At 41.3% G+C, this 144,179-nt stretch overlaps 2 protein-coding genes across 2 annotated transcripts; both read left to right on the forward strand.

Annotated features, from left to right (window-relative positions):
* Positions 1-18,846: 18,846 nt before the first annotated feature.
* Positions 18,847-114,951, forward strand: GUCY2F (guanylate cyclase 2F, retinal). Its single transcript, XM_006071580.3, has 18 exons — positions 18,847-19,652; positions 33,082-33,383; positions 46,422-46,776; positions 48,145-48,229; positions 52,053-52,149; positions 59,027-59,158; positions 65,837-65,926; positions 80,645-80,821; positions 83,371-83,527; positions 88,864-89,013; positions 92,126-92,274; positions 95,233-95,396; positions 96,184-96,376; positions 100,609-100,783; positions 104,709-104,807; positions 107,922-108,016; positions 114,608-114,696; positions 114,790-114,951. Exons 1-18 carry the CDS (start codon positions 18,923-18,925, stop codon positions 114,875-114,877), a joined length of 3,327 nt encoding a protein of 1,108 aa, XP_006071642.2. The 5' UTR covers positions 18,847-18,922; the 3' UTR covers positions 114,878-114,951.
* On the forward strand, positions 25,882-29,941 carry LOC123465416 (glycine cleavage system H protein, mitochondrial-like). Its single transcript, XM_045164469.1, has 2 exons — positions 25,882-26,193; positions 29,924-29,941. Exons 1-2 carry the CDS (start codon positions 25,882-25,884, stop codon positions 29,939-29,941), a joined length of 330 nt encoding a protein of 109 aa, XP_045020404.1.
* Positions 114,952-144,179: the final 29,228 nt, after the last annotated feature.

Consider the following 144,179-nt stretch of genomic DNA (forward strand, 5'->3'; position numbering starts at 1 on the left):
TTTTTGCAATTTTTAGACTCACAAGGAACCCAAGTGGTTTTGAATCATTGTCATTTATCATCACTAATTATACTGTCACTGAGGGAGGTCTAGAGATCCAATGGATATTTTTGAGCTTATGGATAAATCCAGTGGCCTCACCCTATGATGCCTTTTAAGACACCTTGACTCTAAAGCTAGACGATTTGTTTTCACAATCTGGCTCCACCACATAGTAGTTGGGCATCCTTGGGCAAGTTACTTGACCTCTCTGTGCTTCAGTTTCCTCATCTATAAAAAGTGGGTGATAGTAATACTACAAATCCTATAGGACTATTGTGATGATTCAGTGATTTAGTACATGTAAAGCCCATAGAACAGTGCCTAGTACATAGTGAACCTGTTCAGTTCAGTCGCTCAGTTGTGTCCGACTCTTTGCGACCCCATGAATCGCAGCACGCCAGGCCTCCCTGTCTATCACCAACGCCCGGAGTTTACTCAGACTCACGTCCATCGAGTCAGTGATGCCATCCAGCCATCTCATCCTCTGTCGTCCCCTTCTCCTCCTGCCCCCAATCCCTCCCAGCATCAGAGTCTTTTCCAATGAGTCCACGCTTCGCATGAGGTGGCCAAAGTACTGGAGTTTCAGCTTTAGCATCATTCCTTCCAAAGAAATCCCAGGGCTGATCTCCTTCAGAATGGACTGGTTGGATCTCCTTGCAGTCCAAGGGACTCTCAAGAGTCTTCTCCAACACCACAGTTCAAAAGCATCAAATCTCAGCCTTCTTCACAGTCCAACTCTCACATCCATACATGACCACAGGAATAACCATAGCCTTGACTAGACGGACCTTTGTTGGCAAAGCAATGTCTCTGCTTTTCAATATGCTGTCTAGGTTGGTCATAACTTTCCTTCCGAGGAGTAAGCATCTTTTAATTTCATGGCTGCAGTCACCATCTGCAGTGATTTTGGAGGCCCCAAAAATAAAATCTGACACTGTTTCCACTGTTTCCCCATCTATTTCCCATGAAGTGATGGGACCAGATGCCATGATCTTCGTTTTTGAATGTTGAGCTTTAAGCCAACTTTTTCACTCTCCTCTTTCACCTTCATCAAGAGGCTTTTTAGTTCCTCTTCACTTTCTGCCATAAGGGTGGTGTCTTCTGCATATCTGAGGTTATTGATATTTCTCCTGGCAATCTTGATTCCAGCTTGTGTTTCTTCCAGTCCAGCATTTCTCATGATGTACTCTGCATATAAGTTAAATCAGCAGGGTGACAACATACAGCCTTGGTGTACTCCTTTTCCTATTTGGAACCAGGCTGTTGTTCCATGTCCAGTTCTAACTGTTGCTTCCTGACCTGCATACAGATTTCTCAAGAGGCAGGTCAGGTGGTCTGGTATTCCCATCTCTTTCAGAATTTTCCAGTTTATTGTGATCCACACAGTCAAAGGCTTTGGCATAGTCAATAAAGCAGAAATAGATGTTTTTCTGGAACTCTCTTGCTTTTTACATGATCTGATGTTGGCAATTTGCTCTCTGGTTCCTCTGCCTTTTCTAAAACCAGCTTGAACATCAGGAAGTTCACGGTTCATGTATTGCTGAAGCCTGGCTTGGAGAATTTTGAGCATTACTTTACTAGCATGTGAGATGAGTGCAATTGTGAGGTAGTTTGAGCATTCTTTGGCATTGCCTTTCTTTGGGATCGGAATGAAAACTGACCTTTTCCAGTCCTGTGGCCACTGCTGAGTTTTCCAAATTTGCTGACATATTGAGTGCAGCACTTTCACAGCATCATCTTTCAGGATTTGAAATAGCTCAACTGGAATTCCATCACCTCCACTAGCTTTGTTAGTAGTGATGCTTTCTAAGGCCCACTTGACTTCACATTCCAGGATGTCTGGCTGTAGGTCAGTGATCACACCATCGTGATTATCTGGGTCATGAAGATCTTTTTTGTACAGTTCTTCTGTGTATTCCTGCCACCTCTTCTTAATATCTTCTGCTTCTGTTAGGTCCATACCACTTCTGTCCTTTATCGAGCCCATCTTTGCATGAAATGTTCCCCTGATATCTCTAATTTTTTGAAGAGATCTCTAGTCTTTCCCATCCTGTTTTTTTCCTCTATTTCTTTGCATTGATCGCTGAGGAAGGCTTTCTTATCTCTTCTTGCTATTCTTTGGAACTCTGCATTCAGATGCTTATATCTTTCCTTTTCTCTTTTGCTTTTTGCTTCTCTTCTTTTCACAGCTGTTTTTAAGGCCTCCTCAGACAGCCATTTTGCTTTTTTGCATTTCTTTTCCATGGGGATGGTCTTGATCCCTGTCTCCTGTACAATGTCATGAACCTCATTCCATAGTTCATCAGGCACTCTATCTATCAGATCTAGTCCCTTGAATCTATTTCTCACTTCCACTGTATAATCATAAGTGATTTGATTTAGGTCATACCTGAATGGTCTAGTGGTTTTCCCTACTTTCTTCAATTTGTAGTAACTGTTAATTATCATTATTAACAAGAGCGAGACAAGTGTTTACGGGACTCAGTAAAAATATCTCTTTAGAAGTTTATATATTTTTATGTAAATTTTATTTATATAATTTTATTCATGTATTTCTCAGCTACTCCTACCTAGAAATTTGGAATCTTATGTCTATTCAGGATTTTCGAGCTTTTCTTGAATATGGCTCCTTGAGAATCCATCCTAGCCCTTATCAGAACACTCCTGTGAAGTATCTGCTGGCACTGTAGGGCGATCTAGAAGGCCCTCACTTGCATGAATATTTCCATCAGGTTACCCAGCATTCCACAATTAGGGATTGTTTCCTTTGGGTAGTCACCAGGTTTTCCTGGAGCCCCTGTTAAGATGCAAGCAGCCTTGGAGGCATAGCACAAGAGATGCATTAGTGGAATGTAGCAAGGATAAGAATGGGCTTTGTTGGAGCCAAATGGCCTTGGGTTTGAATTTTAACTACATCATTTATTCAGAATCAGACTGTCTGGGTTTAAATTCTGGCTCCACTGATTAGTGGCTGTGTGACTTTGGGTAAGTTACTTTAACCTCCTATCTTTATGTCTGCAATTCAAACTGTATCTGCCTTATGGGATCACTGTGCAGATTAAAGGAACTAGGAATTCCAAGATAGGGATGCTGGCCATATCATCAGTACTCAATAAATATTATTATTGTCTAACTTATCTGAGTCTTGGTATCGTCCTTTACAGAATGGGGGGAATAATAGCTACTTTCATGGTTATTGTGAATATAAAATGAGATCATATACATATAAAAATGTTTACTATATTAAAAAAAAAGGCAGACAAATAATGAGTATTGGCAAGAACAGGTGGAGAAACAAGAACTCTTATGTATTTATGGTGGGAATGTAAAATGGTACAGCTTCTTTGTTTTCTTAGCTTTTTAAAAATTGGTTTGGCCTCCATGTGCAACTTGTGGGATCTTAGTTTCCTGACTAGGGATGGAACCTGGGCCCCCTACAGTGGAAGCACGGAGTCCCAACCACTGGATCACCAGGGAAATCTCAGGTATAGCCTCTTTGGAAAACAATTTGACAGTTTCTCAGAAAGCTAAACAGAGTTATCATCACATGACCCAGCAATTTTATGTTTAGGTATATACACAAAAGAATTGAAAAAGTATGTCCACACAAAAACTTGTACACATGTTGGTAGAAGCATTATTCATACTAGCTAAAAAGTGGAAATTACCCAAATGTCTGTCCATTCATAAATGAGGGAACAAAATGTGATATATTCAATAAAGTAGAAAATTATTCAGTGATATTAATAAAAGCGAATGAAGTACTGATCCATGCTACCATATGTATGATCTTTGAAAACATTGTGCCAAGCCACAAATGACAGAATATTGTACGTGTGCATTTATATGAAATTTCCAGAATAGGCAAATCCACAGAAAGTAGATTGGTGGTTGACAATGGCTGGGGGGAGGGGAAGAATAGAGAATGACTGCTAAATGGATACAAGATTTCTTTGTGGGGGGTGGTAAAAATGCTCTGGAATTGGACAGTGGTGATGGTTATACAACTGTGTGGTTATATATATCAAAGCCACCAGATTGTATGCTTTTAAGTAGTGAATTTTATGGTATGTGAATTGTGTCTCAATAAACCTGTTAGTTTTTTTTTAATGTCTGCCATGTGGTAGTCATCATTTAACAGAAGTCATTTTTAGCCACCAACACCTCAGCTCTTACCTTAGGATTCCAGAACAGTTCCCTGAATGAATGACACTCATGACAAGGAAGATTGCTAAGGGAAAACGGATAGATTTAAAGGGTGAGAGTATGTGCAGAGTTGAGGGGTTTCTCTTGGAAGGAAAGGCAGTGAAGGCATTCAAGGAGAACAGAAGAAGGAGACAAACTTCACCTACTTTGAATTTTGCAGGGAGTCAACCTGCAACCTTTCATATCATGGACTGGAATCACAACTGATGAATGTTCTGGCATTTAAAGCCACCCTGGAAAAAGGGTGATATGTGATTATTAGAATGTAAAAAGGAAGAACAAAGAATTCAGAGGCAAAATCCGAGGGTATATGAGTCCAACTTTGAAAGGTAGAAGAAGGCAGTAAGTAATCTGTTGAGGACGAATTTATCCAGAGGACTGTTTGTTAATCTCTGGGTCAATGCATTTAGGTCAGCACCAACTCTGCTACAGGTGGGATCAATTTAAAGGATTAGAAGTGTCTCTAAATCCTAATCCTAGTCTTGGGCTAGGGATGCTGAAGAGAAATTTTAAAAACGATTTACTATCCCTCTCAATTATTTACCCCATTAATGGAATTTATCAACAGACTGGAGTCCTTGGCAGGATTATGAATGCGTAGAGGATGCACCAAAATGGACACACTGAGTAGCCATGCCAGAGATTTGCCTGTGCAGACGGTAAATTGAAGACATTTGAGCAGTGAATTACATGGTGAGTAGTTGACAGCTCTTGTTTATTAGAAAGATTGTAGTGGGGAAAAAACACAGCCCACTTGGCAGCTCAGACTTCTGACTGAGATACATTAGTTTTACAGCAATGTGCAGTAGGGGAAAAAAAGAAACAAAATAAAGAATGAAAGAGGAGAAAGAATGAGAGAAAAGGGTTGGAAAAGGAGCTTTCAGGACACTTTAAATCAAGATTTGGGCTCAAAGGCTCTCATCCAAGTTTTCATTTAGTTACTCTCATGATTCTTTTTTATTTCTTCCCGATGTTGTCTTACACAAGCTGTTAACTTGACTCAGGCTGTAACTGCAAAGATCAGTCATCCATAGATGTCTTCAGCTTGACAAGCTAGGATGAAGAATCATTTTCCTCAGAGCTATTTGTCATAGTCTTTCTTTGTACAGGTTTAAAGAACAGACATTTCCCTTGTGAAATCAGGCTTCCCGTCACATTATGAAAGCTACCAGAAATAAAATGTTGCATCCCTATGCTCTAGTTACTTTCCATCGAAGCCCGATTCCATGCAGGACTTCAAACCTGAGTTATCTGGGCAATAGCCCCAGAAGAGCTGTGGGTCAGTAGTATTCAACTTTTAAAATTTCATACCTTCAAACTGTCAGTTATATCCATATTTCCTTTTAACCTGAAGGAAGGCTTCAGCAGGCTTGTTGTGAAGGCGGTGTTTTTTACATGAGAACTTTTGTTTTTAAACCCAATGAAGAAGGCTTAGGGTATCCTCTCTTACCCCTCCCTCCCTCTTCCTTTTTTTCCGTTCCCTCCTTCCTTCCTTGTCTTCCTCTCTTTTCTGTCTTCCCACATGTTTTCTCAGACTAAGTTTGCTTCTGACAAATTCTGGGATCAGGGATTAAGACTAAATTCTAGAGCAACACAGAACTTTCTGGTCTCCAAGGGAGTCCTAGAAGAGTTAGAAATACCATCCAAGGCATGAAATAGAGCCCAGGAAGAATGGAGGGACAAATCTTCAGCTTGGAAGTTGTTTAACAAAGGGCAACACCTAGACAAATATAAATAGAAAGGTATTTTCTGACATGTGCCTTGAGGAAGGATCTATGTTGTAAATGTGTAAAATTGAAAGATGCTACACAGAAAGAGCAAAATTTTAATTTAAATTTTTATTATAAGAACACTTAACATGAGATCTACTCTCTTAACAAATTTTTAAGTGCAAAATATATACTGTTAACTATAGGCACTGTGTTGTACAGTAAATCACTAGATCTTTTTCAACTTGATTAACTGAAACTTTATATTCATTGAACAACAACTCACCATTTCCCTCTCTCCATAGCCCTCAGCAACGACTATTCTATTCTCTGCTTTAATGCATATGACTATGTTAGATAGCTCATATAAGTAGAATTATGCAATATTTGTCATGGCTTATTTCACTTAGCATAATATCCTCCAGGTTAATCCATGTAATTGCATACGGCAGGATTTCCTTGTTTTTAAAGGCTTAATAATATTCCATTTTATGTATATACCACATTTTCTTTTCTATTTATCCACCAATGTACATTTAGGTTGTTTCTGTATCTTGGCTCTTTTGAATAATGCTGAAATTAACATGGGAGTTCAGATATCTCTTTGAGAACCTAGTTTCAATTCATTAGATACATATCCAGAAGGTGAACTACTAGATTATACGGTAGATCTATTTTTAATATTTTGAGGAATGTCCATACTGTCTTCCACAGCTGCTACACCATTTTACATTCCGACCAACAGTATGCAAGGATTCCAGTTTTTCTGCTTGCTTATCAACATTTGATATCACTTAAAAAAAAATAACCATCTTGACAAGTGAGGGGTATCTCATTATGGTTTTGAGTTGCATTTCCCTGATGATTGAGTAATATTGAGCACCTCTTCATCTACCATCTGTGTATATTCATAGACATAGCATTTGTATGTCTTCTTCAGAGAAACATCTATTAATGTCCCTTGCCCATTTTTAAATCACATTATTATTATTTGCTGTTGAGTTGTAGGAGTTCCTTACATATTTTGAATATAAACCACTTATCAGATTTAGAATTTGAAAATATTTTCTCCCACTCTGTAGGTTGCCTTTTCATCCTGTTGATTATTTCCTTTGCTGTGCAGAACTTTTCATTTGATGTAGTCCTACTTTTTTGTTTTTGCTTTTGTTTACTGTGCTTTTGGCATCAAATCCAAGAAGTCATTGCCAAGACTAATGCCAGGAAGATTTCCGCTTGTTTTCTTCTAGGAGTTTAATAGTTCTAGCTCTTACATATTTAGATTTTTGATCCATTCAAGTTAATTTTTGTATATAGTGTAAAGTAAGAGTCCAACTCATCCCTTTTTAGTTTTCCCATTATCATATGTTGAAAAAACTGTCCTTTCCTCACAGGACAGTGAGGACAGTGTATTCTTGGCTCCCTTACTAAAGCTCAGTTGACTCTCTATGCATGGGTTTATTTCTAGTTCTCTATTCTGCTCCATTGGTTTATATGTCTGTCATTATGTCAGCACCACACTGTTTTGATTACTGTAGCTTTGTAATGTAGTTTGATATCAGGAGTGTGATACTTCCAGCTTTATCAGGATTGCTTTGGCTATTCAGATTTTTTTGTGGTTCAATATGAATTTTAGGATTATTTTTCTGTTTCTATAAAAAATATTGTAATTTTGATGTGAATAATACTGAATCTATAGATTGTTTTGTGTAGTAAGGACATCTTTAGAATACTAATTCTTCCAATCCATTTCCTGGGATATCTTTCCATTTATTTGAGAGTATTCCTTAATTTCTTTCATCATTGTCTTATAGTTTTCAGTGTGAAAGTCTTTAACCTCCTTTGCCAAATTTATTCCTAAGTAGCTTATTATTTTTTGATGCTATTGTAAATAGGATTGCATTTTAAATTTACTTTTTTGTATAGTTCATTGTTAGTATATAGAAATGTGACTAATTTTTGTATGTTGATTTTATTCAACTTTATTTATTTATTTTTATATATATATAAATATATTTTTTATGCAACTTTATTAAGTTCACTTTTAAGTTCTAATAGGTGGGGTTTTCAGAAAAGGCAATGACACCCCACTCCAGTACTCTTGCCTGGAAAATCCCATGGATGGAGGAGCCTGGTAGGCTGCAGTCCATGGGGTTGCTAAGAGTCGGACACGACTGAGCGACTTCACTTTGACTTTTCACTTTCATGCATTGGAGAAGAAAATGGCAACCCACTCCAGTGTTTTTGCCTGGAGAATCCCAGGGACGGGGGAGCCTGGTGGGCTGCCGTCTATGCAGTCGCACAGAGTTGGACACGACTGAAGCAACTTAGCAGCAGCAGCAGCAGGTAGGGTTTTTGTTTTGTTTTGAGTCATTAGGGTTTTCTGTGTATAAGGTCAAGTAACCTAGGAACTGGGATAACTTTACTTCTTCATTTCCAATTTTGACATCTTTTATTTCTTTTTCTTGCCTAATTGCTCTGGCTAGGACTTCCAGTACTAAGTTGAATAGGAGTGGTAAGAAAGGGCATCCCTGTCCTGTTTGTGATCTAGAGGAAAAGCTTTTAGTGTTTTACCCTTGAGTATGATGTGAACTGTGAGCTTATTATATATGGCCTTTATTGTTTTGAGGTACATTTCTTCTCTACCTATTTTGTTTAGAGTTTTTATCATGAAAGGGTGTTGAATTTTGCCTAATGCTTTTTCTGCTTTTATTGAAATGATAATGTGATTTTAATTCTTCATTTTGTTCATGCAGTATCATATTTATTTATTTATGAATTTGAACCATCCTTACATCCCAGGGATAAATCCAATTTGATCATGATATATAAATCTTTAAAGTGCTTTTGAAAAACAAACTTTTTAGAACTTGGACTGGGTAAGCATTCTGCTTAGGTGGAATGCCCTGATTTATAACTTAAAAATGCCAACCTTACAACTAGAATAGACAGCTAATCACTTTGATCTGAGAAGTGCCAAAACTCCCTTTATTTTTCTCTTCAAAAAGTGGCCCATCCCCTTTTGCCTACCTGCTACTGATGCTTGAAATTGAAATGATAATATTATAGATTAATTCCTTCATCATAAACTTCTCCCCACCCCATGTTTAAAAACAAACACCATTTGTTGGGGAGGAGAAGGGGAAAGTATCAAATATTATTTTACATATCAGTGGAAATCAGTTAAAGAGTTTCTTTCTGTAGAGTTGCTTTTCCTGTCCATTAATAGAGGGAGCAAAGAAAGCCCAACTAGAAGTTTGAACACAAACTTTGCTTGCTGGATAATTTGCCAAAGGTGGTTTCTAACCGAGGCCTAAAATAGAGCCTTTTCAAGAACATGGTAATATAAAACATTTTACTTGTACTCCATGTCTCCTCTTCACTATTTTATTCAACAAATATTTTCTGAATACCTATAATGTTTCAGGCTGGGCACGGCCCTGGAGATACCATAGTGAGCAAAAACAAGCAGGGAACTTACGAATTTGACTTTACATAGAACCATGTTGATGGACATTATTGCCCTTTTCCTCCTGATGTGTGTATAGTTTCTTTTCAAATTTCTTGGCCAAGCCTTATATGCCCCCACTTTTTTTTCCTGTAGCTACAGGCCTGGCTTACCAGGTGGCACAGTGATATAGAATCCTCCTGCTAATGCAGGAGACTCAAGAGACATGGATTCAATCCCTGGGTTGGGAAGATCCCCTGGAGGAGAAAATGGCAAACCTTCTCCACTATTCTTGCCTGGAAAAGTCCATGGACAAAGGAGCCTGGGAGGCTACAGTCCATTAGGTCACAAAGAGTCAGACACTACTGAGCCACTGAGCACTCACACACGCCTAGGACAAACCAGGTTCTCAATGTATCCTTCCTCATAATGATGATATGATAGTGAATAGTTCTAGGAGTCCAGATTTTCAGTGTGGCATAACTCAAGCAAGGGTGGGGGGAACTTCACATTGTAAGTACTTGATAGAGGATTCTAGACCAAAATTTAAAATGATCAGGAACTGGATCTGCCAGATAGAAGCAAGTGCTAAACACTTCAGCAAAATCTAATTAGAACAGCAAAGCCTAGGGAATGTTGAATGAATTCAGAAAGCAGTTTAATAGTGCAGAGGTTTAGAAAACCTCTTATAAGTACTGCTTGGAAGAAGTACAGAATCCCAGGATCAATGTAGGTCAGAGAAGAAAACGACTTGAAGATCCTCTAGTTTAACATGATATCTTCAATGTCATATGGTGAGTCAGTGGCAGTCCTGGGTTAAGGATCCACGTCTTCCAATTCCTAATGCAGTCCTCTTCCCAAACAGCAAGGAAGAACTAGTATTTACTAAAGGACAGCTGCGTGCTCAACATTCTATCTTATTTAATCCCTTACCTCAAAGGCATTAAATTTACCTCTTATTTTGTAGATGAGGCAGTTAAGAAGCAAAACGAATGTGCCAAAGGTCATACTCCCAAGTCTTCCACTCTCAAAGACTAGGATTAGCTTCATATAGAGTACAATGTGATTGGAGATCCATTCCCCTAGTTGTGCAATACTGCACCCTGAGTGAGGGGTCCCCAGGTTTGGCTGGAACACCGGTGGCAAATTTCTTCCAGTTGGATGATAAATTTCTGTTCATCCCTCCCAGTTTACTCCATCCATCCCTCTAATTACCTATTTTATTATTTCAAGGGGAACAAGAGATTTAAAAAAAAGCCATCAATGAATCATTCAGGTTCAATCTGGGTAGCATAGAAGGTACAATAAGGATGGTCTCAGTGATTTCATAGATTAGGGGCTGTTGGCAGGCAGTGCTTGATCAATTGGGGTACAAATCCCCATCCTGCTACTATGTGCTCTTAGGAAAGTTACCTTTTCTGAGCCTTAGTTTCATCATCTGTAAATGAGGGTAATAATAGTACCTACCTCAAAAGGTTGTGATGAGTTGATTTTATTTTTTGTTTGTTTTTACTTAGTTATCACTATCATAATTTTATTTTTCATTGAAGAATAGTTTATTTACAATGCTGTACCAATGCCTGTTGTACAGCAAAGTGACTCATATAGAGTCACTTGTATACATATACAGACTCAGTTGTATACATATATACATTATTTTTTATATTCTTTTCCATTATGGTTTATCACAGGATGTTAAATATAGTTCCATGTGCTATGTAGTAGGACCTTGTTGCCTGCTATATAAAATAGTTTTAAGTCTGATAACCCCCAAATCCCAGTCCTTTCCTCCCCACCCACCCTCTTGACAACTACAAGTCTGTTCTCTATGTCTGTGAGTCTGTTTCTGTTTTTTAGATAGGTTCATTTTTGCCATACTTTAGATTCCACATATAAGTGATACCATATGGTGTTTGTTTTTCTTTCTGACTTTCTTTTCTTAGTAAGATAATCTCTAGTTGTTCCCGTGCATGAGTGCTTAGTCACTCAATTGTATCTGGCTCTTTTGTGACCCCATGAACTATATATAACCCACCAGGCTCCTCTGTCTATGGGATTTCCCAGGCAAGAATACTGGAGTGTGTTGCCATTTCCTCCTCCAGCCAGTTGCACCCATGTTGGTGCAAATGAAATTATTTCATTCTTTTTTATGGCTGAGTAGTATTCGGAGAAGGCAATGGCACCCCACTCCAGTACTCTTGCCTGGAAAATCCCATGGACGGGGGAGCCTGGTAGGCTACAGTCCATGGGGTCGCTAAGAGTCGGGCACGACTGAGCGACCTCACTTTCACTTTTCACTTTCATGCATTGGAGAAGGAAATGGCAACCCACTCCAGTATTCTTGCCTGGAGAATCCCAGGGACGGGGAGCCTGGTGGGCTGCCGTCTATGGGGTCACACAGAGTTGGACACGACTGAAGTGACTTAGCAGCAGTATTCCATTATATATATATGTGCACATATATGTGTGTGTGTATATATCACACACACACACACTACATCTTCTTTATCCATTCATCTGTTGATTGATATTGAGTTTTAAAAATAAGGTAATACATGCAGAATTTACCCAGTGTTTGATACATAGCAAGAACTCAGTAAGTTTTAGCCTTTTATCTCCTAGTGCTAATTTCTGATTTAAATGTACAACTTCTGGGAGATAACCCATCAAGCTAGGTATGTTTGGGGAAGAAGAGGCAGTTAATTGGCCTCCTGGCTCTGCTGCTGTCAACAGAGCTCTGCTTCCCATATAGAATGGCCTTCATTCTGCTGAATCCTGGTGGTTGAAAGAGTGAGGTCCTAAAAAGACAGATCATACAGCTCAGTGTCGTTGTCCCAGTACAAAAATAGGGACCTCTCTCATGCTACTCCAGAGAAGGGTCTGCTCCTAGACTGACCTGGCTCCCAAGTTTTATCATGCAAAATAAGGGATCAGGGCCAGGGGAGGATGGAGAGAGAAGTGTGTGGCTCCTGACTAGAGCTCACCTTGTAGTGCTAGACTGAGAGCTCTTTGGAGGCTGAGTCCCCATCTCAACACCTTGTCCATTATAAATCTCACCCAGATGCTTTCACCAGAGCACACAGAATGCATCTATTTCAGGGGAGGAAGGTTGCATTAGATAATTTTTGAAAGTCTAGGAATAAATTTGATGTCTTTATGCATATAAGCAGTGCAGAACTACCTTTTAACACCTCCAAAGCAAAGTTGGAAGTTTCCCCCTCAAACCTACATACCCCCAGTTCATGCTGTTTTTCGAGCTGTCTCCTCAACTGTCATTCTTGACCGTCCTTTCCATGAGCTTTCACCTGCTCACAGATGATGGAGCATACTACTGTGATAGGTCTGTAAGATCCAGCAGATGTTCCTCTGGCTGGTTTCTTGAAGAGTCAAATTTTCTCATAAAATGAGGGATGAAAGTCAAGATAATAACCAACAGACCTAGCACAGGCAGAATTGTTGCTGGCAATAAGCAACCAGTTGTGTTTGCCCAGTTCATACCAGTGCTGATTATTAGCCATGAAGAGTGTCATACCATTATTTTGATCTTTGGAATTAACAATTCACTAAGGATTTTCCTCATTAACATCACTCCCAAGCAAGTAATTCTTTTTCTTTTTATATCTAGTGAAGCTATTCTTGACCTTAGACCAAATTTAATGTTTTATTAATTGATTTCACAAACATTTATCTGGTATCTACTACACGTTGGCTAGGCATTAAGGAGATGAAGAAGATCGCTAGGAAATCCCATTACAGGGGGCTCTGCTCTCCATAGAAAGTTGCCCTCATTGCCCACCCCTTATAGTTGAAAGTGTGAGGTCTTGTAAATACAGAGATATCAAACAGTTCAGTATCCTTGTCACAACATAGACCAGAAATAGGGACTGTTTATAAATCAATGGAACACCTTTCCTAATGGGTGTAAGTATGAGGCACAGGTGGAAAAACAATGAACTCAACCTGGGGGTGTTAACTAAGGCTGAACAGAGTGGTGAACACTTCATTTGGGTTTTGCTGGTAGAAGGTTCATCAGGAGAATCTGAAAGTGGAGTATGGGAGGAAGGAGGAGGACATTCAAGGCAGAAGGAATGGCATTTTCCAAATCCTATGCTTGACACTATGTGATACATGTCTGTAGAACTGTAAAAAATTTACTATAGCATCAGATGAGAATAGGGAGATGGGGTATAGAGAAAAACAAGGGTCAAATGGAGAAAGGCTTTGCATGCATTGTGTTGAAAGAGGTCTCCACATTTACTGACTCCACTTCATTAATTCCCATTCAGAGGGACTTCCCTGGTGGTCCAGTGGCTAAGACTCCAAAGCTCCCAATGCAGGGTGCCCAGGTTTGATCCCTGGTCAAGAAACTGGATTGCACATGCCACAACTAAAAAGGTCCTATGTGCTGCAACTAAAAGATTCCACATGCCATAATGAAGATCAAAGATCCCTGGGGCCAATGTAAGGCCTGGAGCAGCCAAATAAATAAAAATAAATAAATAATTTAAAATACATTATAAAAAATTCCCATTCATTTTTGACTCATTGCAGCCTTACTCTCTGAATCCAAATCTGATGGACAGATACCTTTCTATCTTTAGCTTACCTGACTTCTCAACAGAATGTGAGATGTGATAAACACTTTTCATCCTGAAAGCGTCATCTTTCTTAGATTGTAAGAAACCACTAGCTCCTGGACTTTGCTGTTTTTCCATACTGTTCATGGAAGTTTTGATTATGACCTCCCTTTTCTCTGTCTGAACTTTGTGTTGTGGGTTCTCAGGGCTTTGTCCTCTGACTTCTTACTTTACTCTGCAACTCTCTTTTGTTGATCTTATACACTGCCATGTCTTCAGTTCAGTTCAGTTGCTCAGTCATGTCTCCTACTCTTTGCGACCCCATGAATTGCAGCACGCCAGGCCTCCCTGTCAATCACCAACTCCTGGAGTTCACCCAAACTCATGTCCATCGAGTTGGTGATGCCATCCAGCCATCTCATCCTCTGTCATCCCCTTCTCCTCCTGCCCCCAACCCCTCCCAGCATCAGAGTCTTTTCCAATGAGTCAACTCTTCACATGAGGTGGCCAAAGTACTGGAGTTTCAGCTTTAGCATCAGTCCCTCCAAAGAACACCCAGGGCTGATCTCCTTTAGAATGGACTGGTTGGATCTCCTTGCAGTCCAAGGGACTCTCAAGAGTCTTCTACAACACCACAGTTCAAAAGCATCAATTCTTCGGTGCTCAGCTTTCTTCACAGTCCAACTCTCACATCCATACATGACCGCTGAGAAAACCATAGCCTTGACTAGACAGACCTCTGTTGGCAAAGTAATGTCTCTGCTTTTGAATGTGCTATCTAGGTTGGTCATAACTTTCCTTCCAGGAAGTAAGCGTCTTTGAATTTCATGGCTGCAGTCACCATCTGCAGTGATTTTGGAGCCCAAAAGAATAAAGTCTGTCACTGTTTCCACTGTTTCCCCATCTATTTGCCATGAAGTGATGGGACCAGATGCCATGATCTTCATTTTTGGAATGTTGAGCTTTAAGCCAACTTTTTCACTCTCCTCTTTCACTTTCATCAAGAGGCTTTTTAGTTCCTCTTCACTTTCTGCCATAAGGGTGGTGTCATCTGCATATCTGAGGTTAATGATATTTCTCCCGGCAATCTTGATTTCAGCTTCTGCTTCCTCCAGCCCAGCGTTTCTCATGATGTACTCTGCATATAAGTTAAATAAGCAGGGTGACAATATGCCATGTCTTCAGTTGCCCTCTATCAATTGATTACACTCAAATTTATATATCTAGCTCAGCTTTCTGTTATGAGATCCAGTATGTCAAATTGTTGACTTGCTACTTGGAACTTGCTACTTGGTTAGTCTACAGACAACATCAGTTCGACATGTCTAATTGAATACGATATACTTCCCACCCCTTCCTTTAGTGTTCTCTATCTTGGAGATTTGTATCATTTTCCAACCAGTTGCATAGCTCAAAATCATCTTGGAGTCCTCCTTTTTTCTCCCATTACCTTCTACATCTTATCAGGCACTAAGTTATTATTGATTTTATCTTCTTAATCTCGTTTATATTTTTAATCCTTACTACTCTCTTGGTGTGCCTCCTTTCCTTTTTTAAGGTTTAGTTCAGTTCAGTTCAGTCGCTCAGTCATGTCTGACTCTTTTTGCAACCCCATGAATTGCAGCATGCCAGGCCTCCCTGTCCATCACCAACTCCCAGAGTTTACTCAAACTCATGCCCATTGAGTTGGTGATGCCATCCAACCATCTCATCTTCTGTTGTCCCCTTCTCCTCCTGCCTTCAATCTTTCCCAGCATCAGGGTCTTTTCTAATGAGTCAGTTCTTTGCATCAGGTGGCCAAAGTATTGGAGTTTCAGCTTCAGCATCAGTCCTTCCAATGAATATTCAGGACTGATTTACTTTAGGATGGACTGGTTTGATCTCCTTGTAGCCCCAAGGGACTCTTAAGAGTTTTCTCCAACACCACAGTTCAAAAGCATCAATTCTTCGGTGCTTAGCTTTATTTATAGTCCAACTGTCACATCCATACATGACCAATGGAAAAACCATAGCCTTGACTAGATGGATCTTTGTTGGCAAAGTAACGTCTCTGCTTTTTAATATGCTGTCTAGGTTGGTCATAACTTTTCTTCCAAGGAATAAGCATCTTTTAATTTCATGGCTGCAATCACCATCTGCAGTGATTTTGGAGCCCCCCAAAATAAAGTCTTTCACTATTTCTATTGTTTCCCCATCTCTTTGCCATGAAGTGATGGGACCAGATGCCATGATCTTAGTTTTCTGAATGTTGAGCTTTAAGCCAACTTTTTCACTCTCCTCTTTCACTTTCATCAAGAGGCTTTTGAGTTCCTCTTCACTTTCTGCCATAAGGGTGGTGTCATCTGCATATCTGAAGTTATTGATATTTCTCCCGGCAGTCTTTATTCCAGCTTGTGCTTCATACAGCTCAGCATTTCTCATGATGTACTCTGCATATAAGTTAAATAAGCAGGGTGATAATATACAGCCTTGACGTACTCCTTTTCCTATTTGGAACCAGTCTGTTGTTCCATGTCCAGTTCTAACTGTTGCTTCCTAACCTGCATACAGATTTCTCAGGAGGCAGGCCAGGTGGTCTGGTATTCCCATCTCTTTCAGAATTTTCCACAGTTTATTGTGATCCACACAGTCAAAGGCTTTGGCATAGTCAATAAAGCAGAAATAGATATTTTTCTGGAACTCTCTTGCTCTTTCCATGATCCAGCGGATGTTGGCAATTTGCTCTCTGGTTCCTCTGCCTTTTCTAAAACCAGCTTGAACATCTGGAAGTTCATGGTTCAAGTATTATTGAAGTCTGGCTTGGAGAATTTTGAGCATTATTTTGGCAGCGTGTGAGATGAGTGCAATTGTACAGTAGTTTGAGCATTCTTTGGCATTGCCTTTCTTTGGGATTGCAATGAAAACTGACCTTTTCCAGTCCTGTGGCCACTGCTGAGTTTTCCAAATTTGCCGGCATATTAAGTGCAGCACTTTCACAGCATCATCTTTTAGGATTTGAACTAGCTCAACTGGAATTCCATCACCTCCACTAGCTTTGTTTGTAGTGATGCTTCCTAAGGCCCATTTGACTTCGCATTCCAGAATGTCTAGCTCTAGGTGAGTGATATTTTTTAAGGCTTAAAAAATAGTTATTTATTTGGCTGCATTGGGTCTTAATTGAGGCATGCGGGATCTTCATTGTGGCGGACCAGCTAGTCTCTAGTTGTGGCATGTGGGCTCCATAGCCCTGAGGAATGTGCGATCTTAGTTCCCCAACCAGGAATCAAATGTGCATCCCCTGCATTGGCAAGCAGATTCTTAACCACTGGACCACCAGGGAAATCCATCATTTCTCATATGGATTACTACAATAGCCTCAAAACCGGTCTCCCTGCCACCTTTCAACCCATTCTCTGCCCTGTTATTTGAGTAATCTTTATTTTTTTTTTATTTAATTTTATTTATTTTTTATTTTTTTAATTTTATTTTATTTTTAAACTTTACATAATTGTATAAGTTTTGCCAAATATCAAAATGAATCTGCCACAAAAAATAGGAATCTTATTATACCATTTCTCTGCTTAAAGCTATTATCTACATGATTAAATCTAAAAGCTTATAAATGATATATAAGACTCTTGGTGATCTGGCCCCTGCCTTGGTTGACACCACAGACCTGAGCAGAACAAATGCCTTGGAATTCTGAGAATCTAATATCAATATATCCTTTTCCTTTTTCCACCTCTGGTCCTTACTTCATATTGTTCCTTCTGCCTGGAAGGCTCTTAGCACCAACCCCCTGGCAACCCCATTCACCTGGCTAACTTTTCTTTGAAGCTCAACTCAGAGAGACCTCCCTCCTCTTCCCTCTTCTGTGTGTGTTAGTTGCTCAGTCATGTCCAACCCTTTGCGACCCATGGACTGGAGCCGACCAGGCTCCTCTGTCCATGGGATTCTTCAGGCAAGAATACTGGAGTGGGTTGCCATTTCCTTCTCCAGGGGATCTTCCCAACCCAGGGATTGAGCCCATGTCTCCTGTGTCTCTTGCATTGTACGAGGATTCTTTACCCACTGAGCCATGAAAGGAATGGCAGTCCCTCTTCTATTCCCCTTAAATTTGGGCTTGGATGACCCTCTCTATCTTCCTCTGTCTGGGCTACTTCAATCATAGCACGTTTTACTCTGCTTTGCCATTATCTATTAACATCTGCATCTGGCCCCAAGAGGGCAGTGTGGTCAAGAAAAATGGACATATTTGAAACTATAATAATAATAATATCACTAAAATAACATTAATTATGTGTTATTATGTTAAAATATTAAATGTTAAAAGCATTTGCTATATGTTTTAATCCATGTAATCCTTATGTAATCCTATGAGATGAGCAGCTATTGCCGAAGTTGAATCAACAGTAATTGGGGATGGATTGAGTGAGAGGCAGAAGAAAGAATCTCAGCTGATTGCTAGGTTTCTGACCAGAGCAAGTATAGATGGAGGTGTCATCTCCTTAGATAAGGATTACAAGAACTAGAGGAACAGGAAGAGTTTGATCAGGGTCAGGGAGAGAAACTTACAGTTTAGGGACTGCCATTCTTTTCATGGCTCAGCGGGTAAAGAATTGGCCTGCAATGCAAGCAACACAGGAGACACGGGATCGATTCCTGGGTTGGGAAGATGCCCTGGAGGAGGAAATGGCAACCCACTCCAGTATTCTTGCCTGAAAAATTCCATGGACAGAGGAGCCTGGCGGGCTCCAGTCCATGGGTCGCAAAAGGTTGGACACAACTGAGCAACTGACACACACATTCCTTTCATAATTTTTATTTCCAGAAGCTTCAGGAATAATGGGAGTAATATACCTTTTCTTCTGATTGACAGGCACTTGGACACCCCACTGTCAGTCTCGGAACAACAGAATCACCTTGCAGTATTTCTTCGTTAGCCTGCTGGAAGCAGGAGGGCTATGTTCTTGGGACCCTGGCCTTTCTCCCACCTTATGCTCTGGTTCGCGACTCTGGGAAGACAGCGAGGACAACATGGCCTTGCATCTTTCAAGCTCCTGTGGTGTTTGTGGCTCTTGGTCCTTATGTCTCTCCCACTGCAGGTGTGGGGGCCACCCTACAAGATAGGGGTGGTTGGCCCTTGGACTTGTGATCCATTGTTCTCAAAGGCCCTGCCTGAGATTGCTGCTCAGTTAGCCACTGAGCGGATCAACAAGGACCCAGCCTTGGACCTGGGTCACTCTCTTGAATATGTGATTTTCAATGAAGACTGCCAGGCTTCCAGGGCTCTCTCCAGTTTCATTTCCCACCACCAGATGGCCTCAGGGTTTATTGGACCTGCCAACCCTGGCTACTGCGAGGCAGCCTCGCTCCTGGGAAACAGCTGGGACAAAGGGATTTTCTCCTGGGCTTGCGTGAATTATGAATTAGACAGTAAAAATAGCCACCCGACTTTTTCTCGGACTCTCCCTTCTCCCATCCGGGTGCTGCTAACTGTCATGAAATATTTCCAGTGGGCTCACGCTGGAGTCATTTCCTCAGATGAAGACATTTGGGTGCACACAGCCTATCGAGTTGCAAGTGCTCTTCGGAGCCGCGGCCTACCAGTAGGGGTCGTCCTGACCACAGGACAAGACAGCCAAAGCATCCAGAAAGCTCTCCAGCAGATTCGCCAGGCAGATAGAATTCGCAGTGAGTGCTTTCTCGGGGCTCAGCTTTCAATGTGGCTTCAGTGAAAGGTTTCTGACCCTCACAGCCTAGGATAGCACATTACTCCCCAGTTCTTCATGCATTTGCCCCCTTTCAATCACACTCAGGCCCCAAGACTGTCCTGCTTCAACAGAGCCTATTTTATGAACTGAGTACAAGTACAAAGACCTCTGTGGTTCAAATGCCCTTGGGTGCCAGTGCCTGCTTTCAGCGCCTCAGTGGGGAAGATTAGCATCAAGAGCAGCTGTGGCCACACACCCTCCATGCTGTTAGGACCTCGGCAGTTTCAGATCAGCCGAGAAGGGGTGTTCTTAGAGCTTTATTTTTGTCCAGTCTAGTCACTGAAGTGAGATTTCCCTTTGATTCCCTTCTGGGTACTTTCCCTCATAGGTGCCCAGTGCCCCTGGTTCATCACCTCTCACTTAGAACGTGTCTTCTCTGGACTCCAAAATGCACACCCACCGCTTCTTGCTTTCCAGTCCTTGAAAACAGGGTTTTTCTCTCTCTGCAGCATACAATGGGCTGATATGGAGGGACATAGCTGATAAAAGAAAGCATATTAAAATGAGAAACCTACCCAAATTGTAACCATTCCCCTTCCAAGAGAAGTTTTCTGTCCAAAGATGATTCTTGCAGAGACCATGGAGCAACTGGGAAGCAGCAGACTGACCCACTGACTGAGGGCAAGTTGGGTGCATTTTGGGGAAGGGGAGGACACTTCCTGATCTTCTTAAATCAGATGGATGTGTTTTACATATACTTACTGCAAGCCCTTGTGACACTGGGTCTTGATTTTTTTTTCTAATTGTTTAATCTCCACCTTACTTTTTTCTGGAAAGTAGCAGTGATTTGTGGGAACACTGCTCATCCTCTATTGCAGTCATTCCATCACTTCAAGACAGATAGCTCAGAAACTACTTGTCAAACTGATTACTTCTAGGATTAGTCCTGGTCCCAGTCATTTCCTTAACATAACAATGCACTTGTTAGAGAATGGTCCAGCTTGGGGCTGGCCTGTACCCAGAAGCTCAGTTTAAGTTTTGAGTGTCTCCAGTATTGGACCTTAATTATGATCATTTTGGGAGGATGAGGGCAAGAATATTTAGTTCCAGGAACTACAGTAGTCTGCTTCTAGCTCCAGTCTACAAGATCCTATAAATGTTAAGCAATCAGTGTGGCTCTGATTACTTCATAATAGAGCCTGATACTTTCAAAGCAGAGCACAAAATTATTTTCAAAGATATAAAACCATTTTCAGGGAGGAGTCATGCCAGAAACAAGCTAACATATTTAATATCATAACTTTATAATATGTTACAAATCTTCATGAAGCCCAGTGTCTCCTGCAAGTTTACATTCCATGAGCATTTCACATCCCACCCATTCTAAATAGTATACTCTTTAAAATGACATTTTGTTCCCTACCATGAAATGTTAAATAAATCCAGGCCCCAAAGCTCTTTGGGTTTTCAGACTGAGAGAAGTTAGGATTGAGTACTCAGCACCCACAACTCTTTTGAGGCAGGGAGGTAGCAAATACACTTATTGCTATGCTATGCTATGCTATGCTATGCTATGCTATGCTAAGTCACTTAGGGCGATAATACACTTATTATAGTCTTACTATTAGAGATTCATTCCCTTAGGTCAATGGTTCTCACTCTGGCTGCACACTGGAAATACCTGGACATCTATTCAAAATGATTGGAGCCAGAGTACCACCTCTGGATATCCTGATGTTCTGGTGGTGAGGGCCCAGCAAAGGTACTTTAAGTAGCTTCCCAGGTGCTTGCAAAATAAAGCTAGAGTCAAGAACCATTGCTTCAAGTTCATGAAAATGCAAATAAACTTTCCCTACTTTAAGTTACCAGATATTTTTTCTTAATATGACTTTGTTTAATCAGATTGTTTTCTGTATAACAGTGTGGATCAGCTTACTAAGGGAATGAAAATTTTAAGATGGGGGTGAGAGAGTAGATGGGGGCAGAATGGAGGTGGGATCCTGGAAACCTAGAGAGGATGGTATGTGGTTATGGAGCAAAGGAAGACCCTGAATAGGGAGAGAAGCAACAGAAAGTGCAGTAAGGACTCAGAAAGACAAAGTGAGTGAAGACAAAGCTGTGCTTGCAAGGATTTTACCCTGGGTTTCTGACAAAACATAGGCAGACTCAGATGAAGCATGCTGGGACTTCAGCAACATGAATCAGAATGTGGGTAGGTTGGGGGTGGATGCAGGCAAACTGAGCCATTGGTTGATCTGTGGTCTGAGTATGACCTCTGGCAGTTCGGTGTGCAGTATCTAAGAGTGTGTGGTACTTACACTTGGCACAGCTAGTTGTTGGTATCTGAGGGCACCCCAAGTGGTACGTGGGATATGGTAGAAGGATTTGCAGAAGAGGAGTGAGTCTTAAGGTAAACTTAGTGTCCACTTGATCATTGACAGTAGTGCATCAGCCAATAGGAGTATGAGAAGCAGGATTCAGAGTATGAATGTAAATTGAGTATCGGGACTTTAGCCACGAAGCCTGAGGTTCAGGGCACATCTCTGGTCCCATCAGAGAATGGGAGATCTGGTGAGAAACTAAGTTGGAAGCTAATGAGTATGGTGGTGATTTTGTCACTAAGTCGTGTCTAACTCTTGCAACCCCATGGACTGTAGCCTGCCAGGTTCCTCTGTCCATGGTATTCTCTAGGCAAGAGTACTGGAGTGGGTTGCCGTTTTCACCTCCACGGGATCTTCCTGACCCAGAAATCGAACCCGGGTCTCCTGCATTGCAGGCAGATTCTTTACTGACTGAGCTATGAGGGAAGCCCCAATGAGTATGGATTGGGCCAACAGAACAAGTGAGGACAGTTACAGTACACCAGATTCAGCACATACTAGATCAAATCTCTGTTGACTAAAACACACACACACACACACAATGTGAGAGTTGCGAGTTAAGTTTTATCTGGGGCAATATGAGGACAGCAGCCCGGGAGAGAGCACCTCAGATATCTCTGAGAAACTGCTCCAAAGAGGCAAGGGGAAAGGACAGTATATATGTGATTTTGGTGAAGGAGGAGTACATGCAATCAAGCACATATTTTTTTGTAGAAAGTTTCTGCTGGTCTTGGGAAGCCTATGCTAGTCTTAAGAAACAGCCATCACCATGAATGATTTTAGTGCTTTTCTAGATACGAGGAGATACAAGAATTGGGGTCATAAAGTTAGCTCCTGAAAATATCTAACTATCTGAGGACCTGTCCTGCCAGTTTGCTGGAGCACAGAGTGCCTCATCTCTGCTTTCCACCCTGAACTCCTTCAAGGGGTGTTGAAGGTCAGCAGCTGGAGCGGCACATGATTCAATCCTTGTAGAGGTAGATGGCAAGCACCCATGACAAGTGCCAATTTGTGGTTGACATTTCTAGCTGATTTTCTAGCACCTTTTGACGGGGACTAGAAATATGGTAATACTGTATATAGTATTTATACAGTATAGTATAATACGGTAATAGTATTCCTAGCTGTTAACTATCATAACCGAAAAAGCACTAAGGTTTTTGTGGTGACCTCAGCTGAGAAGGACTGAGCAAGGCAGGACCTAGCCTCTTCCTTATTCTGCTGGATATGAAGCTACTTCTTAACACTATGGGCCCGCAAACAAACCTTCAGGGTAGGACCTTTTGGGATGTACAAAATATAGTAGAAAGGGATCCCTTCCTTTGGAGAGGACTGGCAATGTTTGGAAGTAATGGAAATAGTTGGAAGACTGATTTCGTCTGACCTGCTCACAATAACAGTGAGCACAGCCCCACGTGACAGTGGTGGTGGCAGTGAGACGTAGTGGTGGGGAGCGAGGGTAGAGAAAGTTAGCTTATTACTGGCTCGTATGCCACTTCTCTTTCACATAAATTTATGTTTCTGGTGCTCACTGGGCTCCTGGGTGGCTCAGTTGTAAAGAATCTGCCTGCTAAGGCAGGAGACATGGGTTCAATCCTTGGGTCGGGAAGAGCCCCTGGAGAAGGAAATGGCAACCCACTCCAGTATTCTTGCCTGGAGGATCCCATGGACAGAGGAGCCTGGTGGGCTGCAGTCCATAGGGTTGCAAAGAGTCGGACACGACTGAGTGACTGAACGTGAGCATAAGCATGAGTGCTCACTGGCACCTTACTGGAGTCAGAAGGAATGTCTTTCTTAGAAACCGGTCTAAATTGTGCTTACACAATGGCAAGACAATGATAAAATTTAATTGTAAAGATGATCATAACAGTAATAATGGTTGTGGGCTTTTGGAAGGGGAAACAGCTGGGGCGTTATTAGAGGCTGCCACTGAGACAATGAAAACTCTACAGTTTACAAGGTATTTGCATATAGATAATGTCATTTAATCCTCTGGGTTATCCAGGAGAAAAGGTATTCTCTTTTAAGTTTTACAACACCTGTGGATCTCACATAACAAGTAGGTAGATACAGACATCATTAAAATCAAAGAATGGGGTAAATGAAGTCCCAGAGAAGTCGGTATTCTGTTTCTCCCAGATTGTCAGCTCATTTCCTTTAAGCTTCAGAGGCAATTACCAATTATCTTTGTTTCCGAAAAAGTCATAAAGGAGAGATATTGATCAAAGACAAAGGCCTCAACTTATGGTCAGGGCTGCTGTGTGTGGTTATGGAAGTTGGCCCTACACAAGGGAACCTAGCTGAGTGGACATGAGGGCCAAAATTCGTTCACTCTCCACTCCTTAAACCATGAGTTCTGTTGGAGGTTTTGATCCAGTGGCAGGAAAAAGCATCTCTCACAGGCTGAGCACCTGTGGAATTGCAATTACCCAGAAGTTCTTTTGCTAATTCTCACAAAGACTAGCAGGAGGCCCCACTGAAAAGCTCTTTAGAGAACTTTTCAAATGGCTATTTCAATCCCTCTTCCCTTCTCCTCACCTTTTTGCCTATCAATGCTTGGCTGATTGTGAAATCCTTTCAATTTGGGTTTACCAGGCTGTTGAACCATTTGGGGATTCCTTTAAATCCTTCCAAATTGGGAATGCTTAGTTACAATATGATGTTCAGTAACTAGGACACTGTCAGAATGTCTTTCTCTTGTTCTTCCAAAATCAGATACCTTATTACTACCTCATTGTCAGGGATCTGGCCAGCCTCTGCCATCTGTTGAAGATTCTTTTTTTTTTAAATATAAATTTATTTTAATTGGAGGTTAATTACTTTACAATATTGTATTGGTTTTGCCATACATCAACATGAATCCACCACAGGTATACATGTGTTCCCCATCCCGAACCCTCCTCCCACCTCCCTCCCCGTACCACACACACACCAAAAAAAAAAAAAAAAAAAAAAAAGAACCAAACCCACCAGTAATAATGACAACATGATAAAAGCTAATATTTATTGAGTATTTATTATATGTTAGTCATTTTGCAAGGGTTTTATATGGACCATCTCATTCAATTTTTGCAACAGCCCTGTAAACTAAGGCCAATTACTATTAAATGCACTTTATGGGTGAGACTTTGGAGTCTAAGAGAGATTAAATACTTGCCCAATACCACATAACTAGTGAGTGGACGAAGGCTGGTAAAGAATCTGCCTGCAATGCAGGAGACTCAGGTTTGAACCCTGGGTAGGAAAGATCCCATGAAGAAGTGAATGGCTACCCACTCCAATATTCTTGCCTGGAGAATCCCATGGACAGAGGAGCCTGATGGGCTACAGTTCATGGGGTTGCAAAGAGTTGGACAGGACTTAGTGACTAACACTTTGACTTTCATGGATGAGATTTGGAGGCTGCTGCTGCTGCAACGGCACCCACTCCAGTACTCTTGCCTGGAAAATCCCATGGACGGAGGAGCCTGGAAGGCTGCAGTCCATGGGGTCGCTAAGGGTTGGACACGACTGAGCGACTTCACTTTCACTTTTCACTTTCATGCATTGGAGAAGGAAATGGCAACCCACTCCAGTGTTCTTGCCTGGAGAATCCCAGGGACAGAGGAGCCTGGTGGGCTGCCGTCTATGGGGTCGCACAGAGTCGGGCACTACTGAAGCGACTCAGCAGCAGTAGCAGCAGCAATACCATTAGATGTGGAGCCCTCATGAATGGGATTAGCGCCCTTATAAAAACAGACACAAAAGAGATGATCTGGGGGCCTGCCCCGCCCCCGCCAGCCGGAGTGCTCTAGGTGCCGCGTGGAGACCCTCTGCACCCATGCAAACATGGCGCTGCGAGGGGTGCAGAGCTTGCAGGCCGCGGTCGGCAGCCTGTGCTCCATCTTGGCACCCAGCGCACCCTGCTCGGCACGGCCCTGGGGACTGCGGGCGGGTGCTGTCCGGGCACTGAGAACCGGCCCCGCTGTGCTGTCGGTGCGGAAATTCACAGGAAAACACGAATGGGTAACAACAGAAGATGGTGTTGAAAGAGTGGGAATCAGCAATTTTGCACAGGAAGCTTTGGGAGATGTTGACTGTAGTCTGCCTGAAGTTGGGACAAAGTTAAACAAACAAGAGGAGTTTGGTGCTTTGGAAAGTGTGAAAGATGCTGCTGCTGCTGCTGCTAAGTCGCTTCAGTCGTGTCCGACTCTGTGCGACCCCATAGACGGCAGCCCACCAGGCTCCTCTGTCCGTGGGATTCTCCAGGCAAGAACACTGGAGTGGGTTGCCATCTCCTTCTCCAATGCATGAAAGTGAAAAGTGAAAGTGAAATCGCTCAGTCGTGTCCGACTCTTTGCGACCCCATGGACTGCAGCCTACCAGGCTCCTCCATCCATGGGATTTTCCAGGCAAGAGTACTGGAGTGGGTTGTCATTGCCTTCTCTGATTTGGAGGCTAAGAGAGGTTAAATAGTTGCCCAATATCACGTAACTAGTGAGTAGGAGGGCTAGGCTACGTATTCAGGTTAATCTAAAGTAGTGCCTCCCAAACCTAAGTGTGGGCAGAATCCCCTGGAAGGCTTACATCCCTCCTCCAGAGTTTCTGACTTGGGGGTGGGGGAGGCTGGAATAGAGCCCTAGAATTTGCATTTCTAACCAGCTCAAGGTAGTGCTGATGCTGATGGTTTGGGGATCATACTTTGAGAATCACTGGTTTAATGAAAGACTTAAGCTCTACTGCCTCTTATGTACTTGAGGAATGCCCCTAAGGCATACTCACTTAAGATCCTGTGTTCCATGGTGTATAATGCAGCCCTTCCATTTTTCTCTCTTAACTTTTGGTCCCACTGATAAAATTATTTTAAGTGCCTCCAAGTGATAAACATTATCCCATTTTTCCTACAGTAGTAATAATAGTGATAGTATAATACTATGACCAAGAACCTTAGTGCTGATAGGGAATTTCGTATAGTTAAATGTAAATCAATGTGAATGGTGAAAGGACAACTTGCTCTCATGAATGGGTCTGCTATCAGTGATGATATAATTATTGAAGACCCAGCCCAAGAGAAAATCTATAAACATCTAGGCTTCCTGCGTTTAAAAGCCCTCATCTGGGCTTCCTTGGTGGCTCAGTGGTAAAGAATCTGCCTTCCAATGCAGGAGACACGGGTTTGATGCCTGGGTCAGGAAGATCCCCTGGAGAAGGAAATGGCAACCCACTCCAGTATTCTTGCCTGGAAAATCCAATGGACAGAGGAGCCTGGCGGCCTACAGTCCATGGGATTCAAAAGAGTCAGACACAACTCTTGTGTGTGTTTGAACATACACACACACACACATCTGCATAGCAGTTTAGGAAAAGTTGAACAAAACATATGTTGCAAGATATGAAGGAATATTAAAAATGTAAGCTGGGCAGTAATGTGAAGGCAGTAAAAGTACTTGTAATAACAGTTTTACTGGGTATGAAAAAGCATGATCTAATACAGACAGAATGGCCATTGAATGTAATATGTGTCTGACAGCATGCTGAGCTACTTGAACCAGTTCAACACTGGTGGCAGGTACGTAAGTGGTGGTCTCAGGACTTAAGGCTAAAAATGTGTGTGGTGTCCTTAATTGATAGAAATAACCACACATCATGTACTGTGGTGTTCTAAAAGTATGGTTTTTGAGGGCATCTTGCACTGAATCACACTTTGGGGTGGTGGTTGGGAAACATGCAGATTCTAGTTATGTATCCTTTTTATAGAGTGGGTAGGGGAGAGCTGAGAGGAGAATGGTGTGAATCTACTTCTATCAGGCTGTGGCCTCATGGGTGTGAATCCTGGGGGAATGTGAGACCTGGGATAAATCACACTGGATACCCCCTTCCCACTCTGGACTGCTTATTCTCTCCCATCTCTCTCAATATCCATTAACATGAAATAGGTTAAGATGAATGCTAGTGGTAGGAACGGGGAAGGCAATGGCACCTCACTCCAGTACTCTTGCCTGGAAAATCCCATGGATGGAGGAGCCTGGTAGGCTGCAGTCCATGGGGTCACTAAGAGTTGGACAGGACTGAGCGACTTCACTTTCACTTTTCACTTTCATGTATTGGAGAAGGAAATGGCAACCCACTCCAGTGTTCTTGCCTGGAGAATCCCAGGGACGGGGGAGCCTGGTGGGCTGCCGTCTATGGGGTCGCACAGAGTCGGACACGACTGAAGCGACTTAGCAGTAGCAGTGGTAGGAAATGTCACAAAAGGTTAAAATGAAAATCAAGGACAGTAGAATGGAGGGTTTCTGTGGATTGGGAGCAGTGTTGTAGGCTATTCACAGTGTGAATAGGACTTCTAAGAACTTCTTCAGCACTAGCTAGTGAAAACATTTTCATCTCACAAGATGTGAGACTGGGCTCAGATTCCTCCACTAAGCACTCTATAGCCAGGAATCTGGGAGAAGTAAACTTTGCTTTTGGAGAAACACAGTTTCTATATCTCAAGGAAGTATTAGATAGAGTATTTTAATATAGGAAGAGAAGTAGGAGTTGAGTGACTTGGGAATTAGCTTCTAGAGTTTCATGACATTTTCTGCTGCTAGCATTGAAGGGTTCTGAGCACCCTGCCATAGTGGGTACCACAGTATGAAGACATAGCTGTTAGACAACTCAAGTGGGGCTCAGGTGGCTCAGAGAAAGTGCTAGTATCACATCCTGGTGAGATGGGAGCTCAGGAGGATGTATTTCCTGGTCCTTGTTTAGGCCATAGAGTGGCTTGACAGTTAACAATCAGGACGGAAACTTACAGATTAATATTATTCAATGATTACCTGTTGACCTAGACCTTGCCAAGGATTTAAGGTTTCTGTCTACTAATCCTTTCCTGACAACTTACAGGTAAAATCCCATTTTAATGAATGTCATTTTGAGATAATAAAGCTATTTATTAAAATAATCATGTAGAACAGGTGCATCCATAAATCCTTATTCACAAAGCACACAATCTATTAAATTAAGCTGGTGTTGTTTGAATTCAGTATTTATGCTTTCTGTTTTAATCATGTTCAATAGCAAAGTCTTACCTTGCAAAAAATAGAGTATACTGTGATTGTTCCCTCTTGAGTCTTCCATTTCATCATCTGTAAAATAATGAGGGAGTAAGAGGAGGTAGATGGTTTCAAAGAGTCTTTCCAGTCATAAAAATTCTGACTCTTTGCCTGAAATGACCTCTGTGTGGGCCAATGAAAGGAAAATTAAAAGTAGAGGTTCAGGTTGAGGGTAAGGTCTTGAGCATAGTTAATGGCACAAGCATTAAAGACAGGCATGTTAGTATCTACCTGCCCAGCAAATATCCCTTTGAATTGTTCCTCCACACTAACAATCTGAAATGCCCATGTCTCACATCTCAAGGAACCCACAAAAGATACCCAATTCATAACTTCTGTTTCTGAAATTTTCAAATATTCATTGTATACTTGGTGCATAATTATGTACCAGGATACAGAAATAAATAAAATACAGTTTTTTTTTTTTGCTTCAGGGAACTCATGGTTTCATAGTAGAGGCTGACATAAATAAATAAGGGCAATACATCTTGTAAGTGCCATGATGGATGTCAGTTCAGTGTACAGTGGGGATCTAAACCAGTGTCATAAGTTGGTACCCTGGAAAAAAAAGTATGGCAGATGGAGGTTTGTCTGCAGGAAGCTTATTGGGGGATTGCTTTCAAGGACAACGTCTGTAAAGGAGAGACAGCAGTAGGGTTGGAAAGAGAGAAATTAAACTGTCATGCAGCCACAACAAAGGTCCCAGCCAGTCCCAGGGGGAACTCTGCAGCTGGGATGGCCTTTCAGAATTGTCCAGAATTAAGGAGTGTTGGCCTTTATGCCTCCATATTGACCAGTCACTGGGCATAGGCTGATGCAGAGAAAGGCATGCAGTGTTGTTGACTTAAAAAAGATAGTCACAACCTTAAAGTAGAGAGTTATTTTATTTGGTGGGAATGTTCAGGACTCTGAGCCTGGAAGACAGCATCTCAGTAGCTCTGACAAAACTGCTCCAAGGAGGCAGGAGGGGAAGTCAGGCTATATACAAGTTTGTGACAAGGGGAGCAGGCAGTCTGATCATCAAAGATCAGGTATCAAGTTAAGGAATTTAGCATGCTGTGTAAGGGCAGATGCAAGCCTCTGGGCTTGCTGGATTCACTCCCTTCACATGCAGCTCAGCCTTCAGGGGCAATCCTGTGTCCTTGTTCACCTTGCTTCTTGCATCCCCAGCTCCTCAGCAATCATGGTGGGGGGCGGCAGCATCCGGTGGATTGCAGTTTTGGAAGCCCTCATTCACATTTGGAGGCCAGAAATCACTGATGGCTGTGACATTTCTTGCTGATTAATATGGCAGGAGATATTTTCATTTCACAGTGTGATAATAATTGTTTAACAGCCAGTTTATGGGGGAGGAGGGAAAAGCCCTGATTTGTAGCATTTGCTGATTCCCATGGTTTTGTAATGCCCACCATGGCCAATTTCAAGCTACCAACATGACATTAACTAGCTCAGAAAATCCCTGAAAATATAACCATTGGCTCTTGTGAACCAGCATGAGCCGGCTCCAGTACACTACTGAGGGGATACAATCTTGGGAAAGGTGGTTCTCCTCACCAGGGAGGTATCAGCTATTATCTCCAAACATTCCCAAAAGCTAGGAGAAAGAATGTTTCATTACTGAAGGTTGCATCTGGCTGGCACACCGCAGCACTCGGTACACATAGTGTATGTTAAAATATTTGTTGTATTTCAACCAACACGAAGCACTTAGTTTTATATGTTTTCCATTCAGTGAAGTAATTTTAATATTCCTTTCCCAGGTGGCGCTAGTAGTAAAGGACCCGCCTGCCAATGCAGGTAGACATAACAGACCTCAGTTCAATCCCTGGGTTGGGAAGATCCCTGGAGAAGGAAATGGCAACCCACTCCAGTATTCTTGCCTGGAGATTCCCATGGACAGAGGAGCCTGGCGGGCTACTGTCCATAGTGTCACAAAGAGTCAGACACGACTGAAGTGACTAGGCTCAGCATGCATGCACAAGTTAATTAAATGAATTTTATCTTTCTTGGGTAACCTTGGTCTCATCAACTAATCTGTCTTTGTAGAAGAAAGATGCCAATACTAACCTACTTGCCAGAGGTACTGTTGGAAGAACTGGCCAGCTACCTGAAGCACCTGACAAAACTCAATTTTCCCCCTCAATGGACATGTGACTGTACCAACTTGACCGCAATGATTCGTATTTAATGGTATAGCCAAATTTAGGGAACTCTAGACCTTCGGTCCTATTTTTTCTTCTAAATCCAATCCAAGGTCTTGTCAGACCTCCCTGCCACTCAATTTCCCCATTATACAATGTGCGATTATGAATCAGGGAGGTTGAATTCCTTGTTTGGTTCATGAACTAGCTCCCGAGATATCCCTAGAGTATTCAATGGAAAGTTTGTGCATCAGAATATATGTAGAACCTCTCAGGATAATAATACTGAAGGAGCTAAAAGTCATTTGAAAGTTCAAGTTATGGTGTATGTGTGGGTGGGTGTGTGTGTTTGGTGTTTAAATCAACTTCATAACTTAATAGGTATGCCTTAAAAAATGAAGGATACTAGCTCTACCTCAAAGAAGAAATTTTCTGGGGGTATTTAACAACTGCAAAGATTTTTGAAAATAGAGGAAGCAATATGTAAATGCCCAACATCAGTCATTGAATGTAGTTTAAGCATACTCAGTTCCTGAGATTAAAGTTTCCATGTAAGCATGTATAATTAATATTTACCAATGGCAATAGGGTCTTTGCCTTTCTTCAAGGAGCTCAGAGTACTTGCCAGGCATTATCTAATTAAACCACTCAATGTACCTGTGAAATGCATTGGAATCTACATTTTAAAGATGTGGGCGCTGAAGCACAAGTGGACTTAAACTAAACTCATTTAGCATGCCAAGGGCTAAAATGGATATAAGACTTTCAGTCTCATTATCTAGCTGCCATTCTTCAACCGTGGCCAATCCACTCTATGCTAGCATAGCCTTGCCAAACAACATAGTTTCATAAGTCCAGGAAGAATTGGAGTGAATGCAGAGTAATTCCAATTATAATGAAGTGGGATTTTCAAAAATTGAACAGATCACCTGTAATATTATTATAGCAGAGTATGAGTTAGTGCCATTCATGTTCTATAATGTCCTTGGTAAGTGTGGGAACACTTGGTCAACATGTGTTAGAATGTATGTTTGTTGGAGGTAGGCAATAAAAAGCAACAGTGGCTATGGGAAAATCTCCCATCTTCTTCTAGGTGTCTTATTCTTAGGTATAATAATAGTTACCATTTATTGAGGGCTTCCCTGGTGGCTCAGCCACTAAAGAATCTGCTTGCAATCAGGAGACTCCGTTTCGATCCTTGGGTTGGGAAGATCCCCTGGAGAAGGGAATGGCTACCCACTCCAGTATTCTTGCCTGGAGAATTCCTGTGGACAGAGGAGCCTGGTTGGCTACAATCCATGGGATCGCAAAGAGTTGGACATGACTGAGAAACTAACACACACATACACCATTTATCGAGCACTGTGTGTTAAGCCCATTACATGGATTCCTCCTTCAGTCATCACTACCATCCCCTGAAGTAAATATTTAGGCAGAGAGAGGTTAAGTAACTTACCTAAGGGTGGGCATACAGCTAGTAAGTAGTGACATTAGGATATAAACCTAGGTCTTCTAACTCCAAAGCCTTTCATTATGCTACCTCCCACTTGGTAACTTTGTTCTTATTCCCATCTAGTGTTCGACACTGCAGCCTGTAGACATGTCTGATTTTTCCCTATTGACTAATCAGAGTCCCTGAAAATACCTCAGCCTCAGCTCAAGGTTTCAACATCTTGCTCATCTTGAAGACATAAGATAGATATCATTTACAAATTGGTTATAGTACATTTATTTGTTTCTCTCAATCTGTAGTGTTTAGTTCTGTATCTTACTAACATTTTGCTGCCATAACCTCCCTGCTTTGTCGGTTTCAGTAATCATCATGTGTATGCATTCGACTTTGATTGGGGGAGAGACTCAGACGCATCTCTTGGAATGGGCTCACGATCTGCAAATGACTGATGGCACCTATGTCTTTGTTCCCTATGACACCCTGCTCTACAGTTTACCTTATAAGCATATCCCCTACCAGGTTTTAAGGAACAACCCAAAACTCCGGGAAGCCTATGATGCTGTGTTGACCATCACAGTAGAGTCCCAAGAAAAGACCTTCTATCAAGCCTTTGAGGAGGCAGCAGCTAGAGGTGAAATTCCTGAGAAGCTGGAGTCAGATCAAGTAAGTGCAGATTCACAAATTAATCATGATCAGAAAAACTCAAAAATCAGGAAGGTAAATATTTTTCCTATCAAGTGCCTCTATTCCTGAGGAAACTCAGTCAATAACAGGCAACTGCACACAAGTTAAAAACACCTTTTGTTTGCAAAAAACTTTTGTAAAACAAAGACACATTATTGGAGTTTTTATTTTTATTTTTTATCTTCAAGCTACCCATAATGACAGCATACAACCATGAAAAAGAAACAAAATGTGTTTAAGAATAGGGACACAAAACTTTAATATATACTAGTGCTAAAATACATATTATATATATACACATATATATAAGTGCCGTTCAAAGGAGCCTAGTAAAAATGAATCCTATTTCTGACCCAAGTTCTGATCAATTCAACAATAAGAGCTGGTATGTAAGAAGATACTGGCTTTATTATTGATAAAGCTGGTATTGGGGAATACAGCTTCTGTCTATGTGTATTTGAGTTTCCCACGATTGAATCTGAAGATTGATCAGCCTTCTCCATCTAGTCACCAGCATTACCAGACCCCTATGTTCCTGCCCCATGAGGGCATGCCTTTCATTTAAATGTGTAACCTAGAAGAGCATAGTGGAGTATGTACTCCCTATAGGGAGCTCACTCTTAAGAGAAATAAGTTAGGATGGCCTGGGATACACATGTTTAATTCTCTTTCCAAATGGACCAGTCAAAGTCACTCCTCCTTTGTGGGAAGGAATGAGTAAGGTGGTGAAGAAGTTAGGTGTTTGTTTTGCTAGTAGGGCTGTCTGTATATGAAAGGAATCTTTGGGAATGGGGAAGAATTCCTCCCTAATAATATGTAAGAAATAATATATAGATATATATGTATAGTTGAGTATATGTATAAACATATTTCAGATTCAAATCACAGCCAGAGGGACTAGTGGAAGAAAAAATAGTGGGGACAGGAAGAAAGCAGAGAAATGAATGGACAAAAACAAAATGGATCAAAAAATGGACAAAAGACAAAAACAAAGAGGGAGAAATAAAAAGAAGACAAGGAATATGAAAGAAAGATGGGGAGGCCAAAGATAGTTACATCAGAAAAAATACAGAGGGAGTTTTTGTTTGTAGGTTAGAGGCCAGACATAGAAGGCACTCAGTTTCAGAAGTATTTAGAATGGCACATAAATAAGTTGAAAAGTTCTAGCATTTGCTAGCATAGTGTATTAGTTATAATGCTCTGGCTGTAACTAACAGAGAGCGCAACACAAAATAACCCAAGTAATTTTTTTTTTCAAAACTGGAAGATATGGGGACTTTAGGGTCAGTTAATTCAGCTGTTCAATGACATTATCAGTGAGCCAGGTTATTTTCACCTTTTCACTTTACAACCATAGCATGCTGGCTTGCCCTCATGCTGGTTACTCTCCTGGTCCCAAGATGACTGCTGCAGTCCCAGACAGCACATCCGAGTGGAACTGTCTACAAACGGAACTGAGAAATGTCCCTTTCTTGTGTCTCTTTTTAAAAGTGAGGAAATCTTGCCAAGAATCTCTTCAAGCAGACTTCTCCCCACACTTTCCTGATCAGTCATGTCCCATACTCATGCTAAATTGAATAATTTAGAAAGAAGAATGAGACCATTGTGACTGACCCTATGGTTGCTGAAAAAGTATGCACAATTAAAATTGAGATTCCATTAGCAAGGAAGAAGGCTGTCGTGTAGGCAATTGATTGTGCCTAACACATTCTCCATGATCTTCTCCTTTGTGTATATTATGTATTCCTTTATTCTGTGCACTGCCTTTCTATCTGAATGGATAGAAAGGTCAACCTTAGGTTTTCTTATCTCTTTCTGTCCTGAGTATTGATAGCAAAGATTTTGCTGATTCTTGTTCTAATAAAAAAAAGTAACTAGCACAGATATTAACAGTTTTGGATTTGAACTTTATTGCCACTGATAAGTTTATAATAAATCTTTCTTTTAGGAGATACACATATATTTATTAAAAACAATTCATTGATTTGGTAAAGAGTGGCAAGAATCCTGCAGACTGCCAAGAATGGTTGCTCAAGCCAGTTGTTTGGTGTATTCACAGGCAAGCAACCAGATGGTGAATTTTTGTACTTGTTATCCAATGATATGGTATCATATAGATACAAGACTAAATCATTTTTTTTACTTTAATCACAGGATTGAGGGAAATAGAAAGAAGTGTGTGTGTGTGTACGCACACATGGGTGTGTGTATCTGTGTGTGTAATACGTGTATGTGAGCAGATATTTTGATACAAAAATTTCAGACCTTTTACTCTTAATAGTTGATCCAATCTCTTTGAGCTGTGGAAAACATAAGGTAATTAAGGTAAAAAAAGACACCATTAGTTTGGTTGCTAGGCAGCCTGTACTCTGCTTTAGACAAGGAAATAGAGCGAAAACAAAGACTCTAAAGCTTATATATAAAGAAAGCTTGTTTAGATGCATTTCTGCCCCCACTTTGCAGGTGCCTTGGCTTTGCCTTCATAACCAAAGAGTGATAGAATTGTAAGATAATTATTTTCGCATCTCTGATAAACAAAAACTCCCTTTCCCCTAAATTACCTTGCTAAAAGGTATTTTTAAAGGCAGCTAGTATAGCAGAAAGAGCATATGGTAAAGAGTTAGACAAACTTGGTTTAAATCTCAGCTTTTCCTTTTGCTAGCTGTCTACCCTTGGGGAAATTACTTAGATTTTTGAGTCTCAATTTCACCATCTGTAAAGTGGAATAGTAATCTACAGCTTTTAGGATTGTTGGGAAGATTAAACAAAGCAATATGGGTAAAGTGACTAGCAGAGTGCTTGACTTACAGCTACTTCCTTTTCACCTTTTGTTTTTGGTTAATGACCTTATTGGTTGATGGTGACCTAGCCTCTAAGTTACAGTCTGACCTCAGCTTCCTACTCTCTTGAAGTTTTATGATTATTGGCAAAGAATTGCTCAATAGTTCCTTTGCTTACCCCTGGACTCCTGTTTTTTTTTTTTTTCTTGTTCAATCAACAGATCAACAGCTATTTATTAAGCACATACCATGTGCCATGCACTATGCTGAATTTCAGATAAGAGTAAACAAGACAGGATTTTTGTCAGTAGAATTGGAGCCAGTTCATAAAAGCCAATTGTGTGCCTCTTTTCCCAACACTGTGTTCACTGGCATCATATTGGTAGATTGAATCAGGCGTTGAGAATATTTATGCCACATAAATTGGTAAATGCTACAAGTAAGAGGTAAATGCTACAAATAAGAGGTTTTTCCCCTTCTCTTAGAGCTATTGCTAATATTTACTAGCACATTAATTGTTTCCAATCTTATGGGGCTTAAATTCTAATGAAAGAGAAATTGTAAATGAGTAAACAAATATATGAGAAAGATGGCTATATTTTTCCCTTGCCCAATAACTTCCAGTGGAGTTGAAAATTCCAAATATAGAGGCTATATTGCTTGAAGCAATGGTTTGCATCCTTTTAGTTTATACAATTGCATCTCCAAAAAATTAAAAAAACAAACAAAATTATCAAAGCAATGCATGCACATAGTTTTAAAAGTCAAGAAATACTAAAATGTTTTGTATCAACAAGGCAGTCCCTAGGCCTTCCTCTCACTCTTCATCAGAAACAACTACTTTCATGTCTTTTAGTTCTCTATTGTGGTATTTATATTTCTAAATATCATACTGCTACTGGTTTCTTGATTACTCTACTTTGGATATTATTTGCTCATTTCCTATTATAGTTAAAGATTGTTAACTCTTATATACTTTCTTACCCTCCTTCAGACTCTCAATAGAATTATGTCACACCTTTTAGTTAAATTCATATTTTATGTTTTTAATATTTTACCTGTCTAAATATCACTCATAAATAATCCATGTGGTATACTATAGTAAGAATTCATTTCAATTATAACTTTTGATTTTTACTGGAGTTAATAATTGCTTTATTTTTATTTTTTTTCCTTAATTTGGATTTCCAAGTCTTTCTGCACTGTCTGATAAAACTATAGAATCCTTTCAAAACAATTTTATACATGGCAAAATCTGTTAAATCCCTTATCAATTTCATTTGTTTTTCCCAAGGCTCTCTGTCCTCCTGTTCCAATCTAAACTTGTTGCTCCCTAAGGTTGCTGTACAACTATTATGATAGGATCTTCCTTTTTGCCACACTGGAAATTCCTTTTTCTCTTTCTTCTGTGTTGGATTCACTATTCATGACTCTCATGACTCCCATTTTCTTGTTTACGGTCTCATTTTGGTGGAGCACATCCTTTAGCAGATTATGAGAAAGATAAACAGGAGTTAAACTTTCAAAATTTTACACTGTGAACTTTTATTCTAGCTTCACTATTGATTGATAGTTTGACTAAGCTTGTCATAAATATAGGTTGGCTTCCCAGGTGATGCTAGTGGTAAAGAATCTACCTGCCAATGCAGGAGACTTAAGAGACACGGGTTCAGTCACCGGGATGGGAAGATCCCCTGGAGGTAACCCACTCCAGCATTCTTGCCTGGAGAATCCCCATGAACAGAGGGGCCTGGTGGGCTACAGTCCATAGGGTTGCAAAGAGTCGGACACAACTAAGTGACTTAGCACTGCTGCTGCTGCTAAGTCGTTTCAGTCGTGTCCGACTCTGTGCAACCCCATAGACGGCAGCCCACCAGGCCCCGCCGTCCCTGGGATTCTCCAGGCAAGAACACTGGAGTGGGTTGCCATTTCCTCCTCCAATGCATGAAAGTGAAAAGTGAAAGTGAAGTTGCTCAGTCGTGTCCGACTTTTAGCGACCCCATGGACTGCAGCCTACCAGGCTCCTCTGTCCATGGGATTTTCCAGGCAAGAGTACTGGAGTGGGGTGCCATTGCCTTCTCCCAGTGACTTAGCACAGCATGGCATAAATATAGATTAAAAATTATTTTCTATTAGCACTTTGAAGACACGGCACTTTGTCTTATTTCCATCATTGGTGTTGAGAACTCCAGTGTCATTCTTTTTCCTGATCCTTTGATGTAACGTGTTTTTACTCCTCCTTATCTTCCCTGGAAACTTTTAAGGTTATCTCTTTATTCCTTATGTAATGAAATTTCATGATTATGCCTGGATTTTTGACATGTATTGTGCTGTACATTTGGTAGGGCCTTTAATCTAGAAGTTCCTTCTGCCTAGAAAATTTTCTTTCTTTTTTTTTTTTTTGATAATTTCCTCAACAACATTGTCTTTGTACTTTCTGGAAATACCATTAGTTGATATAAGATTGCCTGGGTTGATTTTTTTCTCTGGGTTGAATTTTTAAATTGTCTTATTAGTTCCCTTGTATCACTCATCTTTGTTTTTAGTGGTTTTTCCTGAAAGAGTTCCTCAATTTTGTGTTCTGACTCTTTTACTGATTAAATTTTTTTGCTATCATGTTTTTAATTTCCAAGAATTAATTCTTGTTTGATTCTATTTTGTTATAGCATCCTGCTTTTGTTTCAATAATACAAAATTTTCTCTTATTTCTCTGAAGATACTCATTATAGTTTCTTTGAAGTTTTCCTTTGCTCTTTGTGTCTCTCTCAGTTCCTAATTTTTCATGCTTCTTTGTTTTGGTCTCTCTATTTAATCTTGGAAGCTTTCCTTAAGTGATGATCCTGGCTGTCTGGTTATATTTAACAATGAAGCTTTAAAAGAAGGATTTGAAGGTTTATGTCCATGGTGGGCATGTTGACCTGTAGGTTTCAGTATCAGGGAATTGACTTGCCAGCTGTTTTTTTGTGTGCGTGTCAATATCTGTAGATCTTGCCTCTTGGGCTAGTCACTTTCTTTAGAGAAGAATGCTTCGATCTCCTTCCTGGGAGTTGTAATCCTGGTTGTCACTATTCTAGGAGCCATGTTGGGAGAAGTAGACTGGGATTTTCATCATTAAGTATGAACTCTTTAGCTTCATCATTCATTTTTCTATGGCTCACCTCATTTTCACTGTCCTTTGGGTCAAGTGTTCCAGCTCTGGAGCTGCTCTAAATCAGTTTAACCTGTTTCCTGCAGAGATTCGGCTCTCCTTGGTAGAGGTAGATGGCAGAAATCTAACTGTTCTGTACACACACATTCAAAGACACCCCTCTTTTAGTGCTCTGCCTAACCCCCACTTCTGTGCATAGCGCCTCTAACTCCTAAGCCCTTCCAGGTTTCACAGGGGCAAATCTCCTTGTTGCTTACCAATTTAAGTACCTCTTCAGGTACTTAAATTTAATCACCCTCCAGTCTGCTAAATCAGTTACCACTGCTATAGCAGGTTTCTATCTTCATATTCTGTGGTTCAAGATTATAGATGTCTCCTAATACCATTAGTGGAGAAGGCAATGGCACCCCACTCCAGCACTCTTGCCTGGAAAATCCCATAGACAGAGGAGCCTGGTGGGCCGCATTCCATGGGGTCGCTAAGAGTCAGACAAGACTCAGCGACTTCACTTTCACTTTTCAGTTTCATGCACTGGAGAATGAAATGGCAACCCACTCCAGTGTTCTTGCCTGGAGAATCCCAGGGACGGGGGAGCCTCGTGGGCTGCCGTCTATGGGGTCGCACAGAGTCGGACACGACTGACGCGACTTAGCAGCAGCAGCAGCAATACCATTAGATGTGGAGGTTTACTGTTTCTGCTTCTTGTTTTCCTTGGTGTTTGGGAATGATGTTTGAGACGGGGAAGAGAGTGAAGAAAAAAATTTGATTTTTCTGTCTTTAATAAGGAAGCCATGAAAGGAAAAAGAGAAGTTACAAAAGGTATACATGATACTCTTTTATTGGTGAGTTTACCATCCATTAATTAATTTAGCATGTATTTATTAAGCTCAGTTATAACATGGTAAGTAAGAGCATGGGCTCTGAGAGAAAAGTACTGCAAATTTACTTAAGCTCACTGTATCTTCACTAATTTTAAATTGCGAATAATAACAGTACCTACCTCATACAATTATTGTGAAGATTAAATGAGTTAATACACATAAAAGAGCTTGCCTGGCACCTAATGACTCCTCAATAAATGTTTATTGTTATTATTAATGTTGTTATTTTTATTATGATGATGGCCTAGGCATTCTGCAGGTAATGTAATGGAAAGCAAAATAGAAATAAGATCTTTCCCCCAATAAGGTGAACAGGTTTACCACTTCACCTTATTGGGGGAAAGATCTTACTGGGACTGTTATTTATTGGTGATGAATTCAAGACTGGAACAAGGATCTTGAATACTAACTTCTAGGATGATATTACCAGAGCCCTATGTTCCTCTTCTGAAATACAAACAATAGCAGCTATCATATAGTCCATGCTTATTTTGTACCAGGTAATTTACATAAATGGTCTCATTGAATCCTCAGTCCAAGCCTACAAATTAGGTATTATCAAGTGTATGGGGTCGCAACGAGTTGGACATGACTGAGCGAGTAAACTGATTGAACTCCATATATGGGTGATGAAACTGAGGCTTAAGGTAACTTGTCCACTGTCATACAGCTGGCAAGTGGCAGAGCTAGGATTCCAAAAAAGTCTAATACCAGAAGTTCCAGAACCTGACCATTCAACCACACAATAGCCTTTTAAAAAATTAGATCATTTCCCATGTCTAGTACTTTACTCAAAGTAACATTACTAAGAGACTAATACTTTGATTTGAATGGATTTATTGGATCGTTTGGGGCTCTTCTGGTGGCTCACTGGTAAAGAATCTGCCTGTAATGCAGGAGATGCAGGAGACATGGGTTTGATCAATGGGTTGGGAAGACCCCCTGGAGGAGGAAATGGCAATCCACTCTTGATTCTTGCTGGGAAAATCCCATGGACAGCGGAGCCTGGTGGGGTCGCAGTCCATGGGGTCAATGGAGTTGGACATGACTGAGCACACACACACACACACACAGACACACACACATTGGATTGTTTTCCTCTAATAGAGGAGGTGATAGGACATTATGGAAACCTGTGAAAATAGAAAAATAAATCTGAATGGAGAGATTGGGGGGTGGGATATCAGTGACAAACTTTCTAATTTGGTCTCAGCATGACTGGACAAGGATTACACTTTGTACCTTTATATATTGGCACAAAAAGACTTCTGAAATAAGGTTTTAGTTCCTGCCTTCTTCACTTTCATTGTATTCCCAATCCTTGTTTTCAATGAAATTCTATTGGCTACAAATGCATGTTGCTAGAACACATATTTTGAATGTTTTTTCCAAATGTGACCTTATTTGGCTAAGCAAAAGAAGTCCTCTGGATTTCTCAGCAAGCCTGGGGGACCTGAAGCTCCTACACGTATTGTTTTCCATTACTATAGATATGGGTGGTTAGCAGGGGGCTGCTAGGCTGATGGGGATGTGGTTAAGACTAGAGCTTTCCAGGATGGGGGACTACCAGACAGGTTGTCCGAAAAGGTTGCCTGCCGCTCATAGTGGCTATAATTGTCTTTGTGCTTTATTCTATATAAAATAAGAGTGTGATGTTCATGAGTATCATGCCAAACAGATTAGGATATTAGCCATTTCTTGGCTAAGTTCAGGAAATTCATTATTGGAGGTACCACCTTTAATAACAAGAATTCAGTTACCTTTTGGTTTCTTGATCTCTGTATGCACCTGGCTTTTTGTTCAAAGATAATGTCACCATTTTGTCCTTCAAATGGTGCTTTCCAAGCCAGGTATATATATGTGTGTGTGTGTGTGTGTATATATATATATGTATATGTGTGTGTGTATATATATATGTGTGTGTGTGTGTGTGTGTGTGTGTGTGTGTATTTTAATGTACTTCCAAAGTCAAAATTCTCTGGAAGCATTTTGTGTCTTTTAAGCACAGTAAATCTGAACTGATAATAGTCAACTTAATGACAGCAAGAATCATTACACTGAACAAATTCAAATATCACTGCTCCTGACCCAGACCTTGATTTCCTGGACACAAGCTCCAGAAGGCCTAGGGTAGCTAAAATCACTGAAAGTCACTCAGTCGTGTCCAACTCTTTGCGACCCCATGGACTATACAGTCCATGGAATTCTCTAGGCCAGAATACTGGAGTGGGTAGCCTTTCCCTTCTCCAGGGGATCTTCTCAACCCGGGGATCGAACCCAGGTCTCCCGCATTGCAGGCAGATTACCAGCTGAGCCACAAGGGAAGACCAAAATATCTGAGTAACAATGAAAGATTAAATCTCAATTATCATTCATTTATTCACAGTTCATTCATTCTGATTCAGGTCTATACAGTAGTCAAAACCAATAGGCTGAGTGGTTTCACCATTCTGATCTGTGATATAACAAGGTCATCTGCCTGACAGTAGGTCCTGCTAATCCTGTCTTGCTTCTTTGGAACTATAGTCAGAAGCCAACACAGAGGGTTGTAAAGAGTGTTCTTACTTCCCTTGTCCCATCCTCTACTTTTTATTTTCCTCATTATGTGCAACAGCTGCAACTATAGAGCTTTTGCTACTAATGCTAACAGAGTATGCCTTTGGCTTATGGGAAGGGGCAGTTACCATTGTTGAAGGGCACAGCAGGTAAAATGGCAAAACCAGCTAGAACACAAATCTAAGCCCTCACAGCGAGAGTGGGTCATAGTGACAGCCCCTCTTTTGCAAATGAATGCTATTGCCACAGCTGTGTTCTTTCCCTTAGCTTCAAGTCCCCCTACCATACTTTTTGTGGCTCTTTGTGTGTGAGTATGTGCATGTGTGTGTATATGTGTGTGATATGTGGTGGAAGCTAGAGAATCCTGCAGGATAAGCTTCAGGTTTCATTCATCTTGGGGAGTTACTGTCAGTGAGTTTTAACAGGGATCAATCCGAGAGATCTGAGGGCAGCGAGGGCTGGTCAGCTGAAAACCCCATGGGATGGGTCAGCCTTGAGGTGAGGATATTGTTTTTAAGAGTTCAAATCTTTGCTTTTGGTGGTAGGTTAGATGCAGTCCCTTTCCCAGAAGGCTTTGTACCTTTCGAAACGGAATACTAGCATTCTCCCTGCTTTCAGGGACTTGCTGCCCTGTGGGTTTTTACTCATTTGTTTTACTAGTATTGATTTTATCCTCTACCTTCCAGCCTTCACTTATTGTCATAACCTACCCAAGCCCCAGGGAACAGGCAGACTCTTGCAGAAATCCTAAATACAATTAACTGGAGCATCTGAGAATGTCAGGAGGGAGAGTTAGTGCAGCCCCCTAAAGGGACCTCAGTGTGTGCTAGGCAACTAAGTGTGGATGCCTTAGTGGCAGCACATGTCATCCATTCACCATGCTTATTTCTATAGTGTGTGTTAAGGTAGGGTGGTGAAGGGGGATCATTGGAATAAAGCTCAGGAAATTGAGATGTTGATTTCTTCTCTGCTATTAGTTAGCTCTGTTGCTGGGGCAAGGTCTTTGGCCTGAACAACTGGAAGAATGGAGTGGCTTTTAACAAAAATGGGAAAGCCTTGTTGTAAATGGAGCACAAAGATTTGAGGTAAAGATCAGGAGCTTGATTTGGGAGAGATACCAAGTAAGCAGTTGACTGTATGAGTCTAGAATTTAGGAAACAGGTCTTAACTGGAAGTGTAAATCTGAGACTTATGGCATAGAGTGATATTTAAAGCCAGGAGAGCAGAAGAGATCACCAAGGGAGTTAGTTTAGATAGAGAAGACCAAGGACCAAGGACTGAACTGTAGGCACATCAATGATAGAAGATCAGAGGAATTAAGAAGAACCTATAAACAAGCCAAACAAAAAAGTCTGCAAGCTAAATTTGCTCCCTGAACTAGATCATGATTTGGGAAGTTTCACAGGAGTTCAGAACTAGAAGAGACCATAGACAATATGTATTTCAATCAAGAATGCTAAAATGAACAGAATCAACAGACTTGGGTTCTAGTCCTGATTTTATGCCTAGGTGAGTGACCATGACCCTTGCAGGACATTTGATCCTGTCCCAAATATCCACTAGAAATTTGGTCCACACCAAAATGTCCTTGATATTTGGTCATGACCAAAACATCTATCTACATTTGGTTCATAATACATTTGGTCCTTGCCAAATGGTCCTTGCTATTTGCAGGACCATATAGTCATGTTCAAAACAGCCATAAGACGTTTGGTCCATGCCAAAAGGTCCTTGATATTTGGTCTTCTCCAGAACCATTTGACATGGACAGAATATGCTCATAGACATTTTGGACAGGAACAAATGGTCCTGCAAATATCAAAGAGCTTTTGATGTGGACCAAAATCTTATGGCTGTTTTGCTGTTTGTTTGTTGTTTTAGTTACTAAGTCGTGTCTGACTCTTGGCAACCCCATGGACTGTAGCCAGCCAGGCTCCTCTGTCTATGGGATTTCCCAGGCAAGAATACTGGAGTGGGTTGCCATTTCTTTCTCCAGGGGATCTACCCGACCTAGGGATTGAACCCTAGGTTCAGTCTTTACCACTGAGCCACCTGGGAAGCCCATATGACTGTTTTGAACAGCAAACCAAATGTTTGCTAGTCGACCTTGACCAATCACTTAACTTCTTTGGACTCCTTTTCATATCTAGGAAGTAAGATAGACTGGATGACTCCATTCATGATTATGTATCCTCAATTTAGAGAGGAAGAAATTGAAGCCCAGAGAGGGGAATAGTGACTTGTGCAACATATGGCATTAGGAAAAGACCCACAGGCCAGTGTGTCTTCTTCTATACTGTTGGTCTTGAATCCTGTGTGAATATTAAAATTTCTGGGGAGCTTTTCATAATTCTGATTACTGGGTTCCTAACCTAAAGTGTTTCGTTTTGTTAGCTGGGTTGGGTTTGGCATCAGTATTTTTGACATTCCTTGGGTAATGCTAATGTGCAGCCAGGGTTGAAAACCCCCTGCTCTTCATTTTCAAGACATGACAGTGTTTTGCTAGCTGCTACACCTCTCTGCATCTTCATTTGTATTTCTAATAAAAAAAACTAATTCACTCAATTTTAAACCCTTTTATTCAGATGAAGATTGTTACAGGAGGATAGCTTTCTAGACTTTGTGAAACTGAAGCAGCAAGTATTGGCTTTTCCTGAAGCTCAGTAAAATGGCATGACCATAGCTTTCTTGAACTCCATCCTAGAAGTGAAATGTTATGAGAAACCATGAAGCCAGTGTTGGGGCAAGGCGGGTGGGGGGGATCATTCGCTCTTCTTATTCACCTTTTTGGAAAAAGGATACAAGGTTTGTTCCAAAAATAAACTTTCAAGGTTAATGAGTGAGGTATCAGACACAATAAACAAATGCTTTTTTAAAAAATCATATTTATGTAGGAGGAAGAATCATGTTGTTCACTGTAGCAGCCTTACTGCTTTACAATGGCTTCTCACCAAAGCTTTGCCACTTTGCACAGCAATAGATTATGGGGTTTCTTGATTAAAAGCCACCTTCGCCAAACACAACAACATTCGGCTCTGTATTTGTGGGTGTGTATGTGTCAATATGTATGTCTGCATGTGTACATGTGGGAGTACATGTTTAAAACTGTATTGTAGTGTTAACTTTCTCTGGAGTGCATGTATCTAAGAGAATAACCATTTTGAATAAAGTCGGGACAGAGACATGGACTATGGAGACACATTATTTACAGTCTTACCACATATACCAACCACTCTAGTAGTCCCAACCAAATGATTTTACTATGCATAATGCCCCAGTAATTAACCTGGTAAATTTCTTTTGAGTGCCTCTTGTCTATTTCATACTTTTTTTTTAGCCCCCTTATAACTCTAAATCACTTTCTTAGTTTAGAAGCATAAAAATATATTGTGTATGACTTGGTTTGCTCATAAAATTGTCATATTTGATATATTTAAAGATGTGAAGGCCTGGGGGAGAAAAACAGAAAAAATCAGGGGAGAAACCAACCAAGTCCTGAGAAACAATTGTTTTGTTTTTTCCCCCCCCCGGGTCTTCATAGCTCACCTCCACTCAGACGTGCAGCCCATAATAATGAACACAGGCTTGGAATATACTCTGAGATTGCTCTAGGGCAACTAGGGCTCAAGATAATTGTAATTTTTAAAAATAGGTTTCGCCGTTGTTTGGAACCATCTACAATTCAATTTACTTTATCGCACAAGCCATGAATAATGCTATGAAAGAAAATGGATGGGCTAGTGCTGCCAGCCTGGTTCAGCATTCCAGAAACATGCAGTTCTATGGATTCAACCAGTTGATAAGGACAGATTCAAATGGAAATGGAATTTCAGAATATGTAATCCTGGACACCAACTGGAAAGAATGGGAACTCCATAGTACCTACACTGTGGACATGGAAACGGAGCTGCTACGATTCGGAGAGACCCCTATTCACTTTCCTGGTGGCAGGCCCCCTCGAGCAGATGCACAATGCTGGTTTGCAGATGGGAAGATCTGCCAAGGAGGTAAGGAATGGAAAATCACAGGTAGTCAATTTGGCTCAGCTTGGGTTACAGGGAACCTGTTTATGGGAAGGCATGTTTTAATGTTGGGACACTACAGAATCAATCATTTGCAGTCAGGTGACGTAAACAGCTTGGAACTCTATGTAGTTAATTTAAAATAATAAGGACAATGAGACTTTGCAGCCTTGAATAACCATCCACAATTTCAAAGCTGCTCGCAGTCATTTTTAAAAGGATTCCACTCCCAAAGAGATTTTTCTAGTAAGAGGAAGGCATGATGCTTTATCTTGGTCTTTTGTATGCTATGATCTGCAATTGTTTCCCTTGCTAGAAAATTTACCTGTCCTTCCCTTGATGTATCCAAATCCTGTCAATCAGTTTCCACCACGGAAATACAATTTCTCCACCCTCTCCTCTCTGAACTCCCATTTAACTAAAAGTCTGTACCTCACAGCTTAGTATAAAATTGCTCTCCAATTGTTTCTTGTGTATTGATTGTGTTTCTTCCTCCCAAATGGACTGCTCCTGGAGGGCAGGGACCAGAGCTAATAATTCTTATGCCCCACCCTCAACCACCCAACATGGTCGGCATCCCATAATACTGGCAGTTTGATTGACTGATGGAAACCCTCTGGTTTGTGGAAGTGGGGACACTCCATCAAATCTCCGAGAGCCAGAGGAGAAATTTGGAAGGATCTATATTATTCCTATGCAGGTATACCCCACACCTTTCTAAAACCAAATGCATCTATTTGAATTAGACTTCAACTTCTCTTTTGCTTTAGCACCTCACTACCTCTTCACTTGCATCATTTCCCTCTGAAATTGTAGTAATCCATCCAAACACTTAGCTTTTGCAGAGGACAATTTACATCCTAGTGAAAACAATAATTATCAAAACCAGGCTCAACCTTGAAGGACAAGTGCTACGTTTTTCATCTATAACTCACAAGGTCTGTGGGCTTGGGTGGATTAAAAAGATATTTTATTTTATGAAGGCAACATAATACCTTTCACAGGTGAGATAACATATTTATTCTCAAGAACTCTATCGCTGTTCAACTTAAATTAAGGTACTCAAAGTTTTCCATTCGTGAACTTTTTTCTCCAAAGAAACACCTGGGTCAGCCTTCATTCATGTGATTTGTTATTGTCAGAGTGGTGAGTAGTTTTGCTTCAGAACAGTGAAATTGCTTTCTGTGTTCATAAAGTCAACAAGACAGACTGTATTGGAAAAGAATAGAAATAAGTTAGGTAGATGTAGCTTGATTTTAGAGTCACCAGAAAGCATGAGGAGTCGCTCTGTGGTGCCCTTTATTTACAGCCTCTTTCTGATGCCATTCTTCCCCTTCCTTTTCCTCTCTGCAGGCATCAACCCTACCTTTGCTTTGATGGTCTGCCTTGCTTTGCTTATAGCCCTGCTGTCTATTAATGGATTTGCTTACTTTATAAGGTACTCTTTTTTTTTCTTTTTGTATATAAAACTACAAGCCCATAATAGCCTTGTTAATATTGATTTCCGGGAAGTCATGTTTCAGTACAATTGCCTCATTATATGACCCACTGATTTTCTTTTTTCCATAGTGATTTACCATCCCTACCGGCTCCATTTAGAGTGAAGTGTTTTCATGATGCCAAGAATAACTTCCTCAGCTGTGATTGTCAGTGTTGTTGCCTATGAGTTGATCTGGCTCTCAACAGTATTGTGAAATAAGAGAGCTAGTACTCTAGGGACTGCCTACCCCAATCTGTGCTCCCTTTTCCACTGGCACCCTCCGCAAGTGGTATGGACTGGGATATTTTAACAAGTTCAAAGAATTAGGCAAACTTTGGCTAGAATCTAAGATTTAGGAATAATGGCATAAATTCACAGGACTGTAAAGGGGATTAAATAAACCGAAGCCAATAGAGTACCTAGAACAATACCTGCCTCACGGTAGGTGCCCAAGAAATGGTAAATCTCAACTCCTTCTCAAGCACATGGACCTCTCCTGCTGATTGTTAGGAACCCAGAATCCTTGCTTTGAGAGTCATCACTTTTGCCCAGGGTATCCTATTGCAGATTTTTACTATCATTCTTGCTTGGACAAAATCTGTCCTAGCTAATCATCACCATCATCATTACCATCAGGTCTTTATCTTTCTTCTTCAGATACTTAAATTCATGACCAACTACTCTGATGAACTAATTCAGGATCAGGGATAAATGGCTTAAGCTGGCTTTATAATATGACACCCCTTTCTTATAATCTTCACACTTTAACAGTTGATTCCTCCCCACAGTAGGATGATTTTGGAAAAATTAAAAAAACCACAACTCTCCCATGTTACCCTTTCTACTTGGCAAGCCGCACCTTTGTAATCTCTTTGTAAGGGTGGTCCTAACAACAATATGACAAGAATTTGGTGGGGAATGGGGGTGGAGCTATTTGCACAAATTTCAAGGAAAAAAGTGTCTATAGAGTGTCTTAAGTATCTGTGTAAATTTGGACAAGACACTGTATTTCTCTTGGTCAGAATTTTCTCATTTGTATAATGAAAGAATTGGATTAGATGATCTTTAAGAGCCCTTCCAGTCTGATATTCTAACAAGTATGTAAAATCCTGGATTGAAACTGAGGGTGTTATTCCTAGTGTTTAGTATGTTAGCATCACTGTGAAAAACCACTATTATCCAGTCTCCGCAGTATTAGAGACTTGATAAAGCCAAACAAAGTTGTAGGTAGCTTATGAATTGTTAAAGGACACTGGGTAAAGATGATAGGTTAAAGTTTTTCTTTTGATTTCTGTGACGGTGACATACCCCTACTCAGAACAGAAATTTAATGTTTAGCTGCTGCCAAGGAATAAAGTATTTAATTAACATCATGAGCTACTTTAGTGAATATAAATACCCTCCAATCAAAATCTTCCTCCTCTAGAGAGATTTGAAAAGGAGTAGGCTGTAGCTCCCCAATGGCAAAAGATGCCATGGCAGGGTGGAAAATGGAGTCACTCAGCTGCTTATGTTATTTGACAACTGCCCCCCACCCCCAGCAAATGACTGATCTGACTGGTCTTTCCCATGAAATGGACTGTTCTTTGGGCTCAGAGGGAACCTGACCTGTAATTCTTAGGGAGGAAAGAAAAAAAGAAAAAAAAAGTCATGGAGGGGGGGATTTGTTTGGAGCTTGTAGGCTGAAGGGCAAAGAAGACTGGAGAGAGATGATTGGAGAGGGACATGATTAGAGAGGAAAATGATTGGAGAGGAAAATGAGTTTGAGACAATTGGTACTTCAAGTGGTCACAGAAAACTCAGAGACGGGAGAGAGGCACATCATTTCCCAGAGTCACTTGGGTCTTGGTTCTTCAGCTAACAAAGCACAAAAGATGCCCTCTCTTCACTGCCTTCCTCCCTCTCTCTGCCCACCACGGCTGCAATCAGAAGAGCTGAGCGGCTGATGAGTTTCGGTAATAGATGGTGATTACTTGCAGGAGAGTGGCTCTCTGTTCCTTCCTTTTCTCTGTGTTTTGATTGTTTAAGTTTTTTTTTTCTTTTCAAAAAGAAAGACGTGCAAAGAACCCAACCACCCCAAAACAAAGGATTCTTTGAACTCCTCCTTTCTCTCTACTCCGAACCAGATTGCCTCGCCTTTCTATAAAGCTCTCCCGTGCTTTGTAATACTAATGATGATAATGGTAATAATGAGCTCTTATACTTTCATAGTGCTTCATGCTTTTCAGAGCACTTTCACATATATTATCTCATTTGGTTTTCAAAACAACTCTATAAAGCGAGTAATGCAAGGACTATTATCCTGCTGAAGAGATGAGGACACTGGTGCATGAAGAGGTTAAATTATTTATCCAAGGTTATCTGGTTAATTAATGACAGAATCTGCACTGCATCTCAGATCTCTGGATTGGGGGGTCCAGTTTTCTTTCTACTAGAGTGTATTCTGTAGCATGATTATTTTTACAGGTGTGCCTGCCTTAAGACAATTCATTGCACATATGAAATAGATAAGTTAGGGAGTGATGCTTTACTTTGCCAAAAGATTCATGCGCTCTACCCAAGAATTCACTACAGGGCTCTTTTAATTTTCTCTGCAGGGCAGCAGCTCCCACAATGATAAGGGACATATTTGTTGGCAGACAATTAGAAACACATTAATTGTTTGTTTACAAATCAGTGGAATCGCTGAGAAAAACTGTCTAGGTTGTTGGTACGTAAAGCTACAGTGACACCTTAGACTTCTTAGAGAAACCTGACAAAGCATTTTTTTTTCTGACAAAGCATTTTGATTCCCCCCATTCTGGCTGTCTGCTTTAATACATTCCACAGGGTGACCATTAAAGGATTATGGAAAAAGTGAATCCAAACTAGCTATCAGAGTCCCCAAGATGAAACAGAACAAAACAACCACACGAACTAATCCCAAGATTCCCTCGAGATCCTCAGGTTGCCCAGTTAGCTCAGCTGAGGACCTACCTGACTGTGTGGGTAGACATCATAAACTTCTGTGTCTACTAATTGATTTGTTAGAAATAATTGCATTCACCACAAATTAATGGGCATGTTTGGAGAGAATCAGGTTTAAACTGTGTCTATGTAATGCTCCGACAAGAGACCAATTCAGTCAAAGGAAAAAAAAAAAAACAGTCAGCCCATTTGTTTGGAATCATGTAGACAAAGCAGCCAACTGATTGAATTTTTCCACTTTTCAACCTGTTGCTTTGGCAACTTTGCAAGACAAGTGGTCTTGTGGACAGGAATCTGGGCCCACAGCCAGACACCCAGGATTCAAGCTCCAGCTCTGCCTCAGGCAATGGTATCTCACACAATTTGCTTAATTTTGTTTTGTTTCTTTAATATTTTTTGTATTTGTAAAATTGAGATTAATGATTCTTGGCCCTGGTATCATTAGAATATATACTATGGCAAATGAGAAAAGGTGTTGTATTCTTTAAAAGTATTCAGAGGTGTTGTTTTGAATGTGCCCTTGATATGGAATCACTGTTTTAATAGTCTGAGATACCCATCCCTATGCAGCACCCTCCCTTCTGATACTTCTTTAATAGCATTTTCACTTTTCTCTTTCGGTCTTCATAATATTGAAAGTTATGAGGCCCAGACTTGCTCTCTCTCTTTGCTGTGGATACTGTGGTAAACATCCCTGTGTGTTTACTCTCTCAATTATCTTGTATATTTTTTTAACTTCTATCATAGGGCAAATTTACCCCCTGGTTTGCAAAATATCCAACCCCCGTGACCTCTGACTTTATGCTTGTTTCAGACATCGTATAAATAAAATCCAGTTGATTAAAGGACCCAACAGAATTCTACTGACTTTGGAGGATGTGACATTTATCAATCCCCACTTCGGCAGTAAGGTAAGGAACATCCCTTTCTCTTACTGTGTGGCCCCTGGTGGTATCCATAAGCCACAGGTGACTTTCAGGCACTTTGCATGTGGCTAGGCTGAATTGAAATGTGCTGTAAGAGTAAAATACATGTTGGATTTAGAGGATAGTACAGAAACATGTAAAGTATTTAATTCTAATATTTCAAAATATTAATTACATGTCAAAATGATAATACTTTGGATATATTGGGTTAAATAAAGCATATTACTATATTACTTGGAAGGAAAGCTATGACAAACCTGAACAGAGTGTTAAAAAGCAGAGAATCACTTTGCCGACAAAGGTCCAAATAGTCAAAGCTATGGTTTTTCCAGTAATGTACAGATGTGAGAGTTGGACCATAACGAAGGCTGAGTACCAAAGAACTGATTCTTTCAAATTGTGGTGCTGGAGAAGACTCTTGAGAGTCCCTTAGACTGTAAGGAGATCAAAACAGTTAATCTAGAGGAAATCAACCCTGAATACTCATTGGAAGGACTATTGCTAAAGCTTAAGCTGCAATACTTTGGCCACCTGATGCAAAGAGCCAACTCATTGGAAAAGACCCTGATGCTGGGAAAGATTGAGAGAAGGAGGAGAAGGGGGTGACAGAGGACGAGATGATTGGATGGCATCACCAACTCAATGGACATGAGTTTGAGCAAGCTCTGAGAGATAGTGAAGGACAGGGAAGCGTGGAGTGCTGCGTGGGGTCTCAAAGAGTCAGATATGACTGAGCAACCAACTCAACAACAACATTACTGAAATTAATCTCATCTGTTTCTTTTTAGGTTTTTTAAATGTGACTACTAGAAAACTTAAAAGTACACATGTGGTTCATATTACATTTCTGTTGGATAGTGCTGGCTTAGAACAGTTTTGAGAAAGTGAAGTACTTTGAACAATAGGGTAGCAATGACTTTATATACATTTGTATATTGAGTACATTTGGACTCAACATGTGATTGCTAATTCCCCAAGGGCAGAGGTACATCTTTTGTTTTTAATGTCAGCATAGCACCTGATGTGGTGCTGATAGTGTAATAGGTGCTTTTAAAAGCTTGGTGGATCAATCAACTAGTGAAAGGGATTTAAGTGTCACAGGATGGTATTCTGATTGTGATTGTGTTGTATTGGCTATTTGCATTTAATGCCTGCTACTATGTCCTGGTCTTGGGCTAGGTTTTGTAAGAGATGGCACATAGTCCCTGCCTTCATGGAGATTACAGTCAGAGAGACAAGTTATACCATACAGAAGAGTCAGTAGATGCCATGTTGCACAAAGGACACCAGACATATGGTAGAACTTCAGAGGAGATAGATTACTGGAGGAAGACTTCTCAGAGACCCAGAACCAAATCTGGGTCTTAAGGAAGGATGGGCTTTGTCTAGGTCCCAGGTCACAAATTGGTAACCACTTTTGTTTGATCTTTATGGTTATAAAAATTGTAGCCAGAATTTTGGAATCATGAGGTTACACATAAAATCTTGGATTTCTGGGTATTCCTTACAAGTTGGAAGATCTATCAACTTTGGGTATCATTGTGGCAATTGGCTAGAACTCTGCAGTAGTTTGCCATTTTGGAAAAATTTATAAAAAGAGTGTCTGCCGTTTGGCACAGTTTCCATCGCTTTCCATTGTCTTCTGCTCAGCTTATTGGGGCTTCCCCGATGGCTCAGCGGGTAGAGTCCATCTGTGATGCAGGAGACACAGGAGGTGCGGGTTCAATCCCTGGGTCAGCAAGACCCCCTCGAGGAGGAAATGGCAACCCACTCCAGTATTCTTGCCTGGAGAATCCCATGGACAGAGGAGCCTCACAGACTATGGTCCATAGGGTCACAAAGAGTCAGACACGACTGAGCCATTAAGCATGCATGCACTCAGCTTATTTCATTAATTTATATTACCTGCCTGGCTCCTTCCTATAGACATCCTAGGCAGAGAAAACAGCATAAAAAAGAGTTTGGGAAAGAATGTGTAGGAAAGAGTTTTGTTGAATTTAGCTAGTAGTGGGAGAGTGTGCCTCTTTGTAGGGCTTCCCAGGTGGTGCTAGTGGTAAAGAACCCACCTGCCAAAGCAGGAGATCTAAGAGACACAAGTTTGATCCCTGGATTGGGAAGGAGGGCATGAAAACCCACTCTAGTATTCTTGCCTGGAGAATCTGATGGACAGAGGATCCTGGCAGGCTACAGTCCATGGGGTCACAAAGAGTCAGTCACTGAAGTGACTTAGCACATAAGCATGCACATGCCTCTTTGTGCTCAGTCTGTGTGGTTGAAATAAAGACAGTAGTCTTTGCAAATTCTAATATGGTGGTGGCATGGTGTCCGGAGAGGATGCAAACACCTCACATTGCCCCCATGTGCTGTTTTTGCTACACCAGCATACAAGATCTGAGAAATAATTATCTCTGTGACAGAACTGATCATTTGCTTAAATGCGACACTAAAAAGCATGCTTTAACTAGTTGTCTGGGTGAGAATGGATTTACAGGATAATACCTTGTGCATCTGGAATCAAATGAAATGTTCAGCTGTTTGCTTTAAGTCTCAATTACAATCCTAACCATTACGTGTGTAAATCACCGGATCCTTTTGTAAGGTTGACATCATGTTCCTGGAAATGTATTGCTGAATGCTAAAGTGATCACAGTGGCTGAAAGGTACATTCTATTCTTATGCCATCAAAGCATATTGATGTTAGTTCTAATTTTGAAGCCACTAAAGGGCCCTGGAACACATGTGGTGTAACTTGTCTAGATTTGTCATATTCAATATAGCTTGTAGGAAATTTCCCACCTCAATTACAAAGGGTAGATACTGAAGTACAAGCTCTAAACCAAGCCAACTAGATAACCTAGTACTAAGAGAACAAGGATTCAATTCTATGACAAAGTATTTTATCCTGAAACAGGTGGTCAATAATAAGAGCAGAGGGCTAGTAGTCATTGTCCAAATGAAGCAATATATAGTAAAGTTTTGGTCAAAGGAAATAAACCTATTTTAAAAATCCGTACTTATTTATTGGTCAGTAAGTTCAGTCGCTTAGTCATGTCTGACTCTTTGTGACTCCATGGACTGCAGTACTCCAGGCTTCCCTGCCCTTCACCAACTCCCATGAGCTTCCTCAAACTTGCGTCCATTGAGTCAGTGATGCCATCCAAGCATCTCATTCTCTGTCATCCCCTTCTCTTCCTGCCTTCAATTTTTCCCAGCATCAAAGTCTTTTCCAATGAGTCAGTTCTTTGCATCAGGTGGCCAAAGTATTGGAGCTTCAGCTTCAGCATCAGTCCTTCCAATGAATATTCAGGACTGATTTCCCTTAGGATTGACTGGTTTGATCTCCTTGTAGTCCAAGGAATTCTCAAGAGTCTTCTCCAACACCACAGTTCAAAAGCATCAATTCTTTGGCTCTCAGCTTTCTTATGGTCCAACTCTAACATCTGTACATGGTTATTTGAAAAACTGCAGCTTAGATTGGATAGACCTTTGTCAGTAAAGTAATATCTCTGCTTTTTAATATGCTGTCTAGGTTTGTCATAGCTTTTCTTTGAAGGAGCAAGCATCTTTTAATTTCATGGCTGCAGTCACCATCTGCACTGATTTTGGAGCCCCCCAAAATAAAGTCTGTCACTGTTTCCATTGTTTCCCCATCTATTTACCATGAAGTGATGGGACCAGATCCCATGATCTTTGTTTTTAGAATGTTGAGTTTTAAGCCAGCTTTTTCACTCTCCTCTTTCATTTTCATCAAGAGACTCTTTAATTCCTCTTTGCTTTCTGCCAAAAGGGTGTGTCATCTGCATATCTGAGGTTGTTGATATTTCTCCCGGCAGTCTTGATTCCAGCTTGTACTTCATCCAGCCTGGCCTTTCACATGAACTCTGCATATAAGTTAAGTAAGCAGGGTGACAATATACAGCCTTGACATACTCCTTTCCCAATTTGGAACCAGTCCATTGTTCCATGTTCATTTGACATTTGAAATGTCAAAATGACAATTCATGTCAATTGCCTAGACATTTTGGGCCTAAAGTATCAAAACAATAAACAATTTTGAACTGAATTATCCTTTCCTTTGTATAGGCCTTGCAGTGGTCCAGTAAATATAAAACCTCCTTCAACTATGCCTTCTTTCTTTCCTGTGCATGCGTTCATGCTCAGTCATGTCCAACTCTTTGCAACCCCGTGGACTATAGCCTGACAGGCTCCTCTGTCCATGGGATTTCCCAAGCAAGGGTACTGAAGTGGGTTGCCATTTCCTCTTCCAGGGGATCTTCCTGATCCAGGGATCAAACTTGCATCTCCTGGGTCCCCTGCATTGCAGGTGGATTCTTTACCATTGAGTCCCCTGGAAGCCCATTCTCTCTTTCCTGCTAAGACACAAAACATGTTTGGCTTTCATACTATTCCCCAGAAAACCACCATAAATAGCAGAATAGTGCTACCTCCAGATGAACAAAGTACCTAAGGTTTTAAAATCTTGTTCATGATAATAGATCTTTTCTTTCACTTGTGCATAAATTTTGACATAATGAGAGTTAAAACAATCATCATCACTTTTCACCATAGGCGTGATAAAAATGAATAGCAACAGAAATAGATAGCCTCAAAGGGAGTGTTCTTCTTCTTCTTGACTATATTGGTCCAGGTAGAAAGGGATGGCGTTACCATAGGAGAACATAGCTCTTAACCTCCACATCCTTTTTGGCACTTGGCTTGAATCAGGGGTTCTGATGGGAAAAGATGGGGAAGCATACATTTTCCTTAAATGTTGTGTAGTCACAAACTTGCAGCTGGCTGGGTCTAATTGGTCAAAGCCAAGTCAAGAATTCCATCCAAATGGAATGTCTGAAAATATAAACTCTTGGTGAATATAAAATCAATTCAGTCTAGAAAAATTGGCAGGTCAGGAGAAGTCAGGTCAGGAAAGGAAATTTTTAGAAGAAAGTGAAGCTGAAGTCCAAATGTATGTGGATTTTGGCAGATTCTCTTGCTTTCTCCTTTGACCTTTGTGAAGAGGTCTATAACTCAATATACTAATCTAAGTGTGCCTGCTGAGATAGGCAAATAAAGACTGAAAGAGAAGTAGATTCTTCTCTGGCCTTGCTCTCTTGAGGAGGGTTCAGGTTGATGCAAGGGTTATGTGAAGAGTCAAGTTTTCCATCTTGTCTGAATCTTGAGCTGTTGGGATTTCAACACATTAAGGGCTGGGTGTAGTTTACCATTGCCTTGGAGCTTTGTGATAGTCTTGTCTTGGTAGAATGAACTGATCTTGGGGCTAAATCAACTGGTAATTTTTAGTTTATCAAAGACTATTAAGGGCAGAGTATGTGACAGTACTTAAGATTAATTTTTATTGGCAAGCAAGAGTGAAACAAAGCATGATGTGGTAGAAAGAACACACAGGACCAGAAATATAACATCCACATTCTTCTTCCAGTCCCTAGGTCTCTGTTTCTTCACTATAAAATGAGAGTGTTGGAATTGGGAGTGGGGAATAGCCTAGACAATACCAAATGTGACTACTAAGTCTGCATTGCTGTAATTCTAAAAAGGCATATTTGGAGACATGGAGAAGAATATGAGGAACCTGTTGATTTATTGGGCTTCCCAGGTGGCACTAGTGGTAAAGAACCCGCCTACCAATGCAGGAGATGTAAGAGACAAGGGTTCAATCCCTGGGTCAGAAGATATTTCTTTTTTTTTTAAAGATATTTCTTCATATAAAATAATCTGCTGGTTCAGGTGAAAATATTAAGTTCAGTTGAAGATGTTCAATTTTAAAAGTTAACAAAGATTTCAGACAATCCTTCCTTTTGTCATTTAACTGCACTTCCTAGCCCTCTTTTATCAGACTTATGTGTGTGCTAAGTAGCATCAGTCGTGTCTGACTCTTTGTGATCCTATGGACTGTAGCCCACCAGACTTCTCTGTCCATGGGATTCTCCAGGCAAGAATACTGGAGTGGGTTGCCAAGCCCTCCTTCAGGGCATCTTCCCAACCCAGGGATTGAACCTGCATCTCTTACATCTCCTGTATTAGCAAGCAGGTTCTTTACCACTAGCACCATCTGGACTTATAAAGCATCAGACTTATAAATCATGGGTAGATGATCTACTCTCTACCATCTTATTGCTTTCTGAGATACCTTGTGTCATGAAGCTTGCCTGCATAGAAAAAGGATGTCATTCAAGATGGTATGGGCTTCCCAGGTGGTTCAGTGGTAAAGAATCTGCCTGCCAATGCAGGAGATGTGGGTTTGATCCCTGGGTTGGTAAGATCCCCTGGAGAAGGAAATGGCAACCCACTCCAGTATTTTTGCCTGGAAAATTCCATGGACAGAGGAACCTGGAAGCCTACAGTCCATGAGGTCACAAAGAGCTGGATATGACTGAGTGACTGAGCATGCATGCAGGATGGTGTAACATAAAGAGCTAGGCCTAATAGCCAGAAGGTGGGATTCTGTCCTAGTTCTGTGCCTGATTTTTACAAAATATTAGATTTTCATCTTTTTCTCATTTTTGTCTGTAAATGAGGGTGCCACACTGAATTATGACTGGTGTTCTTTCTTATCCCCCTGAATCACTCTAACTTCTCTAGGAGATGAAAATATCTGCAAAGCTTTGCCTTTCTTTTATGGCATATGGAGGTGAAACAAGAACCAATTCTAGCATAAAAAATGTTGGCAATAGGAAAAATTAATAAATGTCATGTTTATAGAGCTCAACTCAAAGAGTTACTTTCTTAGGAATAAAAAAAGAAAAAAATACCAGATAAACATAGTACCTATATCATAGCTGTGTGCTCCATCCTTAATCATGATAATTTTGTTCATAAACTTTCTTTCCTAATCCTTTCACAGAGAGGAAGTCACGCCAGTGTAAGTTTCCAGATCACGTCGGAGGTCCAGAGTGGAAGGTCCCCAAGACTCTCCTTTTCTTCAGGGAGTCTAACTCCAGCTACCTGTGAAAACTCCAACATAGCGATTTATGAGGTAGGATATCCAACAGCTATCTAATCTGCTGCCTTCTTGGGTTTTAAAACTAGGGAGTGACTTAGAACTTTCTTAGTCTCTGTGAAAAAATGTTGAGGCTTTGGTAAGTCTTTCCTTTTGGTAAGTTTTTTGTCCATTATCCCCTTACAGACTCATTCAGCTGACCATGATTTTCCTCGGCAACTAATCTACTTAATTTACAACTTCACTGATCTTTCCACACTGTTTATTTACTAGGAATGTGGAAAAAAGTCTGTGAGACTCAGACTTAACACTTAACCATGTCACTCATTCCAGAAGACATAGGTATAATAATAGAAGAAATAATTTCCTGAATGAACTGTTTGTGATGTGATGTCTAGAGATATGCTTTATATAGAGTAAGGGTTGGGACAAGCTCGTCTCTTCATATTCTGGTTCTTCTTCCTATACCTGTTATCCTCTGATATTATGGAAATCTTGTAAAAATTATTCATTTCTTTTCTTAGTCTGTACTGACTCTTGGAGTAACAGGTTACCTTCTGCTGTCTAAAATAGAAATCCTTTTTATTTCACTTACATTTCTGTCTTTCAAGCTTTGAAAGACCATATCCAACCCCTTGATCTAAAATACTGGCATTTGGTAACCAGAACAAATCTCGCATTGGTTGGAGAGATGAACTGTTTTTTCTCAGCAGGAAAGAGTTAATGTGAAAGTCATTCAGTTGTGTCCAACTCTTTGCGACCCCATGGACTATACAGTCCATATGGAATTCTCTAGGCCAGAATATGAGAGTGGGTAGCCTTTCCCTTCTCCAGGGGATCTTCCCAACCCAGGGATTGAACCCAGGTCTCCTCATTGCAGGCGGATTCTTTATCAGCTGAGCCACAAGGGAAGCCCAAGAACACTGGAGTGGGTAGCCTATCCCTTTTCCAGGGGATCTTCCTGACCCAGGAATCGAACCAGGGTCCTGCATTGCAGGTGGATTCTTTACCAACTGAGCTATCAGGGAAACCCAGGAAAGAGTTAAGCAGTGGATAAAAGGGAAACCAGACTGCCTTTCTGTCCCTCCAAAGTGAGGCCTTTCCAGTGTAGTTTCCTTGTTTTGTTTGAAGATACTCCCCAAAGCAGCAAACACTCGCAACTTTAATAGTAACTACAAAGAAAGTCCAAAACAGGTCAGAATGAATTTTTAGGTTCTCCATCATTGGATTATCCAAGTTGAATGCTTTCATCCATTTGACAAATAATTTATAGCTACTTAAAACACCAAGGTTAGTATGGTATATTTTTGCTCAGTTTACGGGAAGTGTGTTGACTTAAATTTGGAGCAGGAAACCTCTGGATCTTGCCTTGAACTTAATTTAATCAAAGGGGAGATCTGATTCAAATGTAAACTTGAGTTATTGGGGAATTAAAAATTCTACACTCTCAAAGACCAAAGACAAAGTAATCTCAAGTTAATCTTTTGAATGTCAAATGGAATGGGGCTGCTGGCTTTACAAATGTATTGACACCTCTGATTCTGAAGTAAATCTCAACACCTAAGGCAGTCTCTTGGTTTTTCATCTGTAAATTGAGGGGTTGAACTAAATTCTTAATCTTGGCTGCTCATTAGAATCTCTTGTGTGTACATGTGCTCAGTCGCTTCAGTCATGTCTGACTCTTTGCGACCCCATGGACTGTAGCCCACCAGACTCCTCTGTCCATGGGATTCTCCAGGCAGGAATACTGGAGTGGGTAGCCATCCCATTCTCCAGGGGATCTTTCGGACGCAGGGATGGAACCTGTGTGTCTTATGTCTCCTGCATTGGCAGGCAGGTTCTTTACCTCTAGTACCACCTGGGAAGCCCTGTGGGAAACAAAAAAATACCTATGAGGCTCCACCCCTAGTAACTCTGGTTCAGTTGGTTTGGGGTGGGCCCAGGCAGTGTTATTTTTTTTTTTTTTTAAGTTCCCCTGTATGTGCAGCCAGGGTTGAGAATTGCTGAACTGAGAGAAGATCTGGGGCCTCTTCTGGCTCAAATGTTCTATGATTCTCTGATTCTGCAGAAGAGTTTATGTGTTGAATTGTGGTATGTTTTATTTGGTGGAGCTGGAAGGTTTTAGTATAGAATGAAGAAGGAGAAAAAAATAAACATCTGTATATAATTGGTCTTTAAGAATCTGTCAGATATTTCCTCATTTTGGAAGGAGGCAGACAGTTGAGTTAGTTGCCATAATGACCATTGTTGGTCATTCAGATCATGGGTATTTCTGAACTGCATAGTCCATAGGGGAAGTTTATCTGCACAAAAGGAGGGTATTAGTGAGAATAATACCACACCACGAGGTCAGCATGCAAAGGAAGACAGCTGAAGCTAGAAAACTGTCTAGCTAGAGTTGAGGAGGACTTTGGGAAAGAGCAGAAGTCAATCAAATCAACAGACCAAACAAAGAGGTCCAGTATGCCTTCTGAAAGGGCCCTCTATTAGGCGTGTTTTAAAGAAGATTCATTATCTAGTTTCTATTTAAAGAGAATTTTCATAAGATTTTTTATTGGAATATATGGAAGCTCCAGACGATGTACCTGGAGAAGCAGATACCTGATAACAAAGGACAGGCTTCTCTAGGAGGTGCCTTTCTAGTCATTGTAATACACTGACACAGATTCACACATTGATGGGACACACGGGTGCATATCCTCCAGAACTGTACAGGAAACTCAGCCCTTATCTCAGAGATACACTCAGAGATGTAAAAGAAAAGCTAGCTAAGCAGGCTGCTTGGAGAAAGAGCTGTGAATGGCAGATGCAAAGGGAACATGTCAGGATCTGTTGATAGCCACTGTATAGGGAAGGGTGAGGCGAGCAGTAGTGCCACCCTGACACACTCAGAGAGAACCCACTGAACTGTTTCTTCCTCTTCATTCTCTGACTCCTTCCGCCTCTCCACTTCTCCCTGTGTTTTTCTCTTTGTCCCATTTCTGTCTCTCCCTCACACATCCTCCACATCCATCTCTCTTTCCCAGAGCCTTTTCTTCTATCTTCTCACCTTCTAGATCCCATGTAGCTCTCTCTCCACCCCTTTCCTTTCCACAGCCATCTTCTCTCTCATCACAGAATCAGATCATCAAAGCTGAAAAGGAGCTTAGAAATCATCTAAGTGGTCCAGCTCTATTGGTGTGGAAACTGAGACTCAGGCCAATGAGGTGACTACCCTAAGCATGCGTGCCTGCATGTTAAGTCACTTCAGTTGTGTCCGACTCTTTGCAACCCCATGGTCTGTGGCCTGCCAGGCTCCTTTGTCCATGGGATTCTCCAGGCAGGAGTAATGGAGCGGGTTGCCATGCCCTCCTCCAGGGGACCTTCCTGACCCAGGGATTGAACCTGTGTCTCTTATGTCTCCTGCTTTGGTAGGCAGGTTCTTTACCACTAGCACCACCTGGGAATCCCAGCTACCCTAAGGCCACCCTTGAATTTGAGACAAAGCCAGGTGTAGAACCTAGTTCTCTTGGCTCTTAGTTAATACAACATGGCCTTAACGCAAAATTTATGGACTTTAAAAACTTTAGTGGATAGAGTTTGATGTTTCTTCCTCTTAATTAAAAAATGAATGATGTGTGAAGTATTGATATTTTATCATTCTTTCTCTTAAAAGAACAAAACAAAACAAATGGTGCATGTGTGGTAAAAATAAAACCTGCCCATATCCTCCCTTTTCCTCATTATTAATAAAGTAGGACACACACAGACTCAATAAAATTTTGCTTATAAAGTTCATGAGAAGTCTTTAAATCTTAAAACAAACACACAAAGCCCCCAAACTAAAGAAAGCCCATGGGAAGAAAGAGCAACAAAGTGGGAGATGGAAGACCTTGCTTCTGTTACTACCTAGCCTTCTGACCTTGGGCCAGTCATTTAATCTCTTCAGGCTTTAATTTCTTTAACTATGAAGCTCTCAAATTTGGTGATTTGGCAGGAAAAAAGCTCTGCTTAGCTACTTATTAAAAGTTAATAAGCAAGAGAGACAGCTAAGCCATGTCTGTAATAGGGCTGATTCCAGGAGGAAGGTAACAGGCACTGGCTATAGGCTGAGTCAGAGCTGCCAGTACTGATGCTCAGGTTGTACACTGCACAAGAGGGCCACATCTAAGAGGGTACTATTCGCATTGTAGACATGTACTAACTTAAATGAGAGTGGTGCAGGAGTGAGCAGAGAGATTCTGGCCTCCCAGCCTAGTTCCGGAATGAGGTGGTGGGGGCAACTTGCACACGTATCTACGTATATACCAGCATACCTGACTGTGCACACACATAGTCACTGGTAAACAAATATGCACCTGACTCTGTGCTACCTTGACAATACCCCTGGAGTTTCTTGCGATTACTTCTTTCTCCTGCCTAATATTTTTATAGACCCGATTTCAGCTTCTCACCAGCACCTCTACAGCCTGACTCCAAACCTGCAAAGAGGCCTTACCTGGCAGGCAGTGTTTGGTGGTATCCACAGTATTGAAGCTGCTGGGGGAGTGTGTTTTCTGGCATCTGGAGGATGTATGAGTCAATGAGAATGTGGTATATGCATAGATACATACAGCTGGGGCTGCTGCCCAGCATCACCGGGCTTCCATAGGCTGCAAAATAATAAATAGTCTCACACAATTATTATTTTAACTTGAGGAAAGCACCCTTTGCTAGTTAACACAAAGGTGCCATAGAAGCTAGCAGTGATCATGATCCAAGTAATAGAATCGCAAAGGTGCTGGAAGGCATTAATGACCATTAGTGTATAACCCACACATGGGCTGAGTTTGTAAATTCCCGTTAGAGTTTATTCTTTCAGCTTAAACTTCGGCCTTTGATCCTGGGCAGAGTCCTCTGAAAAGGAGCAGGTAGCTCAGTGGTAAAGAATCCTTCTGCCAATGCAGGAGACACGGAAGACATGGGTTTGATCCCTGGGCCAGGAAGATCCCCTGGAGGAAGAAATGGCACCCCAGACCAGTATTCTTTCCTGGAAGATCCCATGGACAAAGGAGCCTGGAGGGCTACAGTCCACGGGGCCACAAAGTTTTGAACAGACCTGAGCAACTGAGCACAACAAATGCACAAAATACAAAGTCCTCTGCAGGCTAAAGCTTTGAGGTGTCAGGACCTCATGACTCCCATGACTAAGTAAGTGTGGGGCCTTATAATGGGCCTTTGTAACCAGTACCTTTTATTTTTTTAAATAAAAGATCATTATAATTGTAAGCCATAATGGAAACATGATTAACCTAACAATATAAAATAATTGCATACAATTCAGGGGGTTAAGTAGAGTGATGTGGTAAGTGCATACATGAATATGTTTTCATCTGCCCAGCCAGTCTATGTCTTTTGTCTAACCAGTTCCTTGGTGACTGTGATGTAGCTGGTATGGGGCCACATACAGGGAGTTGCTAGGCAAGAGACCAGGAATTGGTACTTTGACCATTCTAGTGCAGACAGGCACTGTTCCTAGACTACCTTTCTGAACTTTGTGAGCATGAGCCTGATTGGCCTAGTTCTGTTCAGCTGCTGAAGGCCCCTGAAAGCAAGTTCCTAGTTAAAGGGTTTTGAGTTCCTTGGCTAGAAGATGCCCTCTGACACACAGTAGAGGCAAGTAACTCAGATGCCCGCAGCTCCTGTTATTAGCCTTCGCCTCTGGCTGGTCTCCAGATGTAATGCCACAGCTGGATATATTCCTTAATAAGAGACTGGCTACACTCTCTTATTCTTGGAATTTGACTGTATAGAGCTCTCTGCTTTATTATCTCTACTTGATGACAAATTGGTGCAGCCTGAAATGGAATCTCCAGGCTATAGGTAATAGATGTGAAAGCACTTGGAAGAGGAGAGAGCGCTGTGCAAATGTCAGGCATTATTATTATTACAGAGAAAAAGGTATCTATATATGTATTGCTTTTTTTCAAATTTAGGTTGGACAGAAACTAAATAGGGCTTGGTGACTGATGAATCCTTGAGGCTGTGCATGTAGGAGAAAATTATCTAGCAGGCACCTGTGTTAAAGTGAAGACAATAAAATAACTGTTGTTTTTGACTTGACAGGCAGCCTTAGAAAATCACTGTTTTGTGCTTTAAAAGTCAGAAATAGACTTCTGAAAGAGTCTAGATTACTCATATTACTGTGGTCGTACACTTGTACATCCAAATGAAAAATGTTTAATTGGTGTTGAAGCCAATTGGTTTATGATTAAAGCATAAAAGGCCCCCAAATGGCCTGTCCCATGAGAGAAAAATGGATCAAGGTAAATGCAGGCAACATTTGCTGCACTGCATCTCCTGCCCTACATCTCTCACCACAGACGCCTCAAGGCAGTCAGAATTGCAACCACTAACCATAACCGTTAATCGCAGGAAAGCTGGTGCTACATCACTTAGCTATGAATGAGTGAAGTGACCCAGCACTTCCTGCGGTGAGTTCAGGTAGTTGTATCATTCCTTTTCTGGGGTCTGCATTCCTGCAATTGTTTCCCTGTCTTTAGTTAATTGGAATTTTAAACTGCAACTTCTTTGTAGCTTGGAATACAGAATATCCATGGGGTGGAGGGTGAGAAAGAGGAGCAGAGCTTGTGTTTGTTGATGGTCTAACTATAAACTCTTAGTGTGGAAGGGAAGGTTTGCTCTAAAGCTGTTGGCAACTAAGGCTCCTCAACACTCTTTATCTTTTCTTTCTAGGGTGATTGGGTATGGCTGAAAAAATTCCCCTCAGGAAATTTTGGAGACATTAAATCCGTCGAATCAAGTGCAAGTGACATATTTGAAATGGTATGAGAAACTCTGTCTTAAACATATTCCCGCTGAAACCAATCATTTCTCCAAAGTAACAAATACCAACTGTTAGGAAGATCTTTTAACAAATCAGTACAGGGAAACTACAGGGAGGTGACTGACTTGTTATGACTATATGATGAAATGGCAAAAGTATGGGCTCCGGAGTCAAAAAGACATGAAGGATTCAATCCCAGCTCCGCCACTTAAGAGGTGTATTAACTTGAGCAAATCACCTAAACTCTGAGCTTTACTTTCCTCATTTGTGAAAGGAGTATATTAATGTCTGCTTCCCAGGGTTAAGATGATACATATATAGCGTCTTGCACATTTCCTGACATATAGCTTCTTTGTAAAATGGTAGCTACTATGATTATTATTAAGTACATATCCCATAATCTTTCATAATCTCTAGCTGCTATACCTAGAAAAGTCATCTGGTAATTTCTATTTATATAAGACAAATGGTGACTTCCCAATCCCACCAATTATATTCAGAAAGTCCTTGGATGGGTTAAGGAAGCAGCCTATAGATGAGGCAGAGATGATGATGCTCCCTCTCAAACCATTTAAGATCAGATCCTTGAACTTTGAATTCATAAAAGATTTGTGGAGACCGTTTGGTTCCTTCAGACTCATGAAAATGGGATTCCTAGAAGATAATGATGGATTCCTTCACATTTCTGAATCAGGCAAGTTCAAATCAATCCAATAGGTGTGAACGAGGCACTTGCTATATTCAGAACTAGTGAGAAAGCAAAGGAAATTGGGACATGGAAGAGGTGTGGCCTATGGGAGACCAGCTGTGACCCATGGATCCCAGTGAGATGTTATGATTTGGTATTTCCCTTACATGTAGTTGTTTTTTTTTTTAAATTATTTATTCATTTTTCACTGTTCTGGGTCTTTGTTGCTGCCTGGGCTTTTCTCTAGTTGGGACAAGCAGGGGCTACTCTCTAGTTGCAGTGCTCAGGCTTCTCATTACAGTGGCTTCTCCTGTCATGGAGTATGGACTCTCGGGTATGTGGGCTTCAGTAGTTGTGGCTTGTGGGCTCTACAGCATAGGTTCAATAGTTGTGGTATATGGGCTTAGTTGCTCCTCAGCATGTGGGATCTTCTGGGATCAGGGATCAAAACTGTGTCTTCTGCATTGGCAGGCGTATTTTTTACCACTGAGCCACCAGGGAAGCCCTGCATGTGGTTTTGATGCCTGGAGCTGAAGGAAAAATAATGAGGATTAATCCAGAAGGGAGACCAAGATCAGAGCTAGAATAGGTAGTTCCACACTGGTTTGATGATCTGGCATGCCAAATAAAGAGCTAGATCCAAAGTATGGAGCCAAAACGGCCAGACCTAGGGGAACTACTAAGCTAGAAATATGGAAATAAGAAGGCCCAAGGTAGAGTGCATCCATGATATCTTTTTTTTGGGTAGTTTAAAATTCTGATATAATTTCAAACTTACAGAGAAGCTACAAAAATAATTTAAGGAACTCCTGTATACCCCACCCAGGTTGTTTATATTTTGCCTAGTGCTTTTCATTCTCTGTTTATAAATTTATGTACAGTTGGCCTTCAGAATCCACAGGTTCCACAACCCTAATTTAACCAACCTTGAATTGGTTGAATATGCAGGTGTAAAACCCAAGGATATGGAGGGCCCACTATACTATTTTATATAAGGGACTTCAACATCCATGGGTTTTGGTATCCTCACAGGTTCTGGAATCAATCCCCAGTGGATACTGAGGGATGACTATATACTCATTTTTTCTGAACCATTTGACTGTGAGGTGTAGACATCATACCCTTTTACCTCTAAATATGTCAATGTTTATTTCCTGAAAACAAAGACATTCTTATTTGGATGTGCATGATATTAATTTTGATCACTTGGTTTAGGTGGTGTCCACCAGATTTTGCCACTGTAAGGCTACTGTTATTTTTCTCCATTGTAATTAATACTTGGAGTCTGTATAAATATCCTGTTTTTCATCAAATTTTTACTACTAATTTTATCATCCATTAATGACCCTCTAACTCTAGCATTCTTTCTATGTTTATTTGTTGGGATTGTACAGTAAGAAAGAGCCTTACCTTCTTTACCATTTATTCATACGTTTATATCAGTGGTTTTAGTTTCATTCAATCTATCTATAGATCTATTTATCTATGTATATATCTATGTATCTATCATATCTAATACCTCCCATTATAAATGAATGCCATAGAGTTCATTCTGTTCTTTTCCTTTTCATATTTGTAACTCCTTTCTCCAACAGTTAGAAAACTGGCTCCTATTATCCTTATGACATCTTTTTGTGCCCCCTTACTAACTTGTGTTGCCATGTCAGGTGCAGGTATTAACTCAGTCCTAGGGTGTATTTAACTTCTATGCAGAGTACATCATGAGAAACGCTGGACTGGATGAAGCACAAGCTGGAATCAAGATTGCCGGGAGAAATATCAATAACCTCAGATATGCAGATGAAACCACCCTTATGGCAGAAAGTGAAGAGGAACTCAAAAGCCTCTTGATGAAAGTGAAAGTGGAGAGTAAAAAAGTTGGCTTAAAGTTCAACATTCAGAAAATGAAGATCATGGCATCTGGTCCCATCACTTCATGTGAAATAGATGGGGAAACAGTGGAAACAGTGTCAGACTTTATTTTTGGGGGCTCCAAAATCACTGCAGATGGTGACTGCAGCCATGAAATTAAAAGATACTTACTCCTTGGAAGAAAAGTTATGACCAACCTAGACAGCATATTGAAAAACAGAGACATTACTTTGCCAACAAAGGTCTGTCTAGTCAAGGCTATGGTTTTTCCAGTGGTCATGTATGGATGTGAGAGTTGGACTGTGAAGAAAGCTGAGCACTGAAGAATAGATGCTTTTGAACTGTGGTGTTGGAGAAGACTCTTGAGAGTCCCTTGGACTGCAAGGAGATCCAACCAGTCCATTCTAAAGGAGATCAGCCCTGGGTGTTCTTTGGAAGGAATGATGCTAAAGCTGAAACTCCAATACTTGGGTCACGTCATGCGAAGAGTTGACTCACTGGAAAAGACTCTGATGCTGGGAGGGATTGGGCACAGGAGGAAAAGAGGACAACAGAGGATGAGATGGCTGGATGGCATCACCGACTCAATGGACATGAGTTTGAGTGAACTCTGGGAGATGGTGATGGACAGGGAGGCCTGGCATGCTGTGATTCATGGGGTCGCAAAGAGTCGGACATGACTGAGCGATTGAACTGAACTGAGGGTGTAGAGCAGTTTTTCAGAATTTACCTTGTAAAAAGTCTTAATTCCTTTCTAATACTTCTATGTGGAGAAGGAAATGGCAACCCACTCCAGTATTCTTGCCTGGAGAATCCCAGGGATGGAGGAGCCTGGTGGGCTGCTGTCTATGGGATCGCATGCATGCATTGGAGGAGGAAATGGCAACCCACTCCAGTATTCTTGCCTGGAGAATCCCAGGGATGGAGGAGCCTGGTGGGCTGCTGTCTATGGGGTTGCGCAGAGTCAAACACGACTGAAGTGTCTTAGCAGCAGCAGTACTTCTATGAAACAGGAAGATGATCTGACGATGCTATCACTGTGAGTCCAAAACTGCTTTGACTACTTCTATGCTTTCATGACCTTGAAATGTTGAGGTCTGGGTACCAGGGACCAGACTGGAAAACACATCTTGGTGAGCCAGCTACAGAAGGGAGTCCTGTACAGTCAGATCAATGTTCCTGAAAGAGAAACAGCTGGAGTCAGGAGCCAAAGGACTGATGACTTCCAACATCTTTTAGGGTCCCAACTTCTGCAAAGGTGTGTGTAGGAAAATCAAGCTCTATCTGTCTCTAAGTCTCATGTTCTTTCCCATCATGTGGAACTGAGCAGCATACGCCCTGTATCATCTAATACCTTGGCTACTTAGTTCCTTGTGATGTAATCTCTGATCATCTTCTGTTCCATTTCTCTTTAGCCACCCACTGCTATCATTATGCCTTGGGCTTTGTCATTATCTATAATTGCTACTGAAAATGCTTTACTTCCAAAATCATAAATTCAAACATCACACTCTCTGACTATAGCCTTCTCTTCTTTGAACTGTACCTATACTTTCATTGGGTCTTCCAGACCTCTACTGTCACCCACTGCATAAGCCCTTCTTTCATCTTCTTCCAGGTCCACCTTAGATTACATAATTGATCATTTGAAAACATTATTTCTGTCTTTTTGATCAGGTAAATTTGTAAAACTCATATTCTGGATGATCCTAACTCTTGACTTTCTTTGTGCCTGCACTTGAACAACCAAGCATTATGGCAGAAAGTCATGCAAAGTATATTGTTTCCACTATAAATTCATGTCTCTCATCTTAAAATGCACCTTAACATTGTCCTTTAAGTCTATTACAGTACTTCATTGGTTTCTACAACCCATATTTCAAAGCTTCTCCATTTTCCTTAAACCTCCTATGTTCTTTTCTTCCTTTATTTTTACTGTTATCATCCTGGTCCAAGCCCCCTTCATCACCCACTAGAGCTACTGCTACTGTCTTTCTTTTTAAAGAGAGAATTTTTGGGGAACAGTTTTAGGTTCACAACAAAACTGAGCAGAGTAGAGAGAGTTTCCATCACCCCCTGCCCCCACTCACACACACAGTCTCCCACACTATTCAATATCCTGAACCAGAACGGTACATTTATTATAACCCATGAGCATGCATTGACACATCATTATCACTCCAAGTCCACAGCTTACATTAGGGTTCATATAAGGTAGTATATCCTATGAGTTTTGACAAATGCATAATGACATATCTACCATTATATTGACAGTAACATATAGGATAGTTTCAGTGCCCTAAAAATCCTCTATGTTCTATCTATTCACATCCTTCTCCCCCTAACCACTGGCAACCACTGGCAGTTTTGTTTTTTTTTAATGCTACGCACATCCATTTTCACCAGTCACTGGTGATATCTTTTCTCCACACTGCAGTCTGAATCAAAATAGAACCTGATTTTGTCAGTTCTCTGTTTAAATCTCTTTAAATATAAGAACAATATTCCTATTGTTCTTCTTTTTGTGTGGAGATTTTAAATTACAGGTTCAATTTCTTAAATAGCTATTGGACTATTCAAACTTTCTATTTCTTCCCATACCTGTTTTAGTAAGTTACAGCTTACAAGGAAACTGTCCATTTCATATATTTTGTCAAATTTACCGGCATAAAATTGTATATAATATGTTCATGCAATCTTTTAAATAGCTTTAGGATCTGTAGTGATACTCCCATTTTCATTTCTGATACTGATAATTTGTATTTTCTGTTACTTGATCAGTTTTGCTAGATGATTATCAATTTTATTAATCTTTCCCAGAAATAAACTTGGCTTTATTGATTTTACTCTTTTGTATGTCTGCTTTCTATTTCATTGATTTGTATTCTGATTATTTATTTCCCTTAGTTTCTTTGTTTTTAATTTGTTGTTTTTTTCTAGTTTTTTTTGAGCTGGAAGTTTTTATAATTGATTCTTAATTTCTAATACAGTCACTTAAAGCTAGAAATTTCCATTTAAGTACTGCTTCAGATACATCCTAGAAGTGTTTCTTTTTAAAGATGTTTATTATGGAAAATAACAAACACATACAAAGTAAACAGATTAATATAACTAAACTCCATATGCCCATCACACAACTTAAACAATTATCTACACTCTACAATTATTATTTCATCTATACCTCCACTCACTTCCCACATCTCTAACTTGGTTATTATTATTGTTGTTATTTTTTAGTTCTGTATCTTTGAGGTAAAATTACATACATTGAAATGCTCATATCATAGATATATAATTTTGATGAAGGGATATGCCCATATAATCTAGACTTCTATTATGATATAGAATAGGGCCCCTGGCCTGTTTTTTATATCCTAGGAGCTAAGAATGTGTTTTACATTTTTAAGGGTTGTAAAAAATGAAAACAAAGAAATCATATATAATCTGCAAAGCCTAAAATATTTACTGTAGTTACGTTTACAGAAGAAGATCGCTGACCTCTGATAGAAAACATTTCTTTTTCTCAAGTAAGTTCCCTTGTGTTCATCAATAAAATATTTCATGCTCCCTCCCATCCTTGCGACACCACAAAGGAAGCCACTGTTCTGGGTTTTTGGCCTATCTTGAATTAATTTTGCTTATCCTATAACCTTATGTAAGTGGAATCATACAGCATACTGACTGATTCATTCATGTTATATGTATAAATAGCTTGTTCTCATCATTGCTGAGTAGTAGTCAATTGTATGGATATAACACAATGTATGTATTTTTCCTACTGATGGGCATTTAGGCTGGTTCCAATTTAGGCTATTGTGAATAAAACTGATATGAACGTGCTTTTGATAAGTCTTTTTATGGACACATATTTTAATTTCTCTTGGGTAAATACCTAGGACTGGAATTTCTATGTTAAAATATGTGTGTGTGTGTGCTAAGTTGCTTCAGTCTTGTCTGACTCTGTGTGACCCTATGGACTGTAAACTGCCAGGCTCCTCTGTCCATGGGATTCTCCAGGCAAGAATAATGGAATGGGTTGCCCTGCCCTCCTCTAGGGATGTTATAATATAGTACATGTTTAACTTTATAAGGCATTACCAAACCTTTACTATTTTCATTTCCTGCACACAAATTATGAGAGCTCCCTTTTACTCTACCTCATCACCAATGTTTCATATTGTCAGTTTTTCTGGTTTTAGGCATAATTGGTTTCTATGGTTATCTCATTATGTTTTTCAAAATTTTTATTTTAATTAGATAGAAGCAACAAAAATTACCATCTTTAGGTGCTAAGTATATTCACATTATTTTACAACAGATCATCACAGCTTTACATCTTGTAAAACTGAAACTCTGTACCCACTAAACAAAACTTTTCTTTTCCTCACTCACCCTCAATACCTGGTAACCACCAGTCTATGTTCTGTCTCTATGAATATGACTACTTTAGATACTATACAGAAGCAGAATCGTACAGTATTTGTCTTTGTGTCTCTGGCTTATTTCACTTCCTGTAATGTCTCATTGTGTTTTGAAAATACATTTTTTTGTTGTTATTCAGTTGCTAAAGTGTGTCTGACTTTTTGTGACTCCATGACCTGCAGCACGCCAGGCTTTCTTGTTCTCCATTATCTCCTGGAGTTTGCTCAAATTCATGTCCATTGAGTTGGTTGATCTAACAGTCTCATCCTCTGCTGCCCCCTTCTCCTTTTGCCTTCAATTTTTCCCAGCATCAGGGTCTTTTCCAACATATTTTTTATTTAGGTATAATTAGATGGTCTGTACAATGAATTTTGATAATTGCATTTATCTATGAGTGGTCAAATAAGAGATGGCAAGAGTGAATGTTGACATTCTAGGAATCAGCGAACTGAAATGGACTGGAATGGGTGAATTTAAATCAGATGACCATTATATCTACTACTGCGGGCAGGAATCCCTCAGAAGAAATGGAGTAGCCATCATGGTCAACAAAAGAGTCCGAAATGCAGTACTTGGATGCAATCTCAAAAACGACAGAATGATCTCTGTTCGTTTCCAAGGCAAACCATTCAATATCACAGTAATCCAAGTCTATGCCCCAACCAGTAACGCTGAAGAAGCTGAAGTTGAACAGTTCTATGAAGACCTACAAGACCTTTTAGAACTAACACCCAAAAAAGATGTCCTTTTCATTATAGGGTACTGGAATGCAAAAGTAGGAAGTCAAGAAACACCTGGAGTAACAGGCAAATTTGGCCTTGGAATACAGAATGAAACAGGGCAAAGACTAATAGAGTTTTGCCAAGAAAATGCACTGGTCATAACAAACACCCTCTTCCAACAACACAAGAGAAGACTCTATACATGGACATTACCAGATGGTCAACACTGAAATCAGATTGATTATATTCTTTGTAGCCAAAGATGGAGAAGCTCTATACAGTCAGCAAAAACAAGACCAGGAGCTGACTGTGGCTCACACCATGAACTCCTTATTGCCAAATTCAGACTTAAATTGAAGAAAGTAGGGAAAACCACTAGACCATTCAGGTATGACCTAAATCAAATCCCTTATGATTATACAGTGGAAGTGAGAAATAGATTTAAGGGCCTAGACCTGATAGACAGAGTGCCTGATGAACTATGGAATGAGGTTCATGACAATGTACAGGAGACAGGGATCAAGACCATCCCCATGGAAAAGAAAGGCAAAAAAAGCAAAATGGCTGTCTGGGGAGGCCTTACAAATAGCTGTGAAAAGAAGAGAAGTGAAAAGCAAAGGAGAAAAGGAAAGATATAAACATCTGAATGCAGACTTCCAAAGAAGAGCAAAAAGAGATAAGAAAGCTTCTTCAGTGATCAATGCAAAGAAATAGAGGCAAACAACAGAATGGGAAAGAATAGAGATCTCTTCAAGAAAATCGAAGATACCAAAGGAACATTTCATGCAAAGATGGGCTCGATAAAGGACAGAAATGGGATGGACCTAACAGAAGCAGAAGATATTAAGAAGAGGTGGCAAGAATACACAGAAGAACTGTACAAAAAAGATCTTAATGACCCAGATAATCACGATGGTGTGATCACTCACCTAGAGCCAGACATCCTGGAATGTGAAGTCAAGTGGGCCTTAGAAAGCATCACTATGAACAAAGCTAGTGGAGGTGATAGAATTCCAGTTGAGCTATTCCAAATCCTGAAAGATGATGCTGTGAAAGTGCTGCACTCAATATGCCAGCAAATTTGGAAAACTCAGCAGTGGCCACAGGACTGGAAAAGGTCAGTTTTCATTCCAATCCCAAAGAAAGGAAATGCCAAAGAATGCTCAAACTACCGCACAATTGCACTTATCTCACACGCTAGTAAAGTAATGCTCAAAATTCTCCAAGCCAGGCTTCAGCAATATGTGAACCGTGAACTTCCTGATGTTCAAGCTGGTTTTAGCAAAGGCAGAGGAACCAGAGATCAAATTGCCAACATCCGCTGGATCATGGAAAAAGCAAGAAAGTTCCAGAAAAACATCTATTTCTGCTTTATTGACTATGCTAAAGCCTTTGACTGTGTGGATCACAATAAACTGTGGAAAATTCTGAAAGAGATGGCCATACCAGACCACCTGACCTGCCTCTTGAGAAATCTGTATGCAGGTCAGGAAGCAGCAGTTAGAACTGGACATGGAACAACAGACTGGTTCCAAATAGGAAAAGGATTACGTCAAGGCTCTATATTGTCACCCTGTTTATTTAACTTATATGCAGAGTACATCATGAGAAATGCTGGACTGGAAGAAGCACAAGCTGGAATCAAGATTGCCGGGAGAAATATCAATAACCTCAGATATGCAGATGACACCACCCTTATGGCAGAAAGTGAAAAGGAACTCAAAAGCCTCTTGATGAAAGTGAAAGTGGAGAGTGAAAAATTTGGCTTAAAGCTCAACATTCAGAAAACGAAGATCATGGCATCTGGTCCCATCACTTCATGTGAAATAGATGGGGAAACAGTGGAAACAGTGTCAGACTTTATTTTTCTGGGCTCCAAAATCACTGCAGATGGTGACTGCAGCCATGAAATTAAAAGATACTTACTCCTTGGAAGGAAAGTTATGACCAACCTAGATACCATATTCAAAAGCAGAGACATTACTTTGCCAACAAAGGTTCGTCTAGTCAAGGCTATGGTTTTTCCTGTGGTCATGTATGGATGTGAGAGTTGGACTGTGAAGAAGGCTGAGCACCGAAGAATTGATGCTTTTGAACTGTGGTGTTGGAGAAGACTCTTGAGAGTCCCTTGGACTGCAAGGAGATTCAGCCAGTCCATTCTGAAGGAGATCAGCCCTGGGATTTCTTTGGAAGGAATGATGCTAAAGCTGAAACTCCAGTACTTTGGCCACCTCATGCGAAGAGTTGACTCATTGGAAAAGACTCTAATGCTGGGAGGGATTGGGGGCAGGAAGAGAAGGGGACGACAGAGGATGAGATGGCTGGATGGCATCACTGACTCGATGGACGTGAGTCTGAGTGAACTCTGGGAGTTGGTAATGGACAGGGAGGCCTGGTGTGCTGTGATTAATGGGGTCGCAAAGAGTCTGACATGACTGAGCGACTGATCTGATCTGATCTGATGTAACCATTCCTCAAAACAAGATAAAGAATATGTTCATCACCCCAGAAAATCCCCTGTTTCCCTTATCAGTCAATTTTGTTTTACCCCGGAGGCAACAATTGTTCTGATATCTATCACCATGAATTAGTGTTTTATTTCTGTTTTTGAATTTCATGTAAATGGAATGATAGAGTGTACACTCCTTTTTTCTCTCAATATAGCACGTTTTAAGATAAATGCATGTTTTTACTTGTATCGGTATCAGTTCATTTTTAAAAAGTGCTGAGTAGTATTTCATATTATGAATATATCACAGTTTGTTTATAATTTTCTTGTTGATGAAAATTGGGCTTGTTTCTGTTTTTTTTTTACATTATGGTTAAGGCAACCATACACATTTGTTTAATAATGAAAATCACATTATGTAAATTTTACCATCTTAACAATTTTTAAATGTACAGTTCGGCAGTGTTAAATATACTCGAATTGCTATGAAAAACATCTCTAGAAGTTGTTCATCTTGCAAATATAAAACTCTGTTCCCATTATATAGCAACTCACCTTTTTCCCCTCCTTGTATTTCTGGATAGCCATTATTCTACTTTGTGTTTCCATGGATTTGACTACTTTAGACACCTTATATATCTGGAATAATATGGTATTTGTCTTTTTGTGACTGGTGTATTTCACTTAACATAATGTCTTCAAGATTCATCCATGTGGTAGCGTGTGAATAGTTTTCCTTTTAAAGGCTGAATAATATTCCATTTTATGTTATTCATTCATTTTTTGATGGGCATTTGGTTTGCTATGAATATGTATATGCAAATATCTCTCTGAAATCCTCCTTTCAATTCTTTGTATATACTGGGGAGTGGAATTTCTGGATCATATTATAGTTCTAATTTTAATTTTTTGAAAAGCCTCCATACTGTTTTCCATAGCAGTTGTACCATTTTACAATCCTACCAACAGTGCACATGAGTTCTAATTTCTCCACATCCTTGCTGACGCTTATTATCTATTTTTTAAAAATTGTATAGTAGCCATCCTAGTGGGTGGGAGATTTGCATTTTTCTGATGATTAGTGTATTGGGTTGTCTTTTCATAAGCAACTGTAAACATTTTTGCACAAGTATTTTTGTGAACATATATTTTCACTTCTCTTGGGTAAGTACTTAATAGTTTGAGTCATAGAGTAGATATAAGTATAACTTACATGAAACATACAAACAGTTCTCCAAATTGGTTATAAAATTTTATTCTCCTGTTAGAAATGTACAAATGTTCCAGTTGCTTTAAATTCTCAGTAACATTTGTCTTTTTGATACAGATTTCTGATACTGCAAAACTTTCCAGTGTGTAGAAAATGTTTTATTATTGTGATTTTAATTTGCATTTTCATGATAACTGAAGTTATTGAGCACCTTTTTAAGTGCTTATAATTCATTTCTATATCTTCTTATTTGTCTTTTTATGTTTTTCCCATTTTTAAAAAATTGAGAGTTTTGTCTTTTAATTGTTGACATGTAGATATTCTTTTATGTATCCTGCTTTTGGTCAGATATATGTTTTACAATATTTTTTCTCAATCTGTGACCTGTTTATTTAATGGTATCTTTTGATAAGCAAACTTTAATTTTGAGGAAATCCAATTTATTATTTTATTGTACTTTGTGGCTCAGAAATCTTTGCCTATTCCAAGATTTTAGATATAGAGTTATGATCCATTTTGAATTCGTTTTTATATATGGACTGAGAGTAGTGGTCACAGTTAAAATTTTTCAATAGAGATATCCAGTGTTCCAGTAACAATTGTTTACAAAAGGCTTTTCTGTCTCCACTTAATTAACTTTTCAAATTGATGAAAATTAACTGACTATATATGTGTGGGTATGTTTTTGGACTTTCTACTGTTTCATTAACTCATCAGTGTATCCTACTGCCAATATCACACTGTCTTGATTATCATAGCTCTAGAGTAAGTCCTGTAGTTAAGTTGTATAAGCTCTGCAAATTGTTCTTTAGCAAGATTGTTTTTGTTAGGGTAGTTCATTTTAATTTTCAATAAGTTCTTGGATCTACTAGTCTATTACTTTAATAAACCCTTCTGGAATTTTTCATGGGGGGTTATATGAATTTATAAATCAATTTAGGGAAAATGAATATCTTAACAATATTGAGTCTCCCAGTCCATTAATGTGGTACAGATCTTTGTTTAAGTTTTCTTTAAATTTTCTCACCAATGTTTTGATACTATTATACAATATTGAGTAGAAATGGTGAAGGAAAACATCCTTGTCTTACTCTTGACTCTGGAGGGAAAGAAGTTAATGTTTTACTATTGGATTTGATATTACCCGAAGGTTTTTTCACACATGTCCCTTTGACTCTTTTTTTTTTTTAATGATGAGGTTTTTGTGTATTCTCTGACTGCCTGCAAAAGTTTATCTTTAGATTTTAGGAGTTTGATTATGATGTGTCTGCTGCTGCTGCTGCTGCTGCATCACTTCAGTCGTGTCTGACTCTGTGCGACCCCATAGTTGGCAGCCCACCAGGCTCCGCCGTCCCTGGGATTCTCCAGGCAAGAACACTGGAGTGGGTTGCCATTTCCTTCTCCAATGCATGAAAGTGAAAAGTGAAAGTGAAGTCACTCAGTTGTGTCCGTCTCTTAGCGACCCCATGGACTGCAGCCTACCAGGCTCTTCCATCCATGGGATTTTCCAGGCAAGAGTACTGGAGTGGGGTGCCTTTGCCTTCTCCAATGATGTGTCTAGGTGTAGTTGTTCTCATCTTACTTGACCTCTCTGGTATTTATCACATTTTCCTGAAATTCCTTCCAGCATTTATCTCACCTTCCTGAAACTCTTCTTGTGGTGTTCATAATGTTCTAAATAAGCCTTTCTCTTTAGTCTCATTTCTAAGTGTTTATGTGGGATGTTCTTCCCTTCCCCATCCTTTAAATGTTGAAATTCCCCCCTTTTCTTTTTATTCTATATACTTCCTTGGGTTATCTCATTCACTCCCATTAATTGCATCTACCATTTACATGTTTACAAGTCCCAGGTCTATTTATCCAGAATACACTTTTCTCCTGAGCTTCAAACTCTGATTATCTCCAGCCGTCTTTGAAATATTTCCAACTTGATGTTCCACAGGCCCTTCATTCTTAACATGTCTCAAACTGAATTAATCAGTCTCCTCATCATCCAAAATTTGTTTTCCCACTTTCTTAGGTCAGATTCTCTAAAAGCTGAGCCTGAGATGGGAATTCTTGTTCAAATTACTCATTGAAAGAATGCTCTCAAGAGAAAGGGAGTGGAATGCAGGATAAGGCAGAAGTAAAAGCTCAGCAAATATGTGATCTCAGCTTGAGACTAGCTTCACTATGATCCTATGGGAGAAATACTGCCACACAAGTTATACCATGAGTTCCCCTTTGAGGCTAGGGAGTTGAACTTTTGTACCACTCCCAGTCAGTCAGTCATTACCTGGGATCTGTGGGTGGGCTCTAACGTTTCAAGTAAGATAGCTCCCCTTTGGGTTGGGCTCTAGGACAATTTTCAGGAGAATGGAGCAACTGTGAATGATCAGCTAACATTTACAGCAGCTAGGAGATGCACGGTAAAGGGAATATGGGTGGGGTACCAACATATTCACTACTAAACCTCCTGAATTCCTTATATTGAGATATATCACAGCCATCTATCCAGGAATCCAAGAAGAAATCTAGAAGTAATCATGGAGCGCTTTTCTCTCTCATCCCCCATGAAATAGTAGTAATAATAGATAACAATTGTTTAGTGCCCATAATATTAATTTTAAATTCTATAGTAGAGTTCTCAAAGCTGCACAGGATGTGGCTCCTGTCTATCTCTCCAGCCTCGTGCCTCATATTCTTTCCCTTACACTGTGTTCTGGCTACCCTAAACCTGTTGCAGTTTCCTCAGCATAACATGCTCTTCCTCTTGGGTGCCCCACCCCCTGCCACCATGTTACCTTCATGCGGTCAGCTCTTACTTCTGCTTCATGATGGTTCAGACATTACCTCCTCAGGCAAGCCTTCTCTGAACTCCAAGGCTGAATTAAACACTTCCCATCTGAGCTCCACTAGCATCCTGCTCTCCCTTTGATAGGAACTCATTTCACATGGAAATGCATCAGTCAGTTTGTGTGTCTATCACCTCTCTTTGAATGTGAGCCCTTTCAGGGCATTGATTTCAGTTTGTTTATCTTTGTATCACTAGCATTGTTGGGACACCCTAAATTCTCATGTTAGTGAAAAAAAAAATGGATGCAAAGGCAAAATGTCCAAATTCTAAATATTTTTTCTGAAACAAATTTTATAAGCTTTAGCCTGATGTTTATAGAAGCTATTTATTTTAATAGATGCTGCCTAGATGAATATTCACAGAAACACAATCTATTACACCTCTTACTGTACTAACCTGTTTAGTATTCCTAGGTCACTGAGCTCCACTCTGTCAGAGTTCCTAAAGAAACAGGAAGAAGGCCCCAACTCCAACTGAGACAGAACAGCTGTGACTCTCTTCTCTCCCTCTGTTTCCAGATGAAGGACCTGCGTCATGAGAATATTAACCCTTTGGTGGGCTTCTTCTATGATTCGGGGGTATTTGCCATTGTGACAGAATTCTGTTCCCGAAGGAGCCTGGAAGACATACTGATGAATCAGGATGTGAAACTAGATTGGATGTTTAAATCATCACTCCTGCTGGATCTCATCAAGGTTAATGGAAAGACTGAAAATCCAAGATTTTCCCCATAGATTAAAGTTTCAATATTTGGGGATGTTTTATTTTCCTTCGGTCATTTTCCTTGGATCACCCTCCACCTTCCTTCCCCGTGTTGGCCCCCACCTCTTCTCCCAGCACCTTTGTTATTTGTTTTATATATCTGTTATAAGGTCCTGATAAAGAAAAAATTTGTTTGTTCCCCCCACTACCAATTTGAGGGCCAGATTTATCTGTACTTCCTATAGCCATTGGGCTTCTCAGGTGGCTCAGTGGGTAAAGAATCTGCCTCCAGTGCAGGAGACGCAAGAGATGTGAGTTTGATCCATGGGTGGAGAGTATCCCCCGGAGAAGGGCATGGCATTCCATTTCAGTATTCTTACTGGGAGAACCGGACAGAGGAGCCTGGTGGGTTACAGTCCATGGAGTCGCAAAGAGTCAGATATGACTGAAGCGACTGAGCATGCATGCCTGTAGCCATTGAGCACTCTTCTGCCTTAAGCACTCCTCTTCCATCCCATTTCTCTGCTTTCTGGATGTGGGGATGGGCTCATTCCTGGGCTCTTTAGTTCTACTTAGTCTCATTTCCTGGCTTTCACCTTCTAAAAGGTGGTTCAGGTTAGAAATAGGTGATAGGTCTTTACATAGGTCTATGCCATAGTTATAGATGTGGAACTCAGCATGACCAGAGAGCCAAAAAGACCATTGATTCTATCAGGCATCACTTCCATTCTCAGAGGCCAGGGCTGTTAACAGCCAGTGGGGTTCACAAATGGGTCCATGTGTGCAAATCAGTGGAATCCATGAAATTCCCGGAATGATATGAAAATCGTGTCTATGTGCACCTGTAGTGAGCTGATCTGGATAATCAATGACTGGTTGAGCTTTCTGTATGTTAATCAGAGTCTTGACCCTTGTATTGTGGCCTAACCCTTTTTAAGGTAGCTTTATAGACATTATCTTGTTTCAATTTTGCATAAAAGAATTGTGATTAGCCTCCTTTTATGGAGGCTCTGAGAAGCAAAATGAGGTTTTTTTTAATATAGTGTCTACCACACATAGTAGGTGCTCAATAAATATTTATCAACCAGCTATTAAGTGACAGAGCTGATAATATAATTTAAATCTCCTAATTCCTATTCTAATACTTTGTCCACTCACTCCGTAAGCAAAGTCCCATGAGTTAAGGGAGAGTCCTCTAAATGAGTCCTCTGAGGCCCATGATGAATGAAACCCAAGCATCTTGGGAGAAATCTCACCCACTGTAGACTCTGCTTGGAAGTACTGGGGACTACAGAATTTCCAGGGTGCAAGATGTAAAGTGTACAAATACAAAGGAGTGTCAAGTTGCAAAATAGAGCCAGATACTGAAAAGGACTCAGCATAAACAATCCTGAGATTACTGCACCAGAATATGGGTGAATTTGTATTTGAATGATTAAAGTCATCTGACAAAGTCCCAGTACATCACATTTGAATGTCATATAAGATTGCCAAAAAAACTGCATAGTATTTGGCTTTCTTTTTTATTGTCGAGTTTAAATTATAAAGACACATAAAACAAATTGCATATATTTTATATACTTATATATTTTATGAAAGATATATTTTATATAAATTATGAACATAAAACAATTATATTTATAAAAATAATGTATTAATTAAATTTGAAAGTCAAATGATATAAATATATATGGGAAAAGTATTGACAATTACTCAACCCTCTTTCGTATCCTCCTTCCAACTTCATCACTGCTAATCACAGTTTGGTGATTAGGCTTGCAATTCATTTTGTGTGTATTTACATACATTATAGATTTTGTTTGCTCTTTAAAATACATACTGTCACATAGTTCTGCAACTTCCTCTTTTTTCACTTACTTTGTGACTTAGATATGGTTCCCTATTAGTACATACAGGTTTGTCTTATTATTTTTTTAGCTGTTGCAAAACATTTCATAGTTTGGATGTACCACAATTTGGACATCCCTTCTTGATAGCTGTTTATTATATATCCAATTATATAATATAAAGCAGAGATGCAAAGAACATTCTTGTTTATGTCTCCTTGTGTACATGTGCAAGCATTTGGAGAAGTAAAATTCCTAGGTCACAGGGTATGTATGCATACTTTCAATTTTGATTGCTGTTTCCAAATTACCCACCCAAAAGGCTGTGTCAGTTTCCATTCCTACCAGTAGTGGATGAGAGTTGGGCTAGACCTTTGGGGGGACAATCAGAATCTTCCATTTCTTGGCAATTATATGTGTATAGATCCATCCTGTGTTTGAAATGTCAATAAATCTTGCCATAACATACAGTTCTTTACATCCACAAAATATGATTCTTCATCAAAGTGTAAAATTTTAGCACTAAAAGGGACCTGGAAACAATTCTTGCTGTCAAAAGTTTTGCTTTGCCTGCATATAAGAGAAAAAAGCTGAATTCCAGAACATAGTAGCTGTGAACAATCTCAGAAAGTGGCTCTAAAAGCACAAAACAGTTAAATAAGTTGCTAAATTAATCTTGTTTGTATCATCTGCAGGGCATGAAGTACTTACACCACAGAGAGTTTGCTCATGGGAGGCTGAAGTCTCGGAACTGTGTGGTGGATGGGCGTTTTGTACTCAAAGTGACAGATTATGGCTTTAATGACATCTTGGAAACGCTAAGACTCTCCCAAGAGGAACCTTCTGCAGAAGGTAAGCAATGTATTGTGCCCTTGTGACGCACACAAGGTACTCCGAAGTTCACATGAGAGCATGCCTTGCATTAAAGCCTCAGGCTGATTCAACTCCTCACTTTTGTTGAAAATCAGCCTCATTTCCAAGCCAAAAGAGTTGAATGAAATCTCAGGCCGTAATCTCCACACAGCCCAGCCTTCTGAACAAAGCCAGTGCAATAATGTTGAATTCCTGCTGGGGCAGGATTAGGTTATATTGTCTGGAGACCCCAGGTGTCCCTGGAGGAACTTGCTGAGTGCTAGGCACACAGTAGGTGCTCAATAAATACTTGTCAGATTGAATGGAAGGTAATTTGGTAGTTGGACTCCCACAAAGCCCACTCTGGAATGGGATGTCACTAAAGCCTACCCTTGCTGTCTCTGTTTAGAGAGAAGAAGCAAGGAGGGGGCCCCCCAGCAAGTAAATGCTCCATGGGTTGTGTGGGATGGCGTCAGACGGAACTATGGCCTTCTAGGAAATCAGTAGGCATGGCTGTAATGCCCATATTGTGTTTTTGTCTTCTATTTGGTGCACCCTTGGCAGCACCAGACAATGCCTGTAGGGGTCATAACAGATCAAAGAAACAGGAGAAATCTGAGACTTCAGGGCTTGGGAGTGAGTGAGTGAGAGCTAGGAGGGAATGAACTGATGGAAAGGAAGAAGGAAGGAAGAGAAAGACGTAAGGAGAGAAAATGAATAGGGTTAAATAAATATAGGAATGTAGCACATTAACTGTTTTAAGCAGCATTGCAAGGGGGAAGAGGAGAAATAATAACACAGAAATGGAAAAGCAGACAACCCAAAAGAGACAGAGAGAGATTCAAAATGACAACATATACTCATATTCTTAAAAGAATCTTTGGTGTTAAAACTTTTAAAATTGCTGACTTTATAGGAGAAATGAAGACCTAAGGACACACAGTGACACATGCACAGATAGAGACACAGTCCAGTCATCAGTGACATCATTTTTGCGCTTAATAAAGCCAGTGGAATATGAACCTTTAGGGAGTCATCTGGTCCAACTCACCCATTTTACAAATGAGATAACTGAGTCTTAAGATTTGCTCAAATCGTGCACCTACTTAGCAGCATCAGTTCAGATCTTCTGAAGACTAGCTCCTATACCCAGCTAAATGAAAACATTGAATAATAATTTCCTCTTTCTCTGACCATCAGTGCTTTAAAGGACTTGAAGCTCTTGGTAATCACAATAGAAACATGTGCTATTGTCTTTCTTTATGTCTCTCTCTGTCTTTGTCTCTTCTTCCCTCTGTTTCTCTCTGTGGACCTGTTCTGGTTGACAACTGAATCATATGGTTATTATCTGGCTAATCCCAATTTGAAATCTTGGAGTAGTTGCCCGGTGTTAGGACTAGGATGTTTGGATGGCAGCTGCTCAGTGGGAAGTACTTATCTTCCTGTCAAAATTACTCACCTATAAAATGAAACACAATGTCCAGCTTCCTAGAATTCCATTTAACTCACAGGTTGACAACTTTCAAACTTAAGAAACTCTAGTTTTAGAGTAAGGACAGGGTACCTGCAGTGGTTTTTTTTTGTTTGTTTTTGTTTTTTTGGTGTACTGTGTCTGTCTCTTTCCCTGTTTCTCCCTCTTACACTTTCATTCCATTCTCCAAATTGCAAGGGCAATCTGGATGCTCAATCCATTCTTCACACACCGAAGCCAGAGGGAATTTCCTAAACTGCAAATCTGATCATGTTACAGCTGTGCCAAAACTCATTGAATGGCTTCCCATTGCTCTTAGGATAAAGTTCAAACTCCTTTACATGGCTTACAAGTCCTTCGTGGTTTGGCATGAGGACCTCTCATGCTTAACCACTGTCTCTATATTCCAGCAGTGCTGACCGCCTTCCAGTTGTTTATTTGCTTCCAGAACTTTACATATACCTTGTTCATTGCTTGGAACACTCTTCCCTTCCCACTGTTACCCACTCATCTGAGTCTGGCTAAATTCTACTCCTTCCAGAAGGCTCAACTGATTCAAGAGGCTTATGATTCCTTAGGCTTGGTGAAATTATCCTCTTTATGATCCTTTAAGGCATTGAACTTTGTTTTAATACCACATTTTGTTGGTAATACATGTTTAATTAGCTGTCTTCTCTCCCTCCCTAAACTATAAGTCTTGCAAAGGCAAGAAATAAGTTTGCCTCCCACAGTGCCTTTCACCATACCTGGTGGAATAAATGTTTGTTAAATCAATGAATGGAAGAAATAAAGAAACTTGCTGCACCCTACCTTAGATGGCAGGGCTAATCGAATCTTACAATTGGAAGGTCTTGTAGATCATCTGGCTCAATTTCTATTTTACAGATGGGGAAGCCAAGGTTTAGGAAGGTGAGCTGATTAGTGACCCAGTTGAAATTGTGAACCCAGGATTCTTGACTTTTGCTCTGTGTTCTCTTGTATCGCATCACTGGCTCTCCAAGGTTGATTTTATCATCATAGCAGGGCTAAGAGTTAGCCCTGGTTCCAGTAAACACAAAACAAGCCAAAATGATTTTTTTTTTTTCTGAGAGTTGAAGTCTAATGGTAGGCAGTGGCTCTTACTGGGCTCTGGAATGGGAAGGGGGAGATGGGGGCATGTTGTAAGTGTATTCATTACTGCCTACTCTCAATTACATAAGTATAGTGCAGAAAAAGCATTTTAGCCATTAGCAACATACATGTAAGTGCTCTCTGAAAATAGTTTGGTAATGATTATATTTAATCACCCAGCTTTTTAACCGAGAGTTGTGTCCTCTTTTCCCTTCTTGAGCTGTTAAGTGTGCAGAGCGAGAGGATGCCAGGAACAAGCAGCTGCATACCACTTTCCCTGCCCTCCCCAACAAACATATGCCTGAAATCCCATGGTCAGTAATGTATTCCTTTGACTAAAGTATTATTTGGTCTTTTCAGTTTTATTTGCAAGCATCAGTTCACCTAGGCAAGGTGACTGATGGGAAAAACACTCCAGGAGTGGGCAGGGGAATTGGGGGACAAAGGCTGGGGACACCTGAGATGAGTATGTGCTTGGGGTAAGGCTAGAATATCCTGGACCACCATTTAGATCAGAATGGGCTCCAAATAAGAATTTCCAGGGTGAGTTTCTCTTTCCTGGGTTTCAGCAACAAACCAAAATAATCTGACCTTTTATCCTCCTCCCTGCTTCCTAGGGCCTTGTCCTTTGGGCTGTCTTCCCAATACCCCAAATTTGACAAGCTGAAAAGTTAGCCAGTGTTTTTCCCCGCCACCCCCACCCTCAACAGACAGTCTTCTCCAGCCTCCCTGTCTGGTTGTCAACCTGTTGTTTATTCCATCTCTCTCCCACGGAGGAGCGCCCTGTCCCTTCCTTGTCCATTTTAACCTTTGTATATATCTCGGTCCTCATCCTGCTGCTGTCACCCCTTGCACCTCACCTCTGGCTCTTACTGTAATAATTTCCTAGCTGATTTCCCTGATTCCAGCCTCTCTCCTCCTTCAGTCCAGTTTGTGCAGGTTGCCAGATTAATCTTCCCGAACACAACTTTCATCAAATCCCTCTCCAGCTCCAGCACCCCTACTGCCTTTTGTATTCACTCCAAATGCCTTCATTTGGCTCTCGGGGCCTCTCACCTCCTGCCCTCATTCTTCCAGCCACCCTCCCTCCCCCACTTCATCAACCTCATTTCTCATTTCTCATTATTCCTTAACAGAGCCCTTCTCTTCAGCCAAGCTAATCTGCTTATCATCACTCCCATCCACAATTTGCTCCTTTCTACCTCTTGTTCTTTTGCACGCACTGTTCTTTCTCCCTGCAAAGCCCTTACCCTCTCAGCTCTAGGAAACTGCATCCTTGACCTTCTTAACAAGCTCCTTTAAGATTTAACTTTTCCAGGAAGGCTTCCTGGAATAATTTGATCAGCTCAGGTTTTTTTTTTTATTAGCTCGAATCTCATGGAATTGCCAATATTGAACCATTTTTTGAGCTACAGAAGCAGCAATTTCATATCGTTCAATGTAAAACATTCCCATTATTAATCAGTATTTCTTTATATATTGCTTAAGAAAACTTGCCCCCAAATTTCTGAGTCTCTGATTGCCATAACTCTTTGAAAGCAGCATGTGTGTATGTGCTAGGTCTCTTCAGTCATGTCCAACTCTGTGCAACCCTATGGACTGTAGTTTGCCAGGCTCCTTGGTCCATGGGATTCTCCAGGCAAGAATACAGGAGGTGGATTGCCATGCCCTCCAAGGGATCTTTCTGACCCAGGGATCAAACCTGAGTCTCATAACTCCTGCATTGGTAGTCAGGTTCTTTACCACTAGCATCACCTGCAGAGATTATATTTTTTTAATGGGTGCTTAATATTGGCTTTTAATAGATTTCCTTCCTTACACTATAGAGCTTCCCAGGTGGCTCAGTGGTAAAGAATCTGCCTGCCAATGCAGGAGCCACAGGAGACATGGGTTCGATCCCTGGGTTAGGAAGATCCCTTGGAAAAGGAAATGGCAACCAACTCCAGTATTCTTGCCTGGGAAATCCCGTGGACAGCTGAGCCTGATGGGCTACAGCCCATGGGGTCACGAAGAGTCAGATACAACTGAGTGACTATGCACACACTATACAGTGGCCCACATCACCATCTCTGTTGTATTGCAGTTAGGGGTACACATGTGTGTCTTGCCAACTGGTCTGTGAACTCTGCAAGGGCAAAGGCAAGGTCTAATTCATCTCTGCCACTGCCCCATCCCTAGCATGGTGCCTCATATATAGTAAATCCTCAGTAAATAATTGTGGAACTGAGTTGAAGGAATTGCTGCACCCTTTTGCTCTGCAAGGAACAGAGTAGGCTTGGGGATCCTCTAATCCTCAGTTAAGACCTGGAGAAATCGACTTGCGAATCCCCAAGCCCCAGCACATTCAAATTACCACACACATGTAGATCTCAGCACACAGCAAATCCATGGCAACCAGTCTGGCAGTGTATTCGCCTTTCCCTGGAAGCTGGCCAACTGCTACTTGCAGGCTCAACAGAGCAAGAAAGCCAGCACCAGATAGTTTTTCTATTTCGAGCTTCTGTGCCCTTCCCCACACCTCTGCTGTGTCTGCCTGTATGCTCCTGGGGTGGGGAAAGTAGTATGCTTTTGCTGTGAGTAATTCCTAGATTCATAGATTCAGACCCTGGGGGCGGGAGGGCAGCACTAGCATGCCAGTCTGTCTTAATAAAAATATAAAGCAGTCAATAAAACAGCACCCTTGGAGCCCTTGAGGGCATTGCAAATGCTGTCAGTTAATTCTCCCTGGATTCATTACACAATGCTTTCTTTTCAGAGTTGCTGTGGACAGCCCCTGAACTGTTGAGAGCCCCGAGGGGCAGCAGGTTATGTTCTTTTGCAGGAGACGTCTATAGCTTTGCCATCATCATGCAGGAAGTGATGGTCCGGGGCACCCCATTCTGCATGATGGATCTGCCTGCCAAAGGTAAGCAGGAGATGTGAAAAAGGTACCAGGACCCCACCATGATCCAGGTCGTCAGGCCAACCTAGGCTGTTGTGATTTGCCAAAAGAGCGAACACGATCCTGTGTTTGTGCTAACTGCCTGCTGGTCTGCAAGCAGCCTGTGTTGTGCACAGGTGGCACTTGGAGCCAGAACGCTTTAGGCATTTGGAAGGAATTCCCCCCACCCAAGAAGCTGATCCTTTTCCGAACTATGACATAAGCCAAGAGCCTACAGGGCTTTTATGTTAGCTTTTTTTTTTTTTTAAGCAGGCCCCTAACATTCCTTTCAGATACCCCCTGCCAGAGATTTCAGTGCCCCCTCCATGATGCTCCTGGATGTCAGAATCCTCCCCTTTCCTTGTGACCTGCCATAGTCTTTCATCCTTATCTCCCATCAGAATCTTTGGCTACCAGGCAAAAGTTTGAGGGGAAACAGGATGCTGACATATTCTAAAAGTATGAACTCACTAGATATTAAGTAATTAGGAATGGAAAAATAGTAAGTTTATTAGTGGAGGACCCTGCTGACACTGCTTTAACCAAGTGATCAAGGAACATCAACATCATGTCTCCCCTGCCATAATGCACTGAGAAGGGCACAGTACCACCCTTGTGGTCTTCTTACCCCCAAATGCATAACCTCAGTCTTACCATGAGAAAACATCAGACATAGCCCAACTGAGAGGCATTCTGACTGGCCAGTACTCATCAGAAGTATCAAAATCATGAAAAACAAGGAAAGAATGGGGAACCATCACAAACTGGAGGAGACTGAGACAGAACAATGAAATATGATATGGATGTTGAATTGGGTTGTGAAACCAAAAAAAAAAAGGATATTAGGGGGAAAATAATGAAATTCAAATAAAGACTCTAGTAATAAGCATTGTACTGATATTAACTTCCTCTGTACTGTGATTTTATAAGTTGCTAACATTAGGGGGAAGCTGAGTAAAGGAGATATAGGCAATTATTGTACTTTTAGTTTTTTACAACTTTTCTGGAAGTCTAAATGTATTTTAAAATACAAGATTTTAAAAATGCAAAATCAAACCAAACCTAAAATACTTAGTAGTGCTTTGCCCCACTCAAAGCTTTATTTCTACTTAAACCCCCTCCCCAACAGTTCCTCATCACAAGTTAAATGAAGTCCAGTCTCCTCACATAAGATGCACAATCTGGTCCCTAGCTGCATCTCTAGGCTTATCTTCTATCATTCTTCATACCCCAGCTAAGCTATGTGACTGGCAGTGCCTTGAAATCACCACCATCTCTCCCACCTTGGTGCCTCCACATGTGTTGCCTGTGCCTTCTCCCCACCTTGTCTCATCCAACTCATGTCACCTTCACTGGGAAACCTTCTCTGACCTTTTAAGTGTGGGATGGATGTCCCCTCTGTGCTCTCCTGTACGTATGCCTGCTAGAGCACTTATATCACTCGTCCTTGTTTATCCTTCCAGTTGAACTGTGAGCTCCTCAAGGACATGAACCATGCTGGGCCTAAGGACAGAGGTGACCTATTTCACTTGTCAGTATTCTGACACAGGGACAAGGGAACTTGATGGTATTCTGAGAAAGAGACTCCCTGTACTAGTGAGTTGGGTGGGGAAGTTGCACTTCATAGGGTCAATTTCCATGGAATTTATTGCACTGGGGCCAGGGTGAGAGATATGAGGGAGAAACCATCACCATATGGGCCAGCCTGAGTTAGCAGAGCAGAAGGTGTCATGTCACAAGGAGCAGAGGCAACAACTGAAATTCTTTCATGAAGGCTAGGTGATACTTCTTGTGTAGTATAAAGCCATACTGCTGGAGGGTTTTAGCCAAGGCAAAGGTAGGAAAGACATGCTGGTGGTGCCAGCAAGGTTTGGTTCATGATGAGGATGTGAGAGTCAAGGGTGTGAAGAGGGAACTAGGGATAAGAAATGAGCTGAAGTCAGGGCTTGGATTTTATTCTGTGGGTGATAAAAATCCATAAAGAGATTTCAAGCAAAAAAACGACATGGCCAAATTCATGTTTTCAGAATGGTTTGGAGAAGGCTAGGCTGGAAGCAGAGAGACCATGCAAAGTCTGATACATAGTAAATGTTCCACTCAGAGTGGAAGTCAAGTGCTAGCAGCCAGGAGGATCCCAATGAGGCCCTGAATGATTTAATGGTGATCTTAATTCCCTTCCCCTAGAGACCAGGCAGGGCCTATAACCTGGGCCTTCAGTGGGGGCTCATTGGGTCTACTGTGGGGATTGAAAGGCCTAGATATTTGGGGGTGGGTGAAAGGAGCCAGATCATTGAAGCAATGGATAAATAACAAGGTCCTACTGTATAGCACAGGCTTCCCTGGTGGCTCAGTGGTAAAGAATCTGCCTGCCAATGCAGGAGATTTGATTTCCGTGGATTTGATCCCTGTGTCGGGAAGATACCCTGGAGAAGGGAATGGCAACCCACTCCAATATCTTGCCTGAAGAATTCCATGGACAGAGGAGTCTGGTGGGCTACAGTCCATGGGGTCACGAAGAGTCAGACAACTGAGGGACTAACACTTTCATATATAATTATGATATATACCAGAAATTAACACAACATTGTAAATCAAGTGTATCTCAATAAAAACATAAATAATATATAGCAGAAGCAGAACAAAGCTGTACTTAAATGATTTTTGTTGTTGTTTAGTCATTACGTCATGTCTTTGCGACCCCATGGAATGTAGGCCACCAGGGCCCTATGTCCATGGGCTATCCCAGGCAAAAATACTGGAATGAGTTGCCATTTCCTCCTCCAAGGGATCTTCCCGACCCAGGGATCAAACCTGCATCTCCTGCATTGGCAGGCAGATTCTTTATCACTGAGCCACCAGGGAAGCCTGCTTAAATGATACCAAATACCTCAGTTAATTATTAGTAGTTTCTCACTCCCTTTCTCAACTGATTGATATAGCCTTTGCTCAGATATAATTTATATTCAGGAGAAAGTGAAATAGATGGCCTTTTTGTGGTTTCTCTTGCCCAATGTCATTCTTGTTTAAAACTCAATTATCTTTACCAAATCTTGGTACTTTCCCAATTTGTAGACCATTTTTTTTTGCTTCCTAACAGAAATCATAGAAAGAATTAAGAAGTCTCCTCCAGTGTACAGACCAGTGGTTCCTCCTGAGCATGCACCCCCAGAATGTCTCCAGCTGATGAAGCAGTGCTGGGCTGAGGCTGCAGAACAACGACCAACATTTGATGAAATATTTAACCAGGTAAGGACTCTGTGAAGCTTAGCACTGCCCAGAAGCCATCCTGAAGCCAGCCTACCAAAACAAACTCCTTGGGTTCTCATTATACTGTGGAAGGACCCTCTTGCAAGAGAAGGCATTTGTCATGGGGATGAAGCACGGAACTGGCTATTTGAAGGCCCTTTGGTGCTGGATCATCTCTAGTACATCCCCCAAGAGAATTAGGATTCGTTTTGGTCTCTCCTATATCTGAACCTCTGTTCCATACCATCCACAATCTGACCTAACTGACCTTTCAAAGATGAACTTGAACCACTAAGCATTTGCAAGGCAATATCATTGAGACCATTAGTAGAAGGAGTAGGTGGATCCTGGAATAAATGGGGACCCTCATAGAGCCCTGTTTGCTTTGGAAACTCCAGAGAACTCTGATGTGTATCTTGTTTAAGTGAAGCCAGATTGTTTTTGGAGGGTATGGAAAAATATGAGGAGTTTGAAAGGGTTTTCAAGATGGAAGGAAGTGCAAATATGGAGTACAAAAGCAGGAGATTCCTTTGGTTCCTAGGGAACTACTTGAGGCAATAAGCCCTGTGTTCTCAGTCATGTCTGACTCTTTGCGACCCCATGGACTGTCACCTGCCAGGCTCCTCTGTCCATGGAATTTCCCAGGCAAGAATACTGGAGTGGGTTACCATTTGCTTCTCCAGGGGACCTACGCAGGGATCAAGCCTGTGTCTCTTGCATTGGCAGGCGAATTCTTTACCATTTAGCCACCTGGGAAGCCCTACTTGAGGCAATAAAGTACATGAAAAGTGATAAGTTCCCTCCTTAAGATACTGAGTTTCTAAAGAGCTTGACTCTTTCCCTAGAATTCGGGATTCAACAGGGAAAATGAGGAGCAGAGAGAGAGAGCCCGGCTAAGGGAGCCCTGCTAGGGTGCGGTTCCTATGTCAGAGCATGCACTTGAGGGCTTTGTTCAGATGAAAGGATAACGAAACTGAGGGAGTGCTGTGTCAGCAGTGGCAGAGAGGCTTTTGAACCTGGTTGGTGTACCGCACTGAGATGCTCAGTGAGTGGCAGGTATCTGAGGCGGAAAACAGAAAGAGTTGGATTGAAAGCCTGGGGGGCCCTGAATATTAAGTCATCCATGTCCCCATCTCAGAACGCCTCCATTAGCCTGACTGAGTCTCTTGAGGACACTCAAACAGATGTTCAATAGTAGTAGGGAAAAGGCACAGAACTATGGAGGTCAAATTTCTGAAAACTTACCATGAGGCAGGAAGAAAAGCATTCACCCTGGTGTTGATGCTAGAGATGTTATTTCAGAAGGCAGCAGAAAGGCTGATGATAGATAGAAGGAGTGCACATCATATGACTTTCAAACAGGTTGGCTTGGGGTTGCCCTCACTGAAATGCCTCCCCAATCCCTGCAGCTAATCCAACTGAAATGGGAAGAGGAGGAGGCTCCCTGGGTTAGGCAATAGGGGAATTGGAAAGATCCCCTGTAGCGGGGCACAGCAACCCACTCCAGTCTTCCTGACTGGAGAATCCCATGGACAGAGGAGCCTGGCACACTACAGTCCATGGAGTCACACGGAGTCAGACACGACTGAGCATCTGAGCACCAAAGCATGAGTTTGCTCCTGTGATTACCAACAGGACCTCGGTGGACAGGTAGATGCAGACCAGGCTCAGAAGGAAGCTCATAGTGTTAGCCTTGGGGCATTGAGTGCTACATAGAACACGTATGAACCCTTATGTGTATAAAAGGGTTCATTGGGACAGATTCCTAGGTATTTGTTGAGCAAAATTACCACCAGTCTTCTCTTGGTGTCAACCCAGCCTTTTGCCTGCTTTTACAGCAGTAAGAAGGGGCTACCCTTCATGCATGAAGATTGAAGGCAGGAGGAGAAGGGGATGACAGAGGATGAGATGGTTGGATGGCCTCACCGACTCAATGGACATGAATTTGAGCAAGCTCCAGGAGTTGGTGATGGACAGGGAAGCCTGATGTGCTGCAGTCCATGGGATTGCAAAGAGTCAGACACGATTGAGTGACTGAACTGAACCAATGTTATGACAAGCTCCTTGTCCCTGTAGATGAACAGGGTCCAAGGAGGGCATATTGCAAATCTGTGGCATGCAGCCACCTCTAAAGGATCAGGGGCAAGACCAGTTGAATTTCTACATGACCCGGACATGAAGGCCAAGTGTTAGGAGACACCGTTATTCTTGGGCCCCATGGTAAGAAATAAGGATAGATCTGACCATGTAGATCTTACCAGGCTTTCCTGGTGGCTCAGATGGTAAGGAATCTGCCTGCAATGCAGGAGCCCTGGGATCGATCCCTGGGTCGGGAAGATCCCCTGGAGAAGGAAATGGCAACCTACTCCAGCCTTCTTGCCTGGAGAATTCCATAGACAGAGGAGTCTGCAGGGCTACAATCCATGGGATCACAAACAGTCAAACATGACTGGGTGACTAACAAATATAGAAAAAAAAAATTTATATCTTGGGTCACATTTAAGAGGTCAAGGAACCTCCAGCTGTCCAAGAACTGGTAACATGGTGGCATTAGAAGACAAGTATAGTTTTTTAGGTTGATGATCTAGAAGAGTAAAAGAGCCCTCCTCTTTCTCTTATCCCACTTCATGACTAGCCTGAGCTCCAGACCAAATCCTCTTGCCTTTGAAGTGGCTACTGCTTATGTGTTAGCATCTCAGTACTGAAGGATACTGACCAGAGAGCACCTTTGCTTAGACTTGAAAGAGCCAGAAGGGTAGTGGAAGAACTACTCAGGGAAAAAGAGCCTTGTGAATGGGCCAGGGTGACAAAAGAGTGAGAAGTGACTTTTCCTATTTATACCTGGCTTTACCTCTCTTGTCCTGGCATTTTAGAGGAAGGGTGATAAAGGGTCTTGCTCCATCACCCCTAAGTTTAAGGAGTAAGAATTCTCTGGCTCTCTTTCTGCTTTACTTCCAGTTTAAAACTTTCAATAAAGGGAAGAAGACTAATATTATTGACTCTATGCTTCGGATGCTGGAGCAATATTCTAGCAACTTGGAAGATTTGATCCAGGAGCGAACTGAAGAGCTGGAAATTGAAAAACAGAAAACGGAAAAGCTCCTAACACAGATGCTACCACCGTATGTGTGAACACCTGAGGAGTGTGAATGCTTGTAACAGTGTGTTCTATTAAAAATAGAAAAAAAAAGTGCTCATCAGCTAACTGCTCCCTCCCTGTGTCCTGTACCCTCTCTACTCCCAGTAGGTTTGAGTCACACCTTCAAATCAAAGAATTGGAAAACCCAGGGAGCAGAGCACACTTTCTAATTTTCCACTTCTTGTGGATCATGCTAGTCATTTACATTTTTGATGCCTTGGTTTTTCTATTTGTCACTTCATGACTTTACCTGGAAGTTGACCAATTAAAAGGAGACAGTTTTTTGAGCTCCTAGAGGGAAGTAACTGGGTTGTTTTTCTAGGCTTTTCCTTCCTTAGAGTGAGAGCCCTATGTGTTGCTACCGTTTCCAAATTTTTCAAGTCCCCTTATCATGATCTGCTAGGAGATAATCAGGGAAGTTAGTTTCCTGCAAAGGCAACCTCCTGGGAACATTTCCTGCCCCCAGGTAGGGTGGAGTGGGTGGGTCGGGGGAAGCAGAGAAAGAAGGATAGAGAGTTGGAAAAAGTCCACAAAGGAACAAACCAGGACTCTGCTCAATGATGTATTCCAGCACCTGGCACATTGCCTGGCACATTGTAAGCACTCAATATCTGTTTGTAAAATAAACGAAAGAATGAGTGTTTGCATCCCTGTGACATTTTCTTCCTTCTTACCTACATGGCAGTGAATTTTGGAGAAATTGTGTTCTAGCAGATGTGGCCTGGAGGGAAGCCTGTGTCCTCTGAGGAATGTCTGTGTCTGCTTTTCAGATCAGTTGCTGAATCTCTCAAAAAGGGCTGCACAGTCGAACCGGAGGGCTTTGATTTGGTCACCTTGTACTTCAGCGACATTGTGGGCTTCACTACCATCTCAGCCATGAGTGAGCCCATTGAGGTGGTGGATCTTCTCAATGACCTGTACACCCTCTTTGATGCCATCATTGGCAGTCATGATGTCTACAAGGTACATCACTTAGCAAGACAATATGTTCCAGAGAGCAATTTTGATATGAAGCCCACCTGTGTGTACTCCAAAATTGAAGGAAGGATGAAATTTTATCGAATGCTGTTATTTAGGAATTAAAATTTAAATAGTATACCACTTCCATTGGTCTCCCTTTGAAAACGAAGGCCAAATAAAATTCATATAATGTCACATTTTTCAAAATAACAAGCTCAACATGGCAAGAGATTGCTGGTCAGATTTCTTTTGAGCTGTTTTCTAGAACTGGGACTAAGAAGAGGTTGAGACCAAAAAGTATTATTGTTCTTCAGTTTCCAAGTACCCACAGGGCAGGCACGGAAGGGCATACAGAAGTGATAGTGTTTGGCCCATAGTTGATGACTAAGTTCATCTTGGGAAAATTTGTGTATATATAATACATGGCGTTAAAATTTGGTTCCCTCCTTTAGGTACTGTTTTTATACAGGAGGAAACTCGACTTTGGACCTGAGGCTCTCTGGGATTGCTACAGAGTAACCTAAAGCCCACCTAGTGGTCTGAGGTCTCAAGAAGTGATTAATTGTGAGGTTGTAACCTGCTGCTCCCCAGAGAAGGCAACGGCACCCCCTCCAGTACTCTTGCCTAGAAAATCCCGTGGATGGAGGAGCCTGGTGGGCTACAGTCCATGGGGTCGCTAAGAGTCGGACACGACTGAGCGAATTCACTTTCACTTTTCACTTTCATGCATTGGAGAAGGAAATGGCAACCCACTCCAGTGTTCTTGCCTGGAGAATCCCAGGGACGGCGGAGCCTGGTGGGCTGCCGTCTATGGGGTCACACAGAGTTGGACACGACTGAAGCAATTTAGCAGCAGCAGCAACCTGCTGCTCCCACTTGCCCCGATCCCTCCAGCATGTCACTTTCCACTCTTTCTATCAAAGGTGGCAGAAGGTGAGTGGAGAACAGATGACTATATTCACTCATTTCGGTGCCATGCTTCTTTCCCCTTGATTGTATGTATTGCCCTGTCTCTAGGCAGAAAAATGACTAAAAATCTCATAGCTGTGTAGGAACATGTCCATGTTGTCTGCAACATCGAAATTTGTTTTAGTGATGGAAAAAGATGCCCCAGGCATCCCACACTTTAGACAGCTCCTCTGTCCCAGGAACCCAGCTGAAGCTGGAGAATGAGTAGCTCCATTCATTGGATCCTTCACAGTAGCCTGAAAGGTTCCAATTCTCAAATCACACACAGGGCAGTGTGTCTATCTCAGATTAGACAGGGCTCTTTCAGGTTAAGTAGAGAGCCTCAGGGCTAGGCCAAGCTGCCTAAATAGGGCTCAGAAACAGGCATCATGCCTGTCAATCAGCAGAAGCTGCAAACTAATCAAGAAGCACACATGGAAACCATGGTGCAGGAAAAATCCACGGCATCAGACTACCTGTCTTAACTTGTTGAATTCAAGCAGCCTGAAGAGAAAAACAAATCACTGAAAGCTAATTCAGTTGAAATTAAAATCAAAGATGATTCAGTGTGGGCAGTAACACAGCCACAAGTTTAATCAATCCAGCTGATATTGTTTAGACAATTGTTGGGGGTCTTGGGAATGAGGCTGTTAGGTATTTTGATACTTCATGGCTGCAATAGGAAGGTAGCAGGCTGTTTTCAGGACAGAGTAGGGCTATATGAATCCAAAAATTACATCTAAGTATTCAGGCCTTTTTAATAAAAACAACACAGTACAGAGGAAATAAAAATAGAACCAGTGGTGGATCACCAAATCCGTTTGTGTTTTCATTTTCTTTACCTATAAAATTGGAATCACCTCCCCTGGCACTTGATAATCTGAAGTGGAAGTGAGAAGGCTGCTGCAGAATTATGAAGTTGGTGATTTGTTCTCAGTTTCAGTTTACCTACTACCACCCTATTAACCAGACCTTTTCTATGCCTCATCTACCCTTTCTGTGTCCTTATTCTGGTTTATGCAACCCATATTCCCCACATCAGTGTCACACCAAGGCCAAGAAGCACCCATGTTCCCTGTCCTTCTAATTTTCTCATCCATATCCATGGGGTCTCCTGGGTGACTGACTCGGTAAAGCTGAAGGATCAACCACCAGTCAATGATAATAGCCAGCCAGTGAGTTTCTCCCTCCCGTACGTATAGTATTTGCATTGTACCATTGCCTTCTTCTATGTGAGCAGGCATGCTTATTTATCTGAGAGCAGGAATCCTTTTCTCAAATTGTATCAGGTAAGAGAGGCCCTGAGTGGAAGTATCCTGAAGTACAAAGCCCCATAGGTGCAAAGGATCACTATAGAAAGTCATAATGTGGAGCCTATTGCCAAGTACTAAATTTTATCTGGAACTGAGTCATAGGCACAATCCTATGGTTTATTTCAAGACATGTCAGTTTGGCGATGATGATGATGGTAATGGCTGGCACTTACCATCCCCCAGGCAGGTTTTAATTGCTTTGACATTTATTAAGTTATTTTGTCCTTAAAACACTCTATGAGGTGGGTGCTCTCATTATCCCTATTTTACAGATAAGGATACTGAAGCACAGAATGGAAAAGTTATGTGACTACGGCCACACAGTTTGTAAAATGTGCATTTGGGATTCTAAACAAGGCTGTGTGATTTCAGAGTTTCATGCTCTTAACCATGGCGCCCTGTGAGTGCAGTTATTTAGGAGAACATAGATTTTTGGGGCCATTTAAAAAAATTTATTCATTTTAATTAAAGGATAATTTCTTTACAATATTGTGTTGGTTTCTGCCACACATCAACATGAATCAGCCATAAGTATACTTATGTCCTCTCCCTCTTGAACCTCCCTCCCACCTCCCACCCCATCCCACCCCTCTAGGTTGTTAAAGAACCCCGGGTTAAGTTCCCTGAGTCATACAGCAGATTCCCATTGGCTATCTATTTTCCATATGTTAGTGTGTATGTTTCCATGTTGCTCTGTCTATTTGCCCCACCCTCTCCTGCCTCCCGTGTGTCCACAAGTCTGTTCTCTATGCCTGCGTCTCCATTGCTGCCCTGCAAATAGGCTCATCAGTGCCTTCTTTCTAGATTCCATAGATATATATGTCAAGATATGATATTTGTTTTTCTTTCTGACTTACTTCACTCTGTGCAATAGGCTCTAGGTTGATCCACCTTACTAGAACTGACTTAAATGTGTTCCTTTTTATGACTGAGTAATAGTCCATTATATATGTGTACCACAGCTTCTTTATCCACTCATCTGTTGATGGGCATCTAGGTTGCTTCCATGTTCTAGCTATTGTAAATAGTGCTGCAGTGAACATTGGGGTACATGTGTCTTTTTCAGTTTTGTTTTCCTCAGGGTATATGCTTAGTAGTGGGATTGCTGGGTCATATGGTAGTTTTATTCCTAGTTTTTAAGGGAATCTAGGAGAACATAAAGTTTTAACTGGATGGAAACTTGTACTAGCAGAGTCTGACTGGCACATTTCATAGATGTCCCTTCAGCTTACTTATCTTTTGGATTTACTTGCAAAGCTTCACCTTACTAGTCACTAGAAAGGGTGGATACACTTCTGTGGGGAAGATGAGGAGCAGAGAGTCACCTTTATTCACGGGTGTCCAGCTCTAACTGCCACCTGCAAAGCAGTGGAGGGCTAGTACTCCTGCTCCTTAGAGAGGTAGTGCTAGGACAGGGAGCTGGTGGGAAAAGACAGTTCTCACACCTAAGGAAGCTGCAAAACTGTCATATTAGCAAGGTAAAGCAGAAGGAACAGACTGTTTCACTTCCTTCCTTTCCTTTTCCCTATATTTGCCTTAAAGCTACCCTAGCTCTTTGACCCCAAATGGTCTAGAGAAATGCTTTCTGGGAAAGCACCTTCTCCAAGGGTGCTCCCCAATGAATATCCATGGACAGTCCCAGAAATTTCCCCTTTCCCTTGCCCCAGGAATTATTTGGAGCCAGATAGTTCACTAGGGCCAGACAGGAACCTGAGAAGTAACTGTAGAATCTATGGGTGTAAGACTTAAACATCAGTGTTTTTTAAATGAAGTTTCTTAGTGATTCTACTGTGCATCCGGGCCTGTGAAACACTGAGAGCCTCTTTCTGACTTCCTCGCTTTACAAGAAGAACACTTAGCGTCCATCATACCCTTTAACTGTATGAAAGGTCACACGTGCACTCATATATGCATGCTCACACACACACACACACACATTATTTACTTGCTAATTCTATTTCCCCTGATTTCCAGGTAGAGACTATTGGAGATGCTTACATGGTGGCCTCAGGCCTCCCAAAGAGGAATGGCATGAGGCATGCAGCCGAGATTGCAAACATGTCCCTAGACATCCTCAGCTCTGTGGGTACCTTCAAGATGCGGCACATGCCAGAGGTGCCGGTCCGGATTCGAATAGGCCTGCACTCAGGTAACAACCAGCAGCTAAAGTGGGAGAAAACATTATGCACTTCAAGGGAAGGCTGGAAACAGGAGGAAGAGGGTAGCTCTTCCCTGATTATTGGCAGCTGGATTATCCAGGTGTCTAGTGCTGCATCATTCCTTTTCATCTCCCTATTTCCTCTCCTTCCAGCACCTGCCCTACCCCAGTGGGCAGCAGCTCTTGTTCTAAGTACCAAACCCTTCCAGTCCACCTTTCTTGTTAGAGCCAACATCTCTGTGTTTATGATACAAGACCAGCCTGCATATGTAGTATTTAAAGGATCATTCCTTTAATTCGTTGAAGTCTCAACTCCTGGAGTATTTATTCTCCCACCTTCCTCCTCACTTGCTTGAACATCTTCAGGATGCCCCTTCATTGTGCCCTTTCCATCTGTCTTTATACATTCCCAGGTATCTTCTCAGGTCTCTCATCTACTAGCTTCTACTCACCTCCTGTTTATCTTTGCTCTTCTAGCCCCCTTTTCTTCTCCCATCATATTCATCCCTTTCCTACCAAATTTTGTAGAAGGATGATTGACATTTATCACACCATTTCTTCACTGTCCACTCCCTCTTTAGCCCCTTTGCCATCTGGCTTCAGCCCTCATCACTTTTCCCAGTCCTAGTCTGCCCCTATCTCTGCAGCACTTGGTATTCTTGACAATTCCCCCCCCCCCAGTTGGCTTTTATGACCTGCTCCTCACTCTCTGAATGCTTCTTGTCCATTTCATTTACTGGCTCCCTTAGCAATCCCTGCTCTCTAACTGCTCCCACATTTTCTGCAAAGCTCCGAGCTGTGATCTCCTTGCTCTCTGTATGTCCTAACCTCGAATTCATTTCTCAACTCACTCCAAACTGGCTTTCATTTTCTACCATTGTCTGATAATCTCATCTGTCTTTGTCTGTGTGCATGCTCAGTTGTGTCCGACTCTTTGCGACCTCAGGGACTGTAGCCTGCCAGGCTCCTGTGTCCATGGAATATACCAGACAAGAATACTGGACTGGGTTGCCATTTCCTTCTCCAGGGGATCTTCTGCATCCAGGGATCGAACCTGCATCCTTTGTACTTCTGCATTGGCAGGCAGATTCTTTACCACTGTGCCACCTGGAAAGCCTTCTGTCTTTATCTATATTGATATGCTCCAGGGTTCTGTCCTTCATCCACTGTTTCTCTCCCCTACTATGCTCTTCTGGATGATCTCATCCATATCTGTGGTTTAACTACCACTTGTGTACTGATGACTTCCAACTCTACAACTTCAACACCGTCTTCTCCCTTAAGCTTCAGCCCTGTGTATCAGACTTACTGTTGACATTTCCATTTGAATGTTCCACACAGACATCAGACCAACACATCCAAAACAGAGTGACTTTCTACCCATATAAATGATCTCTTCTTCCTGTATTTATTTTCTATTTAAGTTGGTGTCCCTACCATTCACCTAGTTATTCCAGTTCGTCTTGAGAGTCATCCTCCTTGACTCTGCCCTCACCCTGATCTTCACCATTCAGCCAATTACTAAGTCTTACCTTTTCAATATTTACATTCAATATTTCCATTTTACCTTTTCAATATTTCTTGATTCTGTCTTGTCTCTTCTTGTCTCTCACTACTCAAGTCTAGGCCACCAGCATCTCTTGCCTGGATCACTGCCATAGTATCTTCTTGCTTCCACTCTCGCTTCGTTCTGTCCATCCTTTTCATAGTTATCATCACAATGTATCCTTGCTTGCTAGCTTATTAGACTATAAGCTCTTTGATGGCAGGCACCAGATCTTACTCATGTTTATATCCCAAATGCTTAGCATATAGGTGATTTTCATTACTTTTCTTTTAAACAGGAGCCTTCATCTCTCATTGCTGCTTCAGTTTCACATCAACAACTCCCCTTGGCACAACTCTTCTTGGATGATTTACCATTACTTCAAATCTTGCATTTCTAAAACTTCAAGTCATCTTTTCCCACAAACCAGCATAAGTTCCCAGGCCCGCATGCTAATTTTCTCATGGTTGCCAATCAGACAGTCAACATGTCTGTTGGTTCTCCTTCCCTAATGTCTCTCTTTTATCACTCCTTTTTGCCCTCTATCATCACCTCCTTTCCAGTACTTACAACTTTGTGCTTGAGTTACTGTAATAGTCACTTAACTGTTTTCCCTGGTTTTACTTTCTCCCCTTTCAGTGCATTCTATACACTGATGCGAGAAAAAAAGAAAAAGAAATTTCATTATGTAATTCCCTGCTCAAAATTCTCTAATGATTCAAGGTCCACCATCTTGTACAACCCAATAGCCAATCTTGTCTCTAGTTTCTCCCCAGGCACCTGAACTAAGCAGACTGCTTTCTATAAGAGCTTCCCAAAATTCCAAACTCGAGCCCAACCACAAACCTTTGATTTTTGTCCCTTTTCTCCCACTCAAATCCAACTCACTCATGAAGATCTAAATCAAATCCTACCTTCTCCATTGGATCTTTTTGGACTGAACAAAGCCTTAATAAGCAACCCCTCTCCTATTTTCTAAACTATTAGAGCACTTCTGCCTGTACCATTTATCTTGCCTCAACCATATATTGTCTTGGATTGTTGCTTAATTGCTTCTGGTTTGGTAGTCTCCTCTCTTCAATTAAGCTCTAAATTCCTACAGAACTGAGGCTATATGATACATTTCTTTTTTATTCCCCTTGGTGCCTAGTTCAGTGCTCAGTGAATGCTTCTTAATGGGTGAGACATGAATTATAATATGAAACATAACTTTTGTAGTTTTTTTTAACTTTTATTCTTACAAATGAATGTTCAGAAGGAATTTTTTAGAGCAAAAATAATTATTTTGTGTGTGCATGCTTAGTTGCTCAGTCGTGTCCGACTCTATGCGACCCCATGGACTTAGCCTGCCAGGCTCTTCTGTCCATGTGGATTCTCCAGGCAAGAATACTGGAGTGAGTTGCCATGCCCTCCTCCAGGGGATCTTCCCAACCCAGGTCTCTCGCATTGCAGGCAGATTCTTTACCATCTGAGTGACCAGGGAAGCCCTTCTCTAACTCAGGAAACAGCAAAAAGATAATGCTGAACAATTTTCACTTAGAACAGAGACCAGAAAGGTGAAGTTGGAGACATTTCTAGATCTTTTTGAACTAGATTTTCAGTATGGTTGCTGAAATTTCTTTCAAGTAATGTTCATTCTCTGAACACTTAGCATGGTTGTATTAAAATGTAAAAGCAAAAACCATTCTTAGGGCAAATAGAAAATATTCTCAGATTATCTGTATATACTACCCTTCTGGAGAAGGAAATGGCAACCCACTCCAGTATTCTTGCCTGAAGAATCCCATGGATGGAGGAGCTTGGTAGGCTACAGTCCACGGGGTCGCAAAGAGTCAGACACGACTGAGTGACTTCACTTTTCACTTTCCATGCCCCTAACACAAATGATTGAATGTCAACTATACTTCTTTTCAGATTTTCCAACTGTCTTAGCAATAATTCTCTTTATAGACACAATTTGGGAGACAGATAGCCCCCTGGATACCTCCTTCCAACCCTAAGGCACAAGAAAGACTCACATTTTTCCCTTGAAACAAACATGCTCGGATCCTGAATCCCTGCCCAGGCTTTCCTGATTGGGTTTAATGCTTGGTTGTCCCTACTGACAGATATAAGCATCTTGGGTGTAACTGTTACTTGGAACAAAGGCATCAATCAGAAGGGTAATCATTTCTGCATTGTCATAAATTTGTTTTCTTGTAGGGCAAAGAATGCATTACTCACCAAAAGACTTCCTTCAGAGTCCCAGAGCTATTTACTGGCAACTTTATTCTTTCATGTAGCTACATTCCTTCCCTTGGCAGTGTCCCTCTATTAGCATTGGAGTCATACCTGTTGACTATAATCCTGATTACCTGTGTTCCTCTATAGGGCCGGTTGTTGCTGGAGTGGTGGGCCTCACTATGCCCAGATACTGCTTGTTTGGAGATACTGTGAACACAGCTTCTCGGATGGAATCAACAGGGTTACGTGAGTACCTCTAGAGGGATGAATGGGATGGTAATCTCCTGCTACTGGGAAAGTGATTCTTCCTCAAGAGAGGGGAAAGAGAGCAGAGAGATGTTTGAATGTTTCAAAGAATTATTAAAAGGTAATTTGAGAATCTTAAGGGGATGTAACACACAGGTTTTTGTCTCTAATGGCAAACCAGTAGGGGGTGATGTTGGATTGAGCATGTACCTTTCTTGTTTTAGAAATGAAGCTGTAGCTAGGTGACACTGAAACAGCCAGCAATTTGGTCAAAACAACAACAACAAAATCCTTTGGGTAAAGGAAAAAATTGGCCAGCCTTGTGGGTTTGTGGGCATCATACTGAAAAAAGAAACAGGAAAGGCACTGACATTTTTTTTTTTTTTTTTTAGTTTTCTGAATATTGAGGGTTTTTTTAAATTTTTAATTTAAATTTATTTATTTTAATTGAAGGCTAATTACTTTACAATATTGTATTGGTTTTGCCATACATCAACATTGTTTCTTCAACTAGTTTGTAGAGACACACCCAGAGTCAACTACCTCCCAACCAGCTGATGTTTCCTGCTTTAGTCCTCTTTTGAACTAGTTAGGACCCCAGGAGTTCTGGCTTCATCAAAGCACCCTCAAATTTAGCTAGCAATAATGCTTCAATCTGAGGAGCTTAGAATTCTGAAATAATTTCAACTTGCCTGTATATAAAACTCTTAGCTTCTATCAAACCTGGTATGGTATCAAAGATGCCATTTCTCCCCCATTGCTTTGAGAAGAAAACTATACAAACCATTATGCCATTTGTCTGTGGCTGGCAACACTTTCTTGTGTATTTCCTATCACTCCTAAGGCAATGTCAGAATCACAATGTGCTTTACCTATATCATAGTTAGGCAAAGTGATTTATTCAAGCTAGTATAAAAAAAGAGACAACAATATATTTTATATACAGTTTCCATGGATTACATATTAGAAAAAATCACTTAAGCCCTTAGCAGCCCTGGCTCTGACAGCTACTAAGCAAGACAAGCTCTTCTCAAACTTCAGCAGTGTATGCAACCTAGTCCCTGATGATATGGTGGCCTATATCACAGTGGGTGGTGCCCTGTCTGACCCCATGTCTCATCACTCATGTGCCGAAACAGACTTGTACAATAGGTCCAGTCTTAGTCAATCTAGCCCGTGCAGCCATGATAAAGGAGGCAGCACGGAACTTAGAAGCTGTTGTCAGAATAAATTTTCTGACATCTGGCAAAGTCTTCAAATGTCGTAGACATGGCAGAGGCCATGGGAGTAGTCATCCAGGAACTGCTGCATGCATATAACTTTGCTCTGGAAGTGCAACCCAGGAGGAAGTGAAACTGGCACAGTACTCTGGACTGATGTAAGCCTGTAGAACAGTGAAGTCATATTCTGGTCTGCACTAGGGAAACTCCACACATTTCATGTTGGAAATACAGAGCTGAGAGCAGAAAGTGGATTTTCAGATTCAGTCAGCACCTTGTCCAGTGATCAGATGGGAAGTAGAAAATGGAGTGAATCATGCACAGCAGATGTATATGAAGCACTGACTCTGTAAGGAAGGCATTGTGAGGGATATAGAGAAGTATACATATGTAGTTTCTGTACTACAGAAACTGGTTAGAGTGCTTTTCTGGAAACTAATGACTGTGACTGAAACATGACATTAAGTGCTACTCCTGACTGAAGACCTGTAAAGAGGTAGCTTCTAAGTTCGTGTTGGATATGAGATTAGGACGCATCATAGGTCTATTTTTAAAAAATCAGTTTCATCAACACCTCTTTTAAGCTCAGTTGAATCTACTGATTCTGAAATGGAAGTGAGTAGTGACCCAGCCCTGGAGTGATCTTCCTTGCCACACGACTGAATGGTGGTTGGAATCAGCTATCTTTCTGTGTTGAACTGTGTGTTCCCCATCAGTAGGATTATTCTATTGAGATATTCCCTCATGACTAGATGCTAGTGGAATGTCACACATAGTGCTAGCTACGGACACACTAGGTGACTTTTTAGAACCATTTGGAGTGGAGGTTTGGGGATGGCCATGAAGTAGTGATGAAGACACAAATGACAATACTGAGCTGTCAAGAGAAGGAAAGTCATTGTAGAAGACAGCAGAAATTTCTTGCGGTTCTTTTCACTCATGCCATGCTACTCGGATTGTACTCGGATTCTAAAAGAATTATTGGGAACATTGTAAATCAATTATATTCCAACAAAAAATAATAAATGAAAGAAAAAGAATTATTAAGTTAGCCGATAAGTTTTCCACTAGATCTTATGCAAAGACCCGAACAAACTTTTTGGCCAGCCTCAATACTTTCTCAGGTGTGTGTTGAACTGTCTTGGACTTTTATTGACTACTCAGCCTGAACAAGATCTTACTTCACGGGAAGACAGTTTTCAGGACAGTTAAGGATCCTACCTCAGTTAAATGATTGCTCTTCACCAAAGAATTACACTTAATTTCTGAATAGACGTTGTAGTCATAGTTCCCCAGTCTCTTATCCTAAGTTGGTATTAGTTGGAAAATCATTCATTTATGTGTGTACACAGCTAGAGGCATCTGCCAAAAAGACAGCTATAGATGTAGTCACCACACAATGTTGGCAGAGGTCTTGGGACATTTCTCATTGATGTCTCATTTTAAGTACAGCAGTGTTGAAAGGTAGTTGGATGGATGTGTATGGAAAAGATACCCTTTTGTCTCTTAAGTAGGATATGCCAACCTTGAGGGTTCAGCCCCAGCAGCAGCCTGTGAGACTGTAACTTCCCTCAGAGGAGGTCACGTTTCAGCTGAGGGCAAGTAGTGGTTGCTGTTTTCTTCATCTCAGTCATTTCTATTGCATGGTCTTTAATCTGAGATAGTGTCTAGGAGGCTGATAGGTGCTACAGCTAATGCTTTATTTGGGCCTGGTGAGGAAGACCATTCCTTCCCCTTACCTCCTCCTGTGAAACCCTAACTAAAGCGTACTCTCTCTCTCAGGGAATTTGCTTAGGGTCTTGTCCATTTAGAAGTGGGAGCATTTATGACATTAATATCCTCTCACTGATTTTACCTGAAAGGACCCAAAGTCATGCCTCTCTTGCTTTTACAGCTTATCGCATTCATGTCAGTCATAGCACAGTGACAATTCTTCGAACCCTGGGTGAAGGCTATGAAGTGGAGCTTCGAGGAAGAACAGAGCTCAAGGTATAATGTCCTTTTGTTTTTTGAGTCAAACCACTTGGACACACCTGCTTCTGGAGAGGTCATGGTCTGCTGAAAGAGTTTATCTGGGTGTCTGAGACTCAGAGCTGTAATTCGGGCAGAATTCTCAATTCCATGTGCGGTTCCGCAAAGATCATTCCCTTTGCCTCAGTTTTCATCTCTTTAAAATATGGCTGCAGTGATAAGTATCGTTAAGATTCCCTCTGCATTTTTCAGACTGTGAGTTGCATTTTTCTCTCTTAAAAAATTGCCCAGATTTTTGCATTATTATTTACATTGTCTAACTTCCATCTCATTTAATATCTGGCAGTGCCAGGTGTTGTTCAATAAACTACACTACTGGAGAGTTTGGATTTTCTGTCCATTGGCTTGGTGGCCCTCCTTTTGCATTTTTAATCCACAACATTGATCCCCTGTGTACAGAGAAGCTATATCTATTTCCCCAAGGACCAGGAAGAATGAAGTCAGTTCTGATGAAAGACAAACAGCACCTTTTCTTTGTGAGGACTATCACTTGATCTAGGATTCAGGATTAGACTAATATCTCTTTTTCTTTTTCACCATTTCCACTGGATTCTTTTCATCTTCCTCTGGATGGCCCTAGGGCCCCAGGTGGTCCCAACTGTAAGAGACTCTAGAGATTTGATCATTTAACTCCTTCAAATTTCAGATGAAGAGCCAAGGCCCAAAATGGTAAAATAATTTGATCAGGGTTACATAGTCAATTGATAGCAGAGTCAAGCCATAACCCAGGAAGCCTGACTTCTCCTTCATTAATAATAATGTTTATTTATTTATTTTTGGCTATGCTAGGTCTTTGTCACTTTCTCTAGTTGTGGCGAGTTGGGGCTACTCTTCATTGCAGCATGTGGGCTTTTCATTTCGGTGGCTTCTCTTGTGTAGCATGGGATCTAGGGCATGTGGGGTCAGTAGTTGAGGCTCCCCAGCTCTAGAACACAGGCTCAGTAGTTGTGGTACATGGCCTTAGTTGCCCTTCTGCTTGTGGGATCTTCCCAGACCAGAGATCGAACCCATGTCTCCTGCATTGGCAGGCAAATTCTTTTCCACTGAGCTACCGGGGAAGCCCTAGTAGTCTTTCTATGTTACCATTGTGCATGAAAATTGTTTTCTCAGTGACTATGCTCTGTGTTTAGTTGCTCAGTCATGTCTGACTCTTTGTGACCCCATGGACTATAGCCTACCAGGCCCCTCTGTCCATGGGGATTCTCCAGGCAAGAATACTGGAATGAGTTGCCATTCCTTCTTCCCAGGGGATCTTCCCAACCCAGGGATCGAACCCAGGTCTCCTTCATTGCAGGCAGATTCTTTACTGTCTGAGCCATCAAGGAAGCCCACATCTCCGGCAAAGCAAAATCTGGGCACTGAGTGATGTGTAATTTGTTTCTGTCACTGGTATGCCTTCCCCAGATAGTTGCAATTTACATATAAAGGAATTTCAGAAGTCAAAGATTGAAAGGCCTGATTATAGTTGATCAGTTAGTTCCTTCTATGGCTAATCCTAGATTGTCCCTTCCAATAGATCCTTAATGTCTTCTAGCAGGGGGAATGGATCACTTATTAGGGGATAGAGGTTTCTTTCCCACCTCTGCAGAGAACACAAAGATATGATGGGGTGGCGATATTACATGGGAAATTAATCAAGTCACCCAAGGCTTTTGTGATCCCTCTATATATTTGGTCATTTCTCGGCAGAGGAGGACAAAGGTGGCTTGGTTTCCTGAAGTGCTTGCCTCCCTATGGTACTAGACACAAATTCTCTCATTTAAGAGAGAACTTAAGGACTGAAGAGGTGCCACTTTATGCAACTGAAAAGGAAAAATATGCCTTCACTGCCTCCCCCCCACCAATTTTTATTGCCTCTCCCCATACTGGTTAGGAGTAATCACAACTTTGGGTGGTTCACAGACAAAAGCAGGACTACTTCAAAAGGGCCCTTTGCAACTTCATAGTTTCCCGTATCCCAGGGAATGTGGAGGAAGAGGCAGCGAGAGGCTGCCCCCTAAGGCCAGCCACATCAGGCCTTGGTTATTGGGTTATCAAGGGCTTCCTGAGGAAGAGAGATTGAGAGGGAAATACTGAGAGAGAAGAAGTGAGAGTGCCCCAGGGGAAAGGAAGGGCCAGTGAGAAGAAAGATAAGGATGGGAAGTAAGACCCAAAGGAAGGAAGGAAGAAGAGGGGAGATATTTTCTGTCTCTGAGCCTCCATCTCCCCACCAGGGAAAGATATTGACTATCACCTAGTAGGGACTGGGGGACAGAGGATTCCTTGTCCCTTGAGGATATGCAATATATTTCAGCACACTTCAGAAACTCTGTTTCAACATTTCCACCCCTCATCCACTCTGTGCTGCTGGAAAGCACGAATTGCTCTAGTACATGGCTCAGAAGGACCACATTTGATGGGGAGCCAGGTGTGATTTCAAAGTTGATGGCCAAAAACATCCTCTCCTTCCAGCTGGCTGAAGCTTAAAATTCCTCCATCAGAGCGTCTTCTCTTAAGCTCAAGGCTTGGATCCATCATCAACAACACTCTCCCCCGCCAACCCCATCCCCTCTCCATTGGAGTGATGACGCTTTACGTTGTTTCTCTTAGTGGGATCAAAGATGTGGGCTGGATTGGCTGAGAGAAGAAAACACAGAGCAGTTGAGTAATTGGGTGGGTGAGGGGTACAAAGAGAGACACCAAAATAAGGAAGCTTAGAAAACACATTGAGAGATGAGAAGCTCATGCTCTCTAGGAAGTTGTCCCACTGTCCACTCCAACCCCCTCTTGTATTGTGCTTAGTTGCTCAGTCGTGTCCAACTCTTTGCGACCCCATGAACTATAGCCTACCAGGATCCTCTGTCCATGGGGATTGTCCAGGTAAGAATACTGGAGTGGGTTGCCATGCCCTCCTCCAGGGGATCCTCCCAACTCAGAGATTGAACCCAGGTCTCCCGCATTGCAGGCAGATTCTTAATTGTCTGAGCCACCAGGGAAGCCCAGGAATACTGGAGTGGGTAGCCTATCACTTCTCCAGGGGATATTTCTGACCCAGGAATCAAACCAGGGTCTACTGCATTGCAGGCAGATTCTTTACCAGCTGAGCTACCACACTGGCACAAAAATCATCAGTGCTTAACTGGCTATTTCTGTTTTTTGCAGTATTTTTCTCCAAGTATTTTTCTATCAAGCCTGGTGATAAATCATCTTATTACCTCTTCTCTTACATGAATGAGTCCTGCTTCACTTATCATTTTCCTGACAAGTTTGAAGCTCCTTGCTGAGACTTTGTATATGTCTAGGCTTATCACATGCTTTTGCCAGGGTGTCTCAGGTAGATTTACATTCTAAAAAAATTTTCCCAAATGGTTGTTCTCAGGTGGTTTCTGTTGTCTTTGCCAGAGGTGGACATTTACACACCAGCAATTGAGCTAAGAAGTAATGAAGTTGCATTGACAGAGTCATGATGGTCAGAAGGTCTGGTCTGTAATTCTTGTCCCATCGATGACTCAACATGTGACATTGGACAAGCAACTTCATCTTCCCTGTGCTTCCATTTCTCAACATAGAGGCCTCTTCTGACCTGTGATTATCAGGAAGCTCATTAATCACAAGCTTTAAAATTACCAACAGTTGCTTTTTGGTCGCTAGACCTGCCCCTTGACTCCAGTGTGTGGGAAAAGCTATACAGTGGAGAGGGAAGAACATTTAAACTTTGGAGTCTACATGTTAACTAGACTTATTGTTGTGATCCTGAAACTAACATAATTGTTTGTTGTTCAGTCGCTCAGTCGCTCTTTGCGACCCCATGGACTGCAGCACACTTGGCTTCCCTGTCCTTCACTATGTTATGTGTTAATTCCACCTCAATAAAATATAGAAAATCATAGTAAAAAATAAATAAAGTTTATAGTCTAGCAGAGTTGGGATCAAAGTCCCACCTATGCCAAGTCATTTTATAATCATAAACAAGGGCCCCATTTGCAGAATGAAGTTAATAATAAACCTGTTTTCCAGAGTTTTTATGAGGATTAAATAAGACAGGAGATGTCTTAAAAGTGTCGGGCCAAAGGAAGGTGCTATTATTTGGGAGATCTCTGGGACTGCCTAGGGATTGATGCTGAGTCAAAGAGTTCGCTTTAGGCTTTAGTTGTTGCTTACTTGTTTCCCCAATCTCTCTCTCTCCTTTCAGCAGGATTTTGGAGTAGGGTGGGTAAACAGAGAGCTAGGATTCTAAGAATTCTCCTGGATGGGCTCCAAAACCTCAGAGCACCCCTGGAACTCCCCAGCATATTCTTTGATTTGGAAGCTTGCCTGAGTCCATAACACTCCCATTCTATTTTGCAACCATTAGTTTTGGCATCCCAGCATGTCCCAGGACTCACCCAAATATCTGCACAGTCCTGGCATCTGCAAAAGTTCCCTTGGGTATTGGCATGCTGTCCTGATAGCTTCTAGAGCTCAAGAAAAACAGTAGACTATGGCTGGGGCTTGGGGTCAAGTTTTGAGAGTATGTTTTACCAAAGCGAGGTCCAATGACACCATGAGTATTCCAAATACTCAAGGGATTAGAGTGCCAGCGAATGGAATAGTCTCTGTTTATTGAGCACCTATTCTATATGAGATGCTGAACTAGATTCTGTGAGGAAAAGAAACTGCTTAAAAGGCAGAAGAGTTGGGCTTCTGTTTAGGGCCCAAGACATGGCCTGATAGTTGTTTTTATTTAACTATACTGTGAGCTCCTTGAGGACAGATCCATCTCTGTATTTTCAGCCCAGGCACTATGAGGGTGAAATAAATTTAAGAATGAGTGATATGAGCATATTTTCAAGTTGCTCACTTCTTCTGGTCCCACATAGTTCAATTATGTGAGCTTAGGGTGGGTTGGCTGTCTGTTCAGGGAGGTTGGGCTGTTGTGGTGTTCTCTTCCTCATAGAGGGCTCGCTCAGTCTTGAACCAAATATTTGTGAAAAGTTTTGAGATTCTGCAATTAAATATGCTAATAATTATTATGGTTGTTGTTATGATTGTTAAGGGATGAATACATGTGATACAAAATAGAGAATAATGGATTTGATATTTAAAGGGGCAAACCTAATTGGAATCTCTTTTTTTTTTTTAAGTTAAATTTTATTTTATTTTTAAACTTTACAATATTGTATTGGTTTTTCCAAATATCGAAATGAATCTGCCACAGGTATACATGTGTTCCCCATCCTGAACCCTCCTCCCTCCTCCCTCCCCATACCATCCCTCTGGGTCGTCCCAGTGCACCAGCCCCAAGCATCCAGTATCGTGCATCGAACCTGGACTGGCGACTCGTTTCATACATGATAGTATACATGTTTCAATGCCATTCTCCCAAATCTTCCCACCCTCTCCCTCTCCCACAGAGTCCATAAGACTGTTCTATACATCAGTGTCTCTTTCTAAGTTAAGCAATTTAGAACTGTTCCAAATAAGATCTGCTGAGAATGAGACCATATTTCAGATTAATGAGTTGGAAACACATCCCATACTTTTCTCAGTCTTAGTAAACACATTTTCCCCTTATGGATTGGGGGAATTGGGAGGACAGACAAAACAGAATTGAAATGAGGGGAGAGAACCATGTTGTTGAGGAGGACTGATTGAAGAAGAGGGGATGGTAGGGCAGGGGCAGAAAATGTGGCTCTTTTGAAGTCATCACTCAGGCTCTGGGGCAATGAACTTGAGTTTACATTTGCTTTCTCTTCTCGGACCTGTGGTTCTTGACAATCGACTAGTGGGGCTGTAGGTGGAGGCCTCCCTGGGGTCTCTCTCTACCTGTAAGACTCCCTTGGCAGGAAGAAAAGAAACACTGCAGAATGCAGACTTCTCAAAGCAGCCAGGATGCCCTGGGCTTAAGAACCAAGTTGCATGGTGTGCTTTCCATTTTTATTCCCTTTTTGGTTTTTGTGAGAGCCATTGGATGGTGGAAGGCTGGGAGGAGGTAGACTCTGAATGTTTGTACTCTGGATACAAAAGACAACGGGTTGACTAATGCCAAAAGATCAGGGCAAAAATGACAGACAAAATCTTCGATTGAACATACAGTTCTTTGGCAACTGTGAAGCAAAACAGCCACATATTCCCAAAGATGGAGCTGTGTGGCGGCGGGTAGGCAAACATCTGGATGACAACTTGAAATGCTGTTTGCTTTTCATCTAGCTGCGGTGGCAGCCTATGGAGCTTGTCTGTGTGTGTGTGTGTGTGTGTGTGTGTGTGTGTGTGTTAGTTGCTCAGTCATGTCCAACTCTTTGCAACCTCATAGACCACAGCCCACCAGCTCCCCACCCCCCCACCCCCCCCTCCATGGGATTCTCCAGGCAAGAACACTGGGTTGCCATTTCCATGTCTGAGCCTTGGGTATATATGACAAAGAAGCCGTATTGGAAGGAAGATGCCAGGGAGTGGGGACAAGGGGAAAGCAGAGGCAGTTTCTGAGCCAAATGGAATGTTTGTAGACATTCCATTCCTATTGACCAGAAAGACTTCTTTAGAAAAATTGGTTATAGTACCTTTAAGATTTTCTATCTTTTCTCTAATAAGGGCAAAGGCACAGAAGAGACCTTCTGGCTAGTTGGGAAAAAGGGCTTCACGAAGCCCCTTCCTGTGCCCCCACCAGTGGGCAAAGATGGGTAAGTGGAGATCACACTTAATTAGCGTCTTCCCATGCCCCTCTCTGCCACATCCTCTTCGCTAACTATTTTTGTGTTGCTCCTGCTCCACAGGCAAGTGGGCCATGGCCTTCAACCAGTAGAGATTGCAGCCTTCCAAAGAAGAAAAGCAGAAAAGCAGCTGGTGAGAAACAAGCCATAAGGTAATGGCCAGCCGGGAAACAGAGCCCAGAAGCTGGCCAGACTTTCAAAGCTGGGGCTCCCTTTGGCATGGGTGCCAGTGTCAGCCTACACTCTGTGGGCAGAGTGTGATGGAGCTGGCGAAATTCCAAGCTCCCCTGAGTTGTGCAAAAACCTTGTGAGGAGGCCTGTTGCAGAGCGAGCTGCCTCAGAGGGAGGTTGGCTGCCCCAGCCTGAGAGAGATCCTTGCCTCCTGTGCTGATAAAGTGTTTGAATGTTAACAAGGCTGGCCTAGTTATCCAGTTCTCAGGCAGGTGCACCCAACTCTCTCATTGTCCAGCACCTGGGCCACATGGTGAGCCACCTTAGGCCTTTAGAGATACTCTTCTATCTAAGCCACGCAGCAAGATGCTTATGTCCTTTACTCTGGCGGCCCTGCCCGATTGCTTCTGAGGTTGGTCTTGCCAACCAAAATAAGACTGGCAACTTCTTAACTGCCTGGCTTGAATTCAGGCCAATTTCCTTCATCTCTCCTCCCTGACAAGAAGGGTATCATTTCCAAGCAAAAAACAACAGACCAATTATCAAGGATTCTCCCCCATGTATCTCTCTCGGAGGACTCCAGTGCCTTATTGGGGTCCTGTCAGTGTCTCTTCTCTTATCTTGCTTTCTTATTCCTTCTTTCATGGAGACACTGACCCTCAGACCATCTCTCCCTCCACATAGCCTTGGAAATCACAAGATTCTAAAGTAAATGTTACAGCATCTCCACACACTCCTGTTTCCTTGTCTTTTTAACGTGTTCCAGAATAATCACAATTCTAGCTGCTACACAACGACCAAAGGCCATACACTTCCTCTATTCCCAGTGGCCTCTGTTGACTTTGTCCGCCATTGATAACTGCTTTTCTCCTAAGAAAGCCAAGGTATCCTCATTTCTGTGATGATCACAGGTACTCTCTCTGAGTTATAACATTTATGCTTCAGAAATCTTCTATACTGAGCACATGGCTGCCCTGTAGCCTGCACCACCCTCTGCCACCCTGCTACCTGGGCCTGGGCTCTGTTCTTTTCTGATGACCAGTACAAGCAGATAAGCAACTGGTCTCTGTCTCTCTGACTCTCTCTCACAGCAGAAAAGGGTTTGGAAGCTCTTGAAGGGTTTTCCCTTGGGTAGGGTGGCATGGGCATTGGAGGTACTGTACAAGAACCTATGCATTCCTAAGAATGTGTTGGAGTTGGCAGCAGAAAACACTGCAGCAGGCTTACCATCATTGGCTGTGTGCTGGGTAGCGCTTTCCCAGCATTGCAGCTGGGTGTGACTGAGGCCATTTACACTCACTCATCTGGGTCCCCTTGCTAGAGGGGAAGATGCTGTGGGCTGTGAGTCTATGGGACAGATTGAAGCCAATTGGCTCAAAAGTGAATTTGACCACTGGCCTCATTAGCATGGGCTTCCCTGGTGGCTCGGTGGTAAAGAATCTGTCTGCAATACAGGAGATATGAGTTTTATCCCTGGGTTGGGAAGATCCCCTGGAGAAGGGTATGTCTACCCACTCCAGTATTCTTGCCTGGAGAATCCCATGAACAGAGGAGCCTGGTGGGCTACAGTCCACAGGGTTGCAAAGAGTCGGACACGACTTAGTGACTGAGCAGGCACACACTCATTAGCACCTGGGCTTTAATTAGCATGTTAATTGACCACAATGGCCTTGTCAGGTTGTGCAAATCACAAAATCCTCAAAAAGAGCAGCCCCAATAAATTTTAGAAGGCTTGACCTAAATCCAAGAGTTCCCAGACATTTCACTTACCTCTCATTAAATGTTCTATGTTGCTGTCACCCAGTAACACCACTTATTCCAGAATGTTTCCAACTTTTTATGACTTTTCAGATTGACCCTTAGTGAGATAGACCCAACTTATTAAAGACCTGCAAGACCATGGGAGCCATTGAGGAGAGAGCACTGTGGTGTCAGACAGGGTGGGAGGAAAGATCCTGAGAAAGGGGGTATAACTTTGGTGAACTGACTACAGGACTTGCCTTTCAGTCTGTGCCCTGCTCTCTACTATAGCTCCTTCCTCTTGTCCTCCAATATCTACCATTTCCTAAAACTTCCTCGAGGTTATTACTTTATCTGTTTACTTTCCCTTAAATTTCATCAACTGTGGTTCATGTGGGATTGACAAGCCTCCTCTTAGATATACCATTAGTTAAGTGTTGCTCATTCTTGTCCAACTCTTTGCAACCCCATGGACTGCAGCCTGCCAGGCTGCTCTGTCCTTGGGATTCTCCAGGCAAAAATACTAGAGTGGGGAGCCAGTCTCTGCTCCAGGGGATCTTCCCAAACCAGGGATCAAACCCGGGTCTCCTGCATTGCTGGCAGATTCTTTACCATCTGAGCCACCAGGGAAGCCCAGATAAACCATAGACATACCTTTTGGAGAGGAAGGGGCAATTCATCTAATATTATAATGAAGTTGAACTGAGTCTCATGCTCAGGAGGACTGGGAACTTTCATTTTCAAGTGGACTAGGAGAAATGAAGAAGTTGGAAGTTTTGAAGAATGAAGGATCACAGTGGAGGCCTTGGGACGAGACAAAAGCAGTGAATCCCTAGGAGATGGAAGAAGGGTGAAAACAAGTATGAGGATGGGAAAGTCTGTTTAGATTCCCCTACTTTCAAAACTTATGCTTTGGGTTTTCCTTGGACCCAAAGAATGGGAAGAAAGCATGCTTTTCCTTCTGCTCTCAAGACCTAGGACCTCCGCCAGAGAGCTAATACAACTCTGCTTCATGTGGGTTAAATCAGCTTTTGTGGACTGGCCTAGAAATCTGACCACCACATATGTAACAGCTTCCATGCAGCAAGGCATTCCAAACTCTAAATCATTGACTTATAAATGTTTAGGACACATCTCATTAGTTAATTAAGAATTACCTGTACATTAATATGCCTCCTCTTTTGTGTTAAAATTGGTAAAAAAAAAAAAAAAACAACCTTGTTAATAGCAACATTATGCAACTGTAATTATGCAGTCCTGACAAATGTAATGATGTTTATTTGTTCAACGATCCAGGAAAGTTCAGCAATTTGCAAGCTGCTGGTGGAGTAGCATGGTATTGCAGGGTTGGAATCATTCATATTGAAATCCTATGAAAGGCCTAGGATGGGGAAGGTATACTTACTGTTTCCTCTTTCTCCCACCCAGGAGTGAAGGGCTCCATGATTGGAATCTTGTCTTGGTGAGGCAATGGAAAAGCTTGCTGCAGTTCAACAAATTGATCTGCCTGGGCAAGAAATTAGTGAGCAATATTACCTCTGAGGATGACCAATCTCTAGGGTTACTCAAGCCTAATTCTACTGAAAGGGGGCCCCTGGGAAATAACCTTAATAAGCTTTGCTCACTATACATCTATTCCCAAAAGGCCATTTGAATGTATACTACAATGAATGTGAACCTTAAAGAAAGGCAGAGAACCACCTCCAAGTTTAGTTATTCCAAAATAGCAGGCCCTACTTGGACTAAGATAAGAAGGTCTCTTTTTTCACAGAAAAAAGTAGGAGGCACTTTGTTTTCTTTTTCATTTCATTTGAATCTCTAGAAAGTATTTAATGAGCATAATTTATAACTCAGATACTATGAAATTAGTGCCAGGAAAAAAAAATCTTCCAGCAAACATACATCTGAATCCCAGTGCACTGTGACCTCAGTTGGCTGGAATGCATAGGCAGGAGAAGGGGGGAGAAGGATCTGGTTAATTGTGTTGTTTGGATAACTGATGGCTGAAAAGAAGTTCCTTTGTTTTCTGATCCTTTATTACTCAAAATCTTTCCAAAACTGTCATGGTCTCTTTTCTTGTCTAAGTAAGGAGAATTTAGGTAACATAATTGAATTGTCCTTGCTAGATAAGTAGCTCACTGGGTCTCATGGTCACATTCTGAACATTGACAGAGCAGAGAGAGGTAAGAGATACTGTCAGGGTAAAAGATATAGAAGTCATAGACTGACTCGAGCAATTCCCTTAAAGTGTGGTACTTTCCTTCCCTTTTCCTGCCCACCCTGCCTTTCAAGCCCACCCTGCCCTTAAAATAAATCCCTCTGAACATTTGTTTTTACTTTCTGCTTTTAGTTTTCCAGAGTCTACTTTCAAGGGGTTGTTGGCAGTGGCTTGCCACAGTCACATGGATTGAAGCAATAAGGCTTAAGTCACAGGCATGTTTAAAATAGTTAAGCAAGCTTTTCCTCTCTTTTATTATAAAAAATAATCTCTTTATTAAAACAGCTGAACCCAAACATATCAGCTAGTAAAGCAGTTAATTCTTTTAGAACAAGCCTTTTTAAAGAAAGAAATGCCTAAGGTATAATTTGATACCTTTCTCACTAATATTTAATTTTTCCATTATCAACTCACCCTAAATCTGAGGTTAGAGTCAAAAGCTCTTCCCAGCAGTTTTCCCTTAGTCTTCAGTCAAAGCACCCTTGGACTATTTCTCTCTTCACAGAAGCTCACTTCTCCCAGCCTCGGGGTGGTCTATTTACTATGCTAAAGCTCTTCAAGAGGATGCAGAAAAGGCTCAAGTTGCCTTTCAATCTCCTTGAACTGAGTTTCTAATCCCCTTTTCTAGACATGGCAGAGGAGGAAGAGACATGACATATCATCCTCTACCGATGAAAAGGGTCAGTCCAAAGCTGAACTTTTAAGGCTTCTAGAAAGAGGCAGAGCCTAAGGGAAGTTTCAAAGAAAAGTATCAACTCAAAACATGACTTGACTTCTAGAGGAGGTGCAACTGCCCTCTTCTATGAATATGGAAAGATTGGGGGGGCAAGGGAGGGACAATAAGGCTGCACCTGTAGGCACTATGGATCAGGATTCTCCTAGACATAGTCTAGTGCTTTAACCCTAGGAACTGTCTAGTCCCTGGGCTGAACATGTAAAGTGAGGACTGACCAGCCATGGTGTTTACTGAGCCATAAGATTAAGAGTGTGATTGCTAGCTCTGGATCTAATCCTATCTACCCTTTAGTTCCCTCCTTGGTATTTCTGTAGTCCAGCATACCAGCCAAGCCTACCTTGTCTAGCCTGCTAGTCCTGTCTTGGTCATGATCACATCTTCCTTTGCTTGATTCTATCATGAACCTCTATCTAAAACCACTCCCTCCTTTCTTGGATTCTTTTTCATTAAAGCCTTCTGCATTGACCAAAACTAAGCTTTCTTCAATTTGCCTTAGTGTTTTTAATTATTCATGGAGAAGAAAAACATTCTACTTTCAGGTACCATTTGATTTATTTAGTGGAGTATAGCCTGATTCTTGTAGACAACCAATTATTTCTCTATTTGTCTGTTGCTAATAACACAGGAGGTTGAGTTGGTGGTTAAGAGGGACCAAAATGATTTTTTTCAAAATGATGTTTTTCTAAGTAACCTAGATTCATTTGTACAAAACAACTTGGAAAACAATTTAGACAAGGTTTTAAAATAGATATTTAAATTAGTTTTTGATCACATCTCCTATATCTGCTTGTTTTCTTATGATTTGCTTCTTCTCAAGATGGATTATTTGAAAAAGAAAGCCAAATGCTGATGAACTACAAGTTGGGCTCTGCTTACTTGAGATTTTACTGTACTCTACAAATGTAACGTAACAAAATGGTCATCCCATGGAGATTATTTAAATCCATTCAGGTTTTTTTCTTTTCCTTACTGATCTCAACAGCAATACGTGTTCATTGTAGAAAATTTAGAAAACACAGAAAGGCACAAAGGAAATTAAAATTGTTTAAAATCCCTTTAGATCCTTTATTCTATTTTATCATTCCTGTGTGGGCTCACTTAATAGATTATTGCATGTTATAACGTTCATCCATCCAAAGAACACCTGAAGTCAGTCTGATTCTCAAATTAGTCCATTTTACTTTTATTGCTAGTAGTGTTACTCTTATTTTCGACAGTAGAAGTGAATCTGTTTAGATTGTGGGCAGCTTTCAGTGATCCACTTGTTTCTTATTTCACTTGGTGTAGCTAAGCAGGAGGAGATAGCAGATGGCTATCTACCTCATATGTAACTCGGTTTACTACACCAAGCTACTCAACCAAAAAGTGTTGTCCCAAGGACTCCCATTCTGCCTACATTGTCTTAGTATAAACGATTTTATTACCCGGCTACTCATCTCATCACATTCTTGTCCTTAATCCAAGTGGAATCTACTTGCAAGGAGTGGGAGGTGGCGAACAGCCAAATGGTAATACTTCGTACACTGGGCGGGCACATCTATGTGACATCAAGCAATTGAATGTAACTTGAAAACTCAGTAAGCATTAATTATACAAAAGGCCGCAATGGATTTGTCCTTTTATTTTAGCCTCCTCTATAGCCAAAGCTGGCTGACCTAACCAAGCACATTTCCCACCTGGCTGGTTATTTCTAGCCCATTAAAATAATGGAATCTGCAATATGATTCTCTCTTACCCTTTCTCTGGTCCATGTCATCTTCTCAGGTCAAGATGATTGATAGGTAGATCACAGACATAGATACAAGGTAACTTTTAACAACATAGATCTGTTATTTGTGAGTTGTTTGGGTTTCTCTGGAGTGGTTTGTAAAAACCCTGCTATTTTACCTCTTTTCCAGTTTGGATTTGCGGCTGGCCAAGCAATAGTGAATCTCTTTCAAAGAGGCACTGAGAGCAGAGGTGACCACTAATCTATATTCTGACTTTGGATCACGGCAAATTAGATGCCACTAAAGATTTTTCAAAGGTGACCTAATTCCAAACAAATGAGTGTGCACATAGAGTTATAGAGCTGGAGGGCCTTGGAGACCATCAACCCTGTTGAAATGTGGAAGAGTGTATTAGGGTCCAGAGAGGAGAAGCCATCTTCCTAAATTCTCCATCTAGTTAGGAAAAGAGGGGCTATTCTTACAAAATCAAAAAGAGATCTGAGTTATCAAGGACAACCCCTGACCCTTAGGAACACCTCTTAGAATTCCTGGGGTAAGACCCTTAACTGTATAAATGAGTATAAGCTTGGTAGTAATACTTTGGTTTGGGGTGTTTTTGAGCTAGTTGACTGTATTGACATCAAAGTCCAGACAGAGAGAATAGCAGATTCCTTGGTCACTAAATCACCTGTATCACACAGATAGGATCTCATCCAGAGCCATACATGTTCCTAAGTTGACTTGGTCTGAGTAGATAGAAAACAAACTTCCAATTCTGTCCAGCCTCATGGATTTATTTGTAGTTGATAGCACATGGTCTTAGTTCTATTTATAGAATTAAAGTCTCAGAAATACCTGAGAAGAGGCATGACTTCAGAGGACATCTTAGGAGCATTTTCACTGTGCCGATCATCCAACTAAGAGCTCCAGTATATAATGAGGGAAGTCAGAGGAGAACCAAGCCTGCAAACTTCAAAGCAAGATAAGATCCAATTCTGATTACTACTGTCGACACCACCTTTCTCCTCCCGAGTCGTGAAATCTGCATTGTGGGTACAATTCTGTACCCAGTGAGAATAGACTGGCCAGGGAGGGACTTTGACCCTGCACTTACTGGCTCCAGCTGCTTCAGGGAGATTGACCCCATCATGGGCAGTAGTCCCAGGTAAATTTCTCATGATCATGCTTTTCTGGAACAAGAGATCAAAGGAAAAGCAATTGCCCTGAGCAATTGCTTAGAATCCTCTAGGGAACTAGCTGATGGAGGTAGGTTCTTTATAAATGGCAGTATATTAACTTAACTGGGACATATTTGGTATGATTAAGAAGCAAGACCTGCTTGTTCTTTTGGGTATCCCTTGGTCCAGGAGCAATCTAGGGTCAGATTAAATTCATTGGGATGGTTGTGAGTCTGCAGAATCTGTCTCATTGATCAGATTTGAGTTGACGTGGTCACTGACCCCAAAGGACAAACGTTAACATGAAATATCTTTATTTATGTCTGTAAAGTGCAAAACTAATGGTTTGTTGTGACAGTATTCCAAAAGGGTATCATATGATGGTCATGTTACTCTAGAGAAGTAAATTTTTTCCCTCTCTGTGTATATCTCCATCTAAATTTCAGCGTACTTTTCTGGGATTAAAGTTTACATCTTATAATTTTCTTTAACTTCCTTCTACAGTTTATGCTCTAGCCCAAACCTATTGCTTGCTCTTTCCCCTGACCTTTTCTGATTCCTTGACTTTATTCATAATTTTTCCTCTACCTGAAATTTCCTCTGGCCTTCTACCACCACAGGAGGCCAATACTTCAACGTCTAGTCAAATATCATTTCCTCCAAAAAGCCTTCCTTGTTCCCAATAGTGATATGTCCCTATTTCTCAATTCCTGTAATAATTTTACCTATACTTCTTTAATGGCTATATAATATTAACTTGTTTTATAGCTATTTGTATACTTATTGTCTCTACTTGGATCTCAAGAGAAAAAAATAAATGTTACAAGCTTCTTGATGACAGGAACCATGTTCAATTCATCTTTGTACTCTGCATAGTGCTTGACATATATAAAAGGCACTCAATAAATATTTGTTGAATGAATAAATGAATGCTTCTGTGCCTCCCTGTGTATCTTCCCTCTATGCATTTTCATCTCTTTTCCTTTTTTATTTAATGTTTTTCTGGTATTCCCATCCATGTTTCTGTCTCCTACCACACTTCTCTCTCTGTATCTCTATATAAATATATATATGTATAATTTAATTAACCATTATAAAAAAGCAAGATGTATTTTGTATTTGTTGTGTTTATTAAGTTGAGGTTAAATACCTTGCTTTTCATTTAAAAAGTAGTAATGTTTTAATATTCCCGTCATAAAATTTTCAAGAGATAAATTAAGTCACATTTTCGTTATGCCATTGTTGGTTAACTTTTTTTTTCTTGATGGCCACTGACCTTTGATAGCAAAAATGTTTCCCATTCATGGATTTAAAATAATCTAATTATTGTTTACTACAGTTTTCTCTTAAGGCACTGAGAAGGGCCAGTTTTAAGAATTATAATACTTAGCCAAGAAGACTAAAGAACTAAATGGGGGTCATGAGCAGCTCAGTTCAGTTCAGTTACTCAGTTGTGTCTGATTCTTTATGACCCCATGAATTGCAGTACGCCAGGCCACCCTGTCCATCACCAACTCCCAGAGTTCACTCAGACTCACGTCCATCGAGTCAGTGATGCCATCCAGCCATCTCATCCTCTGTTGTCCCCTTCTCCTCCTGCCCCCAATCCCTCCCAGCATCAGAGTCTTTTCCAATGAGTCAGCTCTTCGCATGAGGTGGCCAAAGTACTGGAGTTTCAGCTTTAGCATCATTCCTTCCAAAGAAATCCCAGGGCTGATCTCCTTCCGAATGGACTGGTTGGATCTCCTTGCAGTCCAAGGGACTCTCAAGAGTCTTCTCCAACACCACAGTTCAAAAGCATCAATTCTTCAGCGCTCAGCCTTCTCCACAGTCCAACTCTCACATCCATACATGACCACTGGAAAAACCATAGCCTTGACTAGACGGACCTTTGTTGGCAAAGTAATGTCTCTGCTTTTGAATATGCTGTCTAGGTTGGTCATAACTTTCCTTCCAAGGAGTAAGCATCTTTTAATTTCATGGCTGCAATCACCATCTGCAGTGATTTTGGAGCCCTAAAAAATAAAGTCTGACACTGTTTCCACTGCTTCCCCATCTATTTCCCATGAAGTGATGGGACCAGATACCATGATCTTCGTTTTCTGAATGTTGAGCTTTAAGCCAACTTTTTCACTCTCCACTTTCACTTTCTTCAAGAGGCTTTTCAGTTCCTCTTCACTTTCTGCCATAAGGGTAGTGTCATCTGCATATCTGAAGTTATTGATATTTCTCCCAGCAATCTTGATTCCAGCTTGTGCTTCTTCCAGTCCAGTGTTTCTCATGATGTACTCTGTATAGAAGTTAAATAAGCAGAGTGACAATATACAGCCTTGACGTACTCCTTTTCCTATTTGGAACCAGTCTGTTGTTCCATGTCCAGTTCTAACTGTTGCTTCCTGACCTGCATACAGATTTCTCAAGAGGCAGGTCAGGTGGTCTGGTATTCCCATCTCTTTCAGAATTTTCCACAGTTTATTGTGATCCACACAGTCAAAGGCTTTGGCATAATCAATAAAGCAGAAATAGATGTTTTTCTGGAACTTTCTTGCCTTTTCCATGATCCAGCAGATGTTGGCAATTTGATCTCTGGTTCCTCTGCCTTTTCTAAAACCAGCTTGAACATCAGGAAGTTCACGGTTCACATATTGTTGAGGCCTGGCTTGGAGAATTTGGAGCTTAACTTTACTAGCATGTGAGATGAGTGCAATTGTGCAGTAGTTTGAGCATTCTTTGGCATTGCCTTTCTTTGGGATTGGAATGAAAACTGACCTTTTCCAGTCCTGTGGCCACTGCTGAGTTTTCCAAATTTGCTGGCATATTGAGTGCAGCACTTTCACAGCATCATCTTTCAGGATTTGGAATAGCTCAACTGGAATTCCATCACCTCCACTAGCTTTGTTCGTAGTGATGCTTTCTAAGGCCCACTTGACTTCACATTCCAGGATGTCTGGCTCTTGGTGAGTGATCACACCATCATGATTATCTTGGTTGTGAAGATCTTTTTTGTACTTTTTCTGTGTATTCTTGCCACCTCTGCTTAATATCTTCTGCTTGTTAGGTCCATACCATTTCTGTCCTTTATCGAGCCCATCTTTGCATGAAATGTTCCCTTGGTATCTCTAATTTTCTTGAAGAGATCTCTATTCTTTCCCATTCTGTTGTTTTCCTCTATTTCTTTGCGTTGATCACTGAGGAAGGCTTTCTTATCTCTTCTTGCTATTCTTTGGAACTCTGCATTCAGATGCTTATATCTTTCCTTTTCTGCTTTGCTTTTCACTTCTCTTCTTTTTCACTAATATTTGTAAGGCCTCCCCAGACAGCCATTTTGCTTTTTTTGCCTTTCTTTTCCATGGGGATGGTCTTGATCCCTGTCTCCTGTACATTGCCACAAACCTCATTCCATAGTTCATCAGGCACTCTATCTATCAGATCTAGGCCCTTAAATCTATTTCTCACTTCCACTGTATAATCATAAGGGATCTAATTTAGGTCATACCTGAATGGTCTAGTGGTTTTCCCTACTTTCTTCAATTTAAGTCTGAATTTGGCAATAAGGAGTTCATGGTCTGAGCCACAGTCAGCTCCTGGTCTTGTTTTTGCTCACTGTATAGAGCTTCTCCATCTTTGGCTGCAAAGAATATAATCAATCTGATTTCAGTGTTGACCATCTGGTGATGTCCATGTGTAGAGTCTTCTCTTGTGTTGTTGAAAGAGGATGTTTGATATGACCAGTGCATTCTCTTGGCAAAACTCTATTAGTCTTTGCCTTGTTTCATTCCGTATTCCAAGGCCAAATTTGCCTGTTACTCCAGGTGTGTCTTGACTTCCTACTTTTGCATTCCAGTCCCCTATAATGAAAAGGACATCTTTTTGGGGTGTTAGTTCTAAAAGGTCTTGTAGGTCTTCATAGAACTGTTCAACTTCAGCTTCTTCAGCGTTACTGGTTGGGGCATAGACTTGGATTACTGTGATATTGAATGGTTTGCCTTGGAAATGAACAGAGATCTTTCTGTCGTTTTTGAGATTGCATCCAAGTACTGCATTTCGGACTCTTTTGTTGACCATGATGGCTACTCCATTTCTTCTGAGGGATTCCTGCCTGCCCTAGTAGATATAATGGTCATCTGAGTTAAATCCACCCATTCCAGTCCATTTCAGTTCGCTGATTCCTAGAATGTCGACGTTCACTCTTTCCATCTCTTGTTTGACCACTTCCAATTTGCCTTGATTCATGGACCTGACATTCCAGGTTCCTATGCAATATTGCTCTTTACAACATCAGACCTTGCTTCTATCACCAGTCACATCCACATCTGGGTATTGTTTTTGCTTTGGCTCCATCCCTTCGTTCTTTCTGGAGTTATTTCTCCACTGATCTCCAGTAGCATATTGGGCACCTACTGACCTAGGGAGTTCCTCTTCCAGTATCCTATCATTTTGCCTTTACATACTGTTCATGGGGTTCTCAAGGCAAGAATACTGAAGTGGTTTGCCATTCCCTTCTCCAGTGGACCACATTCTGTCAGACCTTTCCACCATGACCCACCTGTCTTGGGTGGCCCCATGGGCGTGGCTTAGTTTCATTGAGTTAGACAAGGCTGTGGTCTTAGTGTGATTAGATTGACTAGTTTCCTGTGAGTATGGTTTCAGTGTGTCTGCCCTCTGATGCCCTCTTGCAGCACCTACTGTCTTACTTAGGTTTCTCTTACCTTGGACGTGAGGTATCTCTTCATGGCTGCTCCAGCAAAGCGCGGTCATTTTCTTGATATATGTGAAAGGATACAATGGAGAGCAAAGTTTCACTTTGCTTTATGAGGTCTCAGGAGATAGAATCTGTATCAAATGACAAAAGCTAGAGACATAAGGTCAACATAAGGAAGAATTTTCTAGAAATCAGAGCAGTGTAAAAATGAATGTTTGGGCATCAGAAATAGTTCTCTGTTATGAGGGGTATTCAAATAGAGGCTGAATGACTGTGTGGTGGGGAGAAAGTAGGTGCTGTTTCTAGGATTGTATGGGGGGTTGCTATAAATGATCTTTAAGATCTTTTCCCACTCTGAGAGTATTTGGGTCTATGATTCCCTAACATGCCTCCTTAAAATAGACGTAAGCAGTTTTCGAGTTTTAAGAACATATAAGAACAGATTAATTCAAATTGAAAACAGAATAAAAGTTTATAGGAAACAGAATTAGAAAGTTAAGACAGCATTATGATAAATTACTGTCTTTGACCACTAAATTTTACTCTGAGTTTCTTGGTTGTTAAAGTGAAAATGGAAGAAATCAACAAAATTGAGCCGCATGGTTCTCTGTCAAGTTAAAAAAAAAAAGATGCCTGTGAGTTCATCTGCCCAAACAGATATTTTTTCCTGCCACTGAATTCTAGGAGGAATATAAAATGCAATTCCTTGTATCAGATCAGATGAGATCAGATCAGTTGCTCAGTCATGTCCGACTCCTTGCGACTCCATGAATCGCAGCACGCCAGGCCTCCCTGTCCATCACCAACTCCTGGAGTTCACTCAGACTCACGTCCATTGAGTCAGTGATGCCATCCAGCCATCTCATCCTCTGTCGTCCCCTTCTCCTCCTGCCCCCAATCCCTCCCAGCATCAGAGTCTTTTCCAATGAGTCAACTCTTCACATGACGTGGCCAAAGTACTGGAGTTTCAGCTTTAGCATCATTCCTTCCAAAGAAATCCCAGTGCTGATCTCCTTCCGAATGGACTGGTTGGATCTCCTTGCAGTCCAAGGGACTCTCGAGAGTCTTCTCCAACACCACAGTTCAAAGGCATCAATTCTTCAGCGCTCAGCCTTCTTCACAGTCCAACTCTCACATCCATACATGACCACAGGAAAAACCATAGCCTTGACTAGATGGACCTTTGTTGGCAAAGTAATGTCTCTGCTTTTGATATGCTGTCTAGGTTGGTCATAACTTTCCTTCCAAGGAGTAAGCATCTTTTAATTTCATGGCTGCAGTCACCATCTGTAGTGATTTTGGAGCCCAGAAAAATAAAGTCTGACACTGTTTCCCCATCCATTTCCCATGAAGTGGTGGGACTGGATGCCATGATCTTCGTTTTCTGAATGTTGAGCTTTAAGCCAACTTTTTCACTCTCCACTTTCACTTTCCTCAAGAGGCTTTTGAGTTCCTCTTCACTTTCTGCCATAAGGGTGGTGTCATCTGCATATCTGAGGTTATTGATATTTCTCCCGGCAATCTTGATTCCAGTTTGTATTTCTTCCAGTCCAGCATTTCTCATGATGTACTCTGCATATAAGTTAAATAAACAGGGTGACAATATACAGCCTTGACGAAATCCTTTTCCTATTTGGAACCAGTCTGTTGTTCCATGTCCAGTTCTAACTGTAGTATTTATTATGATGGACAGTGTGGTTTTACAAAAGATACAGATATAATCTTTAAATGGAAATGTCTTTTCTCCCCCTTCAAAAAAGACAATGTGTGTAAAAAGTCAAATCTTAAGCCAGTAAGACTCTTTTTCCTCTCAGAAAGCTAAGATATTATGGTTAAGTTGCTTTCTGTTGATCTGCCTCAATATGGAGACCCAGTACAGAGAAACTAGCAGAATGAATAGTTAACATGACCCTTATCTGCTCTCAAGTATATCCTGTATTAAGTGATCCTTTGGATCACAGACAATTCATTGTTGAATTCTCTGAGGGGTCGCTTAAGGAAAATTGATTAGGAGCTTAAGGATGTGTGGTCTCTGCCAATCTTGCGTGTGCGCTAAATTACTTCAGTCGTGTCGGACTCTTTGCAACCCTGTGGACCTTAGCCTGCCAGCCTCATCTGTCCATGGGATTCTCCAGGCAAGAATCTCTGGAGCAGGTTGCCATGCCATCCTCCATGCACAAATAAATGTGCACATATGGTCCTCCTGACCCAGGGTTCAAATCTGTGTCTCTTACATCTCCTGTATTGGCGAGCAGGTTCTTGACCACTAGGGCCACCTGGGAGACCCCTCTACTAATTCAGTTCAGTTCAGTCACTCAGTGGTGTCCAACTCTTTTTGACCCCATGGACTGTAGCATGCCAGGCTTCTCTGTTCATCACCAACTCCTGGAGCCTGCTCAGACTCATGTCCATTGAATTGGTGATGCCTTCCAACCATCTCATCCTCTGTCGTCCCCTTCTCCTCCTGCCTTCAATCTTTCCCAGCATCAGGGTCTTTTCCAATGATTCAGCTCTTCACACCAGGTGGCCAAAGTATTGGAGTTTCAGCTTCAACATTAGTCCTTCCAATGAACATTCAGGACTGATTTCCTTTAGGATTGACTGGTTTGATCTTCTTGCAGTCCAAGGGACTCTCAAGAGTCTTCTCCAACACCACAGTCCCAAAGCATCAATTCTTCGGTGCTCAGCTTTCTTTATAGTCCAACTCTCACATCCATACATGACTACTGTAAAAACCATAGCTTTGCCTCTGTCAACAAAGCAATGTCTGTGCTTTTTACTGTGATGTCTAGGTTGGTCATAGCTTTTCTTCCAAGGAGCAAGTGTCTTTTAATTTCATGGTTGCAGTCACCATCTGCAGTGATTTGGGAGCCCCCCAAAATAAAGTCTGTCACTGTTTCCATTTATTTGTCATCTATTTACTGTTCCCATCTATTTGCTATGAAATGATGGGACCAGATGCCATGATCTTAGTTTTCTCAATGTTGAGTTTTAGGCCAACTTTTCCACTCTCCTCTTTCACTTTTATCAAGAGGCTCTTTAGTTCTTCTTCACTTTCTGCCATAAGGGTGGTATTATCTGTGTATCTGACGTTATTGATATTTCTCCCAGTAATCTTGATTCCAGCTTGTGCTTCATCCAGCCTGGCATTTTGCATGATGTACTCTGCATATAAGTTAAATAAGCAGGGTGACAATATACAGCCTTGACGTACTCCTTTCCAGATTTTGAACCAGTCTTTTGTTCCATGTCCGGTTCTATCTGTTGTTTCTTGACCTACATACAGATTTCTCAGGAGGCAGGTCAGGTGGTCTGGTATTCCCATCTCTTTAAGAAGTTTCCTCAGTTTGTTGTGATGCACACAGTCAAAGGCTTTGGCGTAGTCAATAAAGCAAAAGTATATGGTTTTCTCAAATTCTCTTGCTTTCTCGATGATCCAATGGATGTTGGCAATTTGATCTCTGGTTCCTGTGCCTTTTCTAAATCCAGCTTGAACATCTGGAAGTTCATGGTTCACGTACTGTTGAGGCCTTACTTGGAGAATTTTGAGCATTACTTTGCTAGTGTGTGAGATGAGTGCAGTTGTGTGGTAGTTTGAGCATTCTTTGGCATTTCCCTTTCTTTGGGATTAGAAAGAAAACTGACCTTTTCCAGTCCTGTGGCCACTGCTGAATTTTCCAAATTTGCTGGCATATTCAGTGCAGCACTTTCACAGCATCGTCTTTCAGGATTTGAAATAGCTCAACTGGATTTCCATCACCTCCACTGGCTTTGTTCGTAGTGATGCTTCCTAAGGCCCACTTGACTTCGCATTCCAGGATGTCTGGCTCTAGGTGAGGGATCACACCATCGTGATTATCTGGGTCATGAAGATCTTTTTTATATAGTTCTTCTGTGTATTCTTGCCACCTCTTCTTAATAGCTTCTGCTTCTGTTAGGTCCATACCATTTCTGTCCTTTATTGTGCCCATCTTTTTATGAAATGTTCCCTGCTAATTACTTGCTGGCAAAGTGAGAAGGTAAGAGGCAGAAGAGGAGGAAATAGACTGCAAGTGTCAGACGACGTTCTTTTTCCTTCTCTGTACAAAATTAAAAGGAGGTTTCTTTTACAATTCTGTGTTGCCATGACGACAGCTGCTTCCACCTGAACTTAACTTTCACAAACCTTGAGCTAACCAATGTGTTTTTCTTATGGAAATGTTTTTCTTATGCTATGTTAATGAACTATGTATTTACCTTAAATTCTGTCTTTCTTCAAAGTTGGTTCAGCCTAAGACTCAGAAGCGATAATGGCTCAACAAACCAGTATGCTTTACTCATGGAAATGTTCTCTTAATCTATGTTAATGAGACAATGTATTTGCTTGGACACTGCCTTTCTTCAAGATTCATGTCAATTGTTTTATGGCCCAGGATGACTCACCTTGTGCCAATGTTATCTCAAAATGTATGTTGTGGGTGAGTGGCCTGGTGCCACTTTCTGAGTTTTGAGACATTTCCTTTCTCTAATTAGCAGCTTGCTGATAGGTATATAACTTCTTGCTAAATACTAGCAAGGGGGCACTCTTTTGGCCCCCTCTATGTCTATGTCGGAAGCTTTCTCTATCTCTTTTATACTTTAATAGAACTTTATTGCACAAAAGCTCTGAGCAATCAAGCCTCATCACTGGCCCCAGATAGAATCTTGGTGTCGTTCACGTCTCATAGTTTTGCCAAGCAGCAACCTTTGAATAGGACAATAGAGATAGCATCCTGGTCCTACCTCTCCAATAGAGATGCCCTGAGGATGGAAGAAGAGAAAATACATGTCAAAGCACTGGAAGAGAAAGTTGCAATATCTGAGCCATATGTCAAGGGTGAGAGATATAGTGTTATTGCCACCAGACTGCATCTCACCAGGGCCTAAGCCTCTGGCAGGGCTTTGGTGGTTAGCAACTGGGAAGTCAGTTGGTCAGGTTTGCTATGAAGTGTCATTGCACATCTACAGGGGCAAGGCATCCAACCTCATGGAAAGATGGTTTTGAGAAATTAACGAAGCTTTGATAGAGTAAGGACTCTCATTGTCCAGTATCAGCGTAGGTCTTAGTCAAAGACATATGCTAGCAACCAAAAGTAATTTCAAAATAATTCAAATTCTCACGCTAATCAAAAACCATGAAGGGGATTCAGAACAACTCATTGAATACCCCTTTGTCTCCTGTGGATTTTTTGCATCACATTCCACAGGTCTCCAGTGTCTCTCTCCTTAATTTGTCCCCCACATTTCCAACTTTTCCAAGACTTTCAGGCAGAACAGTTCTCTTTTCTCAATATTTCCCTCTCTCCTAGTACTTCATTATGTGTATTGGCTTAGAATGCAGCCTAAATCCTTTCCCTCTGCTTCTCATGTATTCTTGCTCTCTCTTCTTGGTTGTGTATCACAAAAGGCCAAAAATTAGTTTGTCAAACATATGAGAGAGATATTGTAATGTTGAGAATCTGAGAAAATAAAACTCAACTTCTCCTTGCTGCACTGGGAGAGGGAGAAGATTGTTAACATATACACATGAATAATTTTCACCCCATTACATACCACAACATGGAAATTCAGTCAATTCTTCATTATAGACAGATGGATCATCAGAATAACTCACTTTCACTCTTTTGTTATTAACTCAATTTCTCTTGTTTTTCACTCCAACTTATAGAAAAGATTTTCCCACAAGAGTTGGAAACAATAGCTAATTATCACAAAACCTCCTTGTGGATGTGGTGAGTAAAGGAATAAGCCTGGTGGAAAGGCAGGGGTTCCTCCTGGACTGGTTGTATACATCATTCTAAAAGATGATCTTTCGTGTGCAGAAGGAACAAGGAAGAATGGACTAAACCTCTCAGTGCTTCCTATGTCTTCCCTTTGCAATGCAGCTTCTCAATATTTGGCTTGTGGTATGAAATTCCCAAGCTTTAGGAATACCTCTTCAAATAAAAACCCAACCCCAAATTCTAAAGCCAAATGTAAATATTTTGGTAACTGATCACACCATTCATTCTTATCTGTTGGCAAAGATTCTGGTTAAAAGACAGAAACTGAGTTGAAAGCCCCTTAATGGTGTGGAGAAAACACCTTCATCCTCTCATTTATGGCTCTAAAACACTGGCTACAGAGTTAAAGAAATGTCAACTTCTGTGTATTTTAGAAAGACCCAGGAAATATACAGTATGTCTAGATTTCTTCAAGATTCCACCCAGATTAAGATTGTAAATCATTTTTGTGGTCCTTCTAACCTTACTATTTCATGTAAGTCATGGGATGCCAATAGCAGATGAGATATGCCTTCTGATTATAGATATGGGAAATAGTAGTTTGCATAAATGTATAAATGAGAATAACTCAATTATTCATACTAGTGTTGGCACAATGTCTAAAGCACTTAGCAAAGGCTCTGGCATGTATTAATGAAAAAGCAGGTCAAGCTTAATGGTGATGAAAAGGATATTCATCCTTAATCATCTACCCAAATATCTCACCTACAGACCCCTCCATATAGTTTTCATACTTTGTTGCTTTTTTTTTTTTTTATAGTGCCAGCAAGTAGATTCATAGAATTTCAAAGCTGGAAGGGACCTCAAAGATCAATTAGTTCAACTTCTTATTTGATAGACTGGGAAACTATCCCTAAAGAAGAAAGACTGGGAAACTACTCCTAGAGAAGAAAGTACCCTCTCTAAGTTTGCACAGCTGGTTAGTGGCAGAACTGGGACTAGTACTTCCTTTTTCCTTGTTTCAGGTGCATCAGTCAGTTCAGTTCAGCCGCTCAGTCGTGTCCGACTCTTTGCGACCCCATGAATCACAGCACGCCAGGCCTCCCTGTCCATCACCAACTCCCAGAGTTCACTCAAACTCACGTCCATCGAGTCGGTGATGCCATCCAGCCATCTCATCCTCTGTCATCCCTTTTTCCTCCTGTCCCCAATCCCTCCCAGCATCAGAGTCTTTTCCTGGTTACTGTTAAATTCAAACACTGGCTATTGGCAGAGTATCCACTATTGAAAAGGCACCAATTGTCCTCCATAACTCCTGTGCTTCAATATATTCTGACCCCTTTCCATTATGAAGCTGATAAAGCCTTAGTAATTAATTAGATCTTCATGTGGCACTATCATTTCTAACCTGCTCCATGATCTTGCATTTTCTCCCTTCATCTTTGGCACCAATTGAAAAAGCTACACAAATTATTTTTTTGGATGAGCTCAGTTAGTTACATCACATCAGTAGAAAGGAAAGACCTCAACTTTTGATTATTTAGTCTACACTCTTAAGAATTTCCTGACTTATACTTTCTAAATGGACTTAGTCTTCAGACCTTACAAGGAAGTAAATCATGCTTATGTGAGTAATGTATTTAGTCAGTGCTCTCCTCCCCCATGGGAAAGAGGCTTGAATTTACCAATCTATGGATCAGTTTAGGATCACATATCAACCAATTAGTTTCCAAATCCACTAACCCAAATCTTCTGACTGTGAAAGATTACAACTAGAACGAGAATATGTTAAGAGCTGCCAAATCTCCCACATAACAGTTCTTCAGACTACTTAAAATAATGCTTTCATTATATTACATTAACTGATATTAAGATTCCATCTTGTATTTATGCCAGTGAGTTCTAATTCACTTAATTAAGGCACTCACCAGAGTGGTATTATCTATCTTAAGAGAGAATTGAATTTATTCAAAGTTAGTTGTAGGAAATGGGGACACAACTTCAATGGAACTGTAGTTCTGACCTGTCCTTCTTGTCCTTTATAAATATAAACTTAGCTTCCAGAAGGATGATTTAATATATTGAATGTGAACCAGTAAATAGGCTAGTACAGAGGTCTAATACACCATTCACTTACCCTAAAGCAACAGAACAATTTGGAATAGGTTGTTGTCTAGCTTCTGTCCAAGGCATTACTCAGTAAAGTAACTAATTCATTGGTTAATCTGCATCCTGTGAGATCAACTGGATATTCATACAGCCTGGCAATCTTGAGCATATGCTTGGCAGTTTCTTCAGTCATTTTAAAATCATAGTGTCAAAGAGGTACTGGCAAATGGGCAATAGTTGGAGTTTCTTTGCCGCTTCTTTTTCCAATCTCATCTCTGAACCAAGGAATCAATGCAAGAATGACACATATGGCAAAGAGATCTGGGCAACTTCCCTATTCATCAAGTCTGCAGAAACAGCCAAACTAGATCCCCAAAGTGGACTTTTGTTTGCGGTAGGGGTGATGAAATGATCTGGGTTGTCTACAAGAAATCAAATAACTGAGGAATTTTCAAAGCTTTAGCTCATCATCCTTGGAGTAAACATCAAATGTGGCTATTAATTCTAGGCATCATTAGATTTCTGATGAGCCAGATAACATGTCATGTTCAGATCAGAAAATTGCTCATCTATTCCTTTTGGCAGAAAATCTCATCATCATTATAAGCACTATCATTGTGTACCTACTACGTGGCAGAAACTGTGCATACATGATCTTTTCTGATCCTCACATCAGTCTTGGGAGGCAGGCACTGTTATTAAATCCAATTTTCAAATTAAGAAACTGAAGCTCAGAGGGGGTAAACAAATTGCCCAAGATTACATGGCAAGTAGAATCAAAACCAGATTCACATTCTACTGTACTCAAACAATGCAAAATTATCCAAGGAGACCAAATAACATTTTCACTGCAGACTTTGCAAGGCAGTGGACTATTTAGAATTCTGAGTTCTAGGAATTTATTTCCCACTTGAGGGAACAGTTTCCTAACTTTGAGGCTTGGTTCAACAGACACTTGATGGATGAGGCAGCTACTGGAGAACATGCAAGGGTGGGGGGCAAGCGTATTCAGAGTGTGTGCTCCTTGTGTTTTGTCTGGCTGGGTAGGTAGAAATGACTTCCTTAAAAATGTGAAACAAAATAAGCAAATACAAACCATTAAATCACTTTGCTCTTAACTGAAATTTCAGCCGTTAGAGAGGTTTTGTTTTAGAACATTGGTCAGAGGAAAAACTATCTACTGAATCAAATTTTTTTAAAAAAGTTTCATATCACTGAAACTATCAATGCTTCAAGACCTTTGCTTATAGAAGGGCCATCTGATGGATGTTGAATGCTGGAATTTGGATGAAACCAAACCAAGAGCCAAATACCAAGACTGGCCATATTCATTTGCTAAGCCATACTTCACCAAATGAAGCAAAATATTCTCACTGAACTGTGACCTGAACCAAAGTTTGTTGTTATTGTTTTTTTTTTCTTAAACAGTGAATTGATTCAAACTGAAAACAATGTTGTATATTTTCTGAAATTATTGAACCCAAACTAACACCAAACTTCAAAATATATAATCTTACTATTAAGCCTAACTTAATTGATATACATGTTAGTCCAGTCAATTTCAGGCCTTGATTGATAATGCCACTGAGGTTGCAGAGTTAGAGCCCTACTCTGTGCTCAGAGAGCTCATCTCTGCTTTGGCTGAGCAGTTCAGTCAAGACTCTTGCATCACATTACCCCTAAACTCACCCACAGTCTGAGAGAGTATGAGCAACAGACTGAGGTGCAAGTGTTGTCTGCTTTCGAATACAATAGGATGCACACAGATGTCACTATAGTATATGCACGCACCATGCTGTTTCTTAAACACATCACGTATAAACTTCCCTTGGTCTTTGCACATGCTGTTTCCTCTGCCTGAGAGAAAGACTTTACCTCCAAATAATTTGCTCTCTCCCTTTTTTCAGGTCTCTACTCAAATGTGACCTTAATGGAGAATGTTTTCTATGACTACCTTATCAAAAATAACACCCATCATACTTTTCCTCTTCATCTTTATTTATTATAGCATCCAACACCACTTGAAAAATTATACTTTTATTTTTATTTATGGCAGATTTTATTTTCTTAGACTCCAAAATCACTATGGATGGTGACTGCAGCCAGGAAAATACAAGACGTGTGCTCCTTGGAAGGAAAGCTATGACAAACCTAGATGGCGTATTAAAAAGCAGAGACATCATGTTGCCAGCAAAGGTCCATATAGTCAAAGCTATCATTTTTCCAGTAGTATTGTATGAATGTGAAAGTTGGTCCATAAAGAAGACTGGGCACTGAAGAATTGATGCTTTCAAATTGTGGTGCTGGAGAAGACTCTTGAGAGTCTCTTGGACTGCAAGCAAATCAAACCAGTCAATCCTAAAGAAAATCAGTCCTGATTATTCATTGGAAGGACTGATGCTAAAGCTGAAGCTCCAATACTTTAGCCACTTGATGTGAAGAGTCAAATTATTGGAAAAGACTGATGCTAGGAAGATTGAGGGCAGGAGAAAGGGGTGACAGAGGATGAAATGGTTGGATGGCATCACTGACTCAATGAACATGAGTTTGAGCAAAGTCTGGGAGATAGTGAAGAACAGGGAAGTCTGGATTTCTGCAGTCCATGGAGTCATAAGGAGTCAGACATGACTTAGAAAGTGAACAACAGTGACTAACTTTTACTTATTTGTTTTCTCCCACCACTAGAATATAAACTCTATGAGAGGAAACATTGTTTTGTTCACTGCCCTATCCAAAGTTCTTTAAATAGTGCCTAGAATGTGGTAGGTGTTCAATAAATATTTGGGAAAAAAAGAGATATGACCTAAGATAATATGGCATAATCCAATGAACATAACTCTGGGAGCCAGAAGACTTCAGATTTAATTCAAGCTCTGTCATTAACTTGTGGTCTGGGATGAATCATGTATCCTCTCTGGAGCTGAGTTTTCTCACTGGTAGAATGGGACTGTTTGGTTTTTCTTTACCTAGTTCATGGGGATGTTGTGAGATTAAAGATAAATAACGTATATGCAAGTCCTTGGAAAAGTATAAGGTACTAGATTTGTGTGTTTCTCTTCAGACTCCTGAGGTCAGGTCTTCTACAAGAAGCTGTTTTCACTTGTTCGTGTGCATTCATCTGTGCTAAGTCACTTCAGTCGTGTCTGACTCTTTGTGATCCCATGGACTGTAGCCTGCCAGGCTCCTATGTCCATGAGATTCTCCAGGCAAGAATACTGGAGTGGGTTGCAATGCCCTCCTCCAGGGAATCCTGCCAACCCAGAGATCAAACCCACATCCCATGTCTCCTGCATTGGCAGGTGGTTCTTTACTTTTAGCGTCAACTGGGAAGCTCTTTCGCTTGTTTCAGTTCAGTTCAGTTGCTCAGTCATGTCTGACTCTTTGCGACCCCATGAATTGCAGCATGCCAGGCCTCCCTGTCCATCACCAACTCCTGGAGTTTGCTCAAACTCATGTCCATCGAGTCAGTGATGCCATCCAGCCATCTCATCCTCTGTCGTCCCCTTCTCCTCCTGCCCCCAATCCCTCCCAGCATCAGAGTCTTTTCCAATGAGTGAACTCTTTGCATGAGGTGGCCAAAGTATTGGAGTTTCAGCTTTAGCATCAGTCCTTCCAATGAACACCTGGGACTGATCTCCTTTAGAATGAACTGGTTGCATCTCCTTGCAGTCCAAGGGACTTTTCCAACACCACAGTTCAAAAGCATCAATTCTTTGGCTCTCAGCTTTCTTCACAGTCCAACTCTCACATCCATACATGACCACTGGAAAAACCATAGCCTTGACTAGATGGACCTTTGTTGGCAAAGTAATGTCTCTGCTTTCCAATATGCTATCTAGGTTGGTCATAACTTTCCTTCCAAGGAGTAAGTGTCTTTTAATTTTATGGCTGCAATCACCATCTGCAGTGATTTTGGAGCCCCCCAAAATAAAGTCTGACACTGTTTCCACTGTTTCCCCATCTATTTCCCATGAAGTGATGGGACCAGATGCCATGATCTTAGTTTTCTGAATGTTGAGCTTAAGCCAACTTTTTCACTCTTCTCTGTCACTTCATCAAGAGGCTTTTTAGTTCCTCTTCACTTTATGCCATAAGGGCAGTGTCATCTGCATATCTGAGGTTATTGATATTTCTCCCAGCAATCTTGATTCCAGCTTGTGCTTCTTCCAGCCCAGTGTTTCTCATGATGTACTCTGCATATAAGTTAAATAAGCAGGGTGACAATATACAGCCTTGACGTACTCCTTTTCCTATTTGGAACCAGTCTGTTGTTCCATGTCCAGTTCTAACTGTTGCTTCCTGACCTGCATATAGGTTTCTCAAGAGGCAGGTCAGGTGGTCTGGTATTCCCATCTCTTTCAGAATTTTCCACAGTTTATTGTGATCTACATAGTCAAAGGCTTTGGCATAATCAATGAAGCAGAAATAGATGTTTTTCTGAAACTCTCTTGCTTTTTTGATGATCCAGCGGATGTTGACAATTTGATCTCTTGTTTAACCTCTTGCGGTTGTCATGCTGTCTTCTTATATTGCTGATCTAAGTTCCAGGGGACAAAAAGAAAGTAACTTTCTAGTCAATGGGCTTGGCCAGGCTTACTCCTTGGCAGAGTGTGCCTAAAATCCAGTCTAACTGAAGCCGAATCCAAATGGATTCTCTCTGCCAAAACTTGCACTGGTCCTGGAAATGAGCTGCACATTTGAAACAGGGACTCAAAGCAATGACCTATTTGGTTCAGCCAGCTCGTGGACCAGGCTGGAGGCCCCTTAATCCTTCTGGATTTAGGCAATTATCAGTCTCTCAAATGGCCTGTGACAACTAGACCCAAGGAAGTAAGCAGTTGACCTCTTTCCTGGCATCCTGTTCTGCCCTCCTCTGGCTTGCCATGGGCATACACTGAACAAGTCATCAGAAGTCACTGGATATCTTGGTGTCCTGGCAGGTATTTGCCAGCTCCAAGCCCAAATCCAATACAGCTAAACAACAAGCTGTTGATGAAGTCTCTGAATTAAATTTATGTGAAAGGTGCTATAGTCTGTACATACAAAGATTCTTATTCATTTTCCATCCATCACCTGGGCATGCCTTTAGGGATTGCAGACTGGCATGGCTACTTTGATGAAGTAGGAAAACAAATCTGCTTTCCCCCAAAGTTTCAAATGAATCGACTGCACAGCCATTGGCTAATGCCCCAAATGAGACTTAAAACTTCATGCTGCAAGAGATTTTAAAGGCAGTGAGGGTGGACAGGGTGAGTAAAAACTGAGACTACCTTCTAAATAAAAGAGAAAAAAAGAACATCTAAAGAGTTTTCTAATCCCTGAGGCCTCTGTGATAATTTAAGGGTAAGTTCTGAGATAGGGGACAGGGAACAGGAAATAGACCTCCTCATTTTCTCTGCTTACAGTCCACTCCATTCCAGCTCTGCCTCAACCATTCATCCCTTTGATCTTTTGTTTCTGGGGATGGTGGGAGTAGGGCAGTGATGGTGAAACAAGTCCATTACTGTCCCTAGGAGTCAACTGCAACTTTTAGCCCCTGCTAAGCCTGGGAGGGGCCCTTATTGCTCTGCTTCTGGCTGACCACACTCATGCCTGGCTCAGGGATCTAAATACTTTTGGCACCTCTCCCTCTCAGGAGTCTTATGGCCTAAGCCTGCCCTCCTCCTTCAACCCCAGTTTAAATTGGCACCAAATTTACATTCACAGATTAGGTTGCTTTAAATATTTTAAATTACAAGAGACAAGCATGCCTGTTGACAAATTGTCAACCGATACTGACAGTGTATAATCTAGAATGGAAAATGTTCCCTTTAATTCCCCAGTCACCACTTCAGGGGTTAATGCCATAAGTGGTTTGGTATGTTTAGTTCCAGACAATTTTCTATGTACTCAATGTCCAAGCAACTCAACCAGATCATTAAAATTTCCGGGGAAATTCAATTTTGAATTCTGGTAATGTCAGATGCTACAGACGACAGGATAATTAAGGGAGGTGAAAAAGTCCTGGATGGCATGGCATGGCTTTGAGACCCCTACTGGTGGGTGGCAATGCATGTGTTGGATAGCTAGTTGTTTGTTCATGAATGAGGTTCTTACTGAGACATAAGAGCTTCCCAAGTGGCACAGTGGTAAAGAATCCACCTGTCAATGCATGAGATGAAAGAGACATGGGTTCAATCCCAGGGTCAGGAAAATCCCCTGGAGTAGGAAATGGCAACCTGCTCTGGTATTCTTTCTTGCCAGGAATATTCCACGGACAGAGGAGCCTAGCAGGCTACAGTCCATGGGGGGTCACAAAGAGTTGAATGCAACTGAGCACACACACACTGAGACATATATGGCACCTATACTTCAGGAAGCTGTATTGAAGCGGCCTAGAGCCTAGGCTGAGTATTCTTAGCTTACTTGGCAAACTCTGGGTTGCGGCTGAAGCCATATCCATGCCAGCCTGAGAGAGAAGATGTCTTGGTAAATGTAAAAGGCCAATGTCTTCAGTGAAATATTGATTTTTTAAATGGGTGCCTCCTACACTGCTACTTACTCTACTTTGGCCCCTCTTCCAGAAATAAAAAGCCTTAGCCAAGTTAGTCAACTTAGTCAAGAGAAAGCTCTTAGTAGATGAGCCTCAGATGCAACCAAGAAAAGTGACATGCCTACATACTGGGTTCAGGGTTAGGGGTTAACTAAGAGTTTTTACTGTGGAAGGGATGAAGATATGAGAGTCAGAGATTTTTGGAATGCCTAAGATCTTTACACTCAGTCATTCATCCAGAGCATCCTACAGCCTTTCACCATTAAGCTCTTTGCCCTGCCACCTCCTTACAGATGTCACAAGCTGTTGTCCTCTTTGAGTCACCAGTGAAGAAGCAGCGAAAGGGTAGAGGTCAGGTACTTAGACTGCAATAAGGACTGTGGAAACCTCGGCAATGGGAGAAAGAAATAGTGGAAGCCAAGAGTTGCACACCCTGATGTATGCTTCTCAGAACTGTGTTCAGTAGAGTCAAACTTTTAGCTTGCTTCCCAGCATTCAGTTGTTCACTCCCCACTTCATTTTACCAAGGACCTGAGGAACTTAGTTATGACAACTGTTCTATCTTAAAAATTCTGCACAATGGGAAGTGACACCTCTTTCTCCAATCTGAATAACCACCAAGCAGCCTGGTAGGGTTAGGCTTAGGGTTTGTAAAACTCAGGAGGTTAGAAAACTCACTGCTTTAAGAAGTATGTTGTCTTGTTCAGGGAGTTCAGTTAGTTCAGTTGTGCAGTCATATCTGACTCTTTGTGATCCCATGGCCTGCAGCACTCCAGGCTTCCATGCCATCCAACCATCTCCTTCTCCTCCTGCCTTTAATCTCTCCTAGCAACAGGATCTTTTCTAATGAGTCGGTTCTTTGCATCAGGTGGCCAAAGTATTGGAGTTTCAGCTTCAGCATCAGTCCTTCGAATGAACATTCAGGACGGATCTCTAGGATTGACTGGTTTGATCTCCTTGCAGTCCAAAGGACTGTCAGGAATCTTCCCCAGCACCACAGTTCAAAAGCATCAATTCTTAGGTGCTCAGGTTTCTTTATGGTCCAACTCGCACATCCGTACATGACTACTGAAAAAACCATAGCTTTGACTAGATGGACCTTTGTTGGCAAAGTAATGTCTCTGCTTTTTACTCTGCTGTCTAGGTTGGTTATAGCTTTTCTTCTAAGGAGCAAGCGTCTTTTAATTTCATGGCTGCAGTCACCATCTACAGTGATTTTGGAGCCCAAGCAAATAAAGTCTATCATTGTTTCCATTGTTTCCCCATCTATTTGCTATGAAGCGATGGGACCAGATGCCATGATCTTAGTTTTTTGAATGTTGAGTTTTAAGCCAGCCTTTTTACTCTCCTCTTTCACTTTATCAAGAGGCTCTTTAGTTCCTCTTTGCTTTCTGTGATAAGTGTGGTGTCATCTGCATATCTGAGGTATTGATATTTCTGCCAGCAATCTTGATTCTGACTTGTGCTTCTTCCAGCCTAGCATTTCACATGATGTACACTGCATACAAGTTAAATAAGCAGGGTGACAATATACAGCCTTGACGTACTCCTTTCCCAATTTGGAACCAGCCTGTTCTTCTATGTCCAGTTCTAACTGTTTTTTCTTGACCTGCAAACAGATTAAAAGCAGAGACATCACTGCCAGCAAAGGTCCATATAGTCAAAGCTATCATTTTCCCAGTAGTATGAATTTTCCCTTGTTCCTGGAAGTCCTAGTCTAATCAGAAGTTCCAAAGATCACTGCAGGTTGCAGTTGATAATGTATAGATCCACTGACTGGCAGAGCTGGGAGGAGCCAAAAATAATGTAATATCCCTAATTTTACCCTAGACCTGAGAACACCAAAGCACATGGTCTCATCAGACCATGGGCATGTCATCCATCTCCTCCTGTGGCTTGTTGTTGTTGTTGTTCAGTCACTCAGTCATGTCCAACTCTTTGTGACCCCATGGACTGCAGCACGCTAGGCTTCCCTGTCCTTTACCATCTCCTGGAGCTTGCTTAAACTCATGTCCATTGAATCAGTGATGCCATCCAACCATCTCATCCTCTGTCACCCCCTTCTCCTCCTGCCTTAGATCTTTCCCAGCATCAGGGTTTTTTCCAATTAGGTGGCCAAAGTATTGGAGCTTCAGATTTAGCATCAGTCTTTCCAGTGAATATTCAGGGTTGATTTTCTTTAGGATTGACTGGTTTGATCTGCTTGCAGTCCAAGGGACTTCTCAAGCATCACAGTTTGAGAGCATCAATTCTTCAGTGCTCAGTCTTCTTTATGGACCAACTCTCACATTCATACAATACTACTGGAAAAATGATAGCTTTGACTATGTGGATCTTTGCTGGCAAAGTGATGTCTCTGCTTTTTAATATGCTGTCTAGGTTTGTCATAGCTTTCCTTTCAAGGAGCAAGTGTCTTTTAATTTCCTGGCTGCAGTCACCATCCACAGTGAATTTTGGAGTCCAAGAAAGTAATACCTATCACTGCTTCCACTTTTTCCTCTTCTATTTGCCATAATGTGATGGGACTGGATGCAACTGATGTTATTTTTTTTAATGTTGATTTTCAAGCCAGCTTCTTTACTCTCCTCTTTCACCCTCAATCAAGAGGTTCTTTAGC

This window comes from Bubalus bubalis, chromosome X (assembly GCF_019923935.1).
Source record: "Bubalus bubalis isolate 160015118507 breed Murrah chromosome X, NDDB_SH_1, whole genome shotgun sequence".
Lineage (NCBI taxonomy): Eukaryota > Metazoa > Chordata > Mammalia > Artiodactyla > Bovidae > Bubalus > Bubalus bubalis.

Excerpts from the sequence above, each read along its gene's own strand:
- LOC123465416 (XM_045164469.1), top strand. The coding sequence starts at position 25,882 with ATGGCGCTGCGAGGGGTGCAGAGCTTGCAGGCCGCGGTCGGCAGCCTG.
- GUCY2F (XM_006071580.3), top strand. The coding sequence starts at position 18,923 with ATGTTCTTGGGACCCTGGCCTTTCTCCCACCTTATGCTCTGGTTCGCG. Across the intron at positions 33,384-46,421 it reads AGAAGCTGGAGTCAGATCAA|GTTTCGCCGTTGTTTGGAAC; the intron begins GTAAGTGCAGAT and ends TTTTAAAAATAG. Across the intron at positions 114,697-114,789 it reads CCACCAGTGGGCAAAGATGG|GCAAGTGGGCCATGGCCTTC; the intron begins GTAAGTGGAGAT and ends CCTGCTCCACAG.